This window comes from Lycium barbarum, chromosome 9 (assembly GCF_019175385.1).
Source record: "Lycium barbarum isolate Lr01 chromosome 9, ASM1917538v2, whole genome shotgun sequence".
Classification (NCBI taxonomy): Eukaryota; Viridiplantae; Streptophyta; class Magnoliopsida; order Solanales; family Solanaceae; genus Lycium; species Lycium barbarum.
The window spans coordinates 105,234,049-105,378,227 of NC_083345.1; the positions used below are offsets into that span (position 1 = coordinate 105,234,049).

At 38.0% G+C, this 144,179-nt stretch overlaps 3 protein-coding genes across 3 annotated transcripts; all 3 read left to right on the top strand.

Moving 5' to 3' along the window:
• Positions 1-13,391: 13,391 nt before the first annotated feature.
• On the top strand, positions 13,392-65,204 carry LOC132609242 (guanine nucleotide exchange factor SPIKE 1). The gene is made up of 31 exons (XM_060323119.1): positions 13,392-13,590; positions 15,836-15,919; positions 25,622-25,784; positions 26,487-26,614; positions 26,698-26,810; positions 26,889-26,944; positions 27,532-27,629; positions 27,742-27,879; positions 28,945-29,253; positions 31,305-31,553; positions 31,994-32,161; positions 32,240-32,431; positions 32,640-32,683; positions 32,811-32,880; positions 34,712-34,873; positions 36,848-36,955; positions 37,086-37,123; positions 37,259-37,403; positions 39,320-39,446; positions 41,098-41,291; positions 48,640-48,770; positions 51,180-51,255; positions 51,401-51,511; positions 58,350-58,532; positions 58,801-58,944; positions 59,103-59,270; positions 59,487-59,834; positions 59,950-60,282; positions 60,383-60,568; positions 63,550-64,521; positions 64,744-65,204. The coding sequence occupies exons 2-31, from the start codon at positions 15,839-15,841 to the stop codon at positions 64,996-64,998; spliced, it is 5,490 nt and encodes a 1,829-aa protein (XP_060179102.1). The 5' UTR covers positions 13,392-13,590; positions 15,836-15,838; the 3' UTR covers positions 64,999-65,204.
• Positions 65,205-99,578: 34,374 nt separating this feature from the next.
• LOC132612111 (uncharacterized) lies at positions 99,579-102,810 on the top strand. The gene is made up of 5 exons (XM_060326448.1): positions 99,579-99,746; positions 100,122-100,361; positions 100,414-100,486; positions 101,056-101,336; positions 102,109-102,810. The coding sequence occupies exons 1-5, from the start codon at positions 99,579-99,581 to the stop codon at positions 102,808-102,810; spliced, it is 1,464 nt and encodes a 487-aa protein (XP_060182431.1).
• Positions 102,811-108,087: 5,277 nt separating this feature from the next.
• LOC132609243 (apyrase 1-like) lies at positions 108,088-112,802 on the top strand. Its single transcript, XM_060323120.1, has 9 exons — positions 108,088-108,438; positions 109,322-109,450; positions 109,546-109,602; positions 109,748-109,840; positions 110,786-110,991; positions 111,188-111,279; positions 111,785-112,002; positions 112,105-112,294; positions 112,385-112,802. Exons 1-9 carry the CDS (start codon positions 108,088-108,090, stop codon positions 112,498-112,500), a joined length of 1,452 nt encoding a protein of 483 aa, XP_060179103.1. The 3' UTR covers positions 112,501-112,802.
• The last annotated feature ends 31,377 nt before the right edge of the window (positions 112,803-144,179 follow it).

The following is a 144,179-nucleotide window of genomic DNA, read 5'->3' on the forward strand; positions in this document are numbered from 1 at the left end:
TATTTCTATTTTTCTGCTATATAGAAGTATCGGTTTACCCATGCTTCGTCGTCAGTCACTCTTAAAAGAAAAAAAAAAAAAGGTGGACTTCACCCTCTCCAAACTCATTAAAAAAAAAAGGTGGACCCCACCCTCTCCAAACTCATGAAAAAAAAAAGTGAATCCCATATTAAAAAAAAAAGGCAACTTAAAAAAAAAAAAAAAAAAAAACGTGCACCGCATATATTAAAAAATCAAACGATATTCATGTAATTCCCAAAGTATCCCCATCAAGTCAATAATAGTGGATTCATTGCCACTTGCATATTAACCCATTAGTGGAGCAAATGAAATTATTGCAAGCAAAAAACATGGACCCCATATTATTACTTTTCTTCAAAATATTTAATTGTTGTATTTGTTATTCCGCCATGTCATTTGTTTGTTATGTTTACTAAAATAAATATACTTAAAATTTATATATTTAAAAAATAAGATACAATTTAATTATTTTTTTTATTTTTATTCTTACTCTAATAAATGTGAAAAGAGATTAATATCAAATGAAGATCAAATAATGAATAAGGTAAATTAGTCAAATTATAATTCTAATTCACGTTTCCTTAAAAAACAATGCAAAAGACAACATGACAACTAAAATGAGCTAAACCGAGAATATTTACCAAAAATTATAAAATAGCATTTCTTCGTTTAAATAGAAAATCAATTTCTACTTTGTTTCATTTTAAACATGTAAAATTAATTTAATAATTTGAATTAGAATTATCCAAATCAAAAATTGATAAAAAATAATAAGTATTTTACATCTTTAAATTAATCGAATTAAAATTGAAAGTATCAACTAATACTTAAATATTGCTATTATTTTATCTCAAAGAGAGGAAAATAGTTTTCTTTTAAACGATTCTTCTCTTTTAAAAAGTATTAATAAATTTTCGTAGCAAACATGAATATAATAAAGTTTTAGATACGGAACACAAACTACAATGTTATATTAATCGTATTTTGAACGCAGTGTGTGTATATACATATATATATATATATATATTATCACTATCTAAACACAACTACATATACATAGATACACTATAATCCGAAGTATTAGGCCATCTAGTCTTACTTATATAATTCCGATATTATTGGTTATGGGTGGAAGGTATACCCATAAACAACACATTACTTTGACGAGTTATTTAAAAGTGTTGAAACTGTAATTCTTGAAGGTAAATTAATAAATGGGTGATGTAACATACATGATTTGACTGACCACTCACAAATATCAAAATCCCAATCCGAAATATATACAAGAAAACATGCTCAATTGTTAACCAATACGTGAATCAAAAACATATAAGAATCACAGTAAAGGCAGTAAATCAAGATCTTGCATACTGAAGTAATCTATTATTTCCTTAGTCAGAATAATCATGACGAGTAGTAAACCATGAAAATACCACAGCAATTAATTTGATCATATGATTCTTTCTCATAGATCACATACTACTAAAGCAAATTCTGAAGCAAGAAATTATGCCCTTTTGAAATATGAATTCACGTTTAAAGTGAACTAAGCTCTTCAATACATTCTGAATGGTGCATTCTCAACATTTAGCACTTAAAAAAATTCTTGCAAATACATGAATCAATATTGCCGAAACTCACTTATCAAGTATTCTTCAGTTTTGGCAAAAATGTTATGCGCCCATAAAAAATTAGATATTGCAATTAACAGAATTTACACCATTAGGGTTCACAAAATTGATAAAAAAACATTCACAGAAAATCACTAGTTCGAAAACCTGGTTCGGATACCACATGTAAGGATTTTTCACAATTCTAGAGTGTGGTTCATAAACAATCTATATAAAATCCTATCAATAATTTCAGGAACGTGAAACTATATGATTTTCAACAGTAAATTTAGTCAAGAAACACACACCCGAATTAGCCATGATATTACTTGACTTTAGAGCGGAAGCGTTCTTCTTTCCTGTTCTTCTTCAGAAGTTGGTTCTCTCTCTTTCCTTACACTTACAGAATAGTTTTGATGGAAAACGCTATTCTATTTTGCAGAGAGAGGACCCTTTTTAATCTGGAGAGTTTGGATATGTTATTCCCACGTTCCATCAACGTTCCATCAACGGGAGAAGTGGGACATGGGTAGTTTTATACTACTAGGTAACCTCCCCATATTTATTTAGGATTTAACTTATTTTATTATTAAATCAAAAATGATTACGTGGGACACAAAAAATTACATTTATTTCATAGATTCATTCTTACAATTTTTTTTTACAATTCAATTTATTTTTCTCTCCAATTGAATTCAAGAGAAAAAGGAAAAGGAGGAGCAACATGGGGTTTGCTACTAATTATGCATCAATGTTCTTATAGAGAATAATAGTGGCACTTTTAAGTGGAACATTTTGTCAGCTTTTCTTGTGAATCTCTTAATTAAAAAAATTCTGAGTTTGCATTCAGGGAAATCAATTAGAGTCTCAGATATAGGCAACATAAATTTAGCTCTAGTATTCGCTATTATTTTTATACCCCTAACTTGTTTCTTTTTATTATTAGGTTTTCTTGAATTGAAAAATATGTTTGCAACACTTAGGGTTAGGGAAGAGATTAATTTTACAGCACTATCTGAACAAATTGTTGAAGAACAATGGCAAAGCAAGGTTGCTTAGAAAGTCAGATTGAGATTTAGTTATCTTACTTTTTTGGGGGTTAGAATTATCTAGATTTTATTTCATGTAACAATATTTTCTTGTACCATTTTGTTAGAATTTTAGTGACGTTTATTAGTTATCTCTTTGAATGTAGAGGTATTTGCTTTATCTTTTCCTTATTTCAGAATTCAGATTTCCTGTAACGACCCATTTGGTCGTTATGGCGCTTTTGACCCATTTTCCCCTATTGACCTTTCCCCGATCCCTGTTAGTATGATTTTGACCCGTGGGGATGGGAAACACGGTTCTCGAAGTCATCAGGCGAGTTTTTTTGTGATTTATGAGAATTAGAGCTTTAAATTAAAAAGGTTTGACCAATAGTTGACTTTGGGTAAACGGACCTTTTCAAAATTCCGTCAATTCTGTGAGGTCCGGAAAGTCTATTATGACTTGATGGGATATTCGGTTAAGTTTTCGAGGCATTCAGGGGCGTTTTGTCCTATTGGTTGGAAAGTTGGTTTTGGCCCTTTGGGGGTTGACCCGGTCAAATAGACCTCCGTTGGAAATTTCGAGGCAATGAGTAAGTTTGTAGCGTGTTTTTGTGTATGTCTGCATATCTGGTTTGTGTCCGAGAGGCCTCGGATGGGTGTCATGATTTTTGTTGAAAACTTGTTGAAACTAAATTTCTGTTGGTTTCTGGTGTCTTGCCTCGGCGAGTATAGTTGCGCCCTGCGGGTCCGCCCCGAGGGTACTTGGCCCGCAGGCGCGAGCATCCTGGTCATTTAATGAGTTGCACCCCAACAGGCAGTCATCCGCTAAGGCGGTACCGCTATAGCGGGTCTCTGTTCGCGGGAGCGGGTGAAGCTGAATCAGAAAACCCTTTTTAATTCTAACTTCGAAACCATTCCTGCTATTCACCAAATTATTGATCTAGAGAGCATTAAGGGCAATTTGGAGAGCTATTTGGCTGGAATCTTTAGTAGGGTAAGATCTTCACCCTCTTTATTGCTTACATTATGATTTAGTAGGGAAATCTATAGTGATCGTGAATGGGGTTAGTTGGGGAAGATGACTTTCAACCTTATTTTGGGTATTTGAATTTTAAGTTTGAAATTGAGTTTGATTGGAAAATCTTGCTAGACTAAGCATGGAATCTTATGAATTGGTGGATCATAGCTTGGATCTCTAAATTGGATTAAGAAATTGATTATGGATAGTTAGGGTTTATTCCTAATTTGGGGGTTCTCATTAAATGATGAAATCGATGACTAATTAAGACTAATTAGCAATTGAAGAGTAGAATTGAACTTCTAAAACGTTGGATTACCATTTTCATTTTTGAAATTCCCATTTTGCCCGATTTCCTCTTTTAAAGTCTAATCTTCGATTCGAATAAGTCTATAGCAATATGGGTATCGTTAGTCTCTTTTTCTAACTTAAATTATGATGTTGACTCGACTTTGATTATTCGAAAGCTCCTCGGAAGGGCAAGACTCACGTTTGACTGTTCATGGCACCAGCTCGGCATTGAGGTAGGTTACGGCTTACCTTAGTTATATTTTGATTAGTGAAACGTATGTATGTGTAGAATTGATAGGAGAAAGCATGATTAGGTCTTCAGACATGATGTTAGGATGGATATACTCATGGGTTGGTATAACTTCTGATTATGTGGGCTTGTCGCCGTTATTTGGACGCACTGTGACATGTGGTGTACTTGTTGATATGATTGGGTGATATGAGGTGATAGATTCACTATGACGATTGAAACTCTGTGTTGTTCCCATTTTCATGGATGCAAGTCTTGTTATGACTTATGGTGCTTTGTGATCTCCATAGCATACTCATTGGCTTTTGATTCATTGATATCTCATTCTTGCATTCATGTATGATAGAAATGTTGTGGGAAACATTGTGATAAAGAATCACGGAACTATTGATGGAAAAAGACCTGGAAACATTTTATGAAAGTCACCTCTGGTTTTGTGCGGAGTGGCTGGTAAAGTGAAAGATGAAAGTCACCTCTGGGCTTTGTACGGAGTGGCTGGTTTTATGAAAGTTGAAAAATGGAAGTCACCTCTAGGCTTTGTGCGGAGTGACTAGCACATGGACACTATGGGTCTCCATGACTGCCGAGACGTCGAGATTTCGTCCGGAGCATGTGCGTACAGGTTATGTTATTGGCCATTGCATTGCAACGAATCCATCTCATTGCACATCACCTCATTTTACATCTATTGATCGGATTTGTGGTTGTACTTGTGTTGTGGCTATTATGAGAAAATAGTGAAAGACTTGGCAGACTTGTGTTTAAGTGCTTCACCATAGGCTATGACTCGAGTATTGATCATTTGTGACCTGTGTGGATGTTTGTGCCTGTCTGCTTATCTTTTCTGATTCTGTGTTTTATATGCGTGGGTTAATCTTAGTCGGCCTATGATGCTTACCAGTACTTGTTGTTTGTACTGATGCTATCTTGCTGCATTCTTTTCTGAGTGTAAAGTTTGTCTCAGATTCCATATCAAGTCTTTGTGTGTGAGTCCCGAGGCAGTTAGTTGGAGTTTCCAGGGTGAGCCATGTTTTGATCCGCTACCCAGAAAACGCTTCTATCATTTTATCTGTCCTTTGTATTCGTGACAGAATTGTTCAGACTTGATGTATTTCTACTATTCAGACTTATGCACTTACTTAGTAGCTCTTGTACTGTGACTTGATCATATTCCTTGGATAGTTGTTGTATTTCCTCACTTATATACTTTATATGATTTAGAGACTGCGTAGAAAGTTCTGTTTCTTTTGGTATGCTTAATTTTAATGTTGAATAAGGGAAGGGTTCTCCGACTAAGGGGGTTGGCGTGGGTGCCGCTTGACCCACGAGTTGGGTCGTGACATTTGCGCAGATCATGTTTATAGACTTCGTGGATAAAAAGATCTGATCTGCCATAGCCTCTCTCATCTGCAGCTTGCATCGTCAGCTCGTTCCCACAATCCCTCCTTGCCAATGATTCCCTTTTCGACTAACTGATCAATATTTAGAAGGTTCCTCGCCTTGTTGGACCTTAAAAGGCGCTGGACTTTATAAAGATAATCCTCCGAATCATCATTGTTTAATCGTACATTAGCTCTTTTGACTCTCCATTGTGTCTTTAGTTCCCATCTTTACGGAATTGAACTGGTAAACAACTGCTTTGGTTGGTACTAAGAAATTGAGCAGAGTTTTGTTACCTGTCAAAATAAAAAAAGCAGACTTGTTATCTCTAAATCTATAGCACAGATAATATAGATTGGTCATACTATCCGAAACTAGGAACATTAAGGAAAAAATAAAATGATAGAGAAGGGCAATTGGAGATTTCAGATAGTTATTATTATAGGAATAATTTATGGATTTGTTAATTATAAATGGGATCAGATCAAGAGATGTATAATTAATGAAAAGAAGGGAATAAGAACGAGAAAAGGGAGAACATTAAGAAATTATACAATGGTTATACATTGTTATACAAACCACATACATTATTTATACATTATATATAGTGTATAAGGATGTACTAGTTATGTGAGGCCCGTGCTAAGCCCGGGCCCAAACTCAAGATATAAAAGTAGATATTTTAACTAAAAAAATATAATATGTGTTAGTACAAGTGTACAACAACAACAACAACAACAACAACAACAACCATATACCCATTGTAGTCCCACAAGTGGGTAATTATATAAAAGCAAAATTTTCATTCCACTGCTTTAATATTTTAACTTCCATTTTGATAAAATTATTTACTTCAAATCAAATGCGGAGCCAGAATTTGACATTTATAACTTATGTATCCTAATTTTCTGAAGTTATTTAGTTCTAAATAAATAATCTATACATAGTTAATGAACTTTTAAGACAAATACATAATTTAACTTGTGTAGCGGATGGAGCTGTTCCTCTCTTAATTAGGGATTAGGGGTTCGAACATGGATATGGAAAAAATCTTTGGAGGAAGCGTTCCCTCCGAATAGGCGCGATACAGTGCTAATTATCTAGATTAATTGGGCTTAAATGCGGATATCGAGCACGAACCAGAAAATCAAAGAACATGAAAAATGAGGTAGAAGGTTCGATAGCTTTTGAAAAGTAGACCTTAAAAATAAAAAATAAAAAAATTGACTTAAATAAATAAGATTAGGACCTAAAAGTAATTAATTAATTTTTTTTTAAAAGAATTAGAAATTATTGTGAGGACTACAAAAGTCCCCAGGTTCGATAGCTTTTGAAAAGTAGACCTTAAAAATAAAAAATCAAAAAATTTACTTAAATAAATAAAATTAGGACATAAAAGTAATTAATTAAAAAGTTTTTAAAATTTTGGGAAACTCTTGTGAGGACTACAAAAGTCCTCACATTCCCTCTTATATTATATAGTAATATTTAAATTTACAGAAAAGTTGAGCAATTTATATATAGCTACACATCACATATACATTATCTATACACCAACGATACAGTGGGCTACATCCGCTGCAAACTAGATGAGTGGGTTGTATGTATGGGTTATTTCCCCAAAAGCTAGCTCATACGGTGAGGATTGTCCAAGTCCATATAAAGAGACCAATTACCCATCTTATATCTGATGTGGGACTCTTAACAAATATGCAGTTTAGTTCGCCTGCACCAATTATGAGATATGCACGTTGAGTTTGTTCATGCAACACATGAAGTCCGTCTATGCGGCGTATGAACAATGCAGTAGTCCCCCATGAACCGCTGTCCGAGCAACCCCCAACCAATCCAGGTGTACGCAAGACTGTTGGGGGTACTGGTTGATACTGAGTTGGTTGAATCTATACATATCATCTTTATATGTTGATTATGTGGATTTTATTACGTTGTTGGGTTGAATTTGTGCATAATATCTCTATATGCTAATTTGTACGCCTTTATGGCATTATTTATATTTGACTTACTTTATTGCTATTGTTCTGTTCTACTAAGGTTATATAATTAATCAGGGTGACAACGCAAGTATTTCTAAGACTAACTTTTGCACTACCTATTGGGATTGGTCGATGATACTTGTTGAGCACGCGTTGCTTTTTGTACTTATGCTACACTTGTTGCACCTTTGTATGTAGGTTGAGTTGACTACTACAGTGTTTGGGGGGTCATCAGATATCATACCAGCAATCCAGAGTTGAGATGTCATCTAGTTCCTGGTAGCCGGAGTCTATTATTTTATCGTCTTCCTAACAAATATTGTACCTTTCATATTTATGTTGTATATTTCATTCTTAGTAGCTCAAGACTTGTGACACCAGTTCTAAGGATTCCAGAGAGTAGTCCTTCATTGTATATATGGAGATGATTCATTTATATTAATGGTTGTACTTCTTTTTTGTTACAATTTATTGAATTTGGCAATTACGTTTAGATTGGTTCGCCTGCCAGGTAGGATTAGGTACCAACACAACCTAGGTAAAATTTTAGACCGTGACATTACCAGTTCTGTAACTCATGCACTATTCTTTTGATTAACTCTGCGACAAAAATACAACAACCCCCCTCCCCACACCCCACCCTCCAAAAAAAGAAGAAGGTACTTTTGAACTTATACATGCAACTCAATTTATTTGTTTGAGATTGCACCAAAAAGCTACATCGCAATTCAAAGGCATTCACCAACATCATCAGCACTAAAATTGACACATGATATACTAACACAAAAATTAACACTTACTACACCAGCAACACCAACATCAAAGTTTATACTTGTTATACCATCGCCAAAATAACACATGTTACGTACGCCATAATCAAATTATCACATGTTACAACACCAACGTTGACACGTGTTATACTAGCAGCCCCAGAACAAACAAGTTGCAACAAATTGAGAACATTTAAGATTCGAGTTTTCCATTGGAGACTCTTAATTGTAGTACATACTATAGCACGAACCAATTCTTTCTAATCCTGGAAAAATATTAGATGCTTTCCTTCTCAGAAGTTTGTCCCTGCCAAATAAACCCAGAAGCACATTGCATTCCAAACGGATAAGAGAGCCAAAATACACCCATATCATCTTTAATCTTTTGCAAATCCAGCTTCACATATTATCTGAGCCGCCATAGAAGTAGAAAAATGTGTCGATCAGATTGATATCTTTACAGAGACCGAACATTTGAAGTGAGACTCGAAATTAAAAGTGAAAGAGGTAGGGAGTTATGATATCGAAGAAGAGGAACTAAAAATTTAAGTTAGACTAAGAGTTTGATCAACTGATTCTAAATAACATATTGGTCCATAAAAATGAAATCTTGTTCTCCCGTAAAGCAAAAGTCATGTAGCAGTTCTTGAATATATAGTCCACTAATCATACAATGCTCTCAGAAGAAAAAAGAATATATTTTTCACAACTTATAGCCAGTTTGTCAGGTATTTGGGAAGCCGAAAGTATTTTTTTCATTTTCAAAAAGTGCTTATTTTAAAAAAATAAAGTGTTTGGCCAAACTTTTGGGAGAAAATACGTGTTTTTCGAGAGTAGCAGAAGCTGTTTTTCATAAGCTAAAGGAAGTAGCTTTTCCCTAAAAAAACACTTTTTTTGAAAAGTACTTTTGAGAAAATACACTTAGAACCTGTTTGGCCTAGCGGATTTGAGGCGAAAAGCACTTTTTTTGAGGAAAAAAAAAACTTTTTTGGGATATTTGAGGTGTTTGGCCAATTAGTAAAACTGCGTTAAAGCAGAAGCAGAAGCAGTCTTTCTGTGGTTGGGGAGAAGCAGAAAATTTCTTCCTTTTGAAAAAAAGCGAAAGCAGAAATTAGTTTTCTTCAAGATAAAAAAAAAATCCCTAGCATAAATACATCTTTACCAAGTATATCCCTCATTAACCCATTAGGAATTAAATCATTGAGGATCTTCGTGATGTATGAAGGATTCTACTTATTTTTGTGTTGAATTTTAAGTTGTGAAATGATTTTGAATTTTATTTTGTTGTAGTTTTTTAGTATATTTAAATCATCATGTTGATATTATATCAATATTTAATATTTATTTTATTTATTCTATAAATTTAAGTATTTAATAAGTACTTTTAAATTTTAATTAGTTAAAAGTAAAAACTTAATTAAAGTCTTTCATAATAGATATTTAAAATAATTTCTCTCTGTAAAATAATTTTGATAGTAAACATTCGTTGATACTTGTCCTTTTTCGTATTTGATACCCAAAAGCACTTTTTAAAGAAAATTAGTCAAACACAATCTGCTTATTAAAAGCAGTCAAAAACACTTGTCAAATAGATTAGCCAAACACAAAATATTTTTCACTAAGAGTATTTTTTTGAAAAACACTTTTAAAACAAGCACTTCTCAAAATAAGCAGTTTTTAGCTGCTAGGCCAAAGAAGCTCTTAGAAGCACTTTTTAAAAACTTGTCAAAGCATTAATTGCTGCTAATAAGTGCTTTTTGAATTAATTGGAACACAAACTGCTTTCGACCAAAAGTATTTTTTGAAAAACACTTTTCAAAATAAAGTGATTTTAGAAGCTTGACCAAACAGGCTATTAGTATAATAATAAATTTGGACTGAAATTTTCGTTGAAAAAACATCCACCTATCTTAAACGTCATTCAAGAACTACTTTGGTTTTCAAATAATAATATCACATTTAAGGAATTTGTGAAAACTATCTTTGAATAGTGAATTGATCAAAGATTTCTTACAGAGTCGTTCAAATAAATTTATCAATTGCTTTAAATACTTAATAAAAATCCCCCCCTTAGAAAACAGAACAAATTATAAGTGTCAAATATCATTAACCTGTATTATATATTATTTGCATTTTTCGCATATTTGAGATCAATACGAGTAATAAATATCAATATAAGTAATTGAGGGGATTAATGGAGAAGATATCATTATAGACATGTAATTGAATGATTCAAAGGAGATTTTAAAAAGTTATTATAATGCTTATACGGAAATTTTAGTTGTACAGTATGAAATGAAGAATTTCGATTTCACCTCTTATCAGACCGAAAATGATTCATTTGATCTCAATCGACTGTTCTACTCTTAAAGAATGATAGATCGTACTTATTTGCCATCAGTTTGTCTACTCAAAATTGCATTAGGAATTCACACCTACTTTTATGCTACCAACTTTGAAAAATCAATCATAAAAAGTTGGGAATAAGATAAAGCTGCATAGATAATTTTTTTCTGTTGAAAAATAACATGTCTTCGATAAGGTCGGGGCACATAGTGAAACACCTTCACAAGAGAAGTCAATACATTGATGAGTCATTTGGTTAATGAGATAAGGATAATAATTCCGGGATATTTCATAAGATTATTTTATTATGCGTTTGGTAATGTGTATTATTTAGCCCATGATTATTTTGTCCCACCATATTAGTATAAATGGTGGGACAAGTCATCCCATATAGAAGACAGGATAAAATAATCCCATAAAATATCTCAACTCATGAAATATCCTTGTCTATCCCATTCCACTGACCAAACGACCCTGCAAACTAAAATAAAGTGTGTGAATTAAGCCACAGCACAATTTAGCAAAACAAAAAAAATCGTAAATATGATGACATGTTGAGTCACAGTAGTTGTGAGTTGTGAAATCTTGATATAAATCCTTTATACAAAGGACCGATGTCATATTTTAAGCTTACTATTCCATTACGATTTTCAATTTGAAAGTCCGACTTCTTTCCAAATCAAAACTCATTTACTATGAAGTCCATAGTTATGTTATAAATGCTTTATATGACTTGTTTGCACTAGGGGTGTACAAAGTAAATCGACAAACCGCATCAAACCGATAAACCAAGTCAAACCGAGAAAAATATCCGACTAGTGGTTTGGTTTGACTTGGTTTGGTGTTGAAAAAAAAAACTCGACCATAATTGGTTTGGTTTGGTTTTAACTAAAAAAAGTCAAACCGAACCAAACCAACCCGACATTACATGTATTCAATTTTGAAAATATTTTATACATAAAAATATTTATTTGTAAAGTAATTTATAAATATTTCTTAAATTTTTTCGTAATTTTTTATCTATTATCATATTATTCAAGCTTGAACTTAGAATTTTGAATGTCAATAAGTTTTATATCCTATGGATGTTAGTAACTCAAATAAAGTCCAAACCAAAACCAACTCAACACTAATCCTAACAAAAGAAATTCAATTTACCACTAGAAATTACAATAATGTTGGATATCTATCCTTTAGTTTTGCATAATTGATTTAGAGAGTAAAAATACATAACTTAAGTTTTTTTTCTTTGTCATATAATTAATACTTATTTTAGCATGACTTAGTATTTTTAGATTATGGTCATTTTCTTTTATGGCTTGTTAATTAGCAATATTTATTTTAACCGATTATATTAGCTTTTGTTGAATATTTTAATACAATGTCATCACTCTTCTCACATTTTGTGTTATTTTCTTAAGAAACACTTTAATTACATAATTGTATCTTACTAGGACTAAAGAAATATTTAAAGTAAAAGTTATATGTTTTGTATCAAGACTATTCCGAAAAAAACCCCGAAAAATCCGAGAAAACCGAACAACCCGAGGTTGAAAAACCCGAATTTTATTGGTTTGGTTTGGTGTATAAATTTTAAAACCCGACGCAATTGGTTTGGTTTGATGTTTAAAAAATCCGAACCAACCCGGTCCATGTACACCCCTAGTTTGCACAATAGATGTGCTTGTAATAATGTATGTATGCCTCTAGTCATTGTTACAATAATCAACATAAAATTTAAATCTTGACAAGTTATTATTTTTGTGGGGATATGTACTATATAAAAGTATCTTAATTGTCGAATTAATGTAAAGGAAAACCTCCTTGATTTTTTTTTTTCTTAACTTGCAGAAAGTTTCAAATTTATTCTCAATAAATTTAGTCATCTATCAATTCCCTCCTTGTGATTGATGCTTTTCGTGACTAATATCTTGTTTTGCCAAGTTTTTGTGAAGTCAAATTAATTTTTTAAATGCTTATCTTATAACGTTGATGTGTTTGGCATAACTTTTAGAAAAAATAAGTACATTTGAGCAGTGACAGATGTTTTTCAGAAGCTAAAAAAATAGTTTTTTGCATAAGTACTTTTGGAACCTTAGCCAAGCACAAATTACTACCCTCATATTGACAAAAATTGATATTCTCAAATTGATTAGCCAAACATAAACTGCTACTCCCAAAAGTATTTTTTGAGAATCACTAAGAATAGAAATCATTTCTAAAAATTAACAAATTCTAAAAGACTGGCCAAATAGGCTACAGAGTCACATAGAAAGATTAGCAACGTTGCACTCAACTTTCAAATAACATCTCTATTTGAGCCCAAACGAAAGGAAGAAAAAAAGAAAGAATAAGCTAGCGTTTTGTCATAGATTTGGTGAAACTTTAAGAAAGGAGTTTTTAAGTTGTGTCGATTTTTTTTTTTTGGAAATTTGAAATTGTGTTGGACATGCATTTTACTTGAGAAAAAAATAAAAATTTTGTGAGTGAAAGAAAAACTCACCCAAAAATTGATCAGTATTTTTGGAACTTGAAATTTTTATAAAAAATTCATCAAATTCCATAGATAAACAATGTTTTTAATTTCTTTTGAGAAAAAAAACTTTCAAAATCTATAGCCAAACAGGATCTAAAAGAAATATCCCAAAAAACCCCCCCCCCAAAAAAAAAAAAAAAAGAAGAAGAAGAAGGTGGGTGTACTTGTCAAAACCGAGGATTTTCCTTCATAGTTGATTTAGACCAGTGTGTGTCCATTTTAATTTGACCGTATTTTGACTAAACACACACACACACACAACAGTCGCCTGAAAAAAGCTCTCCACCTTCTCTCTGCTGCCTGTGAGCTTCGCCGGTCTCTTTTTTTCCGGCGAAATCGATCTGTAAGTTTACACATCTTTCTCTCTCTAGATTTCCTGCTTTCTCTCTCTTAACGCAACAAAAAACCCTAACTACTTTGTCCAATGATTGTTAAACCTACAATGCAAATTGCAAGTCAAATTGACAGCTACTGTTTCGTGATTTTTAACTATCCTTTCGTTGATCTGCATTGTTAAGCTTCCGTTTGGCCATAGATTTTGTAGTTGAGACTTGAGAATTTGAGTTTTCCAAGTTGTGATTTTTGGAACTTGAAGTTGTGTTGGACATGCATTTTACTTGGAAAATAATTTGAATGTTTTGTGAGTGGAACTGAAGTTTCTCCTAAAAACTGGCTCATTTGGAACTTGAGATTATTTTGAAGATAAATTTTCAAAATCTGGTTAAATTTCATGGCCAAACAGATATTTGAAGATAAATTTTCAAAATCTATGGCCAAACGCTAGCTTAATTCATAGCTTTCTCACTCTAGTTTTGCTACTTTGTGTTTCTCACAAAAAAAAAAAAACCCTAACTCATTTGCCTAATGAATGTTAAAGGTACAATGCAAATTGTAAGTCAAGTTGAAAGCTACAGTTTCACGATTTTTTAATATCTGTTCGTGGTTTTTCCAAACTGATCTGCATTTTTATTTGCTTTCTGTAATAATCACTATAAAAGGGAAGAAAATGATTTATTAAAGGCTTTTTTCAGTTTCAATCGTTGAAGTTAATGAATGAGCTTTGTTTTGTTGTTAATGTGTTTAAATTGTTTGTTTTTATGACATGTTTTTGACGTGACATTGCTCTACATTGTATGAAATGCAAGGTGCAATTTGCATTGTACCTTTTCATATCTTTCTCTCTCTAACGGAACCAAAAAAAGCCTAACTAATTTGCCTGTTGTTTCTTAAATGTACAATGCAAATTGCAAGTCATATTGAAAGCTACTGTTTCGTGATTTTTAAATGTCATTTCGTGCTTTTTCCAAACTGATCAGCATTTTTATTACTAGCTTCCGTTGGCCATAGATTTTGAAGTCGAATTCAACTTGAATATTTGAGTTTTTTGAGGTTGTGTTTTTGGAACTTAGAAGTTGTGTTTGGGCATGCATTTCACTTAAATTTTGTCAGCGGAAGTGAAATTTCTCCCGCAAAACTGGCTCAAAGTATTTTGAAGATAAATTTTCAAAATCTAATCAAATTCCAAAATAACAGCTGACATATCTCTCTCTCTCTAGATTTGCTACTTTGTGTTTCTTACGTTAATAAAAAACCCTAACTAGTTTGCCTAATGATTGTTAAGTATGCAATGCAAATTGCAAGTCAAATTGAAAGCTACAGTTTCGTGATTTTTCCAAACTGATCTGCTATGTCTCTGAGCATGACTAACCAACTTTTCTCTAAAAAAAGAGAAGAAATTGAATTATTAAAGTTTTTTTCAGTTTTAATCGTTGAAGTTAACAAATGAGCTTTGTTTTGTTGTTATTGTGTTTAAATTTTTTTGTTCTTATGACATGTTTTTGACGTGTCATTTCTCATTACTCTACATTTTATGAAATGTAAGATTAGTATATTGCAAATTGCATGTCAGATTGTCTTTTATTTTCCTTTTTCCGAATGCTTAGTGAAAGCTACAGTTCCGATTTGTAAATATCCTTTGGTGATTTTCCCAAACTGATCTGCATTGTTAATTAAGCTCTCGTTTGGCCATAGATTTTGAAGTTGAAACTTGAATGTTTGAGTTTTTGAGGTTGTGCTTTTTGGAACTTGAAGTTGTGTTTGGACATGAATTTGACTTGGAAAATAATTTGAAGTTTTGTGAGTGGAAGTGAATTTTCTCCCCAAAACCCGTTTTTGGAACTTGAAATATTTTGAAGATAAATTTTGAAAATCTGACCAAATTTCACGGCGAAACAGATATTTGAAAATTAAATTTCAAAATCTATGGCCAAACGCTAGCTTATTTGCTTTCACCGGATGTTGCTTCCAAAGTTGTGGTGGTATACTAATGCGACTCTGATCATGACTAACAAACTTTTCTGTAACATTTCTCTCAAAAAGGGAAGAAAATAAATTAGGCTCTTGTCATTTTTAATGGTTGAAGTTAAGGAATGAGCTTTCTTTTGTTTGTTAATGTGTTTAAATTCTTTGTTTTTATAACATGTTTTTGACGTGGCATTACTCTACATTGTATGAAATGTAAGATTAGTATATTTCTTGAGAAAACAGTATTCTGTATGATATTTGCCTCTCTGTCTTTTCTTTTGCAGTTAATGGAAACTTCATCTAGTGGATATCGATTTCGGAGAATACCACACCACTCCTTCGCTGGTTCTTTGAATTTAGATCCGCTGGTGAGTTTGGTATTCAAGCATTTGGACTTACTAATGCTTCTTTGTTTAGACAGAGACTGATAGAAATAGGGAGGAAATGATCCTTTATTAGTCCCATCTGTTATGTTTCTTTTATCTCTAGTCTTTTTTCATTGTCAATAAGGAACTACAAGGATGAGATATTTAAGCTCTATATTCTTAAGAACTAAGCCAGCACGGCTCCAGTTTGTGCTGCAAGTCGGTGATAGCCAAATTACTAAGGAAGCCACTTTGTTTGGTCCACAAAGATGCTAAGAGGACCACTGCTTGCTTTACTGATCTTCGTAGTCCTTACATTGCTTTCAGGCTAGTTTCACATTACGCCTGCTTCTTTTGCCCATCTCAGCCATCTGGTATCTTTGACATTCAAAACCTTTGCACCTACCATTCTTTCCGTTCGTATCATTTGCCTCTCTAACACCTGCTGTAGCAATTGTGTTTGCTCAAATGTGCATCATCTACAACTTAAAAATTGTTTACGATACCTTTCCATGATCCTCTACAACTGGCTTTACATCTGGATTGTCCTCAGGTTTAGTGATTATATAGATTGTCAACTTGCTAGAATAGAGCCATGCACTATAGATGAATGGGGAGAGGAATAATATTTCTAGATCTAGTGGGCCCCGACGGAGAAGATAAAAAAGAAGATCAAACCTGGAAAAAAGAAATGCCTTATCCGTTTATTGACCGCTTGTTTTTAGGATTTGTTCGACCTCGATTCTTATGGAAATTGGAAAGAAAAATAGAAGCAGGTTCTCAGTTTTGAGACCATCATCACTATAGTCTCTTTCAGGATCCACCTAGTGGTCAAATCTCCCCACACGATATGTGTTCAGGAGGTTTCTTTGCTTCTCAATTCGATTTGTGTCCACTGAAAACATAACCTAAATAGTCTTTTGCGCTGGCAATCCATGTCAAGAAATAGCAACGTCCATTTTTGCTGTTTCTATGTAAGATGTCAATCATGATAATATGCGTCTATATAAGTTGGATCTTGTGAAGGCCATTGCCAAGAGAATTGAAAGTTTTTGGACTTTGTTACGATGAAGATGGGATTTGGGGACACTGTTACCTTTTAAAAAAAGCAAAAGAAGAAACTGGGATTTGGGGACAGGTGGATAACTATCTCCCATGCTATTTATCTTAGTGATGGAAGCTTTGACTAAGATGATGGATTAAGCTGTGGCAGTAGGTTCTTAAAGGGCATCAAGGCTTCCATCATGATGCAAAACTACGTGTTAGTCACATATTTATTGTTTGCGGACAATTTACTTGTAGTGTGATGAAAAAATCTCCCAGTTGGCATTATTTAGACAAATTCTCATGTAGTTTCAGCTAGTGCTACGAACCAAGCAACTTCACAAAGTGCGAGATCATTTCAGTGGGTGAAGTGGATACATTGAGCATGTTACACCAATGCTTAATTGTAGATTAGAACTCTCCCTTCCATGTACTTGGACCAACTTTGGGTTTTTCGAACAAAGACTAAGTCGAGTGGAACCTTGTTGCTCAAAGAGTTGAGAAGAGGTTAACACGGTGGAAAAAGATGTACTTGTCAAAAAGAGGGACAAAACTACTAGTTAGAAGCAGACTGTCTCGCATGCCCCCGTATATTACGTGTCTATCTTCTAGGCTCCAAATTAGTGTGGTAGAAAAGTTGGAAAGGCTCCAAAGGAACTTCTTGTGGAAGTTAGTTGATGGAACACAAAAATTTCACCTAGTTAGTGGGTGGATAGTTACTTCTCCAAAAATATAAGGAGGTTTAAGGTGGAAGACCTTAGAGTTTTCAACAAGGTACTACATGGGAAGTGGCTATGGGAAGTGGCTATGGAGATTTAAGATTGAGGAGCCGGCATTATGGACGGAGGTGATAGTAGAATAATATGGAGTCCTAGAAAGGGTATGGAAAACGGAATTACCTTATGGATGTGATTTTTTTGAGGAATATCATGAAAGATGGAGAAGATTCAATGATTTAGTTACTTATAGATTAAGGGATGGAAGTAGCTTTAATTTTCTTGTATGGATCAAAGATGGTGTGAGAGAGTGTGTTGAGGATGTTCTTCCCTAATTTGTTTAGAGTTTCAGGCTAGAAAAAGATGATGGTGCAACAGATTGGTGCAAGAAGGGGAGTTTATGAGGACTTAAGGTTCAAAAGGAATACATTAGAGAGGGAGGCGGATGAATTCTTAATGTTGATGTAGCTACTCTACTAATTGAATGCCACATTGTCAAGTTTCCCCTATGTGTCTTTTTGATTCCCAGAGATTCACTTGGTGGGTAGCAAAGGGGGCGATTCTAACAACGAAGATCATGAAAAAGAGTAGTACATGCTTAGTGTATAGATGTTTAGGAGAAGATGTGGTATCACCTCTTGGTACATTGCCAAGTGGCTTCACACGTGGTGGCTGAACTGTTTCAATGATAGTGGGTAATGCCTAGCTAAGTGAAGGATGCACACATAGTTGGGTCACTAGAAGAAGAAAGAGAGACTCAAGGAATGAGACATTTCCTTACTATCCATTACATGGGTCTTGTGGAAAGAGAAAAATAGAAATTTGCTTTTGAGGTGTTAGAAAATAATTTTGTATATTTGAGGAATAGCCTCTTATTCTTAGCTTTTGCTGCACCTACAAAATTCCTATTTGCTAAGTTGCTTAGACTCGGGTACGGGTGCTGATACCGGTGCAGATCTAGAGGTTGGATCCTTTGTGGTCTAAATTTTAAGATTCGGGGTACCAATCCATGTATGTATACGGGTGTGGCGATTCAGCCATAAATAATTCAAATATCTAAAAATAGAGTTATATGTCTAAATTATGTGAAAAACTTACGAGGTATTCTGAGGAGAAAGTATTGATCAAAAGGAGAATCCCAGAAGGAGATAAAAGGAACATGACTGACATAGAAATTTCTATATACAAAGTATTCCATTTTCTTCAATTTCACCTTAGCTTTTGTTTGATTACAAAAATTATTGTATCTGTCCCTAACTTCTCTGTTGATTTTGGTCAAAGTACCCAAAATCGGTTGACCAAATCCGGTAGGGATCCCACACCCACACCCACACCCACACGCACACTCACGTCGTGTCGGCACGAGTGCGGCACCGAAAGTGAAGAGTCCGAGCAACTTAACTTTAAATTATTTAATTTATTTTTCACCGACTTCTATTTTTTCCCACTGGCCACATTCTGTGTGATCGCTATTGGAAGCGTCGAGTGGTAAATCTAGATAAGTAGTTGTGGAAGCTCCAACCCTGCTATTGAGCATCAGTGCTAAATTCTCAATAGTTTACTTAATTAATTCAGATAATCTCATCCTTCTTGTGGTTGATCCTGACACTTCCTGAAACCTTATAAGACATGTGTCAAATAATTCAATTTATTAATGTTATGCGTCACAACTTCCTACCTAGGTCTTCCTCTTGGGGCTAAATTCAAATCCTCTAACATTTGGAGTGGAATTATAGAAAAGTTTGAGAAGAAGCTTGCATCCTGGCAAATGAATTACCTTTCAATGGGTGGTAAGCTGACCCTAATCAACAGTGTGCTCAGCAGCATTCCAACCTATTCCATGTCACTTTTTTCTATACCAAGTAAAGTTCTGGAGCAACTAGATCAAATCTTTCTTTGGGAGGGAAACAGCACTGAGCACAAATTTCATCTAGTCAATTGGGATACTGTGATGCTGCCAAAACACCAAGGAGGATTAGGCATCAGGGAGCTGGCAAAGCACAATAAATGCCTACTAATGAAGTGGTTGTGGAGATACACACAAGAGGACCAGAGTCTATTGAAAGAAGTGGTCAGGGCTAAACATGGATTCCAAAATCATTGGTGTACTAAACAGGTAACTGGCACACATGGAGTAGGAGTGTGGAAGAGCATAAGCAGACTTTGGGGTGAATTCTCACAGAATCATCATCTGGTTGTAAGGAATGGCCAACATGTCAAGTTTTGGAAGGACAGGTGGCTGGGAAACACCCCTCTAAAGAGTGATTTCCCTGCCTTGTTCCAAATAGCTAGGGAGCCAGATGCAATAGTACAGCAATATAGAGATGGGAATTTCTGGAATCTAACCTTCAGAAGAAACTTGCAAGACTGGGAATTGGAGGATTTGTTCACACTCTTACAAACTTTCAATGGATTCACAAGCAATGACAATGCGACAGATCAATTTTGGTGGGGTCACTCAGATGGGGGCAAGTTCACAGTGAAGGCAACTTACAAGTTGGAATGGTGCAGAATGCCATCACTGACAACTGGCCTTGGAAGCTGATCTGGAAGGTCAAACTCCCACTCAAAGTTGTTTGCTTCAGTTGGACAGCAGTATATGAAGCCTGCCTAACACAGGACAATCTGGCAAGGAGGACATTTCAGATGGTGAATAGGTGCTACATGTGTAATAGAGAATCAGAAACCCACAACCATATTTTCCTGCAGTGCTTAGCCGCAGCAGATCTATGGCATATTTTCCTCACCTTTTTTGGACTCAAATGGGTAATGCCAAACGCTATCAGGGAAGTTTTTGAAAGCTGGAGCCAATGGAAAGTTGACAGCACCATCAAGAAAGTTTGGAAGATGATACCAGCTGCCATCATTTCGACTATATGGAATGAAAGGAATAGTGGATGTTTTAATGGTCTTTCAACTAGTCAAACTATGCCCAAAGCTAAATGTCTTTTTTATTTACATAGTTGGGCCTTTTTATCCCCAATAGATTCCCCTGATAGCCTTTTAGATTTTGTTTGCTCTTTAGTTATGTACTTGAAGATTTTTAGCAAGAAGAAAGGGCTTCTTGTATTTCTGAATGAATATACAATCCATAAGAATAGGTAAGTATACATGAGTTCTAAGACTAAATAAGGAAAGACAATATTACACAATCAATTCCTAATCATTCACATCAATACAATATATTCCTAAAATTAAGCTATCAATCTTAATCATCAATATCAAATCAACATCTCAATCTTAGTCATTAATACCAAATCAACACTCCCCCTCAAGTTGGTGCAAAGATGTCGCACATGCCCAACTTGCAAACCAGTGTATTAAAAGTCCGTTTGTTGAGGCCTTTAGTAAACACATCAGCTAGTTGTTTTTCTGATGACACGTGGAATAAACTCAAGACACCACATGTGACTTTTTCTTTGATGAAGTGTCGATCAATTTCAACGTGCTTTGTTCGGTCATGCTGGACTGGATTTCGAGCTATACTGATTGCAGCCTTGTTGTCACAATACAAGGAAAGTTTTCTTTTTTCAGACAATCTCAATTCTTCTAGTAACTTTTGTAACCACAAAAGTTCGCAAACACCCTGGGCCATAGCTCTATATTCTGCCTCCGCACTTGATCTAGCAACTACACTTTGCTTCTTGCTTCTCCAAGTGACCAAGTTTCCTCCTACGAGTGTACAGTAACCGGATGTAGACCTTCTGTCATCTAAAGACCCAGCCCAATCTGCATCGGTAAAGGCTTCTATTTGGAGGTGACCATGTCTGGAGTAAAGTAGACCTTTTCCTGGAGCAGACTTCAGATACCGCAAGATGTGAAAGACAGCTTGCATATGAGGATCTCGAGGATCATGCATAAATTGACTCACTAGGCTGACTGAATAGGCTATGTCTGGTCTAGTGTGAGAGAGACAAATGAGTCTTCCAACTAGCCTATGATATCTCTCTTTATCAACTGACTTTCCAACTCCGCTTTGTAGTTTGTGATTGCTTTCAATGGGTGATTCTGCTGGTTTGCAACCTGTCATACCTGTTTCTTTCAAGAGATCCAGAATATACTTTCTTTGAGAAATAAAGATTCCTCTTTTTGATCTAGCAACTTCAATTCCCAAGAAGTACTGCAATTTTCCTAGATCCTTGATCTCAAATTCCCGTGCCAACAACTTCTTCAATCGGGTCATCTCCTGTCATTACTATGTCATCAACATAAACTATGAGAAGAGTGAGTTTACCCTTTAAATGTCGTATAAAGAGGGTGTGATCCGCATTGCTTTGTTGGTAACCAAAGGAGATCATTGCTTTATAGAATTTGTCAAACCAAGCTCTAGGAGATTGCTTCAATCCGTACAAGGCTTTCTTCAGTCTGCATACCTTTCCTTGACTTTGTTCAGTACCAAAACCAGGAGGAATCTCCATGTACACCTCTTCTTCTAAGTCTCCATGAAGAAATGCATTCTTCACATCAAACTGTTGCAAGTCCCAGTCAAGATTAGCTGCACAAGATAGAAGAATTCTAATAGTATTCATTTTTGCAACAGGAGCAAATGTCTCTTGATAATCCACTCCAAAAGTCTGAGTGAATCCTTTAGCCACCAATCTTGCTTTGAACCTTTCAATGGAACCATCAACTTTATGTTTTACAGTGAAGACCCATTTGCAACCAACCAACTTCTTGTCTGGTGGTGATGCGACAAGTTCCCAAGTCTCATTCTTTGATAAGGTCTTCATTTCTTCCATCATGGCTTGCTTCCACTTAGAATCTGCAAAAGCTTCCCTCCAATTCTGGGGAATAGACACAGAAGAAATAGACAAGGAAAAGGCTCTATAGGAGGGCGATAAAGAATTATAGGAAACAAAGTTAGATAAAGGGTGTTGAGTGCAAGATCTGACTCCTTTCCTGTGAGCAATAGGCAAATCTAACTCATTAGGAAGTATAGATAATTCACCAGAAGAAGAAGGTTCGGCTTCGGCAGGTTGTATGATGGCTTCTTCTGCTCTATTTCTCCTTGAGTAAGTAATCAAATCAGGCCTATCCAAACGCCCAACAGTCTCCCCCTGAATTCTTTCACTTTCTCTTATGGCAGTAGTTTCAATAGTCTCCCCCTGAATTCTTTCTCCAATTTCACTTTCCCTTGTGGCAGTAGTTTCAACAATAGAACTAGGAAAAACCATCTCTTCTTCTTTATAATTCTCCCCCTGAAGAGGTGATGGTGTAATACTGAAATAGGGCTCAGATTCCCGAAAGGTAACATCCATACTGACAAAGAATCTCCTAGAAGGAGGGTGATAACATTTGTACCCTTTCTGTGTTGGAGAATACCCAATAAAAGCACATTTAAGAGCTCTAGGTTCAAGTTTCCCAGAGTTCCTAGCGTGAACAAAGCAAACACACCCAAATATCTTTGGAGGAACAGTATAGTCATTTTTACCCTTTAAAGCTTCTAAAGGACTCCGGAAATTAAGAGTTTTAAGTGGCATTCTATTGATAAGGTAGGCAGCTACTAGAATGGCATCCCCCAGTAAGGCTTCGGCAGATTCATAGTAAACAAAAGGGATCTTGCTACTTCTAACAAATGCCTATTTTTTCTTTCAGCAACCCCATTTTGTGCACTAGTATAAGGACAACTAGTTTGATGCATTATCCCAAAAGACTCCAAGTAAGCTCCAAAAGTTTTATCCATGTATTCTGTGCCATTGTCAGTTCGAAATATCTTTATCTTAGCCTCAAACCGAGTACAAATCATCTTATGAAATGACTTAAAACAGGAGAAAACTTCACTTTTGGCTTTTAACAGATATACCCATGTCATTCTAGTGCAACAATCGATAAAAGTAACAAACCATCGACTACCAGACAAAGAAAGTGTTTGAGTAGGACCCCAGACATCAGAATGAATAGTCGAAAAGGGAATTGTGCTTTTATTGTCACTCAGAGGATAAGAGTTTTTAGTGTGCTTGGCATATTCACATGCATCACAAGACAAAGATTCAAACTCAGTTCTAGAAAATAAACCAGGGTATAACTTTTTTAAAGCAAAAAAAGATGGGTGTCCCAACCGTCTATGCCACTGTATTATTTCTCGGTTGACATCCTTATTTCCTACAAAAAAGGCCTGACCAGAGTCTTGAGTTCCATCGATCAAATATAAGCCATCATGCAATCTACCACTGCCAATCTTCTTCCCTGTATGAAGGTCTTCAAAAACACAATAATCAGGAAAGAATCTGACACTACAGTTTAGTTCTTTGGTGATAGCGCTAACAGATAATAGGTTAATAGGAAAATCAGGCACATGAAGAATGGATGATAAGGTAATATCAGAAGTACAAAAGATTGAACCTGTTCCAGAGATAGGGGTTAGGGAGCCATTGGCTATTCTGACATAATCTCCTTTGGGACTAGGAGAGTAATTTTGAAGGCCTTTAGAAGAGCCTGTCATGTGTCTATTCGCACCAGAATCAATAATCCAACAATTAAGCTGAGCATTGAAAGTAATACCTGACTGCACATAATTGGGGCTAGCAACATTAGAAGAGCCAAGTTTGTTCAGAAGACGGCGAAGATATTGAACTTCATCTTGAGACAAAGTCTCTCCAGAAATAGTGTCACCCATATTATCTGGATGGGAAGGGTTAGAATAGGCCTATGACCCGAGAACTGAAAAAAAAAAAATTCCAGAAAAAAATCGCCGGAAAGTTGGCTGCCACGCCGGAATCCTAATTCCGGTGATCGGAAAAAAATCAAAACTGATAGGGATAGGCTCAGAATGTTCCAGCGAGCGACCCAACAGAGAAAAATAATCCAGAAACGAACTGAACGGGAGGAGTTTTTTGTGCGGACAGCCACAAAGAGAGAGAAAAACTCGACCTCTTTGATAAAACACGGAACCCTAGTGCTGCGAGGGAGAAAACTCACCTCAAAAAGGCAGCAATGGCTCTGATACCATGAAGATTTTTAGCAAGAAGAAAGGGCTTCTTGTATTTCTGAATGAATATACAATCCATAAGAATGGGTACTTATACATAAGTTCTAAGACTAAATAAGGAAAGACAATATTACACAATCAATTCCTAATCATTCACATCAATACAATATATTCCTAAAATTAAGCTATCAATCTTAATCATCAATATCAAATCAACATCTCAATCTTAGTCATTAATACCAAATCAACAGTACTAGAGCTGACATTCTTGTGCTCAATCTTTTGTAACTACTTTGCATCTTCTGGATGCCTTGAATAGGATCAATTACTTCATCACAAAAAAAAAAAGAAGGTATTGTTTGCAAACAAGAGATGGGAAACCCCCACGATACGTCACACTCTCGACTAAAATATTTACGAGAAGAAGAGATATATTTGGTGGGGATTCATGGGTGTATGTCCAATTAGAAAAGGCCAAAACCTGAGGTTTTGAGAGGGAACTTGTTTTAGTTCATTTTATTGGACAACCTTTAGCAGATGTTTTGGGTGTCCTTTGTAGAAAGTATGTTTTGTATCAAACTGTTTTTTATACATCTTGTAGCAGGATTTTTCCTTTCAATCTCCCAAATGACAAAACAAAGTTACATTCACTGTGTTTTTGGTGCCAAATCTCAGTTTAACTTGGATAGCACATATGCATATTCCTTATTGAGTGCTTAAAAGCTATCCTTCATAAACCCTGTGCAGAATTTACAATCTGCAGTTTACGACTAACTTGATCAAGTACTCTCTCTTTTTTATAGTTGCGTCGTGTAATTCGTGTATTGTCCTTTTGGATTGTTGATGGAATATGGTGGCAGATAATGTCTGTAGCTGTGTATCCACTTTGATATTAAATATTATATTGACAATTTATTCAAAATTATCTGTACAATAAACTTATTTATTCTTAATCACCGCTTGATAAATTCCTTTGTCCTATTGTCATGATCTCCTTATTCTTTCCTTTCATTGCAGCTTGATGAAAATTTGGAGCAGTGGCCACATTTAAATGAACTTGTGCAATGCTACCGAACCGACTGGGTAAAAGATGAGAACAAGTATGGTCACTATGAAAGCGTCAGCCCCCCTTCATTTCAGAGTCAGATATATGAGTGTCCTGATACTGATATTGAAACAGGTGAAATTCTACTGGGACAACTCTTTTCTGAGTATGTGAAGATTAAGGGTTAAGGGTCACTGATATTCTAATGTATACATTTTGTGAAGGGGTACCGACTTGAACGGAGAATCTTCACATTTCATGTGCATCTATGCAACTCTTTTTTCAAGCAGGACATCTTAAATGCTTCTCTTCATCCATTCCTAAAGAACCTGATGATTCCATGCATTCCAAAGCTCCTCTACTCATCTCTTCCATATTAAACATCTTAGTGGCGCAATTAGTGTAGATTTGTCCGCTAGTCCTTTTGTGCATACCATCTTAAAACTAATATTCCTCTTGTTGTCATATCCAGAATATAAGTGGCCACTTAGAAAGCAGTTTGATTGTTTCCCACCTTGCAAACTAATGAGCATTGCTTTCTCATAGAGCTGGTCTTGTTAACAGGGAAAACAGCTTTCCCGTGGTGGGTTTGGCATTTAAAGTTCCTTTCTCACATATTTGCTTTTACTAAGAGAATTGTTGACATTCCTCTCGTTAAATTCACATGGTAGGATATACTAAAGATTATAGTTACTTTTGGGTTGTTCGTTCAGCTAACTACACCCTTTTGATTAGCTGGAAGTAAAACATTTGAAGATATAGTTACAGCTCAATGGTGCACTTTACAATGTGATCACCTTTCTTGGTACTAATGGTTACATGCTGAATTGTCCGCAGAGATGCATCTTGCAAATGCTAGGCGACCTAAGATTGAGGATTCAATTGATGGTGAAATCCCCAGCACTTCGGGGACACAACACTCTGAAGCTAATTTCTCTGACCTCTCAAATGCCAAAGTCTCGAAGGTTGTTTCCTGTTGCACAAATGCAGCCCTTTTGATATGCTTCATGCTTGTTCTTACAAATTGGCTTGAATCATTAACTTGCAGCATTTTGGCGAATCCCCTCTACCAACGTATGAACCAGTTTTTGACTGGGAAAATGAAAGGTCATTAATATTTGGGCAAAGGATTCCAGAAGCTCATATGTCCCAGTATACGAGGTTTTAATTCATTTAACGTTCATTTTGTCCTCTCCCTCCCTGAAATCTTTCTTATCAATTTTATGGCTGTGGTTATAGCGGTCTGAAGATTGCCGTGAAAGTCCTATCATTGTCATTTCAAGCTGGACTAGCTGGTGAGTTTATATTGTTGAATACTGGTCTTAATTGTTAAAAAGATGTGTTTGCTTAAGGTTTATTTATGGGAAAAGGGTCAAAAATACCCCTCTACTTTGGTAAAAGGGTTAAAAATATCCTCCAATACAAATTTGGGTCAAAATTATCCCTCCGCCCATTAAAGTTTTCAAATATACCCCTGTCTTAACGGAAATCCCCAAAATAATCCGATTTCTTTTTTAAACGCGCTCCATTTAAACTGGACCCAACTAAATAAAAAATCCATATGGGTTACCCGCTCTTGTGCCTAGTGGCTCCAAATGTAGGACTCGGGAACGAGTTGGTCGCACATGGGTTTTTTATGTAGTTGGGTCGGGTTTAAAAATGAAATCGGGTTATTTTGGGGGATTTGGGGATTTCCGTAAAGATAGGGTATATTTGAAAACTTTAATGGGAGGAGTATTTTTGACCCAAATTTGTAACGGAGGATATTTTTAGCCCTTTTCCCAAAGTAGAGGGGCATTTTTGACCCTTTTCCCTTTATATATTCATTTGAGCCTTTGAGCTGCCAGCACTCTGTATCTGAGTTTCAGAAGTTTTTTTGTAGAGCCGTTTTATGGCACAATTTGTTTATATAATAGGGAGCGAAGAGAAAAACTTTCAGAGGATTTTATTTTCCATGTATTGCCTACCGAAATGCAAGAGGTAAGCTGCTCCAGTTTTGCTTTTCTTTTTCTTGGTTTTCATTTTTACTTTTAACTAGTTTCTTCTGATGCTAGCTTGTTGTAATCTCTGTTTATTGTGATTCCGTCTCCAGGCAAGCAGCTCCCATGAAAGGCGTTGTATTTTTCATCTTGATGCTCCATCAGCATCTATTTGTCTGCTAATCCAACTAGAAAAACCTGCCACTGAAGAAGGCGGAGTGTCTCCCTCTGTTTATTCACGAAAGGAACCAGTAAGTTTGACCTCCTCTTGGAACATCTAAGCTAAAGATTGCTTCATCTTCAATACATTATTTAGTTTAAACAATTTGGGATGCAGACACAAAAGCTTGAACTTGATCTTAAGAGTTTGTCTTTATCTTTATCTTTTTGTTGGTTATGCTTATTTAGCATTTTATGCACGGTTGATGAAACATTTAGGAGTTGCAGAGTCTTGGAGAAAAGATTATGCTTCCACTGGGAAAAGTGGAGTTATCCTCTCTACGTCCTGCCACTTTGGCCCACTTCTTTTTTTCTTACAATCTGAAAGAAAAGAACTGTACTAGACTTAAAGGTATATGGTATTGGATATGATCTTACTGGAGCCAACTGTATACCTTTTAAGCCAAAAATCCGCTAAGAAGAATTGTTTTTGGTGTGCTGCACCGGAAATAAACATGTTTCTAAATTTGTGTAGGTTATCTTTTAATAGTGCTCCTTGCAATTGTTTGCTCACCATTTCTGTTCACACCTTTTTCATCTTTGTGGTATCATACAGGACTTTCTTCTGTTTTTAGTTTAGTTATAGAATGTGGCTCAAGTTTGATTCTATCCTTTCTATAACTAGCCTGTAAGAGCCACATTATTTTACTGTCGCATCTGGACTTAACCTTTAAAATTATTGAATTGTCTGTCTGGCAGCTTTTATAGTACGTTTAGTCTGTCTGTACTTTCTTCCAGGAGAGGAATGGACTTTCTTGAGATTATCTGAGTAATATAGAAAAGAACTGCATCCGTTTTAGTTTCCGTGAGAAGTAAATCTCTAGCACCTTTCTTGCATTTGTTTGCGGTGATTGTAAATTTGTTACTTAGCCTTTGACCAAGTACACGCTGAAGATGTGCTTTTCTTGAGGTTTAACTGTGCTAGTTTCTTCTCCACCGCTAGAAGTGTACCTTTACTGTATTGTTGTAAATGTTTTGCATACGCTGATGCACTCCAGCTTGTTTGTGCGTGGATAAGTTTCGTTTCTATGCAGTCATCTTGCATGTATTAGGATATGTTTTTTCCCTTGTAGTTGAATATTGCTACCTGTAAGTAGGTTCATCTGACAGAGAGAGAGAAACAGAAACTACAAGTATGGTCGCGGATCATGCCTTATAGGGAGTCCTTTTCCTGGGCCATCATTCCACTCTTTGATAGTAACATAACTTCTGTGGGTGGTTCTGCTTCTCCCAGCAGTCCTCTTGCTCCAAGCGTCTCTGCTTCAAGTTCTCAAGAGGGTATTACTGAGCCACTTTCAAAAATTACAGCAGATGGAAAGCTTGGTTATTCAAATGGAAACTCCATTGTGGTTGAAGTGTCTAACTTAAACAAAGTCAAAGAAGGATACACCGAGGAATCGCTCCAGGTTTTATTTCATTCTCCATTTGTTATCTTTATTATTCCTATCCACTTATTGGTTTGAAGAATAATTTAGTGGCCTTTCATGCAATCTAACTTAGAATTTACCATTAATTTTGTTTTTCATTAGTATGTGTAGTATGTTGATCCTTCTCTTTTTAGTTACAAGGTGTAGTGACGTAAATACAATTACTATTTTGAACCATATTTTCATTTCATCTAAATAATATTTACTAATTTGACCTCTATTTTCGTAGGTTCTCTACTTTTTTATTTACCTCTTGAATATGGGATTTTCCCAACTACATCAATAAACTATATTTTTTTTTTGTAACCGAGAAATCCTCCAGAGCCAATGACGCATAGTTCGAAACTTGGTAGATAATGGACCTATCCGTCTGCCCTTTTCAACTCAAATATTGGGCTTTTATTTGCGGAAGGGTTCGAACCCGTTACGTATGCTAAACCAACACATCACTTGCTACACTCTTATCATTAGACTAAAGCCCTGAGAGTCACAACATCAATAAACTCTCACTTTGTCAAAACATTGATACAATTAGTATTTTATTAAAAAGAGGTAATTTAGAAAGGTTACCTATTGAATGAGATTGTCTTTTATTGTAACTTGTTGGTTCCATATTTATACAACCAAATCTCTGGTAATACGGGGAATACTAGTTGCCCCTAAATTCTATTCCTGTCTTGCAAAGGGGTGGGGAAGGTTGTTATCAACTTTTCGTATTTATGTGCTGTGCATGATTCGGCTGTAATTGATAAAATGCTATACCTTATTAAAGAGGGAAAACTATTTGAAAGTTACATCATCACAAAGCAGACTTGGCTAAAGATAGGGCACAATGGAGGAAAAAGATCCATGTGATATCTACTAGTCGGGAATATGTTTAATAACCTGTTTGGCCAAGCTTCTTGGAGGCACTTTTTTTTTTTTTTTAGATTTAAGGTGTTTGCCAACAAAAAATGTTTTTGTGGGCAGCAACTGAAACATTGTTTCTGCTGTAGGGAAAAAGTTATAAATTTATGCTTTTTTCAAGAAGCGGAACAGAAACAGAAAATTAAATTTTTCAAGACAAAAATATCCTTACCATCAATTTATAGTTACCAAACTATCCCTCATTAATTTAACACATTTATCTTTCAATTAAATACCAACTTTTTTCTCAATTTTCTTTTTGGTTTCTACCATGTCTTTTTCTTTTCCTATATCTTCTTCTCTTCCTCTTTTGAATGATCTGTCAACTATAAATATGAGCTACTTCTCCCCTTTTTCTTTTACCGTTTGTCTATTTCTCCTTTTCCTCTTTGGAATAACAAATTCTCTAGAAAGAGACGAGTTAATATTTTTTTCACATAACGTTGGAGGCTTTTATAATAAGTATTTAAAATAATTTCTCTTGTTAAATAATCTTAATAGTAAAACATGTCTTGATACTTGTCCTTTTTCGTAAATTTGATACTCGAAAGCACTTTTTGGAAAGATTGACCAAACACAATCTGGTTATCAAATACTGAAAAAGACGTTTCTCAAATGAATTGACCAAATACAAGCTACTTTTCTCCCGAAGTACTTTTCTGAAAAGCTATTTTGGTAAAAGTGCTTCTTAAAATAGGTAGTTTTTGGCCCTTGGCCAAATAGGCTCAAAGTCTTATAGATGGCTTCTAATATTATTAGTATTATTATTATTATTATTATTAATTATTACACTTATTTTCATATATTTAACTTTTTTTCGCTTTTATTGTTATTTTTATCCGGTGTGATGATGACATGAGTTGAGCTTAAATGGAATAGTGAAGATTCATATAGCCGACCACAACTTGTTTGGGACTGGGGCATAGTTGTTATTGTTATTCTTCCACCACCACAAAGCATTGCTATAAAGGAATTTAATTTTACATCTATCCGTGCGCATGAGTTTGTTCTCCCATTACTCGATTGAAGTCTGCTTCTGATTTCTTTTGCTTAACAAACTAGTTTACACATTCCAATTCAGCATCCCTTGTGTCAGTTGATATTTGATTTGCTTAAAATGCCAGGATCCAAAGAGAAAGGTTCATAAACCAGTAAAAGGTGTCTTGAAATTGGAAATCGAAAAGCTGCCAGCTAGCTCTGCTGAAGCTGAAAATGCTTTGGAGAGTGGGAGTCTGACCTATGATTCTCTTGATCATGGTGATCATTTGACTGATGCGACTTCTATGAAATGCCCTACTAATGGTTCCTTTGAGATGAAAGAGCTTGTTCGGAATGGTTCAGTTGCTCATGAAAATGTGGAAAATACTGCTGATGTAAGTTTCGTTCTTCAAATCAATGTTCTCTGTCTTTTAGTTCAACAGTTTTTACTTTTGTATTGTTAAGTGCTTAGCTGGCATGTTTCAGTGGTAGGTTGTTTGAGATCATGTGTTTTTTCTGTTCAACTTTATAGTCTAAACTCTCTTATATGGAAGCCTCAGCCTTCTCCCTGATGATCTGGTACATCTTTATCTAAAGATGATACTCGGATCATCTAAGATTGTATACTAGTAAATCTTGTGCTCATATTATGTTGACCTGACCAAAACACCATTCAGTTTATTGCAAGGGCTTAATTGCAGAGCATCATGATTTTTCCAAATCTTGCGACATAGTTTAGTTGGCCTGTGGCCTGTTGGTCTTGTGTTGTGTGCTTGTTCAATGAGATTTGATTCATTTACCGACTGATTCAGAATTATTATATTCGAGTGTACAGTTTGAAGCTTTTGACTTCCGCACAACGACAAGGAATGAACCGTTCTTGCAGCTCTTTCACTGCTTATATGTCTACCCCTTGACTGTTAGTATGAGTCGAAAAAGAAACATGTTTATACGTGTTGAACTGAGAAAGGACGACACAGATATTCGAAAACCACATCTAGAGGTTTGTATTTGTGTTTTCAGAGAAGTTTATCTTGTAGATTCCATGTGGTTGGATCCCTATCTAACTGTTTCTCATTAGGCTATGCATCCAAGGGAACCAGGTGTACCACTTCAGAAATGGTCTCACACTCAAGTTGCTGTTGGGGCAAGGGTGGCCAGCTACCATGATGAGATCAAAGTTTCTTTGCCTGCTATTTGGACACCATCACATCACCTTTTGTTTACTTTCTATCATGTTGATCTTCAAACAAAACTTGAAGCACCAAAGCCAGTAAGTTTGATGTTAATTGGCTTTTGAGGGATGCACCATTTTGGTTAGTAGGCTCAAGTTGTTCTTGTGACAATTAAACTGACAGTTTGAGCCTCCCTTTCTTCACCTTGCATGTGTTGGGGTGTGCGTGTTTCCACATGTTAGAATTGGTACACTGGTTGACGGTAGACTCCTTATAAGTTGCTCTTTTTTTGTTTACTTGTGCCAGGTGGTAATTGGATACGCTTCACTTCCATTATCGACACATGCACAGTATGTTTTTCTATTCTTTGACTAAAGTGTCATTTCCATTTCTCCTCACTTTAATATCCATGTTTTTGAATATCTAGTTGGATTCTTTTTCTCTGTTAGTACCTTAACATGCTGGAGTTTCATCCAGGTTCAGATCTGAGATATCCTTGCCAATCATCAAAGAATTGGTTCCTCATTACCTTCAAGAAAGTGGCAAGGTTTGTTTCCAATCATGTTTGCCATTGTTAACCTTCCATCCCTACTCTTTATTTTCCAGTTGTGCTTGATGTATGAACTGATAGTTTGTGTTTGATTTGGGAGTTTATTTCACTGTTCAACTTCTGATTTCATCTCTTTCCTGGGAGTTCAATTTCTTGTCCTTCAAGACTGATGGTTTGTAGCTGCAGTACAGGGACTAGGGTAGCTCTTCACTGTTCAAGATTGAAATCTTCTCTATTTGAATATTCCAAGTTATTTTGCCTTTTTAGGGAAAAGTTCCACACTGCTTTTTCACGAAGATAATTTTTTGGGTATGATGAGGAAAGCCCTGCATTCAAGGTGTTCTCAGACATTAAAGAGCCCTACAAAAACATGGCATTTTACTTAGAGCATCCAATCATCGACACTAATTGGCAAGTATATATAATCAAAATATGGGTAAAACTATGAAGGTTCTGCTAATATCTACATAATTATTTTTAGTTCCTTCAACCTCATCCATTTCTTTCTTTCCAAATTGCCACATGAGTGCCAAAAGTGCTACTTGCCATGTTCTTCTCTTCTATCTTTGTACTTCCACTATAACGGCATCTCTGTGATTGTTCATGGCATTATCCTCTCAATCCCAAACAGCCATTGTATCATAACCTGTATGCAATTGTGAAATGAAGCAATAAGTGCTCAACATCCTCCATCTTAATCTTGCCATGAATATGTGAATGCCAAACGATATAGATTGTCTTACTTTTCCTCAAAGTTTTAAGCCACTTATAGTGGTCAATGCAATTTGTTCTTAATGTGATTTCTTTTTCACAAAATCTTGTCTTATATTTCTACAAGTTTTAAACCTCTTACCAGGTCTAAAGTAACTTACTCAACCTATCTACTCTTAATTGATACGTACTCAACCTATTTGCTCTTAGAGCCTGTTTGGATGGGCTTATGCCTATAAGCTGTTAAGCTAAAAAAAATAAGTTGGGGTAGTCTAACTTTTTTTTTTTTTGGCTTATAAGCTGTTTTCAGCTTATAAGCTGCTTTAGATAAGCTAAGTCAAATGGGCCAAATTATTTTTTTGAGCTTATTTTAAGCACAAAATGACTTTAAGCTGGCCAACCGAACACTCAAAAAAGCTGAAAACAGCTTATAAGCCAATCCAAACGGGCTATTAATTGACTCCTTAACTGCTCTAGAAGAATCTTAGAACTCTAAGAATCAGTATGATCTTTATTGTTTACTTATTGTGATATTGAATCATAGACCCAGCAGCCTACTCTAGCCACTAATCTTTGACTTAATAGTTTAGAGGTATCTGATGGGTGTAATGAACTTTTTGGATTTCCAAATACCTTCTCTTTCCTATTGCTTTCGTCCTGCACATGAGATCCTAAGATCTCCTTTCTATCTTTTTCTTTCCTGATCCTTTTCCATTTTTTTCCCCTCGCCAACCTTCAACAATGAGTTATTTTCCAATTTCCTGCCTCTATCTTTTGAAGATCTTCTGTCAGATCTTTGTGAGCCAGACATAGCCTGGATTTTTCTTTAGTTTCCTTTCTTAATTTTTCAAGTAAATTCCATACCTTGAATCACTATTTTTTTTAAAGCCAAGTTACTATCTGAAACAGCTATGTTACTCTTTTTCTGCTGCCGGCCATAGATAATTGCTTCTCTTAGGCAGCTTCCACCCGATGATTAGTTTTCCTCCTACCTTAGCTGTCTGTCCGAGTCCCATTGGATTTCACTCTTTGGGTTATGCCTGTTTTGTTTTTGACAGGTGACAGGTATGATAGTCCTGATGATATCATAATTTCATTTATGTTTTCTTTTTTGTAGGAGAGGCTGGATTACTTGGAAGATGGAAAGAATATCTTCAAGCTTCGTTTACGACTATGCTCATCATTATACCCAGTTAGTGAGCGCATTAGGGATTTTTTCCTCGAGTATGATAGGCATACTCTACGGACTAGCCCCCCTTGGGGATCTGAGCTTCTTGAGGTAAACATAACTAACATTGTCATTGACCGTACTTTGTTTTTCCCTGAGGTTATCTCATTCTGAAGGTACTGTGCAAAAGTCGGGACTTTGTTTCCCTTATTTTTTGTTTGTTAATTTGTTGTTTAGAAAGTTAACTGGAAAAGACTGAATAATCCTGAAACTTACAAATCATTGGAAATATAGAAAAATAGATAGTAGGGAACCTATCTGGTAATGAGATGCTAAAGAAATGGGATGTTTGAAATCCGACATGTTTCCTCTTATTTTCAGTAATAAGTACATCTGGTGAGATTATTGTAATTACCTTTATAACTGGCACATAACCTTCTCGGTTTGCTTGAAGAGGGAAAACGAAAACTATTGTTATTTGCATGAGCATTTAACTTTTCTCGGTTTGCTTGAAAAGGAAAAATATTATTGTTTGCATGAGCATTTTGTCACACTCGTAAGTCTGCATTCAAGTACACACATGAACCTAAAAATTGGGTTATGCGTGCAGTAGGGATTTGAGCTGTTGTGTGTCCCACATTGGTTGTAAAAAAGCCGTCAAAAGGGTTTATAAATGTCTTGAGCCACTTCACCCATTGCCTTAAGGTTTTGAGTGGAGATATTAGGATTCTTTCACTGTCCCCCCCCCCCCCCCCCCCCCCCCCCCTCTATTTAGCTTTAAATTGTCTTGGATTTGCTTTAAGCGCTTTCTTTGGGTTTACTGCTTGGAGCACCTTAATTGCAATAGTAAGGTTTATGACATTGTTGAACCCCTGTAAATAAATTTGCCATTCGTAACTGAGCTCCATCTTCTCTTTTTGTTGACTTAACTTGTATCGGGAGTTTCTCCCTTTAAATCCATTGCGTGTCCTGCATGAACCAAGGAACAAATTTTTTGAAAAAGAACCTTTTGTGTAACGGCGAGGGTATATATGCACCACTTTTTTTACGACGGGTATATCTGCTTTAAATCGCAAAGTTGAGGGGTATGTTTGTCCCTTTTCCCTTTTACTATTCTTATCTATTCTCCATGACTATTCTGGCTTCATCTCATCACTTTTCCGTGTCTGTCTTTGGTGTTCTTCTTCACTCAACTTGATTCTGATTCGTTTCGTCAAGATGCAAACAACGGTTATAACCTCGTACTTTATTTCGTTCATACATGCAGCCTGAAGTTTCAACTCCTTCCCTGTGTCAGTCCTATGTGCCTCATGCCCATGGATTATTTTGGGTCAATGTCGTTACTCCAAGTCAGCTGACCTGTCAAGTCACTGCTCGAAATTTGGGTATTCATCAATCTTTGTCAGAAAACCTATTAAGCTAGCAGTTCACGTCAGTTGGTTTGTCTGGTCAACATCTATTTTAGTGTGAAATATCATCCTCAGATCGTCGGCTGGTTAGCACCATGGATTGCCAGATGTGGTCAAACTGGTAGCGTACATGCCTCCATCCAACCATGTTTTATCGATTAACAGTCACACCATGGTCGAGTCAATCGCCTGGAAATGCCGAAGTTAGTTTTGTCTCAGAGCAGTACTAAGCCAATTTTATTTCTGATCTCACGCTCAAGTTGTAATTTACAAATTCAAGTTGCTTCATCAGCTTGAGTTTGAGGGGCTATGTTAAAATCAAGAGAGATATTTTTTAATGGTTATGTCATTGTTGATAGTCAAGAGAATTTATGTTAATTATTAGGAATCCCAAGAATTTGGAAACTTTGCTTGTTTGCGACTTGAAACTCCCGCAAAAGGAGCGCTCTTGTTAGTTATTATTGGTAAATTCAGTAGAAGTTCTTTCTCTTTATTTTCTCTCTTTTTAAAACTGTCATGATGTCTAAATTGGCTTTAGGGTGAAAAACGTCATCGTTAATCCCCGCTAGTGATGTTCTTCTTGGTAGTCGCTGAAAAGAAGTGGAACCACTGAACTTGTTGCTTTTCAACTATGCAGTGTGATGACCTGGTACTTAAAGTTATCCCACTTTTGCAGGCAATTAATAGTTTGAAGAATGTTGATTCCACTGCTTTGCTTCAATTCCTTTATCCAATTTTAAACATGCTTCTCCATCTTATTGGCAACGGGGGAGAAACTCTTCAGGTTTGAGACAATCATTGCTGATGAAAATATTTCACTTGGTCCTCAAATAATGTGCCTCTTTTCCTCTCTTCTGCATCACAATTCTAAATGGTAAAATACCGAGTTTTCTTTATTTACTTTCCATTTTCAGGTTGCTGCCTTTAGAGCTATGGTTAACATTTTAACAAGGTACAGATTATATTTGTTTTATGGCTTGGTTTAAAAGGTAGAAAAAAGGTTTCTGGAGTAAGGAATTGTATCGCACTCACACTGCTATGTTAACTTGGTTATCCTCTATTAATAACATTAGATCTCTATCCGTAGGGTGCAGCAAGAGTCGGTTGATGAAGCTGAGAGAAATGCTTTCCTAGTTAACTTTGTTGATTATGCTTTTGATGATTTTGGGGGCCGCCAGCCACCAGTCTATCCTGGTTTATCCACAGTGTGGGGAAGTTTGGCTCGCAGTAAGGTAAAACTAGTGACTTACACTTTTCTAGAGTGAATGTCTTTGGCTTTATATACATCTTGGGTTCTTACTGGCAAGCTGTTGGCACTGAAAGGCTTAGAAACTTAGAAGAAGCTCTCATAATGTGATTTGAATGTTCTGGTACCTTGGATCAAACAATGCAAAAACTCAAATCTAAAATAGGGAACCTTCAAATATAAAGAGAACAATTGTTCTGATTCATCTAAAGTTTAGCCAGCATGTTTCATGAAGTTAATATTTAAGCTTTACTTTTATTTCTAAAAGAAGATACATAATATCATACAAAATTTTATATGGAGTATGTTGTGATGAGAAAATGTTTTGTGGTAAATCTGAGGGACTGTTATGCCATCAGTTAAGTTTTTTGATACGTTCCTTTTTTCTCTTTTTTTATGTTTTCTGGGACTCCAACTTGTAGAAGTAGGGTAGGAAAGCTGGCAAGCGACAGAAACTAATAATTCTATCAATGCTTAGAAGGGGGAATTTTGATATTGTAACTTGAGGTTCGAGGCAGCTGCTTTAGTGTTATTCTCTGATAGTTCTGTCTTGGATTTCTGACTACTATTCTTCTGCTATCCACCTTTTCCTGTCCAATCACTTTTCATGATCCTCTTCATGGAAATGTTCTCAAACAAGAAAATTAGCAACAAACTTGGTATTTCTGTCATTATTTTGTTTCCGAATTTTCTCATTATCCTTCTGCAATTATTATCGATCACTTCATCTACTTACTAAATAGAAGAGACAGTTATATCTAGAGGAAAACGTCTTGGTACTGTCATGGATAATGAGCACTTGGTGAATGAAACTTTCTCCACTCTTTGAACAGCAAACACTCAACAATTTGGCCCCACCGTTCCTTTGTCTTCAGCTGTCAATTTAGGGTGTATCCGGTCTTCTAATTGTGCTATATCTGAATGGAATTTGAGGTAAAATAGCATTGCTCGCTCGCCACATAAGTTTCAAATAACTAATTGCAATGTGTTTATGAGTGTAGTGGCTGGATTTCAAGGTTTGAAAATCTGCTTTAATAGTAGCTGAAATATAGAGATTAAGTGCAGAATCTGAAAGCACAAAGCAACTTTCAGAAGGAAATCAAGAGAAACTAAAAAGTATATTGTTGCTTCTAGGTTCAGAAGCCTAAGAAGGCATGTAACTTTTCATCCAGTATAGCAGAAAGAACTAGCTGCCATCACAACCCTATGACAATATATTCACAAATGATACTTAACCTTAGTCTTGACCTACCAAAGTTACATGGTTCATACATATCAACTAGGACCAATGCATAGGGTTGGTTAGTTATACATAACACTTGCAGCATCAGAGAAAACACGGAAAACTCAAAGGGATCTAGCAGGGGTCGACCAGATTCTCTTGCATCATTATGACTGTCCCATTTAGTAGGTATGTGTTGGATCCGAGTTTATCATGTTGACTCCTGCAGTGTCATTGTTAGTCTCAATGAGATGAGTGGTCTCCTTATACGGACTTGGGCAATCCTCCCCTCATGAGCTAGCTTTGGGGTTGAGTTAGGCCCACGATCCATTTCTTAACATGGTATCGGAGCAGGACCCATCTCAGCCAATGTTTGGCCCCCATATTAAATTGCCCACTCTCCATATGTCCAGCCCTGGGTGTGAGCTGGGGTGTTGAAGAGTGAAAAAGTCCCACATCGGTGGTTAAATGAGATGGGTGGTCTCCTTATATGGACTTGGGAAATCCTCCCCTCGTGAGCAAGCTTTTGGGGTTGAGTTAAGCCCAAGATCCATTTCTTAACACTGAACAGTTAGCTCTAGTTTACTGTATGACATCTGATAGTTTGGAAACCATGGAACCATTCAATTTTTCGAGTTTTCTGTATTTGTATGTTTTAACTACTTTGGTTTCTGTTACAGGCAAAAGGCTACCGTGTTGGGCCAGTCTATGATGATGTCCTGGCAATGGCTTGGTTTTTTCTTGAGCTAATTGTAAAGTCAATGGCACTGGAGCAGGCTCGATCTTTCTATCACAATCTTCCATCGGGTAATTGCCCGTTTGGCATGATATTATTGTCCTTGTTATTATCTTATCCTTTTGTAATCATCTATCATGTTCCGCTGTAAATCCACTTGTCTGAAAAGTGCATTCAAATAAGGTCTTTATAACAATTGTATTCATTGTTTTCCTTCTACTCGGTCAAATTACAATACAGAAGAAAAGAACACCGGTCTTTTGCATGTGATCAGGGAAAACAGTTGTGGTTTGTCATACCATTAGTGATCTTAATTGGACGGTCTTTTGACCAGATCTCCTTTTGCCCTAAACCACACATCTTTATTAGGTGTGAGATGATCTTCTGAAACTGTGATATTGCATTAATGGGATTGCTGATGATGCGATTCTGGATAGCTTGCACTGAAGCACGAACTTTAAGTTGATTTTTCAGGTTATGCAACTTGTTGATGGAAGTGGATGCTTAAAAGTGAAACATAGGGATTAAAGATGAGTGTTAAGGGAGAAAATCACATACTTAGATTGCAGTGTTATTAAAAGCCATTGTTTCGCTACCCGCAAGGGTGGCTCAGTTGGTTGAGCATGGGGCTTTCATAATGAAGGTCTCAGGTTCGAAACCCCCTGCCTACGACAGTAGGGGATTTGCCTTCTGGGTCGAGCTCGTCGCACCGGGCTTGCCTAGTGCGGGTTACCTCTTTTGTGTGGTTTGCGAGCTATTGCACAGAAGCTGGGTTTACCCTGTGCGCACCCGAAGGGTAGCGGCTCAGGGTTCCCATGTCATAAAAAAAAAGCCATTGTTTCGCTGTTTAAACCGATGAAGCTATGCGATTCAAGGGGTTATCGCTTCATAGATGAAGCGATGCGCTTCAGAGAAGTGTGCACTTCAAACAATGACGCGCAAAGTGATTTAAATGAGAAGTGGTTGGTTCTTTAAATCTCAACTTTGATGAATTGGATAGATATCGACATTATTGTATATTTAAGTCAAAAGTTTCGTGTGTCCTATGTGAGTTTGATTTGTAGGAAGGAAATGATGATTTTACTTGGGAGTTTTTGTAAATCTAATTGGTAAGATGGACGTTGAGTTAAAACTTGGGGAGCGCGGGTGGTGAAGTGATGAACAAGAACTTGTGTCTCCATTTAGGTTTTCCATTCATTCAATGGGTTCTTTCGAGTGATGAGGGGTTGTGGTAGGGGAACCTCTTACCATATGATGAATTTTTCCTTGGAATGGGATGTTTGAGTATCATGCTAGATGAAAAATAAAAATGTTAACCATGGAATTTGGTAGTTTTGGTCATACCTTGTTTTTCATGTGTCTCATAATAGTTTAATCATTGTGCAATCATTTTCCCTTCAGTATTCAGCAATCTCATTTTTCATTTAAGCATGTAATCAGGTAGTCTGCTCTAGTCCATCTATGTCCATCAAGAATGATGAGCCTGCATTTGCCGTACCATTGCTTAACTTTGTTTTGAGCTAATAACTATGGTTTCCATTACAAAAATGTGAATTCAGAGTTTAGGTTTTGGAGTCTTGGACTATTCGTTATTTACTTTGTTTGGGTGCATAGTCATTCTTTTAAATTTTAAATTTATGACTGCAGATTAGTTGTGTTTGGAAATTCACTAAATCAAGGCTTTATACTGATAAGCTGCACGTTTCCTCCTTTTGTGCACAGGTGAAGATGTCCCACCAATGCAATTGAAAGAAGGTGTTTTTAGATGTGTTGTTCAATTGTATGATTGCCTTTTAACAGAAGTTCATGAACGCTGCAAGAAAGGTCTAAGCTTGGCCAAGCATTTAAATAGTAGCTTGGCTTTCTTTTGTTATGATCTTTTATCCATCATCGAGCCTCGTCAGGTTTTTGAACTGGTAAGCTTTCAAACTCGACTTTTGTTCGTCATTGATCATTCTGATTTAGTCTTCCCTAATTGCCGTTAATCTTGTTCTTCATTACTCGGCTCCGTCAGTCTTCACTTCTCTAGTCAATGGTTGAGACGTAATCCATCACCTTGGTTCCTGCTGGACTATTTGAAGAGCGCTTAGCCCAATATTTGAATAGTTAAGAAATCTGGGACCTTTCAAGTGATTTCTCCAAATCTTTGTTTTTTTTTTTTTTTTTGAGAAGGTAACATGTTGTATGTATTAAACCTAAGTTACATGGACTCCGGTGCGGGTATCCGATACGGGTACGGATTCGAGTGTTGGATTCGGCAAAATCTAATTTTAAGATTCAGGGGTGCGTATCCAGTTATGGATACGGGTGCGAGGATTCGGCTGTAAATATGAAAAAATATAAAAGGCATATGAAAAAATACGTTCCAAGAATAATCCGTTGTACAAAGGGGTCAATTTTATTATGTTCAACCAACAAAAATATGTCCATGCTTTTGTGCGATTAAAAGTATAAATTAATTATCAAAAAATAGACATGCTAATAATTAATTTTAAAATTATCCCTATATTGTATAAGAAAGAAACATTTATAAATAGCATAATTAGGTGCCTTTCAATTTTGTGTCACAAGTAGCATATAATGGAAAATAAAGGGGATAAAAATAGCACATATGAAGAATAAAGGGGTCATTTTTGTACGTTAATACAATTAAGACTTTTAAGAGTCCTAATTCAGCTTGTACACGACTACATGTCTCCTCCAGTTGTAAGCAGTCGTCCTCTTCATAATCCCCAAATTTCCTTTTCAAGCTTTTACAGAGCAAAGTTTTCAAGCCTCTAGGTCGTCTCTTTCACATTCTTTCATTCTTTCCTCAAGATAGAAAGAAAAAGCCATTCAAGGCCGAAAACAAACCCTCCATCTATATCACTGCTTCTCTCTGCCATCCGAACTCGACACAACCTTGTATTCTTGGGTTTTTCTAAAACATGAAGCAGCAAACATGAGATAAAAGTACTATAAAATTGAAGGTATGTCATTTTCTTTATCTTAAGTCTGTTTTATTTTTAATTTTGAGAAATCAAAATCTCAAATTTTTTCACAATTTGTCGACGGACTCCGGTCAAAGTATCCGTATGTAATTGACTGTATCCCGGACGTTTGCCGTCCCCACACCCCCACCCGATTGATCTTGGACGGGGACGACAGTCAAAATGGCGAGTCCGTGTAACTCAGTATTAAACACAAAACAGTACCTGGGTTGTACTGAAACCATATTTACAAGTGAGCAGAAGAGAGTAAAACCAGTCTACAGTTCTAACAGGAACCTAATGAGTCTAGGATAGATATAGTATCCTCTGGGTAGATCTGGTTACACCAAAAAGAAAAAAGCTTAATACAATTAAGTTTGATCTCCTGCATTGTGTTGCTGCTGTTCTCAAAGCATCTAGAGTTCCTTTCTTTCCAAATTGCCCACCAAATGCAAGCAGGGACCATCTTCCATCTGTTTATGTCATCTGCTCCAGCTCCAGCTACCTCCCAACTAAAGAGAGCTTCAGTAATCTTTCTAGGCATTGTCATAGCCTCTGAGATTAATGAAGATCTTCCATAGCTGATCAATTATCCTGCAGTGCAAAAATAAGCGACCAACTGTCTCTACTTCTTTTTCACAAAGAAAACATCTTGAGCACATAGTTCAGTTCCTCTTCTTTAAATTTTCATGCGTGAGCACAGCTTCCTTTGCCAGTAACCATGAGAAGCATGCAACCTTGCATGGTATCTTAGTCTTCCAAATATGCTTCCAGGGCCACTTGGTGACTTGAGGTGTTGGTTGGTTTATCATTTTATAGGCTGCATTAACACTGAATTTTCCACTACTATGTCCCTGCCATCTCAATGTGTCATCTCCGTTTTGAGCAGTGTTATCAAAAGCGAAAAGCGCAAAAAAGCTCTAAGGTCAGCTGGGGCTTTAAGCGCAAAAAAAGCATGGGCTTTAATGAAAAAAAGTGCTATGGTACAATAACACAAATATATATACGTTTAGTTCAAGATTAATAATAATTAGCAGGAATAACAAATATATGGACAAAAAAAATTGTAAAAATATTACGATAAATTGAAATATTAATCATCCAGTGTCACCTCATCAAGAGAGGCTCATTGGCAAGGAAAAGTATGTCTTAGAGCCTTGATGACGACACTAAAGTGCACATAAAGCGAGGCGAAGCGCTCAACATGTTTTGAGCCTCGCTTTAGGGCTTAAGCGCGCTTAAAGCGCGCCTTTGATAACACTGGTTTTGAGTTCCTGTGAAGTCATCCAGTTGTTTGTAGAACTCAACCATTCTACTTATCTCCCAATCATTCAGGTCTCTTCTTAAGTATCAATTCCCAACCTTGAGGTGACCACATTTCAGCTATAGATCTCTGTTGGTGATGAGCTAAAGCATATATGTCAGAGAATAGATCCTTCAAAGCTCCATTCCCCAGCCAATTATCATTCCAGAAGGATGTCCTGTTACCATTTAGCACTCTGATTGAAACTTGACTCTTTAGAGCTGGCCATAGTACCCTTATAGACCTCCAAAGACTAACTCCATAAGTTGAGTTCACTTCACTGGCTTAGTTATCCAGTTGTCTTCTACTTCATATTTGGCTTTGATTACCTTGCTCCATAAGCTTTGAGGGTCTTGAGAGTACCTCCATAACCGCTTCAACTTGAGGGCTTTGCTGTGATTCTTCAAATTTCTAATTCCCAATCCACCTTGAGCCTTGCTGAGAATTACCTCTTCCCACTTGACCAAGTGATAGGCTTTTTTTTTTTCTTTTTTACCTTGCCACATAAAGTTCTTTCTTATGCTGTCCAATCTTTCAATGACCCCCACAGGAATGGGAAAAAGGGACATCATATGGTTGGTAGAGAGTCTAATATAGAGTTAATCAGAGTGAGCCTTCCTCCCATTGACAAATATTGACACTTCCATCTTGAGAGCTTCTTTTCACATTTCTCCAGGACATCGTTCCATATACCAGTAGATTTTAACTTGGCCCCCAGTGGCATGCCAAGATAAGTAGTAGGAAGAGTCCCCACTTTCCCCCCCAAGATCAGTGCCAAATCCTCCATGTTTGTTACTTCATTAATTGGGAAGAGATGACTCTTTCTCCAATTAATATGCAGCCCAGAAATGCCTTAAAAAAGGACCAGTATAATTCTCAAAATTCTCAGTTGTTCCACTTCTGCATCAGAAAAAATTAAGGTGTCATCAGCATATTGAAGATGCGTAATCTCCTGATTATTGTGTCCATTCATGGCTACCTCAAAGCCTTTAATCCACCCATTAAGTTTGGCTGTTTTGATCATGTTGTTCAAACCTTCCATGGCTATTATGAAAAGAAAAGGTGACAAGGGATCACCCTGCCTAAGACCTCTCTGAGCAGAGAAGAATCCTTCTGGAGAACCATTGATGATGACTGAGAATCTGACAGTCGATATGCAAAATTTCATCCATTTAACCCATTGCACTCCAAATCCCATTTGTTGTAACATGCTTAGTAAGAAGTTCTAATTCACATGGTCAAATGCTTTCTCAATATCTAGCTTGCAAAGGATGCCAGGCTTCTTCTGTTTCTGTCTTGAGTCTACTACTTCATTGGCTATTAGTATGGCATCCATTATTTGCCTTCCTTTTATGAATGCCATTTGTTGAGAATCTACCAATTTTTCCATCACCTTTTTCAGCCTCTCAGTCAAGACCTTTGCAATAATCTTGTAAATGCTGCCTATTAGGCTTATAGGTCTGAAGTCCCTCAGCTCCTTTGCACCATTCTTCTTAGGGATCAAGGCAATGTAGGTTGCATTGAAACTCCTTTCAAATAGGCCATGGGAATGGAAGTTGTGAAACACCCCCATGATGTCTTGTTTAAATACCTCCTAACATTTGATAAAGAATCCCATTGTAAAGCCACCAGGCCCTGGTGCCTTGTCCGTAGCACACATTTTCAAACACCCCAAAACTTCTTGTTCATCGAATCTGCTTTGTAGCAAATTCTTATCTTGCTCAGTTATTGTTGGACAATTCCCAAAATTGCTTGCAGGTCTCCATTCTTCAGTCTCAGTGTAGAGTGTTTTGTAGAAATCTACTATCTCATTCTTGATTCTCTGTGGTTCTGTGATTATTTCTTCCTGGATCATTAAGTGATTAATGTTGTTGCACCTTTTGTGAGCATTGGCAGTCTTATGAAAGAACTTTGTATTCTTGTCTCCTTCTTTGAGTCAGATGGCCCTGGACCTTTGCCTCCAGGCCACTTCTTCATTCTTCAGAAGATCTTCATAATTCAGCAATAGTGATGCCTTCTCCACCATTTCCCCTTCAGTTAGAATTCTTACTTCTAGTACTCTGTCCAGTACTGCCAATTGATTAAGCAGGTCTGATTTTTGTACTTTTAGGTTGCCTTGGCTGCTTTTGCTCCACTCTCTTAGTTTACCTTTCAAAGCCTTCAATTTACAAGCTAGAATATAATCAGGTTTCCTGAGAAGTCAAATGTTGTCCACCAACTCTTAATTCTATCAACAAAGCCATCAGTATTCAACCACCAACTGTCAAATTTGAAATATGACTTTGGTTGGTCCCAATCTCCACATTGCAGAACAATAGGGACATGATCAGATGTCACTCTCTGAAGGAGAGATTGTTTAATATTGCTAAAACTGTCATCCCATTCTTCTGAGATCAGGATTCTGTCAATTCTCGAAGCACTAGTGTGATTGTCCCCTCTGTACCAAGTATAAGCACCTCCTTCTAGCTGAAGATCAATAAGACTCATATCCTTTACGAAGTCTGAGAATTCCACCATAGCTATGGACCTTCTCCTACAATTTCTTTTCTCTGTCGGGAATCTAACAATATTGAAATCCCCACAAATTGCCCACGGGCCCTCCATCAGACCCCAGACAACACTTATTTCCCACCAAACCTCTTCTCTTTCAATGTCACAATTTGGAGCATACACCCCTGTAATATGACATTCAAAAGTTCTGTAACTGGCCTTCAAATCTGCAAGTCAAAGTATACAACCCAATCTGAAGAATCTCCCCTTTCCATACCCTTCTATCCCATATCATCATGATTCCACCTCTAGTTCCACTGGCTTCTAGACATGCATAACTTGCCCATCTTCCTCCCCATATATAATTAACAATATCTTCTACATCCCCCTCAAGCTTTGTTTCCTGCAAACATATAATGTCTGCACCCCAATCAAGAATAGAATTCTTCACCAACCTCCTCTTATCCATGTTATTTAATCCCCTCACATTCCATGTGACTAATTTGAGCTTCATTGATCAATTAAAGTTAAAGCCCTTCCCCTGCTCCTGTTTCCATTACTTTTGAATTTTACATCAAAAGAGGCCAATCCCTTCGGTTCTTGTGTCCCCTTGAACCTGCTCTTCTTAATATTAATCTCTGATTCCATCTTCCTTGCTTGTCTACTACTATCAATCTGCAAGAGAAGTTCCATGGCTTCTTCTTCGTGCCCCTGAGAGTCAACTCCAAACAATTTATTTAGCTTGAGTAAGTATCGGCGGACCCAAATAGGCGTATCTGTTTCTTAGTCTGAGCAGCCGTCTTGTTGATGAACCAAAATTGGTTTGGCATCCTCAACTTCCCAGATTTCCTCACAATTCCCCAATTCTGCAGTATCGCAAGTAAGCTTTGGTTCCTCCATTACTGTGATAGACATCTCTCCGCTGGCGTGCACCAGTCGTTTTTGTTCTCCCTTTTTCGAGCTTCTTCTAACGTAGGCCGACAATTCTCTGCTCGTCGAGTCAATACGTGAAGAGTCCACTAATATCCTGTTAGAAATAGGAGTAGAAGGGGAATATTGTTGTTGCAACACATCCGCATATGTGTCTTTGTAACCCTCTTCTTCGATCATATGTAATTCTGCATCGTTCTCTCGGAATTTCCCCCCATTTTCTTCCTCTGCCTCTTCCCTTACCCCCGAAATTTCTGCATGCATCACATCTTCTGAATAAGAATAAGTCTCACTTGGGACTTGTTGAATCGCCTGACTCTGTTCTGGATTAGAGAATTCCAGTAGTTCAGCCAAGGATACGCCTCTTGTTTCTTCCACGGGCTTTACCAGAATATCATTAAAAATGACTTGGGCTGCTAGACCTGGCCCAAGCTTATTTTTAAGAGACTTTTCAGGTCTGGCTGCAGACTTTAGCCCTAAATTATCTATGAGGGTATCAGCAGTTCTGGGCCCAAGTAAAAGGCCCAATTTAGAAAAGCAGTCAATTAAACCCTCCACCTGTGGGTCACGTGCTCTTTCCATCTCAATCTGGCCAGCTGTAACACTAGTACTGTCCACGTTATTTCCCACCAAATCTCTAAAAGTACGCCTGTCAAGTACGTCCTCTATAGGGCTTGATCGATTTGTCCAGTGGGTATTTGCTTGGTCCAGTTCTGCGACTTCTTCCTCCTCAACAGCGACTGCCTTCTCTTTTTTTCCGATGACCTCTTCTTTTGAATGTGAAATTAGGTCAAACCTTATCTGTCTCTCCACCCAGATCGGGATATAGAATTTAACACCATCTCTCTCGATGACTACCTCGCTCCCCAGCAAATACCAATCAGTGCAATTTTCCTTTAGATCGGTTTGCTCAAAAAAATGTTTCTGTAGGACGCTTGAGTTGATCAGAACACTATAACTCCACACCTAATTCACACTATCAACTTTTATACTGCCAACAGGGTTCCTTCTTTTCACCAGAATGTACCAATCAGTGCAATCTTCCTTTAGATCAATTAACTAAAAAGACTTATCTCCTGCTAGGGAATAAGTCTCTCTATGATAATTACTCAAAATATTGCATCTTCTAAAGCTTCATGCCCCCTGAAAATTATGCTTATGTTACCGCGATATTGGATTTTAAATATATCTCGTAGGAGACTGATCATATAAGGTCAGAGGTCCTCGCTCTATTTTTCACCATTTGGTTTACATACGCCTTTAACATTTGAAGAAAGTACCCAAAGAAATTGAATTTCTTAGCATGACTAAAAAAAATAACAGAAATAATGTTGATTATGTTTACTGAACTGGCATTATTTATATAAAATGTTAATGCGATGTTCATATTTGATTTGCAAGGGAATACATTTTCTTCAGCCCTTTTTGGCTGTTACGGTGTGGTTAAATTGAGCACCAAGTAGAGTGTTCTTGATATCATTATGTTTTGTGGTGTTACATTAAATTATTCTAATGTTGTTTTCCTGCTGTCTAATAATTATACATCTTCCTGATAATTACTGTCATTTACAGGTGTCCTTGTACCTCGATAAATTCTCTGGAGTGTGTCAAACGGTGCTGCATGACTGCAAGCTTACCTTTCTACAAATTATATGCGACCATGATCTTTTTGTCGAAATGCCTGGACGAGATCCTTCTGATAGGTAAATGTTCAAATATTTTCAACCATCTTCTTTTGTTCAAATACTGCTTAAGTTAACCTTCTTTATTTTGCTATAGTGCTACCCTGTTATATATGACATCTATTCACCAAGGTCAAATGACTTATGTTCAGTTTCCGAAAAGTAAAATCTTTAAGTTTATTATATATTGAGTTAGTTTTAAGGATGGCCATCCAAGTTATAGAAATGACTCAGTAATGTCACTTTTGTTTTTGTTTGTTAAATACCCATAAATTTATTCATGTTTTACCCATTGTCCCACAAAATAACTCCTAGATGAAAGCACTAGAAAATGACATAAATGGTCCCTTAAGTTTGAGAGTTGGTTGTCCTATAAAGATACAACAACATGCCCAGTGTATTCCCACAAGTGGGATCTGGGGAGGGTAAGATGTACGCATACCTTACCCCTACCTTTGTGGGGTAGAGAGGTTGTTTCCGATAGACCCTCGGCTTAAAAGAAGTAATCAAAGAAGTGTTGAAGGAAAAATAACGACAGCAAAAGGCAAGATAAACAAAGCAAATGCAGCAACAGTAGTTGTAAGAAATGAAGAATACGATACTACAAGAATACTAAGTAATACTACTAAACAAGGATGAGATGGGTATAGGAGATTAGCCCCCCTCTCCCAAATAAGAGCACGACACCACTCGGCTACCTACTACCCTTCTTCCCTAATCCTTGACCTATACCTTCCTATTTATGGTCATGTTCTCAGTAAGCTGAAGATGGTCCATGTCTTGTCTAATCACCTCCCCCAGTTCTTCTTCGGCCTACCTCTACCTCTCCTAAAACTTGATATAGCCAACCCCTGCAATAGCAACAAAATTCATAATGATCCATTTCGTGTCTTTGATCATAAGTAAAATGATGGATGCGATAGAGCAAGTGCAAGTGAATGCACGCAGTTAAAAAGAAAACAGGGGTAAGCCTTGAAAAGGGGCTAATTTCTGCAAGCTATTGTGGATGTGAAAAGGTACATAACGTGAAAGGCTAATGATATGATAGCAAGACGTCTAATGATTGCATAGTTGTTAACAGGCTCTATTACCATAAACTAGATTCTAGAACTCTAATTATTGTCTAGATTCCTAACACTTTTTCGTTTTTGGGATAAAACGTAAGATCTTTTATTGATAAGAAGTATGATGGGAAAACCGTGCATGCAAGGTATAAATACAAGAACAGATAAAACACTTGCAAGCACACATGACTTTGTGCATATAGTAAACGATCATCAAGAATTGGAAAATCACGTGTGCTCCTACAAGTACAAAGAATAAAAAATTTCCAGTAATGCCTGCACAAGGGTTTCTCCTTCAATCACACTTCTATTTCTCTCTTTTGGTATTTTGCACTTGATTCTAGAGGAGTCACCTCTCATGGTTTCTTCTATTTCCTTTCTTCCCACACTTTCATCTGAAGGCTGCTCCCTAATTATTCTTGGTATTACTCATTCAATTTCAAATATAATCCAAAATCTACAACCTAACCTAGATTCATGGGATGATGGAGCAGTTCAAAAATTTATGTCCTCTCCTGCATTCTTGCACATGAAAAACCAGCTAATATTAAGTAAATTTGCTTTTCAACCAACTTTTAACTCTTAGGATGGATTCCTGTGAACAAACAAAGGAAAGACACATTTCTTGGTGCTCTAAGTATCCAAATTGAGGAATATGGGAACTACCTGTCATAGAGTTTTCATTTTTCCCTCGCAAATTAGAGAGAAACATCCCTGTGGAAGTGTTAGTCCGCCCATTTCCAGCAATTTCTCTCTATGATCGATGTTAAACGCTTGTAAGGTTGTGCCTATAATGTGAACTCTTCCATCTCCCAGTTCTGTAAGTTTCTTCTTGAAGCTCAAGTCCCATGAAATTATGCCTCCAATGTTTGCAAATCTCGACGACTACTGTTATCAGCTGTGTAGAGACGTTCAATATAGCTGGATAACATCCGCATAGACGGCGTCAACGCAAAATTTTTGCATCTAAAAGTTTCCTTTCGGCTCCATTTCCTACTTTAAATCTTATAATTCTATAGAATTCATCTTCCCGTTCATTGTACTCCTGAAAAATGCTATTCCATAAGGTTGCTTTACCTGATAAAAATGTTACCTAAAATATGAACAGTATTTCATCGACAAAAGAAGTTGATCTGAACTTCATCTTTTTAAGTATTCTTTAATGCTTCATGCTATTCTATTTCATAAAGCAACCATATGGAATGGCAGTCGCAGTATGCTTTCGCGGTTTAAACTTCTTATTTTTATTTGCTTGCAGTGCCAGTTGACAATGCTAGCAATGTTTCACTGCGCTTCGCCATTTTTCGTTATTCACTTGGCCTGATCAACAGTTCTAACTTGTGGTGTTATATTTTTTTATATACAGGAACTATCTTTCATCTATCTTAATTCAAGAAATTTTCCTTACATGGGATCATGATGACTTGTCAATGAGGGCAAAAGTGAGTGCTTAACTGGATGCTGAAATATTTATTTAAAATTTTCCTCGATATAGTATTATGCTCTTTGTGGGTAATTCAGTGCAATTATCTTGCCTGGCTCAGGCTTTCTAGCTGTACATAAAGCTTTCACTTTCTATATTTATAGGCTGCAAGAATCTTGGTGGTCCTCATGTGTAAGCACGAGTTTGATATTCGCTATCAAAAGCAAGAGGATAAATTATATATTGCTCAATTATATTTTCCCCTTGTTGGCCAGGTTCGTGATTCTAATTGAGCAATATTTTATGAGCTTTATTTTTCCTTACTGATAATGTTATTTTCTTGCGCATCTTGTTAAGAACTAATTACTAATTATAATATTAAAATTTTGCTTGCAAAGCCTCTACAGTGCTCTACATTACAAGGTTTTGGTGAAGAGATTTACTAACAGCAAATATGCACTTGACATAAGGACATACACCTTTCGGTTCTCTCTAACTCTCAATATTAATAAAGTGAAAAAGGGAACTATTTTTTTTTCAGGTTGTCCTTGCTAGCTATTTTTTGAGTTTATGCCCAAGCTGTTGCATGCTTGGTGTTTTGAAAAAAAACGTGGGACATCTTAGTTTGTCAAATCAGTCAATCGACCAGACCCTAAAGTTCATCTTGTCTAGACGAACATAATGGCATTGGGTTGTTGGTGAAGTTCTTCTAATCATATGAGTAGTATTTGTTTTCTCGTCATTCTACTGGTTTTGCATTCTGTTTTGTAGTTCAGCTGGTTGATGATGAATAAGACATTGATATGCTAAAACATCACCCTTTTCACTGATTTCCAAAACAAAGATTTGGGCCAATCTGAGTACTGAGCATAGACTGGCTCTATGCAGCTCATGAATGGTTACCTTATAAAGAAAGTGTGTTCTCGATATTTGGAACTAACCAGGATGGTTGACTTCTCGTCAATAGACCAGAATGTCAACTTCCTGGTTAGGGAACCTTTTATTGGATCCAATATCTTACAGAAAGTTGGTTGGATTACTAAAATAAGTTTAAGGTCGTCTCCTGATATTTCATTTTTGTTAACATAATTGGAGCCTGCATTGTCTGACACACCATTTGTGTTCAAGGCCAAGGGCTCCTGTATGATGATTGAGGAGATATTGAGATTATTGGTTGTGCTGATCTAATTAGGCTTGATCACTAAATGGCAAGAGATCAACTTATGCATAGTTCTTATCAAAGGAAAAGTAAGGCGGAGTTCAAGTAATAAGGTCTAAGGTAATAAATTTCAGATAAAAAGGGCAATACATGTGCCTGTATACAAGAAGTATACCAAAAAGTAGAAAACCTCACAACAAAACATGGTTTCCTACAAAAGCCACCCAATCATCTATACATTTAGGAACCTGGTGGGTGCACCAAAAATAAAGGCACATCACAAGGTAGCTATATGATTGAGAAGTGTTAAATGGAGATGACAGTCCAATGAGTCTGGACACTATATGATGGAGAAGTGTTCTGGGATTTGAGGTTTAGAAGAAATCTCAGGAGTGGGAGGTGGCAGAGTTCCAAAGCATGGTTGATTTGCTTGACAAGAAAGACACATCACACGATAGCTACGATGTACGGAGGTGGGGATGGGGAATAATGCAGTGTTTCCTGTCAAGTGTTATTATGAGAGGCTTTTTGGGAAGGGAAGAGGTTGCTTTTCTATACGGAGTACGAGAAAGATGGGTTTTCACTTGCTCAGCAGCAAGAGGGGTGATCTTGACGGTTAAGAATTTGGGAAGAGGAAGGTTACTTATACTTATGCTAGTTGATGCTTTATGTACAAGGACTCAGGTGAAGATGTCGACCATCTCCTCGTACATTGTTAGATTGACTATGGTAGGAAGTTCAAAAATGGTTTAGGATACTTGGGGTGATATCAGGCACGGTGATAGAGGTGATGTTCAACTAGAATTAAAGTAAATGAAGAAGGAGATGACGCAGGTTGTGGAATGTTGTGCCACTTGCACTAATACAGGTCGTTTTGAGAGAGATTTGAGGATGTAGAGATGAATTTTGTACAATTGAGGAGTAGCCTCTTCTCCCTTATTTCATTTTTGTGAGAAATTATGGGAAGAAAAAAAATTATTGAATTGTTTATCTACATTATTACAATGAGCCCTATTTATAGACACTACATCTCAATCCTTTTCCATGTAGGATACTATATACAAATTCTATTCGTATTCCTATTCTAACACTCCCCCTCAAGATGGTGCAAGTTATATGTATTGAACTTGTTACAGATGTTACCAATACGGGGACCAGTGAAGGACTTGGCGAAAATATCTGCAAGTTGATCCCTCGACTTCACAAATTTTCTAACAATATCTCCGGTGAGTATCATTTCTCTGACAAAGTGAGTCAATCTCAACATGCTTAGTCCTTTCATGAAATACCGGATTTGATGCGATATGAAGGGTTGCTTCGTTTTCACACAAGTTCCATATGACTGATTTCTCCAAATCTTAGTTCTTTGAGCAATTACTTAATCCAAACTAGCTCACAAGTTGCTACATCCATTGCTTGATATTCTGAACCATATTCTGTTTTTTACTCTTCCAGGACACCAAATTACCTCCTACTAAAACACAATATTCGGGTGTAGAACGTCTATCAGAAGGTGATCCTGCCCAATCAACATCTGTATATCCAACGATCTGCTCGATTTTCGAAAAGTAGTCCTTTACCTAGAGCTGACTTTATATATCGCAAAATGCGGACAACTGCATCCCAATGACTATCACAGGGAGACCATAAACTGACTTATAACTCTCACAAGAAAAAAAATGTCAGGTCTAGTCATTGTGAGATAATTAAACTTGCCAACCTGCCGCCTGTATCTTCCGGGATCACTAAGTGGCTCCCCCTGTTTCGACAAGAGTTTAGCATTCGGGATCCATATGAGCGTCAATGGGTCTGCATCCCTTCATTCCTGTCTCCTGAAGAATGTCTAAGGCATACTTGCATTGCAAAATAACAATACTGGATCTGGACTGAGCAATAATTACCTAGAAAGTATTTCAATCTATCGAGGTCTTTAGTCTGGAAATGCTGAAAAAGATGTTGCTTTAAATTAATGATACCATCCTGATCATTGTCAGTAATAACGATATCGTCAACATAAACCACCAAATAAAGACACAGATTTGGAGCGAAATGCGGATAAAACACAGAGTGAGCTTCACTACGAGTCATGCCAAATTCCTAAATTATTGTGCTAAACTTCCCAAACCAGGCTCGATGAGACTGTTACTGTTTCAGACCATAAAGTAACCGGCGCAATTAACACACCAGACTCCCCTTGAGCAACAAAACCAGGTGGTTGCTCCATATAAACTTTCTCCTCAAGGTCACCACGGAGAAAAGCATTCTTAATGTCCAATTGATAAAAGAGGCCAATGGCGGACTTTGACTGCATAAATGATAACCAATTGTAGATTACCTGAAGGAAGAGGAGCAAGCTCCGAGGTACCACTTGTATGTAAAGCAGACATCTCGTCAATCATAGCCTGGTGCCATCCCAGATGAGAAAGTGCTTCATTTGTAGATTTAGGGATGGAGAAAGAGGACAAAAATGATATAAAGACATAATGGGCTGATGAAAGACGATGATAACTTAAAAGGGTATAATGTGGGTTAGTATTATGACTGGATCGTATACCTTTTCTAAGTGCAATCGGTTGATCAGGAGTAGAAAAGTCCGCAGTAAGGGCAGAGTTCGGTGCAATACGTGAATCATCTGGTCCTGATGCTGGACGTGGACTACGATGATAAGTCAGGAGTGGTGGCATTGTGGATGGAGATATAGTAGTAACCGTAGATTCTTCAAAAGTCGGTATAGGCAAGAGCTTAGATATGTAAGGATGATCAAAAGAAGATGTAAAGTAAGGTTGAGACTCAAATAATGTCACATCAGCTGACATAAGGTACCGACGAAGATTAGGTGAGTAGCAAAGATACCCCTTTTGAACCCGAGAATAACCAAGAAAGACATTTGAGAGCACGAGGGGTTAACTTATCTTTCCCAAGAGTTAATTTATGAACAAAACATATGCTCCCAAAGACACGAGGTGGAAGAGAGTATAGAGGTGGCTAAGGATACACTACTGAATAAGGGATTTGATTCTGAATAGAAGATGAGGGCATTCAATTAATTAAATAGCAAGATGTGAGAACTGCATCGCCCTAAAAACGCAGCGGAGCATGGGATTGAATTAGAAGAGTGTGAGCTATCTCAACGAGGTGCCTATTCTTCCTCTCTACTACCCCATTCTGCTGAGGGGTGTATGGCTAAGATGTCTGATGAATAATTCCTTGGTGAGTCATAAACTGCTGAAACTGAGAGGACAAATATTCTAAGGCACTATCACTACAAAAAACGTACGAATAAAGGCACCAAATTGATTTTGTATTTCAGCATAAAAACTCTAGAATATTGAAAACAACTTAGAACAATCTTTCATTAAGATAATCCAAGTACATCTTGAATAATTGTCAATGAAACTAACAAAATAACGAAACCCTAAGGTTGAACTGACTTTACTAAAACCCGAATGGACCAAGGAGAAAATAGACTTTGAACGACTGTCAACACTACGTGGAAAGGTAGTGCCAGTGTGTTTCCCAAGTTGACACAAACTCACAATCTAACGTGGACAGATCAGACAAACTAGGCACCATCTTTTGTAGCTTGAACAAATTCGAATGTCCCAATCGTTTGTGAAATAAGTCGGGAGGATCTTTAACTAGACATGCTATGGAAGAATTAGGAGAGGTAAGGTAGTAGAGACCTTGTGATTCATATCCTGCGTCAATCGTCTGTCCCGTGCTGCGGTCCTGCATAATAAAAGAATCATCAAGAAATATTATGACACAAAACGACTGACTGATGCAAGATTAAAAGGACAGCCAGGGACATAAAGAACATAATTTAAAGTGAAAGAGGACAGGAGATTAGCTTGTCCAACTCCTTTTGCTCTTGTTTGGACCCCATTGGCTAAATTAACAGAGGGATGAGACTGTGAATAAACAATATTTGACAAAAGTGATTTATCACCAGAAATATGATCAGAAGCGCCAAAGTCGACAACCTACGACCGGGTATTAGACTGTGCGACTGAGGCTACTTGTGGAGATGTCTGCTTGCTTGCTCGATACTGAAGGTACTCGTTGTATTCCTCTTCGGATAAATCAACCCGTTGATTACATGTACTGTCAATCTAAGCAACATGAGCATTCTTGGGTGGTCGACATGCAAAGAATAACATATTTTACGAGTGTGTCCAAGTCTATTACAATAACTACATCTAGGTTGAGATCTTCCAAGACGATCTTTTCCCCGTCGCTTCTTCATGGACTGTGATGTGCGATTTTCTGATCTCCTCATTAAGGGTTCTGAGGTAGTCATAGGACTTGAATTTCCAACTCTCATATTAAAAATATTAGATCGAAGAGACATGGTTGGATTGAAGAGAGTTCTAAGCAAATAGTCAAAAAATATAGCTGAAAGCCGGGTGGAAAGTGACTGTAAAGCTGTTGTTCCAGCGGTTGGCGGGAAGGTTGCTGGAAATTTTTGAAATTTGTAGGATGATTTGGAAAGACTGGAAGACTCTCGGAGAGCATAAATATGCTTCAAAAGACGACACAGATCAGAGAAATCGACAGAAAAATGCCAACGGAGTTGCCGATTTAGGGTTCCGGTCGCCGGAAGTTGACAAAAACTGACAGATCTGGCCCGGAACAGCTCCATGGAAGCGGATCTGTTATCGGAATCTGCTGGAATCGCCAGAAAACTCCCGGAAAAATAAAAAGTAATCGGATCTTGAAGAAAATTATATGGTTGAGATCGGAATTGATGAGCAACCTGACTGGGAGAAAATTTCTCGAAAAAGTGGCCGGAAATTTGCGGATCTGTTTGAAAATAAATCTGACAGCGCCGGATTAGGGTTTCAGCGGTTGGAAGTTTCAGGGATTTGGTCGCCGCAGTGTTCTCTACGCTGTGGTGGTTTTGTATTTTGCATAAAACCCATTGGAGTTGACGCGCGGGACTGTGATGGTATTTTTTTCCGAATGTTTCTCACAATTGCTCTGATATCAATATCATGTGAGAAATTATGGGAGAAAAAATATTATTGAATTGTGTATCAACGTTATTACAATGAGCCCTATTTATAGACTACATCCCAATCTTTTTTCATGTAGGATAATAGATACAAATCCTATTCCGATTCTAACAATTTTGATTCACCCAAGAAGTTCCATCATGTTTTTCTTTTGAAACTGGTATTATGGTATTAAGGGTATGCTGGCCACCTACAAAAAGTGAATAATGAAGAGAAAAGGAAAAACTTACATAAAACCTAGTAAATCTACAATTTGATTTGTTTCCTCTATACAAAGCTGTTTACACCAAAGAAGTTCCATTATGTATAGAAAGAAGAGTGGATGCCATGGATGTAGTTCGTAGAAAACCATATCTCTTAATAGGTTTTCTAGGTTTTGATCACATTAATAAAATTAATTTTTTATCAATTGAAAACTAGCATTTGAATCCGAAATCTTGAATGATTTGAATGACTTTTGAGCTTGATTAACATGTTTTTACTTCATTCATTCCAATCAGTTGCAATTTTTTAAATTCTCGGTCCATATTTTTTTCAATAACGGTGGTGTCCGGCCCAACTTGCGCGCATCTCGACTAATCCACGGGATACCTGCTACCTCCCACCAGCTACTGGTACCAGGTAATTCTATCCACCGAGGAAAGGATAGATGGGAATAATTCACCTTGTGTTTTTGTCTCTGCTGGGATATATGAACTGCTGGGATATGAACTTGAGACCTCATGATTCTCAACCCACTTCACTGACCACTAGGCGACACCCTTGGGTGCTCTTGATCCATATTTTCTGTTTGTATATATTGCTATTCTTTCTTTCATTGTATATACATTATCATTTTATTCTTCATCTGCCTCAAGCTTGCTTTTGCACTTATATACCCAGCTGACACGTTGAGTTTTTCTACGCTTTTTGCCTTTTTTGACATTTTTATGTGTGCAGATCCTGGATGAGATGCCTGTCTTTTACAATCTAAGTACAATTGAAAAGCGTGAAGTCTTGATTATCTTTCTGCAAATAGTGCGCAACTTGGACGATGAATCACTTGTTAAAGCTTGGGAGCAGAGCATTGCCCGAACCAGATTATTTTTCAAACTCTTGGAAGAGTGCTTGATGCATTTTGAGGTAAGTATATCTGAACTGCCCAATCATTTAACATTCAGCTTGAAGCTCAGATTTCATGTTCAGTTGGCAACCCGTGTGGTTGTATCCTTGAAATGATAGCTGTAGCCAATTTAAGAATATTTTTTATGTAGACAGCCTACCCTAATGCAAGCATTAGTGACTACTTCCACGGCTCGAACCTGTGACCTATGATGGTGTTTGGTGTTATTTATATGTTACTAGACGGTTTGGCTCTAACGTACTCATGTTGATTCTACATATTTTGCAGCATAGGAAACCTGCTGATGGCATGCTTGTTGGTAGTAGTTCTCGTAGCGTGATAGGAGATGGACCTGCATCCCCGAAATATTCTGACAGACTTTCACCTGCAATTAATCACTATATGTCTGAGGCAGCAAGGCAAGAAGTCAGAGTACGTTATATCTGTTCAAAGTTGACCAATACTTTTGAGCTTCACAATTTTTAAGTGTTACACAACTCTCTCTCTCCCCCCCTCCCTTTTTCTGTGATAAAATTGTTTTTCCTTTTCTCTTCTGTGGTGCTCCGTATCTAAGGTCTATACATCCTCAGGGAACGCCGGATAATGGTTATTTGTGGCAGAGGGTCAACTCCCAATTAAGCTCGCCTAGTCAGCCATATTCTTTGAGAGAAGCGCTAGCTCAAGCCCAATCCTCCAGAATTGGAGCTTCAGCACTAGCATTAAGGGAATCGTTGCACCCAATCTTAAGGCAAAAGCTGGTACTCCTCTATGGGTTTTATTTGTTTTACTTCCTAAATTGCTTAAATATTACATCGATGCCTGTCGCTAGTCAGAAGTCATAAACCTTGTCATTTTGTGACATACATACGTTTGCAGCATGAAATGGCTCTTTAGCTCTTTATTTTTCTGTCATAAACTAGTTCTGACTTTACAAAAAGTATATTCCGTGTCACTTAATGGTAAGATCATTTCAGGAACTTTGGGAAGAGAACCTGAGTGCTGCTGTTAGTCTTCAAGTTTTAGAAGTTTCTGAGAAGTTCTCGCGGACTGCTGTAACGAAGCATATTGCTACTGATTATGGAAAACTTGACTGTATCACATCCATATTTATGAATGTGTTCTCACGAAATCAACCACTCTCCTTCTGGAAAGCTCTCGTTCCTGTCTTCAACAGTGTCTTTGAACTTCATGGAGCGACACTGATGGCAAGAGAGAACGATCGTTTCTTAAAGCAAATTGCTTTCCACCTTCTTCGTCTTGCAGTGTTTCGGAATGACAATATCAGGAAAAGGGCTGTAATTGGGCTGCAGATACTTATTCGGGTAAGGCTTGTAGCTGAAGTTTTTGTATCATTGTTCCTGTTCACTTTGTTTACTGGTTTGTGTAATCTTTATGTATATATTGATTGCTAAACTTAGTTTTGTTTTGAATCTGCAGAGCTCGTTCTCTTATTTTATGCAGACGGGAAGACTAAGAGTCATGCTAACTATTACATTGTCAGAGTTAATGTCTGAAGTTCAAGTAACACAAATGAAACCTGATGGAACTCTAGAAGAAAGTGGTGAAGCTCGTCGTCTTCGGAATTCTTTGGAGGAAATGGTAGATGAAGCTAAGAGTTCCTCCTTATTAGTAGAGTCTGGGCTCCCAGAAAATGCACTGGTTGCTGTTCCCGAAGGATTGGCAGAAAACCGCTGGTCCTGGTCTGAGGTGAAATTTCTTTCTGAGAGTCTTCTTATGGCTCTTGATGCCAGCCTGGAACATGCACTTCTGGTAAGTTTTGATCTCCTTAATCACTGCTTGAAGTTCAATATTCTGCAATGACGTTTTGTCATTGACTCTCTTGTACTTCTCTTGCACTATTTTCCTGTAGGGCTCTGTTATGAATCTTGACAGGTATGCAGCTGCAGAGAGCTTTTATAAACTAGCGATGGCATTTTCTCCTGTACCAGATCTTCACATAATGTGGTTACTGCATCTTTGTGATGCTCATCAGGAAATGCAGTCTTGGGCTGAAGCTGCTCAATGCGCTGTTGCTGTTGCTGGTGTAGTGATGCAGGTATAACTTGATTGGATCACCTTCCTGTTACTTCTAGTGACGTTGAAGGAGGAAGTTAGTAATCCTGCTTCATCAAGAAAAGTCCTCTTTTGTTGTTTGTTTCCAAGTTGGTGGCAGAAATCCTTTCTTTGAGCCTGTTCGGATTGGCTTATTTTAGGTGCTTTTAAGCCAAAATAGCTTTTAAGCACTTTTGTAGTGTTAGGTTAAGATAAAAAAAGTACTTTTAAGCACTTGTTTTTAAGCCAAAATAACAAAAATAACTTATGGCTTTTGGTTTATAAGCCCATCCAAACGGGCTGTTTATATGTTTCCTAGTTAATTCCTAAGTTGCTCGGACTCGGGTGCGGGTGTCCGATACGGGTGCGGATCCTTCATGATCTAAATTTTAAGATTCGGGGGTACGGATCCAGGTATGGAATTGGGTGCTGTGATTCAGCTAAAAATAATTCAAATATCTAAAAACAGAGTTATAAAAATATGCCCAGAATATAGTGGACTACTTATAAGGAAAAGAATGCACAAATTTTTGAGAGCAAGTTTGAAACTGTAATTATTATAAAGTATAGATGCATCTCCGTACTATTTTTTGGTGTACCATGGCTATTGCAAATGATATAGAGGTGTAACATGGCTATTGCAATAGCCCTAGCTTTTGTTTTTGATTTCAAAAATCATTGTCCGTCTCAAATTTCTCTATCGATTTTGGTCAAAGTATCCAAAATCGTTTGACCAAATCGGGTATGGATCCCCACCCACACCCACGTCGTGTCGACACGGGTGCGGCACCGAAAGTGAAGTCCGTGTAACTTAGGTTAATTCAGGATCCATTGCACATTTTCTAGATAACTGGGACTGATCGTCCTATTTTCATAAAGATCAGCTTAGACTTTGGATTTATGGCTTCGTACAGTGGGTACTCTTTTCTACTAAAACATTAAATTATATTCTGCAGTTACTTGATTTTTCTTTGCTGCTCAGAATGTGATCTTCTGCTGATCATGTTAACCTCGTTGGTATACCATTTACTTTAAGTTATAGGTAAAAAATGCAACCAAAAGAAAACCTTCAAAAATATGTGCTGGAGTCTTTATATTCTGTTTAGAGATTTGTGTGCACGTGTAGGGATAACATGGAGATTGAAAGAACATCTAGTTTTAGAGGACACCTGATTCGCTTTAAAAGACAATATTTGGTATTTAAATGAAATATATCTTGAATAGATCTGAATGGATCAGACATGGTTGATTGACTGATGCAACAAAACGTAATGATTTCTCTCATCACTTCTATTGAAACTTTGTACATGAAAATATGTACTTGGCACTTGATACTAATGAGATATGTACTTTAATTTATTGATAACTCTAGTCCTGATGAATTTGGAATCTAGATTCGTCTTGGTTCACATGCATATTTGTTCTCTAGGCTTATTTGCTCAAAAGCTTTATGGAGTTGTCATTTCGCCTCTATTATTCAGAGATTTAGATTTCATGAAAGATCAATTCATCTACTTGGTCCTTGGGCAGGATAGGCCTAAAATCAATGACCACTTGTGAGAAGACCTCAAAATCCCATACATCACAATTGTTCCCTTATGTGTAAGAATAATGAGGTCTATTCTCATTTATTTGGAGAATTATCCCTTTCCACAAGAGTGCTTGATTGGTTACAATGTGGTGTTTTTATATATGAGATCGTGCTAGAGAATGTTCCAGGGTCGGTTTATATCTGAACATTTTTGAAACATATTAGGATTCCATGTTGTATGTTTTGTAAACCAGTAGGCCTTTCAGGACATCCTCTTGATAATTGGAGGGCTTTCTCAATTTGATGCGACTCTTAACGGGTGATAAGAGTTATTTCCCAAAAGAAAAATAGAATTACTCATCGACTTGTTTCAATGCTGTGTAAAGCTGTTTTTATTGTTGTCACTATTATTATTGCCATGACTTAGGACTGTGTTAAACCCTGGGAATGACTAAGAAGAGTGTTTTACAAGAGCTGGATGGAGCATCATCTAATTTTCGACATACAGCATCAAATATTCTGTATCTTTATTGGAAACAAAAACCTATCTATGTTATACCAACTTGTTTAGATTTGATTTCCAAAATATAAACTAGTTAAGATTTGCATTAGGTTTGGTGTTTGATAGAAATATTTTTAGTTTGTTTGGAGATTTTATGTTACTGTAGGTATAAGTATGAGATTTAAAATCTCTCTAGTTTTAGCGAATCCATAATTTTTCCTAAAAGACAAGTTATTTAGTGTTATAGAGAAATAGGTGCAAATGGAGAATAGTAGTTGTTTAGGATTTGTAGAGCCGACCCGGCAAGTTCAGGATGGAACACTGGTTATTTTTACATGGTCAAGTATTCTTATGCATCTTCCCAGAGATTTCTTCTCTACGGATGTGCTTGAAGTCATCACTCCAGTATTGCCTGATGCCTGCGTGCATCAGTCATTCAACACTTCAGTTTTTGGAGACCCAAAACTGATACTAAAAGTTACTTCCTCCATTTCAAAATAAGTGGTGTTTTTAGCCTGGGCACACCCGTTCAGAAAACTATTCATTCCTAGAAAGTAAGATGTACTTTTTACTTACTTACTCCTAATAAATACCTTGAAAAAGACGTAGCTCTTTGGTAGTTTCTTGGTTATGTAAAACTCCCTTTATTTAAATAAGGGAAAAATTGGAAGAACATCATTAATGTCTTATTGAGTATGTGAAATACCACTTATTTTCAAACAAAATGAAAAGGTAAAAACACCACTTATTTTGAAATGGAGGGAGTATGGTGTTAGATATTGAGATGCTTGAACTAAGTCTACTAGGTCTTCAGTGATGGTGATGCCAAGAGGCATATTTTTCCGTGGAATGATCTTCCAATCAACATTGCTTTTTAACGTTTAGAAGTTGAAACATGACTAGATATATGTTGCGCAGTGATGCTGATATGAATTTTTACGATTCTATTCAGGCCCTTGTGTGTAGGAATGATGGTGTCTGGAGCAAGGATCATGTGAGTGCATTACGCAAAATATGCCCCATGGTCAGCAGTGACATCACTTCTGAGGCTTCAGCAGCTGAGGTGGAGGGATATGGTGCTTCAAAACTCACAGTTGACTCGGCTGTGAAGTATTTACAACTTGCAAATAAGCTTTTCTCTCAGGCTGAGTTGTTCCATTTCTGTGCAAGCATTCTAGAACTTGTAATCCCAGTATATAAAAGCAGGAAGGCGTATGGACAGCTTGCGAAATGCCACACAATGCTTACTAATATCTATGAATCCATCCTTGAGCAGGAGTCAAGCCCTATACCTTTCACAGACGCCACATATTATAGAGTAGGATTTTACGGTGAGAAGTTTGGGAAGCTGGACAGGAAAGAATATGTTTATAGGGAGCCTCGTGATGTGCGATTAGGTGACATAATGGAGAAGTTGAGCCATGTCTACGAATCGAGAATGGATGGAACTACATTACACGTAATTCCTGATTCGAGACAAGTCAAAGCAGATGAATTGCAGCCTGGAGTCTGCTACCTGCAAATAACTGCAGTTGATCCCGTAATGGAGGATGAAGATTTAGGAAGCAGAAGAGAAAGGATATTCTCTCTCTCTACAGGAAGTGTCCGTGCTCGAGTCTTTGATCGGTTTTTGTTCGATACCCCTTTCACTAAAAATGGAAAGACCCAGGGAGGCTTGGAAGACCAATGGAAGCGGCGAACGGTTCTGCAAACTGAGGGTTCTTTTCCTGCGCTAGTGAATCGACTCTTGGTTATCAAATCAGAATCACTTGAGTTCTCCCCAGTTGAGAACGCAATTGGAATGATTGAAACTAGGACAGCTGCATTAAGGAATGAACTTGAAGAGCCTCGAAGCTCAGAAGGCGATCAACTCCCCCGTTTGCAGAGTTTACAGAGGATTCTTCAAGGCTCAGTTGCAGTTCAAGTGAGTGTCCATGTCTTTGTATAGTCACTATTCTTTTAGTACATCACCTGATTCTTGTCAATAGGCCCCGATATTTCTGCATAATTTATACATTTAAAGAGGTTATCCTCAGCGGCTCCCTAATCTTATAATCTTTTCCATCTAACAGAGCATTTATGATATCATTCAATGTGGTTTTCTCCTTGGAGTTTACTTAGCTAAGTACAAATAAAACTTTTACAGGTTAATAGTGGAGTCCTCAGTGTCTGCACAGCTTTCCTTTCTGGTGAGCCGGCCACTAGGTTACGTTCGCAGGAGCTACAACAACTTATTGCTGCTCTTCTTGAGTTTATGGCTGTGTGTAAACGTGCTATTCGAGTACACTTTAGGTTGATTGGGGAAGAAGATCAGGATTTTCATACTCAACTTGTAAATGGTTTCCAGTCTCTCACTGCAGAACTATCACATTATATTCCTGCAATTCTTTCAGAGCTTTAACAGTATTTCTAACTTAGTTTTTTCCTGTATGTAGTCTGTGTTCCTCCTATAATATGTTTATATTGTTTGTAATGATTTGGTTTTGTATTCAGGCAGGGTCTTTGTTCATAATTAGTGTTTGGTATTTCCATTTTTGTATTTAATGATCTCTTGACCTTCAACCTTGATCTATTCTATGAGTCTCAAAATTAGGCTGTTTGAACAAACTTTCCAGGTGCTTTCCTTAATCATCTCTGAAATCAGATTTCCTTTCATTTTATGTATGCCTCTTCCTTTCAGGAAGGGAGGAGTAGGTAAATCCTATTGATTGCAGCTTTCTCCAGACCTTTGAGAAAATCATGAAAATGATGACTCGAATTGTATACCTCTGTCGCCACAGCATGAAAGGGGTGCTCTTGTAGTTGGCCTGTGAATAAGCATTGTTGGGTGTTCCATTTTATTTTCTGTTGAGAATGTTTGATTCTAAAGGAGAGAGGAGAATGTTTGATTCTCAAGGAGAGAGGAGCCGTGGTGCCCGAATCCCGCACCCCACCCCACCCCTCTGCCGTTTTTTCTTCACTTTTTTGTATTTTTCCTGTGCTCTTCTTCTTAGACCCACAGGATAATTTACAAGCCTAAATTAGTGGTTTTTGCGTAAAGGGGGGAAAGCATGCGTATGCTTTTGGTGTAAGCACATGATGCACTATTGTACTTGTGATGTAAGCAAAGCGTGCGCAACTTCTAGTGTTAAAGCTGCAAAAACAAGTGAACTTTTTCTGTTACACTTAGGCGCGTTTACTACTAGTAGCATCACATTTATTAGAAAGATTTTATGAAATTGTCCGTGTAGGGTGGAAGTATAACATTTCAAGTATGTTAAAAGATTATTGATCCAACTATGCATGCGCCTCTACGAGCTGTTTCTAGTAGTCGCGTTCACTGCCTGTAGCATCACATTTATTAAGGTGTTAGCTTCCATCAACTGGACAGTTGGCTGCCCTGAAACAATGAGACCTAGTGCTCTAATATCAAATTTTTCATGATCAAAAACCCGAATCTGTGATGGCACCTATTCTCAACCTGATAGGTAAGCCGAACAAATTATCAATCAATTCATTTAAGTTATTTATGTGGAAAGTAAAGTGATAGCACAATATTAACTTAGGCCGAATCTTTTACTCAAAATATAGTGCGGAAATATCAATACCATCCAAGACATTCGTGATGTGTACAAGAGCTACTAAGAATACTAGTACAATTTTGAATCAATCAAATACACCATTTGAAATGTAAGAGAGACAGAAATAAATAAAGATAGAAGGGTACTGGCGCTACTGATCAGTTAGGCAGCTTACCACTAGATCTCCTAATCAACAACCTCTAACTCATATGGTTCCGCGATTTCCACTAGTGCTAGGAACAGTATCTGCACCACAGAAAGTGCAACAAGAGTAGTATGAGAATGGAAGGCACGTGTACTCAGTATATCACATAGACCAACAACGATTAAGTAGTGACAAACCTATTAAATACAGTCTTATTTCAGCATAATCTGGCTTACCTTACTCCGAAGCGTTCAATTAATAGAGTGAAGGATAAATCAGTACCAAGTAGAGCCAAAGATCAATAATCAAGTAATTAGTTAAGAATGTACCATGCCATGCAATTCACCATCCACAACCTGTATATACACGGAGCTCCACAGGACTGTACGGGAGACGTGATCCATGGGAGACTCACTAGGTCCATATACTGACGGACGAAACCATTTTCTATCGACATACACAATCCACCGGAACCATTTCCCATCGGCACACACAAATACGCAGGAACCATTTCCCATCAGTAGCCAGCCTCTTTCAGATAAATAACATCACTCCAAACCAAGCCAATCTAAAATATCACATCGAGCCATAATTGCGTGAACCATTATGCATCGATATAGATGATCACATAAGCGTGAATATCACATGCATTTCAATTTTAACCATATACCGTGCAGAATTAGAGAACTAGCTTGATTAACACAAGTATACGGGTTTAATGGAGTGATATGTGCACATAAACAAGCAAAACAAGTCAAATAGCCATAAGCTAATGCACACACGCTTTGCCATTCTCAGATTACGATCTGTAATTACACGACTACACTATTACCATACATGACACCGGTATTCGTACCAATGCCCGTCACATCACAGATACGAGATCCCCTCTTTCGCCTGCAACCCTTTATTATCATTATTATTAAGTTGTTATCAAAAACTGTCTTTCAAGTCTAGGAAAGTCTTAACACACCTCAAAGTCGAGCAAACGAAATCATAGCAGAGCATTTCCATTTTGAAGTACCTTATAACGCTCCCAATCGATCAAATACGCAATGTGAGTAAGTAAACGAGTCCATACACTATATTGCTATATTAATCCTCTGGTCCCAAAAAATAACCCAAAAGTCAAACCAGAGCTCCTAAGGGCCAAATTGAAATTTTGTTTGAAAATCGATTTACCCATAATTTATAAAGTCTAAATCCATAAAATGACCCAAATCCAATGTCAAATCGATCTCCAAATCAAAGAATTTCATATTCTTAACTTCAGAGCTAAAAACGCTAATTTCTTGAACTAAATCATTGATAAAAACGCTAATAAATGGTGGAATCATGGGTAAATATCAAAATAGAGGTTACATACTTATCACCTTACTAAAACGAGAAGAAAGCCGCGAAAATCTCCTATTAAAAGATATATTAAAAAATTACGATCAAGGAAAGATTTGTTTGAATCTTGACATCCAAAGGATGCCACATAACTAGGACGGACGGAGTAAATTTTAACTTTAAAATGCTTTTACTTATCAAACTAAACTTTTCAACTAATACAACGGAGTACTAAGTACTTATATACTCCCTCCGTTCTAAAATGAGTGTCACCTTAGAAAAATCACACACATTATTGATAATTGAGCAATATTAAAGAGGACTGCTTCTTTAATGCAATGCCAATTTTTGTCGTGAGTTCTAAAAATAGAACTCCCAAAAATTGGTTTTGAATGATTGAAGCGAATTCAGAAAATTAATACTACAAATAGTCGCATTTGCGGACCCATAGTCGTATTTGCGGACCCTGGCCACATTTGCGAGCCATGGGCACATTTGCAGACTTCACATTTCAGACAATAGGCGCATTTGCGGTCCCACCAGCAACAACTCGTCAAGGTAAATTGCCATAACTTTGTCATACGATCTTGGAATTCGGCGATTCTTGTTGCTAGGGTTCTGTAATCACGATATGGATTTAATGGTTCAATCAAAACACAATTTAGAGCTCATTTGCTTAATATGATACCATTTATGCTTAAAAAAATGACATAGAACTATTCAAATAAGAGCGCGATACAATCCAAACCTTTCCGAAACTCATTGGAATATCACTAAACTTACACAGGTCCAAAATCATCATACAAACCTGTTGGAACTTTCAAATCATGAACTCGAGCTTGTTTAGTCAACTCTTCAATCGTAGTCAATTCTTAACTTCCATTTCCACTAGAATGCAATTCAAGTGTCTGAATCACTCTCGAGTCCCTCGAGATTCGTCCAAACCATTCAACTAAGTCATAAATCACGTTCCGAACCTCATAGAATTATCAAAACTCCCATTCTAGTTCGTTAATATTCTATAACGACCCGCTTGGTCGTTATAGTCTTTTCAACCCTCTTTGACCTTTCCCCAAGCTTGTTAGCTAACTTTTGACCTGAGGGCATCGTTGACGCGCTTCCCGAGGTGTTCAGATTTGATTTTGGTGACTTTTTGAGCAAAATTGGCTTTAAGCGAAAAAGAGTTGACTCAAAGTTGACTTTTGGGTAAACGGACCTTTTTCGGAAATCCGTCAATTTTGAGAGGTCCGGATGGTCATTTAGAACTTGTATGCAGATCTGGTTCGGTTCCCAATGCACTTGAGTACATTTTAGGACTTGGGTTGGGAAGTTGGAATTGATGTATTGGGGGTTGACTCGGTCAACGAGACCTCCGTTGGGAATTCTGAGGCCATGAGTGCGTCTGTAGCATATTTTTATGTGTGTCTGTGTATGTGGTTTGTGAGCAGATGGCCTCCGGAGTTAGTTGGGAATTCAGGTTGAGTTGCGAAACTTTGGGAATTTTTCTGGTGTTTAGTGCCCGCTTTGGCGGCACCAGCATCGCGGTAGCGGTACCGCTATGTCGGTCGTCCTGCCGCTGAAGCGGTCTGTGTCATTTGGGCATGACCGTTGGGGTGGTGCCGCTGGAGCGGTAATCTCATCGCAGAAGCGGATGACGGGCAGTTAGTTCATTAAATGAAGTGTTAAATGCCCTAAGCCCCTCATTTATTCCTATTCTGAAATTTGAGCTTTTGGGAGCAATTCTAGAGTATTCTTGGAGAAGATTCTTGGTGGTATGTCCTTCTCTTTGCTATTCCATTACTCATAATCTTCTTAGAATCCCTTTATCTTGTGAGTTCATTAAGTGATGGAAGATTAAAAATTGGTTTAATGAATTTTCCTTCTAGGCTTCTAAATAATGAATTGTTGGTTGGGTTAGCTTCTTTAAGCATTGATTTGATGATTAGAATTCTTTATTTCATAATTTCTTCCTAATTAGAGGCTAATTTGTGGAATTGGAAATTAGGGTTTATACCCAAATTTTGGGTTTTTGCCTAGAATCCGAAATAGAGTGAATTGTTGATTATTCTAGCTTGCTAATGATGGGAATTGATCACCTAGAGGTTTAATTTTATGTTGGGACCTTTAGATCTCTAATTTCACCCTTCCAGTTCATAAACCCTATTTCATTGGTTGGGGATTTGAGTCTTGATAGAAGTAGGGTTTGTTTTGATGTTCTCCTTGATTCTAATTCCATGATTCGAATATTCTTAGACTTTCTTGATCTCGACGCTCAAAGGAAAAGAAAGGCTAAGGAGTAATTGATGGTGTGATTATTGTTTGGCCTTCCAGGTAGGTTACGGTTTACCCTGTGGTGAGACTTCGTTTAGCGAATCATATATTTAGATGATATTATCGGAGAAAGAATGTAAACCTTCGGGTATGAAGTTGGGTTGGATATTGTCTCAGGTTGGGCCCTGTTGTATGATTGGGGCTAGCCACCCTATTGTGTTGTGATTTGATTTGTTCTATTGTTGTTGGCTTGATGCCACGTGATGATAGTAGATATTGGAGACTATTGATATATCTTGATCATAATATTGTAGTGTCTTGTTGACGTTAGATACGAGGATAGCGCTCTCTGTGGCTTGTGTAGCCTTTTCATGATATTGTTGGCGTACCCATGCTTGGTACTGGTGATATTGATCTGACTATTGATGTTGAACTCATACATTGCAGGCATTCTCATCCTTCATGATATACTGTTGATACATTGATGATACTTGAGTAAACACTGTGATGAGATGGGCTCAGTTAGATGAGAGTGATGTGAGCACTGATATTCGATGGTTGTCCCAGAATCATGGTTGTGTGGTAGAAATTCCCGAGGTTTGTGCCGGGATCGTGAGGTAGCGGTATCGAGGTTGTCGCCAGACCGTGAGGTATATGGACTCTGCGGATCCCCCATGGGTTATGCTACCGAGACGTCGATACTTCCATCCAGAGTACATATGTACACAGCATTGCATTGCACCCACATTTCATACATTATTGCATTGCATTGCATTATGGCTTTATGTTGATGATCTAGTGATATACTTGTGTTATTTGGATTCGGATTGAATATATTGAGACTTGGCACACTTGGGTTTAGATGCTACAACCTAGATAATGACGTGTACTTGGTTTCTGGCTTGTGTTTGACTTATACTTGTTGATTTACCTGTTTTTATTACTTTATTATTTGGATTATGTTAGCTAAACTTAGTCGGCCTATGATACCTACCAGTACTGTGGTTTGGTATTGACCTGCACTTGCTGCATTCTTTTATGAATGTAGAATTCCAGGTGGGTCCGACCTCTGTTTCTTGTGGCTGATAGTCGCTCTGAGAGTTGCTTACAGTCTATAGGGTGAGCACGAGACGTCGCCGCCTTGAAGATTCTTCTTTATTTATGTCTTATTTTCTATTCCAAGACATATTCGGACTTGATGTATTATTGATATTCCCGACTTGTAGATTCTAGTTAGATGCTCTTGTATGGATTAGATCAGACTCTGGGGTGTATTTTCCTTATTTCCGCATATTTTCTATATTATTACCGTCAGACTTACGTGATTTTATCCCTTTAGCTTATTTAATTAATTATTTGTGTTTTTACTATTGTTGGGTTGAGGGTTCGCCTACCGATGTGGGAAAGGTAGGTGCTTGCGCGACTTAGCTGAATTGGGTCGTGACATCTTCGATGTCGACTTTGGTCAAATCTTTCTATTTATTTAACTTAAGAGCTTCCAAAATTAGATTTTCTTCATCGATACTCACCCCATTTCCTCTTGTATAATGCCACCTATTATTGTAATTCAAAGTTACCCTTTTAAAGCTATAAGAAGGGTCATTAGGAAAAAATAGTTGTAATGCTCAAAGCGACCGAGCGGGTCGTTACAATTTGGTTATGTATGGAGTGATGTTATGGGTTTGTCAATATAATTAATAGCACAACGTGATCTGGTTGGATCTAATTCCATACGAATATAGGGACTTCACGGGTCCACTATAGGTCACGCTCCAAGACACACCCTTGAAATTAGTATGTATGTCGGTTGCATACAAATGACTATTGCCTTGCAAGTGCATCCCATTATATTTTGTCCTTATCTAACTTAGTTAAATCTGATTGAGCTTTATACTATTGTGATGAGGTGATGATATTTAATTCACTGTATATGTTGGTTATATAGTTCTTACCTAGTTTTATTGAGTTATTTAGTCGTGGAGACTTGCATTCGATTTGGTGCTAACACAAGTTCTCTCAATGACCAATCCTCGCCACTCATCGATGGGGTCGGTCAATGATACTTACCGAGTACGTATTTTGTTTGTACTCATGCAACACTAGCTACACTTTTATGTGCAGGTTTGGAGTGAGTAATACTTGAACTCTCAGAGATGTCTAGGGTCCTGCTACATGAGGTTTCACAGCGAGCTGCTGGCTGATTTGTGGAATCTGATTTTGTTCTGTGCATTTTATTTGTCTCTATTCCTAGATAGTATGTTGTGTCAAACTCTTGTATTTACTTTAGTCTTAGGTGTTCTTGACTCATCTCACCAGGTCTTTGGGGTATCTCGATTGTATCTTTATGTTATATTCGAGACATCTTTTACGAGTTATCACTTTTTATACTTATTTTATGCATACTAATAATAAAAATGAATTAAAATATGAAATTGGTTTGCCTATCGGATCGGGTTTAGGTGTCATCACGGTTTAGATAAATTTGGATCGTGATAGCTAATGATGCTTAAGATTGATTTATGAAATTCAGTATCATAAATGATTAACCAAATGGAAAAAAATTACCTATCAATGCTCAACCCCATAATGAACTATAAATAGAGGCGTAAAATGCATAGATTTAACATAAAATAAGATATCATAGTTTGTTATAGAAGAAGATCTGGAGGTGACAAGAATTTTGGATCAAATTCTTAGTGATTCATTGATCAATTGGAGGTTGTTTTTCTTGTCAAAGAAGATCAAAAGGCTCATATATCATGATCGTGATATAAGACCTTTAGACTAGTTATTAGTAATTGTTTGGTGGTATCAATTGTTAGGACAAATCCTGATTTTAGTTATTCTTAGATTTTAAAATTGATCCCTATTTCATAGTAATGTCAGTTTTTTTGTCTTTATGGCTTGAATTTTTTCGAAATTTAGGATGAACGTAATTTTAATGATATTTCAACTTCGTATCTGAATTTCATATAATTTATCATATTTACAAAATACGCATATGCTAATTAATTCAAACCCGACAAATTATTCTGGCTTACCTCTTAATTTTTTAAACAAGATTTTGTGTTCCATAAATTCAAATGTGGAATGCAGAAAAATAATTTATTTTTGAAGCAATAAATTGTGTCATGAATTCGTTGTTACATGCCCTATATGTCCAAATACAAAAGGCTGAATTTTGATAATAGTTATGGATCTAGATTAATGAAAATTTTATCAGATTTTCATTATGATGTACTTTCAAATGTTGTTTATATAAAGTCTGTGTTCATATACTTGAAGATATTAATATTCTATATGAGGATATTTGGCATCTTAGCATATTATCTATAGGGGTGTTTTCAGAAAACTGAAAATCGAACCAAATCGAAGAATAAATTCGACACTTTTTTGGTTTGGTTTGATTTTTAATTTTAAAGCTGACATAATTAGGTTTGATTTTGATTTAAAACAAAATAATACAAACATATCGAAACAAATGGACTATAAAAATACCTATACACACACAACACATATATTTATGCATATTTTTATATAATATTCTTAGAATTTTATGATACATATTAATCTTTTGCCCTTCTGATTTGTAATCTAGGTGTTTGCCTTTATAGGAATCTAATTTCTTCCTTTACTTTCTAGTTTGATTTGTAATTTTTATTTTGCTAATTTTAGGAATCTATTTCATATTCAAAATGGCTTGTCCTTGAGTTGTTTATCATTATTTTTTTCAATAATCGTCAAGATATCTTGGTATATCACAGCTAGATCTTTATCTTTTTAGACGGAACTCCGCAAAAAGCAAGAACTGGTCTTAATCATGGCTATCGAAATTGATAACTCGGGCCTCAACATGTCCTTTAAAATCTGAATAGTCCGCTCGGAGTGACCATCATTGTCACGATCCAAAATATCTTAAGCCGTGATGACACCTACATCCAACCCGGTACGCGAACCATTTCCCTTTTAAAATCCATTTATGTTATTCACATGCATAAATGAGCATAAAACAATGATAATTTATAAGAAATGTTCCGAATACAAAATAAATGTGAAAGATACAATTGAAATACCCCAAAAACCTATAGTCTGATTCAAGAGCACATAAATTAATAATAAATACAAGAGTTTTGACACCACACTGTCTAGAAATAGAAAGACAGTTAAATAAAGAAATAGAATCGGAGGCCAGTACTATGGATCCACTAATAGCTCACCCTGAAACTCCAAATAGCAGAACTCAAATCTTCTTGTCATAAAAAACCAATAATCTCATATAGACTTTCACATACATGTGCAACAAGTGTAGTATGAGTACGGGAAGCACATGTATTCAATAAGTCTTATAACCGTCCTTAACGAAGTAGTGGCGTGTAACGACCCGTTTGGTCATTTAAGGCATATTACTGTTTCTTTTCAAAAATACCCTTCCCGTAGTATCCTTTTTGTATTTATGACTTGCGGTGATGGGTGGCGTAGTTCCCGAGGCAATCCGGCGGGCTATGATTGATGTTGAGGATTTTAGAAATTTCTAAGTTGAAGAAATGAAAAGAGTTGACCAAAGTCACATCGGGGGTGTTCTTGTCATTTTTGATGTTTTGTCGATTCTATTTGGTCCGGAATGTCATTTATAACTTAGTGGAGTGTTTGATTTGGGTCTTAAGGCATTCGTTTGTGTTTCGAGTCAATGGTTGGAAATGTTGGTTTGTGTTGGGTTGGAGCTGGCTTGGGGAAACACCGGGTCAAGGTGACCTCTTTTGGGAAATCCAAGTGCACAAGTGAGTTCGTAGCATGTCTTATGATAAGTATGCATATTTGATTTGTATATGGGAGATCTCGGATGAGTTTCGGGTGACGGATCAAAATTTAGGAAGTTGCTTATTTTTTGGTTCTGGTGTGGCCGTATTTGCGAGATAAATGTCGAATTTGAGAGCCATGCATTTGCGCATTTGGGTTAGCATTTGTGGAGCCTTGGCCCGCATTTGCAAAGCTGGGGCTTGCTTTTGCAAGCTAGGGCGGCTCTCGTTTGCAAGCTGTGGCGGCCTGCACATGCGAGTTATTTTCTGCTTTTTCGAGTGGGGCATGTCCGGGGAGATTCTGCTTTCACGACCTGGATCTCGCTTTTGCGAGGCAGAAATCGCTGGACAGAACAATAAAAAGCCATATTTCATCATGGACATTTCATTTGATAAATTTGGGAGTTAGAGAGCTCGGTATAGGGCGATATTTGAGGGGTTTTTAATCTTCATTTGGTTAAGTTTCATACCACCTTATTATGATTATATCTTCTATTATTAATAGATTTCATGCAAGAAGTCAATATTAAGGATGAAAGTATTATGAGTTATGAACCCTAAGTTGGAAATGGGGTTTTCCTTAATTAATCATGATTGTTTTGAGTAAATTCCAAGTGTTAACTTGTGTAGCTTAAGATAAACTTTCTACAACACGAATTTCCCCTTCCAATCTGGATTTTTTAATAATTTGATAAATGAGTTTGACTCAAGTTGGGATTTGAATAATTCATGAAATTGGAGGCTCAATTGGGGTTAGAATTCCACGAAACTTAGGATTACGACTATTTAGATTATGGGAAGCATGTTTCTAATTTAAAATTTAAGTTTTACCTTTGTGTAACGACCCGCTAGGTCATTAGGAGCGTTTTGACCATTTTGCCCTTGCCAGTTCATTTCTGAGACTAGGTGTAAGTCTAATGAAAACTTAAAGAGTTAGAATTCTAAAAACTGAGGCATTTGATTGTATGTTGTGCATTGTTTGGAAACTGGTTTTATTTTGGGGGTTGACTTAGTAAATTAGACCTCTGTTGGGAATTTCAAGGCCATGGGTGAGTCTTTAGCGTGTTTTTACTTATGAGTGCATGTTTGGTTTGTGTCTGTAGGATCTCATATTGATGTTGGGATTTTGGGTGAAAATCTGGTGAAAAACCAGATGTTACTGCTCGGATGCGACTGCCGCCCGGTGACGCTGCATTGAGTCAACCATAATAGGGCGACGGTCGCCGCAGCGGGGTTGGGGAGTTAATAAGGTCCGCCGCAGTGGTGGGTCATACCGCTGCAACGAACATAATGACCACTGCAGCGCTGGACGGGAGACAAACCCACTTTTATATTATTGAATTCTGAGTCATTCGCCACATAACACCAAAAACAGTTCCCAAGAAAGTGAGTGGCGATTTTCTAAGGCTAGGGTGAAGTTCTGATTTGAAGGTAAGTCTTAATCCTTTTCATTGTTCATTCCTTTATCATCTTTATGTTCTTATGTTAATTAAGGTTCTTTAATGGTGAATGAAAAGACTTGAACCCTAGAATTGTTAAACCCTAGAATACTTGACGAGTTATTGATTTTATTGTTGTTTAATCATCTAGGAGGATAGGTACTCACCTTCTAGGATGTAAAATGGGTTAATTGTGTATTGAGACTTAGGGTTCTAATAAAAAGGGGAACTTTGGACTAAAATCTGTTTTGGAAGGATTAAATTGATTAGAAACCCATTAATTGGAAGATTATGATTATTGGGATTGATATTATGATATATTCACCATTTAATGATGGTTTCACCATTCAAAAAGGGTAGAAGTAATTGGGTCCTTTTCCCCACTGTTGCCCCATATTTATTAGAAGGTCCATTTCTTACTTACCATTATATAGCTAGACTTTGACTGTTCTGAGACGCTTAAAAAATAGAAGGCTCGTGTGGAGTAGTTCGTGGTCCTGTTCTGCATTCGAGGTAGGTTACGACTTACTTTAGTTAGACTTTGTTTAGCGAAATGTATATGTTGTATAGAATTGTTGAAAGAAAGCATGATTAGGTCTTCAAACATGATGTTTGGTTGGATATTACCTAGGTTGGTATTATTTCTGATTATGTGGCTTGTCGCCATTACTTTATGTACTGAAACCTGAGGTGTACTTGCTGTGATATGAGAAGAAAGAAGTCAACATATACTCTTCTTGTTGATTGAGATGGTTACATATCCGTGTTGTTATTAAGTGATTTATCTAAGTCTTGTTGTGACTTGTGGCATAGTGCCTTTTATTGATTGACATTGATATTATTGGTTGATCATGTTCCCTATTGACTGTTGAATTGAAAATACGTTGAGATTCATATTGTAATCAGATAATGAAATTAGGCTTGAATTGGATGTGTACTTGTGATAAGGCTCAATTGAGATCTTGGTTATGATTTGCTGATAGTAACGAAGTTATGCAAGATTTGATACAACTTATGGTGTTTGTGATCTTCATAGCATATTCATTTACATTCATTGCACGGATTCCTCATTCATGCCTTCATACATCCATACATGATGGAAATGGTCCGAAAATGATTGATGAAAGAATTATGACAACTATGAATGAAAATGGAACACTTTGGTGATACAAGAGTTAGTCGTGAGGAGTACTTGATATATGAGGAAGTAAAGGGTGTCATAGACTCTTATGTTGATCGGGAGGATTTTTATGATTCATTCTTGGATTGAGCTAATCATTCTATGTCCTGATATGGTTATGGAATCATGACTTGCACTTTCATTGGTATTTGATTTCATTGATTGATCACGCTTAGTTTGAGTTGATGTTTCATCTTGAGGTTCTAGACTTGAACCAACTTTTGAATACTCATTTTGCATACAACATATGTATAAAGGCACATTTGACAGGGGGTGAGAATGTGGCCTATTTGTGAACTCGCGATTCGAGGTCTATTCCGGAGCGAGGGATACATGGACTTCGCAGGTCCCTCATGGGTCATGTCAATTGGGTAAACAATACCATTAGCATGTGTGTACAAGTTTGAGGTATTTGGCCAGTGCATTGCATTGCACATCATTACATTTTATTTTGTATCATCATATAACTCTTATTTCTGATTTGGTATGGTCTGTTAGTATCATTGTGGTGGCATGGATCGGATTATGAACTCGGTCAGATTGCGAAGTTGTGACTCTGCCCTGGTTCCGGACTTGGATTCGTGATTATCGATTGAGATTGTGGAGACTCAATAGACTTGTGGTTTAGAAGCTTCATCTTAGGTTGTGTTTCAGTTATATGATATTTTGTGACCTTGGATTGAGTATTATGTGCCTATCTGCTTATCTTGTTGATTTTATGCTTGTATGCATGAACTAATCTTAGTCGGCCTATGATGCTTACTCAATACGTGTTGTTTGTACTGATGCTACTTTTGCTGTACTTATTTTTTTGAGTGCAGAGTTTGTTACTAGTTTCAGTTCCTGTCATCGAGAGTGATCCAAGTCTACGTAATAGAGATTCCAGGGTGAGCTTTTGGACTAGATCCGCAACCTGGAGACTCTTCCTCGTACTTAACTGTCTACTTTGTATTCCTGAGATGGTAATGATATTTGAGATTTGTACTTTTTATCAGACTTGTATCTACGTAATAGTGGCTCTTGTACTAGTCCTAACCAGATTTTGGGGTTGTTATCACTTCCGCGTTTATCATTTATATAATTTGAATTTGTTAGCTAAATCATTGTTTATTTCCACATAATTCTTATGAATGACTAAAATGACTTGGGAATGGTTTGCCTACCTGGGGGAACAGTATAGGTGCCATCACGATTCACGAATTGGGTCATGACACCCTGTGGGCCTGGGATCACTTTTTGGGTTGTGTTTTTGGGTTCCGTTTAGAAGTATAGAAATATGGGTGTCCATAGATTTGTATTCTAACGTAGAATGCGTATTTGATAGACGTCGATCGTTCAGAGGCTATCCGAAAAGAAAGGCGTTGACTTGATTGTTCGTGACTCCTGCTCGACCTTCGAGGTAGGTTATGGCTTACCGTTTTAGATTTTGATTGGAGAAGCGTATGTAGTCTATAAGTATTGACGGGTAAAGCTTGATAGGCCTTCGGGCATGGTTGTGGTGATAAATCCACTGGTTTGGTATGGATGTTGTTATGTGGGCTTGTCGCCATGTTTGGATGATATTTATGATCATTGACTTGTTTGTCTTCATTATCTGATATCTCTTTATCTCATGAAAAGGAAACAAAATAATAACGACTTGAGTTGTGATCAGTATTCTTAGCATGCATCTATTGATTCTATGACTTGTTGTTAGGTTGCATGACCTACTTCCTATCCTATGCGTAATCAATTTTCGCCTAAAGATGGAACATGTTACAATACCTGTTTTATACTAGTGTCTTTGCGGAATAATAAATTGCAGGTATGTAAAGGACACATGATATTTACGTGGAAACTACCCGACTCAAAGTTGATAAAAACCACGACCTACAGACCGTAGGATTTTCCCAACAACTTCACTACTACAACGAGCCAACTGAAAATTCAAGTTACAAACCTGTAGGCTAGGAAGTACACTCTAAACCCTAACTCACTAATTACACTCTGACTAGCAAGTAACCCTCAAGTAGTAACCTCCTACTTGAAGTTGAATTTACAACAATGCTTCTATATAAGCGAATAAAGATACAACTCGAAAGAACAAACCTAATACAAGATATCTTGACTTGTGAACTGGAGAACATTATACAGTAAAATAGTTCCTCCGATCCTTCTTCTTGCGCTACAGACGCAACCCCGGATTCTTGAATATGATGGATAAAACTTTCCTCGCTCAATATTCTGAATTCTCTCTTTGTGGATGCGCAAACTTCTTCTTGGAAAGACCTGGGTATTTATAACATTCAAGCTCCACAGGTCGGTGAACACAAAAACCTTTTCTTATTCGGTCAATGCCATGTAATAGGGTTTGTGTAGTATTTGGATTCTTGCTTTGTTGAGTCGGCTCCTTGTACTTGTAGAAGGCTTACTATTCCCTACAAATATGGCAAGGAATCTTTCATACTTGACCGCCAAGTTCTTTCCATAATTCTGCAAATCCTAGTTGCTGTAGGACTTGCCCTGAAACATGTTCACCAACCTCTTTCATCCACCTGGTTCGTCTGCATCTGAATCTCTACACTATATGAGATGGAACATGTTCTCAAACCTGTTTCATCATCCCTTTCACGTTCATACTTCTGACTTCTTCTTAAGTCTACTTTTGGAGTGGATGATTGAACATGTTGATAGACTTGTTTCATTGATCATGTGTAGCTCTGTGTCTGTCTTCTTTTATTAGATTTATTCATTGCTGGAATAAATCATGTATTCAGCCTTGACTCACTCTCTGACTCTGATATTGTTCTTGCTTTATGTTGGAACATGTTTGTGGTTCTTCTGTTTAACCTGATTCACATGCTTTGTCTGTAAACTCTTTGACTGAACAATTTCTTCCATCTGAGCATTGTCTTCTGAGTCTGAGTCATTTCACCTCTCTTCTCATGATCTCACCACTGCTAATTATTCATCTACTGTACTTGATGACTCCTTTGTGTAACAGTTCGCTTTTTACGTGGTGTTAAGGCATAAAAGGCTACTACGAAATCGTTGATACTCTTTCGGACTTTGTTTTAAAAAAGTCGCCACCTAATTTTTAGGAATTAGGAAAACCGGGGTGAAGGGTTTATTCAAATACCGTAAAAAAACTTTTGTAGTCCAGAGTTCTAGGTAAGGGGTCTAATGATCCCCTAGGGAAGGTGTTAGGCACCCAGTATTAAGGATTCGTACTATACGGTTGACCTTCGAATTCCAAAGTATGAGTATTTACTTGAACTGTCTATTTTGTGTTTATTCTTGCATTTAAATAAAACTATCATTTTTGTAAATTGCACATCATTTTTTTGGAAGGAATTTGAATATGCTCCCCTTATATACAGGGTATCGTAGTTTTTGGATTTACAATATCTGTGTATAAATAGTCTCCTTTTATGTACAAGGAATATATTTTATTTCATAAATGAAGGGAAAAGAGAGGTTTTGTTTTGCATAGAATTAGTTTTTTGTCATACTCATACTTCGGCTCGTGTCGATCCGTTTTGGTAAGTTCAGTCTTATTCGAAACTTTATATTACGATTTGGTTTTTATGTTATAAAAGGTAATTTTTATATGTTCAAAGGAGTATATCTTGGCTGTATATAATCATCTTTTTGGCCTTTTCTTGGCCAAAAATTTGTACGCACAGGTAAAAAGCTTGGTTTCGTTATAACTTTTCAGGTAAATGCGCTGTTTTTTTTCAAAATCTAGTCCCTTCCAATTTTAAAAGTTTAAGTGTGGAATTGGTCCATCCTTTTCTGGAATTTATAAATAATACAAAGTGTCTCTTTTGACTGGAAATCGTCCGTGGGCTAAGGCCCAAAATTGTTTTTAAGTCGTAAAACTCTCTTTCTGTACCACTTGAGGGAAAAACGAGCTAGTTTGATAAAATGAGTTTGTAATTTTATTAAGGTTTTGAAAATGCTTTTGTTACTAATAATCGTTTTTTAGCCGTTTGGAGTTTAAAAACATCAAGTTATATTAAAAGGAGTTTATAAAATCTCATTTTTTTTTTACACTTAGCCTCAAAAAAACCGTTGAATTTGCTCGGGATTTTGAAAATTCGTTAGGCACCTAAAATTATCTAAACGGTATAAGCACCGTTGTCCTAAGACGGCTAATTCTAACCATAACATTTTCCACTATAATATGAGTTTGATACAAATTACAAATACATCAAAGCTTTAAACAAATAACGTAAAATGAAATGATAATGGAATAGAGTTAGACTAGGGGCGTACCAAGCCCCCAGTTTAGCCATTTTTACCCATGGATGGGCCTTCTGCGAGCCTCGCTATTTACTTCGCCTTCGCGGACTCGATTTTGAATTAATTTCCTATTAGGCCTTTGGCCCAATAGGTAGGCTTTGACTGGACCCGAATGACCATGAGAGTGAGGACGACAGGGGGGGGGGGGGGGGGGGGAGAAAAAGGAACTCGGTTAGTTTATAAACAGTGACCTTATCACTAAAATAACCAAACTATACATAGTACAAAAACATAAAGAGTACTCATATTGTTCTATACCTGCCCCATTTTTATCCTTGAGTGGGTTTGTTTTGGTTGGAGACTTCCAATGGCATGGGGACTAAGTCCTTGCCTTGTACTCCCAATGTCGCACAAGTTCCAAAGGGCTTCTAAGAACCCCAGGCATGGCTAACATCGAGAAGTCCTAGACGACCCCGAACTACGATAGTTTATCTCAACCAATACATCTAAGAAAGAGGAAAAAGAGAGTACAAAACTTAGAGGAGTGGTAACATATTTTGAGCAGGCTCACAAACAAATAGCAGTCAAGTGTCATAATCTAAGGACAGGCCGTTATATCAAACACAGCCAATAACAACATTTAAATGGGACTAAATGATCAGCAAGTATAAAGGTAATGATGGGAAAACTCAATTCCATGACTGGATGATAATAAGGATACTACACACACAAATTGCTTCAGAGGGGAACATAAATAATGATCAGTCAAGACATGGACTGCTTATGATAATCATAGTAACAGAAGGATAAGCTGAAACAAATCAGGCATATCAAAGCAAATACAAGAGAGTCCATGGTCAAATGTAAATTTGCTTCTTTCCAGACAACACTTAGCCCAGGACTCATCATAAAAAAAGATTCCAAATGCACATGTTCAGACAACCAGACCTATTCATTTACTAAGAAGGTTCAAGTCACTTCCTAGAGGAAACAAGACACGGTTACACTAATTCTACTGATAACATATATCCTATCCCAACTAACACCAAGATACACATGTCCAAACCAACCTCAAAACAAGCATAGCATTCCCATAGAAAGGGGCCTAGGGAAGGCCTTACAAACAATCAAGGGTTATGGCAGTGTCACTTATCCCAGGTAAAAAAGAAGTTAACAACATTTGGCATTTTTAAGCACATGTTAAAAACTGGCAGTTTCTAAGACCTACATCTCTTTATTAACTCAAACACACAATAAACTGGTGCACAAATCAGGGCTACTTGTTAATACATAAATAAGTTTGAAGACCTTTATTAAAGAGAAAGAGATATCCAATGGGCAAGTCACATGAACACTCAGTCATAATAGCCTTAAGACAGTTTTGATTCCTAGAGATGGTTTTTAGACCTATTTAGACTAACCAGAAGCTTTCTTCAAAGAAACAAAAGAAGAGGAGAAGAAAACAAGAAATGGATTTGTGACATGATCACAGTTTTGCAAATAAGGGATTCAATCCTCACACAAGGAGCAAGTCTCAATCAATAAAATAAAGTGGAAAAGTTTCAGACATCAGTCATGGATGAATAAGTTAGGCAAAGATGGACAAAGACACAGGGCCAACAATAAAGTAAATGGAAAATGACACACTTGACACTTGGTCTCGCAGGGTATGGACTCATGCCTATATAATGCTCTCATCATCCCCATTTTTCCTTACACACAACTAATTTTGAACAATAAGGTTCAAAACCCAGTTGACTTCTCAGACAAAAAACCTTTCAGAGGCAAGGGGGAAATCATGTAACACTTAGACTTAACAAGTATTAACAATAGCTTATTTAGTTCTAGGTGTATCTTCCCCTCCCTTTTAGACATGGTTAGACCGTTCCAAACCACCTATGGCCTTTGTGTGTCCCAAGGTTATGAAGAGAAGTTCTAAAAGAAAAGGATGGGGTCTCAGGGTAAGGAAAGGGAAACAGGATAGGGTGGGGTCATCACCTCCCCATCTCTTCCCCCTGGATCTCCTTTCAGCAAAAAGGATCCTGGGTTCCACTGGTCATTACCTCCGATTCATGCCCAGGCTCACCTTTCACTCTCCTAAAACCTCTTTTCTCTCCTTTATGAGCTTTTTTTCATACCCCAGTGACACCACTAAGCGCCATGAGAAGATCTATAACAACTAACTTTATCACACAACTCCCACAATGGACTCATGGGACTAATGCCTAGATTTTAAAGACCTTTTATTACCAAATATGATGTACTAAGATGAGACACACCATAGACACAGAGCAAACCATAACAAACTAGTTTTCCTTAACAACTTCAAACTAAAACTATGATCATGAAAAGGTCTTTATTTTTAACCACATTATATTGAGAGAGAGAGAGAGAGAGAGAGAGAGAGAGAGAGAGAGAGAGAGCATATTCCCTTTTCCATCAGGATCAAACCACACAAAGAAACATCAACAGACTTCAAACACTTATTCTGGCCTTGTCATTACTTAAAAAAAAAGAAGCTTAGTTCATAACATCAACAAGAAGAATCCAGGGAAGCCATACAAAGACAGGACGAGCAAAAACTTATGTCAAGGTTCCCATTACTCTCCTTCCTTTTATCCTTTATCTGTACAATTATCATAACTAGGTGATCAGTCCTCAAAATAAAGCTTATCTTCACACAAACATGATTCATGGACAGTTTCCACACACTGATGGACCAAACAGACTCACACATGTACACACACTCCTTGTCAAACTACCAATCGTTAAGCCTTTATTTTTATGCCATTTTTATCAGAGAATACGTCTTATTATTAGGCTAAAATAAAACATGACAATTACTTCTTGACCAGCCCGTTAAACTAAGTGATTACCTATTTTTATCAAACATAGACCATCTTAGAAGTTTTCGACCAAGTAGGTATGAATTAGATGAAACAGCAGGGATCAGGCCCAAACAAAGGCCCTTAATTCCCTTGCAACCACCAACACCCTTAAGGCCAAGCAGGTTACCAGGTAAAACAAGTAGAATTCCACAAAAACACACAGTACACTTTCACTCTTTTAGAGTCTAACATCACTAAATAGGACAGACATGATCAGACTAGGTCTAATGCATATCAAAACTTCAACTCCCAATAAGATAATTGCATATCTATTAGAAGCCAAACCCAATACATGCACAAAAAAATAAAGTACTAATCGATTTCAGTCCAAATATTTTTGTTAAAGAAAAATGCTCACACAAGGAAATAATGAGAACCTAAAAACAAAAAATATGACCTTATACTACCCTTTAATGTTATTCATTTATTGCTAGACCCACCTTATGATGCTAGTTCCTTCAAGGTGAGGTATGATGATTATGATTTTTCCATAATGGAATCGGGGGTTCTCGACCTTACGTCACCCCGTCATAGTTATAGACAATCCATGAGTTCTAATGCATGTTTCATGATGAATGTATGATGATGATAAGGTTATGATAGGCCTATGAGATGTATATAATGATGAGATTCCACCGTACCTAGAAGGCCGGACATGTCACCACGAAGGCGGGTTGTATACGATTCCACCGTGCCTTGAAGGCAAGACATGTCACTGCAAAGGCGAGTTGCTTATGATTACACTGTGCCTATAGGGCCGGACATGACACCACTAGTGGGCGGCGTATGATGGTTACCCGGACGCGGGTTAACGACGATGGTACATATGATATATTGATATATGTGATATGTATAAAAAGCATTTATTTTTAAAGGCTAAGCAGGTTATATCTTCACCTCATGTTCATGATTGCTTTATTATGCCAGTTCCTTTTCATGCCTTACATATTCAGTACAATGCTCGTACTGACGTCTTTTATTTTTGGACGCTGTGTTCATGCCTATAGGTAGACACAGAGGCGACCCGGATTCATAGGAGCTGATTAGCAGATTTACGAGAGCACTCCATTATTCCGGAGGTGCTATTTTGAGATATTATTTTGTGTACATATTTGGGCACGACGGGGTCCTGTCCCGTCCTTATGTCTAGTACTCTAGTAGAGGCTCGTAGATATGTATGTGTGGGTATTATGGTCTCACGATTCTCCTCAGTGTATATATATTATCTTGATAGCAGAAGGGCTTATGTATATAAATGTAGATATGTTTGAAATTAAAAATGGTTTTCCTTACGACTAGAGGTGTGGGGCAATAGATAAATGCAGAATAAGTGTGATGACTAACAGTATGAGTGGTGCTCGGTGGTCAGCTCCGGGTACCCGTCATGGCCCCCTAGTTGGGACGTGACAAAATGCGATGCTAAAATCTAACTGAGTACCCAACTCACTCTACAAAGTCTTCCAAAAATGGGAGGTAAACTGAGTACCTCGGTCGAAAATAATGGAAACAGGATCCCCATGCAATCGCACAATCTCTCGAATGTAAATCCTGGCCAACTTCTCTCCATTATACGTAATCTGAACTGGAATGAAATGTACAGACCTAGTCAACCGATCCACAATGACCCAAACCGAATCATACTTGCCTAAGGACTTCGAAAGACCCACAACAAAATCCATGGCTATCCTCTCCTACTTTCACTCGGGAATAGGCATCCTCTGAAGCACACCGTTAGGTCACTGGTGCTCATACTTGACTTGCTGGCAATTCAAACACTGAGTATCAAAATCTGTAATAACTCTCTTTATTCTACCCCACCAGTAGTGGTGTCTTAAATCACGATACATCTTAGTCGTACCCGGATGAATAGAATACCTGGAACTATGAACCTCTTCTAATATCAAATAAATCAGACCACCCATAAGAGGAACGGACATGCGTCCCTTGTTTCTCAATATCTCCTCATCATCAAGAACGACATCATTGGCCTCACCACTCAACACTTTATCACAAATCCTACATAACTTAGCATCAACAAATTATTGTGCGCTGATCTGCTCTAAAAGAGATGACTTCGCCTCAACACATGCTAAGACCCTAATCGAATCCGAAATATCAAGTCGCACAAGACTGTTAGCTAGAGTCTAAACCTCCATGGTTAATGGATGCTCTGAAGCAATCAACTGAGCTAAATTGCCATATCACTGCCTTTCGGCTCAATGCATCAGCTAGCACATTAGCTTTGGCCGAATGGTATAGAATGGTGCTTTCATAATCCTTAAGCAGCTCCATCCATCTACGCAATCTAGAATTAAGATCCCTCTGGTTGAACACATGTTGTAGATTACGGTGATCGGTGAATACCTCATAATGGACCCCATATAAGTAAAGCCTCCAAATCTTCAAAGCGAAGACTATTGCTGTCAACTCTAAATCATGAGTAGGGTAGTTCTTTTCATGAATCTTCAACTGCCTAGAAGCATAAGCAATAACCTTGCCCTCTTGCATCAACACGACACCCAAACAAACACGCAACGCATCACAATACATGGAGAAATCCTTACCCTCCTAGGGTAATGCCAAAATCAAGGCTGTAGTCAACAAGTCTTGAGCTTATGGAAGCTCTCTTCACAAGCATTGGGCCACTGGAAAGGTACCCCCTTTTGAGTCAATCGAGTCAGGTGAGAAGCAATTGAAGCAAACCCTTTCACAAATCGATGGTAGCAACTCGCCAAACCTACAAACCTACGAATTTCAGTCACTGATGTGGGCCTCGCCCAATCCCTAACAACCTCAATCTTCTTGGGATCAACTATAATCCCATTCTTTGACACCACATGGGCCAAGAATGCCACATAATCAAGCAAAAACTCACACTTAGAAAACTTAGCATAAACCTTTCTTTCCTGCAACAAACCAAGAACAATTCTCAAATGACGTTCATGCTCTTCCTTGCTTTGCGAATACACTAAAATATCTTCAATGAAGACTATGACAAGGGAATCCAGGTATGGCTTGAAAATGCCATTCATCAAATCCATGAAAGCTGATGGGGTATTCGTAAGCCCAAAAGAAATAACATGAAACTCGTAATGACCATAACGAGTCCTAAAGGCCATCTTCGGAATATCCTCAGCCCAAATCTTCAGCTAGTGATAGTCTGACCTCAAATCAATCTTAGAGAATACTGAAGCACCCTGAAGCTGGTCGAGAAGTCATCAATACGGGAAATAGGATACTTATTTCGAATGGTGACCTTGTTCAACTAGCGATAATCAATACACATCCGTATCGACCTATCTTTCTTCTTCACAAAAAGCATGGGAGTGGCCCAAGGGGAGACACTCGGTCTGATGAAACCCTTACTAAAAAAATCTTGCAATTTCTCCTTTAACTCTCTCAACTCGACCGGTGCCATCCTATATGGAAAAATGGAAATAGGGCGAGTGCCCAGCTCTAGATCAATGCAGAAGTCAATGCCGCAATCGGTGGCATACCCAACAAATCTATAGTGAATACCTCTACGAACTCACTCACAAAAGGCACAGACTCAAGTGACAGAGTGTCAGCACTTGTATCACGAATATGGGCCAAGTAGGCCAAACACCCTTTATCAACTAACTTCTTGGCTCCGAGGTAGGAAATAATCTTCTTCGGGGGGGGGGGGGGGGGAGGGAGGGGGGAGGGGCGAGGAGTATCCCTCCACTCAAGTCTAGGAATTCTTGGAATGGCTAACATGACTGTCTTGGAGTAACAGTCCAAGATCGTATGGTAAGTGGACAGTTAGCTCATGCCCAAAATGATGTCGAAATCTACCATATCCAAAATCACCAAATCTACCCACGTGTCATAACCCATAAAAGTAACTAAACAATATAGATAGACTCGACCGACCACTACCGAATCTCCAACCAGAGTAGACACGTGAATAGGTACATCAAGTCAGTTACAAACCAAATCCCAGCCCATAAAATGATAAGAAGATACATAAGAGAAAGTAGATCAAATAAGACTGAAGCTGCTAGGTGACAAATAGAAATGGTACCTGTGATGACAACATTTGATGCCGCGACCTCTGGCCTGCCAGGAAAAGCATAACAATAGGCACCACCACGGCCGCTATCGCCGGACTGAGCTCCTTCTTTGAAAGCCTGAGAACCATCTCTACCAGACTGATACCTACCCCTAAAGGACTGTGAATCATCATGGCCTGTCTGATCACCGCCTCTACCTGAAGAACCACCCCTGCTACAATAAAATGTCAGAGTCTTAGGGGTCTAGAACCTGGAAACCTGCTGGGCCCTACTCTATCTCGACCCGGGGCACTTTCTAGTAATGTGCTCGGTATCACCATATACATAGAAAGCTCTAAATAGTGGAGGCTGAAACACTGATGCTAAAGACCTGGAGTAACCACCTCAGTTGGCTGGCCGAGACTAAGAACCTTCAGAAACCTCTCTTGAACCATAACCACTCTGCCTCGAAAGGCCATCCGAAGAAGTCTGTAGTGCTGAATGAATAAGGCAGCTGGAATGCGGCTGATAAGTCCTGGATGACTGGCCCCCACCTCTAGAAATCGACAAACTTTAACCACCATACTGGTGGGGCTTCTTCTCGCTACCCCCACCGAGGGCTCAGGCCCTAGCTGATTCAACACTTGTAGCATGGTCTACTACTGACTAAAACAAAGCATATATGGTGACAAGCTGAAGACACGCCACGTGTAACGAAAGTACTAGTCCACCCACAAACGTCTTAACCCTCTCTAACTTTGTAGGAATCAACTGCGTAGCATAATGCGCCAAAGACACAAATCGAGCCTCATGCTCAGCTACAAACATACCCCTCTGATGTAGGTGGATAAACTCATCTCTCCTCTGGTCCCTCATAGTACGAGGAACGTACTTCTCTAGAAAAGCTTGATGAAACTACGTCCAAGAGAGTGGAGGCGACCCAATGGGCTAGCAATCAATGAAGGACCTCCACTAAGTCTTTGTGTCCCCACGCAACTGGTAGGACACGTAGTCAACTCTATGAGACTCAACAATCCCCATCTTATACAACCTCTCATGCATATCTATCATAAACTCATAAGCATCCACACTCAGCGTACTAAAGAATCTAGGCAGCTCCATCTTCAGAAATCTACTAATCAGCTCCAGATGTCCAAGGATCATAACTAGGCCCACAATGGGCCTAGGAGCTCTAGCAAGTACTGGAATCCCATTAATATGAAGGACCATGGTAGCAGTAGCCTGCATCCCCGAAATCTATCCCAACTCAGGAGACTGCGCTTTTGCTCTAGTCTGTCATCCCCCTGGAGTAGCGGTACCACCCGCGGCATGCTATCCATTAAGATGTAGTAGAATATGAGCCATACTGTCCTGAAGCACAGGAGTAGAAATCATCTCGGGATGGGTCTGGGCTGGTCCCTGCCCTCCCTCAACTGTATGCTCATGTGCAAGCTGGCGCTTTGGCTCTGGCGATGCTGATCTAGCGCGCCTCTGTCCAGCCACAGGGACCCCGCCCCTAGCTGGTACAACACCATAATCTCTGGCACGGCCGCGACCTAATCCTCATGCTACGACCCCAACTGAGGGCGCGGGCATCTCATCCCTAGCAATGGTAGCGCGCGTCCTCACTATCCATGAGAGAATAGAAGTGAATCATATACCAATTCAAATATTCTAGATACCAATTTGAATAAAGTAGCATAAAATAATGGAAGAATTAAAGTTTCCTAAAGGTCCCATACACTCTCACAGATAAGTACAGAGCTCATCGTATTGATCCACAAGATTCTACTAGACATGCTCTTGTACTTATAGACCTGGTAACCTAGGGCTCTGATACCAACTTATCTCGACTCAAATCACAGATCGCGCGGGCACCTACCCATTCCCACCTGGTAGGCGGACTCGCCCTTACTCAACTACCAAAAACAACATAAGAAAGTAAATAACAAGAAATAGCAGTCTCAAATCATAAATAGATAATCATGTGAAATCCTACAACATAAAACCCCCGAATCTGGTCTGAATAATACAAAAGGAACTAAGTTTAAATGTCTAGAAAATACAAGTCTGAAAATAAACATCTGTCTCAGAATGGGAAAATAAATACAGAGGGGTAGAGAAGTCTCCGGGCAGCAGATCCATCAGATACTCACCCTATACACTCGAAGCCTAGCCTCAGGATCACTCTCGAGGGGTAGCAGTGGAGCCTGTTACCAACTCTGCACTCAGAATAATAGTACAACAAGGTAGTATCGGTACATGCACCATATAGCGGTAGGTATCATAAGTCGACAACAATTAGATAACATTTATAAAAGAAAGAAACTGAAAGATAGGCATGCGAGCAGTCAAGAACAATCACAACACAGTCCAAGAATAATTTACACCTGTGATGGAAATACTAAAGCAGAATCAATGTAATATATGAATGAAGTAAGAAATGCATATGTAATGCAATGATATGCACTGGCCAACTATTTGTCTTTGTACACACATGCTATGGACAGATAACCTCCACGTCTGGATAGTCATGACCCATGGGGGACCCGCGAAGTCCATGTACTAGTCACTCCGCACACAGCCCAGAGATGACTTCCACAACTCCAGCCACTCCGCACATAGCCGAGAGGTGGGTTCCATATTACTAGTCATTCCGCACACAGCCTAGAGGTGGCTACTATATCAAACCTGTCCATAATCTCTGATGTTCCATTCTCACTTATCATCATCAGTACCAATCATAATTCAGTTCAATGTATCATGCAAATTGAGTATGAATGAAATGCATAATATCAATCTCAATGTAAGCATATCAAATCTCGATCGTGCCTCTATATGAGTACATATCACAATATCAATACCGAATAAAGTTCTTTCCTTCATCAATGATGATGTCAAGATAAGTGAGAGACGATTGTATCACAATCATAACATGACGATTTAGAAACAAGTCCAATACCGCACACATGGCAATAAGTCAAATCACAAAGTCAACAACAATACCAACCTAAAAATATTCATCCCAACTTCATACCTGAAGGCTTAACATGCTTTCGCCATTAATAACTAACTCCACATATGCTTCGCTAACTAGAGTCTAACCAAAAGGTAAGCCATAACCTACCTCGTTGTCGAGCTAGTGCCACGAACAGTCAAATTTGAGCCTTGTCCTTCCGAAGAGCTTCCGAATACTCAAAGTCTAGCCGTTACCAAAATCTAAGTTAGAAACGGGGAACAAGGGTACCCATATTTCTATTCATTCATTTGAATCAAAATCAACTATGGGAGAGAGGGAATACGGACCCACAAGGGCAAAACGGGTATTTCAACGATGATATTGGTGACTCAATGCTCTAGAAGTTCAATACTACTCTACAATTGCTAATTTAGCTCAATTATTTATCAATTTCATCATTCAAGGCAGAACCCCTAAATTACGCATAAACTATAGCTTTTCCATATTCAATTTCTGTACTCAAATTGAAGATTCAAGCCTATTGATTGCTAATTAAGGAAATTACATGCTTAGATTGGTCAAATCCATCAGTTAATCTCACATTCAAAGACTAAAATTTAAATAAAAAAATTAAGGTTGAAGCTCATCTTCTCCAACTAGCTTTCTAGATTTCCATCATAGATTTCAAGCTTAGTAAGGTAAATAGTGGATAACAAGGTGGAAGAAACTTACCCCAAAAAAAATCCACTGAAACTTATCTTCTCTAACTAGTTTTCTAGATTTCCATCATAGATTTCAAGCTTAGTAAGGTAAATAGTAGATAACAAGGTGGAAGAGACTTACCCCAAGAAGAATCCACTAAAAAACACTTCAAATCGCCCTTGAGTCACTTTGGAGAATTAATTTTGGGAATGGGAAATAAAGGGTTTAGTTTAGGCATTTAATGGTTCTGGAATAGCGTCTTCCGCTCCAGCGGAAGTGATCCCGCTGCCGCGCATTCACCTCGCTGAGATCGGTCCGCTGGGGCGCTCCCACTCTTGCTGGCGTGAGACACCAGTAACCAGTGAAATTCTAGTTTTTCACCAAGTTCACCCCAAATCTCGACATACACCCGAGACCTCCCAGATATAAAATAGATATGCACACATACATAAAACATGCTATGGACTCACTCGTGGTCTTGAAATTCTCATCGGAGGTCTATTTGACCGGGTCAACCCTTAACGACCAAAAATAACTTTTTAACCAATAGCCTAAAACGCTCCTCAGTACCTCGGGAACCAAACTGAACATCCCACCAAGTCATATTCGACCCTCGGACTTCACGAAATTAACAGATTTTTGAAAAAAGGTCCGTTTACCCAAAATCAACTATCGGTCAATAGTTTTACATTTAAGGGTTCTAATTCTCACAAGTCATCATACAACTCGTTCGATTACCTCGAGGATATGTGACCCATCTCTGTGGGTCAAAATCACACTAACAGGGCTCGATGAAGGGTCAACGGGGGCAAATGGGTCAAAAGTGAAATAACAACCAATGGGTCGTTACCAAGGGAAGGTGTTGGCTTGATTATTCGTGACTCCCACTCGATATTCGAGGTGGGTCATGGCTTACATTTTTAGACTCCGATTGGAGAAGCGTATGTAATATATAATTATTGACGGGGAAAGCATGATAGGCCTTCGGGTATGGCTGTGGCAATAAATCCACTGGTTTGGTATGGATGTTGTTATGTGGCTTGTCTCTATGTTTGGATGATATTTATGATCATTGACTTATTTGTCTTCATTATATGATATCTCTTTATCTCATGAAAAAGGAAAGAAAATAATAACGACTTGAGTTGGGATCAGTATTATTAGCATGCATCTATTGATTCTATGACTTGTCTTTAGGTTGCATGACCTACTTCCTATCCAATGAGTAACCAATTTTCAGATAAGGATGGAACACGTTATTGTACTCATTCTATACTAGTGTCTTTGCGGAATAATAAACTGCAGGTAAGTAAAGAACACACGATATTTACGTGGAAACCACACAGCTCAAAAGGTGATAAAAACCATGACGTATAGACATGTAGAATTTCCCCAAAAACTTCACTACTACAACGAGCCAACTGCGAACCAACTGCAAATTTAAGTTACAGACCCGTAACCTAGGAACTACACTCTAATCCCTATCTCACTAATCACACTCTAACTAGCAAGCAACCCTCAAGTAGTAACCTCCTACTTGAAGTTGAATTTACAACAACTGTTTTTATCTACTTGTATGCTTCTATGAAAGCGGATAAAGATACAACTCGATAGAACAAAACTAATGCAACATATCTAGACTTATGAACTGGAGAACATTATACAGTAAAATAGTTCCTTCAATCCTTCTTCTTCCACTAGGGACGCAACCCCGAATTCTTGAATACGATGGATAAACCTTTCCTCGATCACTATTTTGAATTCTCTCTTTGTAGGAGCACAAACTTATTCTTGGAAAGACCTAGGTATTTATAAAATTGGAGCTCCATAGGTCGGTGAAGGAATCCTTGTATGTGTAGAAGGCCTACTAATCCCTACAAATATGGCAAGGAATCTTTCATACTTGACTGCCAAGTTATTTCCATAATTTTGCAACTCCTAGTTGTTGTCGGACTTGCCCTGGAACATGTTCACAAACCTGTTTCATCAATCTGGTTCATTTGCCTTTGAATCTCTGCACTGTCTGAGATGGAACATGTCCCCAAACCTGTTTCATCATCCCTTTCACGTTTATACTTCTAACTTCTTCTTAAGTCTGCTTTTGGTATGGATGATGAAACATGTTGACAGACTTAATTCATTGATCATGTGTAGCTCTGTGTCTGTCTTCTTTAATCAGATTTATTCATTGTTGGAATAAATCATGTCTTCAGCCTTGACTCACTCTGACTCTGATTTATTCTTGCTCTGTGTTGGAACATGTTTGGAGGCCTAGTTCTTCTGTTTAACCTGATTCACATAATTTTTCTGCAAACTCTTTAGTTGAACAATTTCATCCTTCTGAACATTGTCTTATGAGTCAGAGTCACTTCACCTCTTTTCTCATTATCTCACCACTGTTAGTTATTCATCCATTGTACTTGATGACTCCTTTGTATAGAACAGTTTGCATACCTATTCTATTTATCAATGAACTGCTTCTTCCACTGAGTTATCTTATATCCTCATCTTCCCTCCCTTTGCTGCCTTGTTCAGTTGTTCTATTCATATATCATTCATACAGTTGAATGAATATCTCTATGACCAAGACACTTCATTCTCTTCTCTTGGACAGTGCTTGTCTGTATCATGTACATCTATTTGAACACTCATCATTCCATCTCCTTTGCTCAGCATCTCTGATATGTTTTTTTTTATTTCACATGTTTGTACCATCTGCGTTTATGTGCCTCAATTTGTCTCTGTTGTTGTGTAATGGAACATATCTACGGACCTGTTCCAACCCTCATATCTATTTCTCATAGATCATTCCATAATTTCTTTATATTATGAACTTTTTCTAGGTTAACTCTTCTCATTCTCATTGACACTTACCTTTTGCATTCAATTCATTGCCCTGGTTCATATTTTTGCTCTTCTCTGTCGTCTCTTCGCTCTTTCAACTGATTTACTAGCTCTGAGTCTTTACTTTGTCAATCATCAAAACTTCAGACATGGATTCATGCCAACACTTGTGATGTTATTGAATCTGATTCCACATGACATGCCTTCCATATTTCATGTTTGATATTTGATGGTAAAGAGATCACCATATGCTCGGGTAGGCCAAAAAAGGAATAAAATATTAATTTGAGGTAACATAGTGATTGATAGTCTATGAGGTCTTTGCCGAAAAGTGGTTGTCAGCCTCTAATGTCTTTGCCGGAGAGTGGTTCTCAGCCTCCAAGGTCTTTATTGGACAGTAGTAAGAGGTACATGGACTTCGCAGGTCCCCCATTGGTCATGACTCTGAGGCATTGCCCTTAGCATGAGTGTACGATAGTGGAGAGATGGCTAGAGTATTTGTCATGAACCAAATACATAGGTCAAAAGGACACTCATGCTATCACCCCTAGTGGGTGAGACCTTCTCTTAAATCACGCCATTTAATAAAGAAATGCAGAAGTAAATACAGAAATATTTCGAAGTTACAAAAGATATATAAATAACATAAGTGCGGAAGTATGAAACACTACTAACCTCAAAACCTGGTCTGAACTCGTACAAGAGCTTCTAATACTAAAACAATGTCCGAAACGTTAGTACAAGTCTCAAAATTACATAATAAATCTATCTGAGTAAATGAAGGTAAACAGATAAGGAGGGAGGGGATCCGGGTCTGCAGATCCGGCAAGTGGCTCACCCTTGAGATCTCCTGGAAGTGGCCTCAGACTCACTCACGAGGTCGGGAACTGGAACCAGTGACAAAATCTACAATTAAGAAAAAGTGCAACAAGAGTAGTATGAGTACAACACAAGAACTCACAGGTATCATAGGCCAACAACGATTAGGTCACGCATATAAAATGGAAAGAAATCAACAAGTAAGCAGATAAGCAGTCTAGTACAGTCACGAAGAATGTTCAAGTGTAATATTAGAAGGAATGCATAAAGTGCTAAAACAATCATGAACAATCAAGTGGATGCAGTGTAATGTAATGCCCCCCAGGCCTTCCCGCCGATCATATACACACATGCTAAGGGAAATGCCTCAAAGTCATGACCCATGGGGGACCTGCGAAGTCCATGTACCCACACAGAATGCCACTAGGGCCCACACAGATTATCATTGTTACCTTTGCTACCATTATAACTTCGGCCCTCACAGATGGTCGTTGCTACCTTTTCCACTTGGGCCCCGTACAAATAACCTTAGTTACCATTGCCATTTGGGCCCACACAGATGGTCATTGTTTCCATTGTAACCTTTCATGCATGTAGATGGATTATATATAAATGCATGGATCAATTTCATAACATCTTAAAACATGGAAACAATAAATGTATATCATGAATGCCGAACTCAATCAAGTCATTAAAACATAATCCTCCACTTTCATGAGATAAGCGAGATATCAAGGACAAACGATTTAATCAGTCATCACAATATATTAACAAGTATGGCAGCAAGTCCACATAATAATATCCAAACCAAACCAGTAGGTTTATCACCACCACCACGCCTGAAGGCCTATCATGCTTTCTTGTCAATAACTACCATCTACATAAGTTTCGCTAATCGGAGTCTAAATATAGGTAATCTATAACCTACCTTCATGTCGAACATGTAACAACCTGTTTGGTCGTTATAGCATTTTGGACCTTTTTACCCCCGTTGACCCCTCTCATAGCCCTATGAGTATGATTTGGACCTGCGAAGATGGGTGGTATGATTCCCGAGATGATCGAGCGAGGTTTATGATGACTTGTGTGATATAGAGTTTGAAAGTGAAAAGTGTTTGCCCAATAGTTGACTTTTGGATAAACGGACCTTTTTCTGGAATCCATCTATTCCAAGAGGTCTGGATGGTTAATTGTCACTTGGTAGGATGTTCGGTTCATTTCTCAAAGCATTTAGGGGCGTTTTGGGTTATTGGTTAGAAAGTTGGTCGTTGGGTATTGACCCGGTCAAATAGACTTCTGTTGGTTATCCCGAGACAATTGGTAAGTCTGTAACGTTTTTATGTCTGTACGCATGATTAGTTTGTATCTATGATGTCTCGAGTGATTGTCAGATTTCGACGTTGAACTTGTGAAAAACTGGATTTTTCTTGTGCATGGTGTCCGCTACCAGCCATAGAGGGGTCTTAGCCGCTATAACGGGTAAGAGATATTTGGGTTAGGGCGCTACAGATGGATATCCATCTGTAGCAGACTCGTGACCACTGTAGCGAGATTACGGGATTTTGAAATCATAAAAAGGTTAGGATAAAACCCTTAAACCCCTATCATTTCATTTATCACTGTCTAAGCATATTTGGGGCAAATTGAGGAGCTTTTGGCTGAATCTTTATTGTGGTAAGTCTCCTAACCTAGTATTCATTGATTTAATCTTCCTAAGCTTGAATCCATGCTAGAAATCCATTAGAATGAAGGAGAGAAAATGGGTTTTGATGATAACTTCTTGAAATGAGTTCTAATCTTTCTAATTGGAAATTGTTGATGGGTTTAACTAATCCAATCATAGAATCTGATGATTTCATAGCTAATAAGCTTTAATCTTCCGTTTGTGTTTAATTTGAAAATTGAAAAATTAGGGTTCATACCCAAATTGGGCATTTCACTTGAATCTCGAAATTATCTTATTCTTGAGTTATCTTAGCAATTATTTAGTAGGATTAAGCTTCTAGAACATAGAATTGCATATTTCACTTTTGATATGACCATTTTACCTTTGTGGGCCCATTTCCCCCTTTCTTCATAGCTGAATTTGACCCAAATGATAAGTATAGCAATTTGGGTGTTGTTCTTCATGATTTATAATATAGAATTTGAATATGATTAGACTTTGAGTATTTGAAGGTGCAACGAAAGGGAATGGAAAATGTTTGATTGTTCGTGGCTCCTACTCAGCTATCAGGTAGCTTACGGTTTACCTTAAGCTGGGATGGATTACTTAGGTTGGTACTGCTGTTGATTGTCGCTTGTTGCCTTGTTGTGATCTATTGGATTGTTGCCTCATTTGTGATACTAGACTTGATATTGATAGTTCCTCGTGATATGTGTCCATATGTGGCACCGTTGATATTGATAGATTCTTCTGATAGATGTCTATGTGTGGCACGATTTGGCATTGATATACTCTTGTCGTTATCATGCATGTATTCATACTTATACATTGGGATCAGCTTAAGCGCCGCAACACATATATTAGATCGGGTTGCGCATTTCGTAACATATATTGGACTGGGTTGTACGTTCCGCAACAGATATGGGATTGGGCTGTGCGCCACAATAGGTATATGGACTTTGTGGGCCCCCCATGGGTCATGAATAGGAAGCGTGGAGGTATTCCATCTGGAGCGTGCATGTATCATTGCATTACATTGCATTTTTATTTACAGATTGGTATTGTTAGATTTGGACTTGGTACTTGTATTTGTGGTGATATTCGGACTTGGTGATCTCTACTTGTAGAGACATTTGGACTGGGTAATCTTTACTTATGGTGACATTTGGACTTGATATTTACCGATTGTGATTCCATTCTTGGACATTATTGATTGTAATTTTTGTGAGCATGTCTATCTTTCAGTCTCTTACTTATATATATGTTAGCTAACTGTTGTCAGCCTATGATGCCTTCTCATTACGTGTCGTTATACTGATTCTACCTTGCTGCATTCTTTTATGAGTGCAGAGTACGTGGCTGGATCGACTTCTTCTTCTCGAGACTGACTTCCGAGGCATTGCTGACGAGCATCTAGGGTGAGCGCACGGCCAGATCCGCTTCCCGGATAACTCTTCCTATTTTACTTGTCTTATTTGATACTTCTGAGACAGTATTTCATTTTGAGACTATGTATTCATACTTTTAGTTATGTAGTGGCTCTTATACGACCTAGACGAGATTTTGGGATAGATGTAATATATTCGCACATATTTACTTTTCTACTTCAGACTTGTTAGATATTTATGTTGGTTGGGTTATTTTATTGTTGTTGAATGTTGATTAAGGGACGGGTTCGCCTACCAGGTGGAAACAGGGTAGAAGCCCGCATGTTCCCCAATTTGGGATGTGATAAGTTGGTATCAGAGCCGTAGGTTACCCAGTCTATAAGTACAAGAGCATGTCTTGTAGAGTCTTGCGGATCGGCACGATGAGCTCCGTACTTATCCGCGAGAGGCAATAAGACATTTAGAAAACTTCACATTCTTTCGTTCTACTTTATTCAAATTGGTAACTGGAACTTTTAAATTGGTATCTAATTTATTCTATTCTCTCATAGATGGTGAGGACACACACCACTATTGCGAGGGATGAGGTGCCCGAGCTCGCTACTTAGGCAGGCATTAGGAGACGAGGACATGCGAGAGGCCACGGCCAGGCTAGAGGCTGTGGAGATGCACCGGCCAGGGGCAAGGCCCCTGCAGCTAGATAGGGATGAGCACGATCAATATCTCTAGAGCTTTTGCCAGCACAGCACCCAGAGATGGCACAGGCAGTCGGAGGAGGTGTGGGGCAAGCCCATACCCACCCCGAGGGTAGGTCAGATGCAGCCTTCCAGGATGTCATGGCCAGGATGCTTCTACATCTTGATGGGCAACATGCCATAGGCGGTGCCCTTACACCTGGTGGTGGTTCCCAGACTAGAGTGGGGGTACGGACTCCCGAGTAGGGCCAGACTATGGGGATGCAGCTTCTTGCTGCCATGGCTCCACGTATAGATGGTATCCCAGCGCCTGAGGGTGTTTCCAGACCTGTAGCAGCTTAGACCCTGACAGTTGGGGATCAGGACATTGTCGGCAAATTTTTGAAGATGGAGCCGCCTAGATTCTTTAGCACACGCAATGAGGATGCTTACGAGTTTATAGTGGAGATGCATGGTAGGCTTTATAAAATGGGCATTGTGGAGTCTCACGGCGTGGATTATGTGTCCTTTCAATTTCGCGGCGACACAAAGACTTGGTGGAGATATTATATTGAGGGCTGGCCTATTGATGCATCTCCACTCACCTGGACCTAATTCCATCAGGATTTTTTGGAGAAGTACGTGCTGCGTACTTTGAGGGACGAGCGCAGAGATGAGTTCTCCTATTTGCAGCAGAGTGAAATGTCCATATTAGAGTATGAAGCCATATTTCTATTTTTGGCTAGGTATACAACCCAGTTAGTTCCTACTGAGGCGGAGAGGGTTCGTAGATTTATTGGTGTACTTGTGCTTCAACTCCATATTGCTTGTCTCCAGCTTGTGGCCATGGGTTCTTCTTTTCAGGTAATCGTTGATCATGTCGTGAGTGTTGAGTTTGCCAAGGCTCATTTTTTAGGATGATCTAGTGAAAAGAGGCCACATCAGCCTGGCAGTTATAGGGGCGAGGGACAGTCTTCCAGACCCTATCAGTTAGCTCCATAACCATTGGGTCTAGAAGGACCACCACAAGATGCCTGCAATGCAGACTGAACGGGGCGGCGACCGAGGTGGTCCCTCTGGTACATCAGCTTTTGTGTATTCACCTCCAGTTCCCAGGTCTTGTTATGTATGTGGCGATCCCGAACACTTGATGAGAGACTGCACCAGACCTAGATAAAGTGGGTTCAAGCAGGGTTCGGTAGCGGATCATCGGTGTTGTTGATCCGAAGAGGAAAAACGGTTTTACAATGTTATTGGGCTCAGTTAGATAGGCCGTAGTTGGAAATTACAATTTCTCTTTTATTTAAGCAGTTGTAGAAATAGCTCCTAAAGCCGGCCCATTTTATGACCCATCCATGTCTAGCCTCTATTTATGTTTTTTCCCTAATATTTCTTGCCTAGGTGTCTTTCTGTTATTAGTCTGGTACAAAAATCCACCTGCAGAGGAGAGAAAATATATATATATATATATATATATATATATATATATATATATGGGTATCTTATAAATGAAAAACCTATTTGATATTTTCTGCATTTTTCTTCTTGTTCTTTATAGTTTTCAGTAGCTATTTTCCTACAGGTTCCCGGTTTCAGACCCCGAGGACTCCGGCACCATTTAGTAGCCGGGGTAGTTCTTCAGCGAGAGGCGGTGCTCATTCAGGCTACGGTGGTTCTCATTCGTCTAGAGGTGGACACCAGTCAGGTAGGGGTGGTTCCCCAGTCTCTCGAGGAGGAGCGGAGTTTAGCCAGAGTGGCCGTGGTGGGGCACATTGCTATGCTTTTTGGGGTAGGCTTGAGGTTGAGGCTTCTGATGCTGTGATCTCAGGTACTATTTTTGTTTGTCATCGGCCGGCTTCAATCTTGTTTGATCCCGGGTCGACTTTCTCTTATGAGTCTATTTATCATTCTATTGGTTGGGATTTGACTAGTGATCGTCTTGATATGCCTATTCATATGTCTACTCCGATAGGAGATTTTGCTTTAGTTGATCGAGTCTATCGGTCTTGTTTAGTTACTTTTAATACGACACGTGAGAAGACTTGATGATTTTGGATATGTTAGATTTTGATATTATCCTGGGTATGACTTGGTTGTCATCGTATCACGCGATCTTGGACTATCATGCCAAGACAGTCACTTTAGCTATTCCTGGGATTCCTAGACTTGGGTAAAGGGTTGCTCTGAGTCCCACTCCAAAGAAGATCATCTCTTATCTCTGCGCGAAGAGGTTAGTCGATAAGGGGTGTTTGGCCTATTTGTCCCATATCCCTGAGTCCATGCCTATTGTGAATGAGTTCGCGGGGGTCTTTCCTTCTGATTTGCCGGGTATGCCACCCAAACGTGACATTGATTTCTGTATCGACTTGGAGCCGGGCAGGCTCCCTATTTCTATTCCTCTTTATAGGATGGCACCTGCTGAGTTGAGAGAGTTGAAAGAGCAGTTGTAGGATCTTCTGAGCAAGGGGTTCATTAGACCGAGCGTCTCCTATTTTTTTTTGTAAAAAAGAAAGACTGTATGATAAGGATGTGCATAGATTACCATTAGTTGAACAAGGTCACCATTCGTAAGAAGTATTTGATTCCTCATATTTATGATTTGTTCGACCAGCTTCAGGGTGCTTCGGTATTTTTGAAGATTGATTTGAGGCCAGGCTACTATCAGCTGAAGATTCAGGCTGAGGATATCTCGAAGACGGCTTTCAAGACTCGTTATGGTCATTACGAGTTCTTGGTGATGTCATTTGGGTTTACGAATGCCCTAGCAGCTTTCATGGACTTGATGAATGACATTTTCAAGCCATATTTGCACTCCTTCATTATAGTGTTTATTGGTGATATCTCGTTTTATTCCAAGAGTAGAGATGAGTATGAGCATCATTTGAGAATTGTCCTTGATTTGTTGAGAGAGAAAGGGCTTTATGCCAAGTTTTTGAAGTGCGAGTTCTGGCTTGATTCTATGGCATTCTTTGGCCACTTCGTGTCAAAAGACGGGCTCATAGTTGATCCTAAGAAGATTGAGGTTGTTAGAGATTGGGTGAGGACCACTACCGTGATCGAGATTCATAGCTTCGTGGATTTGGCCAGTTACTACATTATATTTGTGAAGGAGTTTGCTACGATTGCTTCTCACTTGACCAGATTGACTCAGAAGGAAGTTCCCTTCCAGTGGTCTGATGCATGTGAAGAAAACTTTCGAAAACTCAACACTCCATTGACCATTATTCCGATATTGGCATTATCCGTGGAGGGTAAGGATTTATCCATTTATTTTAATGCATCTCGAGTTGGCTTTGGAGTTGTGTTGATGTAGGAGGGCAAGGTCATCGCCTATGCTTCGTGTCAGTTGAAGATCCATGAGAAGAACTACCCTACTCACGATTTGGCATTGATAACAGTATTCTTCACTTTGAAGATTTGGAGGCATTATATATATAGGGTCCACTGTGAGGTGTTTACCGATCACCAAAACCATCAACACGTGTTCAGTCAGAAGGATCTCAACTCTAGGCAATGTAAGTAGATGGAGCTTCTTAAGGATTATGATATCACTATACTTTACCATCCGGGTAAAGCTAATGTAGTAGCCGATGCCTTGAGTTGCAAGGTAGTGAGTATGGGCAGTCTAGCTCGATTGGTTGCTTCTGAGCGTCCTTTAGCCATGGAGGTTTAGACTCTGGCTAGCACCTTTGTGTGTCTCGATATTTCAGATCCAGGCAGAGTTTTAGCATGTGTTGAGGCGAGGTCGTCTCTCTTGGAAAGGATTAGGGCCTAACAATTTGAGGATGCTCAGTTATGTAAGATTCGTGATAAGGTTTTAAGAAGTGAGGCTAAGGAGGACATGCTTGATAGTGAGGGGATTTTGAGGATCAAGGGATGGGTGTGCGTTCCTCGTGTGGGTAGTCTGATTCGATTGATATTGAAGAAGGCTCACTCCAGGTATTCTATTCATCCATGGGTGACTAAGATGTATCGTGATTCGAGGTAGCGCTACTAGTGGGTCGGGTGAAGAGAGATATTGTAGATTTTGTTGCTAAGTGTGGGAATTGTCAGCAAGTCAATTATAAACACAAGCAATCTGGTGGTGTACTTCAGAGGATACCCATTCCTGAGTGGAAGTGAGAGAGGATTGCCATGGATTTCGTTGTGGGTCTTTCAAAGACCCTGGGAAAGTTTGACTTAGTGTGGGTTATTGTTGATCGGTTGACTAAGTTTGTTCATTTCATCCTTGTTTAGGTTACTTATAAAGCAGATAAGTTGGCTAGGATTTAAATCCGTGAGATTGTGCGACTGCACGGGGTTCCTATTTCCATCATCTCAGATCGAGGTCCCCAGTTTACTTCTAACTTTTGGAGGTCATTGCAGGCAGAGTTGGGTAATCAGTGGGACCTGAGTACAACTCTTCATCCCCAGAATTATGGTCAGTCCGAGTGGACTATCCAGGTGCTCGAGGATATGTTGAGAGCATGTGTTATTGACTTTCGTGGTCATTGGGACCAGTTCTGTAATAACCCGTTTGGCCCTTACCGTAATTCTAAAAAATTCGCAGCCTTGGCTCCCAAAGCATATGCGATTCATTACTTGTACTTGGTAAAACCTTTGCCAAATCGGACCCGACGTAAGAAAAGAAGTTAAAATATCGGATTTGGGCCACCGGGCCTCAGATAACTGCCATAGCAGTTGGCTGACTGCCATAGCTTTCACTCTATAGCTACATTTGCCCCGCCATAGTAGAGGTATGCAAATGTCAAAGGACCTCCCCAGCGGTATAAATACCACCGAAGCAGTACCGTTGTAGCGACACATTGACCGCCGTAGTGGTCGACAACCAGTTCTGACCCTATTTGAAGCCTCATTTTGGGACTTGACCTAAAATTCCTCATTTCTAAACTATGTAGCCGCCACTTGGGATTTTTCCAGCCCTATAGACTTGACTATTTGTAAAGGTAACCTTCACTAATCACTCATTTCATTTTTCTTAAATTCTTTCTCCAATTTTCCTTATAGTCTTGAAAATGGCAAGTATTAAGAAAAGGTTTCCCCAAATTTCTTGAAAGTCCTAAAATAGCTAATGGGTATTCTTAACATAGTATAGCATCTTTATGGGAAGAAAGCTTGTTTATTTCTAGATTAGATTAAGGACAAAGTTTCTAAGAGCTAAATTTTCTTGTTTCCAAATAAGTTAGTTGATGGATCTTAATATTGTGAATATAAACTGCAAGGGATATTTTTGATTAATTATTAACATGGATTTCTATAGGAAAGGGTTAATTGGTAATAAATGGAGATTTAGGAATATGATTCGATAAATTATGGTCTTACCCTTACGAACCCAAATTCCCCAACGCTTACTTACTTGAATTACTTATCGTTCCTAGACCGCTCAGATCTACATTTCTTTACGAGGATAGGAGATGAAGTTCGATGGATATTCGCGACACCTGCTCGGCCTCGAGGTAGGTTACGGCTTACTTGTGTAGACTCTTATTAATATTTCATGATGTTGCAATAGGCAGCAATGGAGAAAGCATGCCTAGGTCTTCGGACAAGAAGTTAGGATGAAATTCTTAGGTTGGTACTGTTGTGTGACTTATGGGCTCGATGCCTGTTAGAAATCTCTAGGTTAAACTTGACTTTCAAGTGTAAATTGGCGGTTCTATGTATTATGGGAGGCTAGTCGGAAGGAAAGGATTCATGTGTTACTTATACTATGTTGGTTGTCCGTGTGTGGATCGACTGGAATTCATGTGTTCATTAACATTCTAATTGCGTAGCATACTTTCTTATATCCATGATATAACTGTTTCATCTTGATATTGGAAGATGGTGATGACGGAGGTAAGTATGATTCATGCAACATTGTTATATTTCGTAGCCATCTCTATGCTTTGTGAAACTAAGTGGTTAGCAAGGAGATTGATGAGTCATTCTAGGCTGTGTGATACGGAATGATGGTACATGGACTTAGCGGTCCCCCATGAGTCATGACTGCCGAGAGGTGGACATCGTCCCCGCAGAGCATGTGCGTGTTATTGCATTGCATCACATTTGCATACATATTATATCCTCTTGGTGGTATATTTGGTTTGATGTCGATCATCCGTGACCCTGTGTATTATTGTGTTATTTGTTGAGTGGCGTAAATGATGGATGGCTAGTTGGAGGGAGATTGGGATAGGTGTCGTCGTACTGCATCTTGGACTATCGATCATGCCAGAGCGATTACTATGTGGTTAGTGGGTAAGGAGTCGGTAGACTGGGTTGAGGCTAGATCTTAGTGGTAAATTTTTGGAGTAAGGAAGTGTGGCCTCTTGTGCCCTATAGATGTTGTTGTAAAACTGTGGTGATGTAGTTATATTGCGATAGAAGGTTTCGTAGGTCGTGACTGGAGTAGAGTGTGTGTTCTAAGGAGGGGGTAGTTGTTTCTTAGTAGTGGCTCGTGTATAAATGAGGCTAGTATGCAGGTGTAATTGCGGTTAGACTCAATCTTGGTTAGGGCTGCGTAGGATCGATTTTATCTTATCATGTTTCTTGTAGATAGAGCATCTCTAGTGAGTAGATGTATCGGGAGGTATTAGAGATGCTCGGTAGTTATGTTGTGGTTAGAATATGAGTGAAGATTATATGTTCCTTGTACCTTTGTGATCTTTGCCTATTTGTCGCCTACCATGATTATCTGTTATTGCCTATTGCTTTTATGATTTCCTAATAGTTGTCGGCCTATGATACTTACCAGTACTAGTGTTGTACTAATACTACTCTTGCTACATTCCATTCAGGGTGTAGAGTCTTACAAGTTGATAGCTTGATTCGAGAGTGTCCGGAAGATGCGCGGTGCTTATCTTGAAGACCTCCATCATCTTTATACTATATGTGGGACCCATCCTCGATAGTGTATGTACATTAGTGTTGTACAATTTATCGTAAATATTATCTATTTTTTGCATATTTATAAATATTATCTTAGTCTTTATTATTGTTTATAGTTTCACATCCTAAATTGATAATAAAAAAAAACGTGACACATTCGAAATAAAGTTAAGCATTAATTTAAAAATAAGACGAAACCCTAAAAGATAAATAACTTAAAGTTAATGACTACAAGTCTTCAAACAAAAATGGACTTCGAGCACTTTTCAATCACTAAAACGACAATCCAAAGTATTGCGTATTCTTGATGTGTTGAGCCTATTTTATTAATTGTACAAATATAACTAGAATTCTATATAAAATATTGAAGTTTCGGAATCTCAAAGCATGATTAATATACGGCTAAACTAGTAAAAAAGATAAACTACGTAAAAAGGAGTGAAAATGTAATGTTTTGGAAAATGGCGGAGTCCTGTAGCGCAGTAAAATATTGCGCTATAGCACTTAGTGGCTCCGTCTCCGTGAAGAGCTATAGTGCAATATTTTACTGTGCTAAAGATACTTTTGTAATATATATATATTTTTTTTATTGGAATATTTTGGTTGAAAATGATTTTTTTGGGGCATTTTGGTTCGGACCCTTTCCTCAGAGACGTAAACCCGAAAGTCCCTCTTCTTCCTCACTGAAGAAACTACACTTTGCTTATCCTATACTCTCGGATCAACCCCTTTGCCATCAAAATCAGATACCCAAATGAGCAAATAAAGCTAAAATTCTGAAAGCAAATATCACTACAGGAGCGGCATTTTGCTTTTTCCCCCAATTAACAGCCGTTCCTACTATACAATTTCAAAGTAAGAAGAACTGGAGTCAATACAAGAAACTCAGTCGAAGAAACCGGCGGGTAACGGTCAGATCCGATACCGATCACCATCAGCAGCCGAACTTTTAGATCCAGCTCTTCAGGTATGGGTTCCCGGGCACCCACTAGTTTTTGTTCATACCCTATTAAAAAGTTCATTAAAATGTTGTAAATGTTTGATTCTGAAATGTATATGTATTAAAAAGTTCATTAAAATGTTAGTAGTATTTGATTGTGAACCCAGTTATCATTGTAAAGGGTTCCCCGGAACTCAGTAGTTTTTGCTCATACCCTGTATTCAAAAGTTTATTAAAATGTTATAATATTTGATTGTGAAAACCCAATTATTATTGTAAATTAATTTGTGAATACCGTAGCAAGTAGGAACCCATAAACTTCAAATGTTGGATATGCCTCCGACTTTTAGCAAGGGCGGATCCAACTCTTTGGGTATGTGTTCCGGGAACCTAGTGGTTTTTGCTCATACCCTGTATTAAAAAGTTCATTAAAATTTAATAAATATTTGATTGTGAAAACCCAATTATCATTGTAGGAACTCATAAACTTCATTGTATATTAATTTGAGATTACGGTAGGAACCCATAAGTTTCATTGTAAACTAATTTGAGATTACTGTAGGAACTCATAAACTTCATTGTAAACTAATTTGAGATTACGGTAGGAACCCATAAGTTTCATTGTAAACTAATTTGAGATTACTGTAGGAACTCATAAACTTCATTGTAAACTAATTTGAGATTACTGCAGGAACTCATAAACTTTATTGTAAATTAATTTGAGATTACTGTAGGAACCCATAAACTTCAAATCTTGTATCGGTCTGACTTTTAGAGCATATGCAACAGGACCCTGACCCACTTCAAATGGAGCATGAGAAAATGTTGAAACGCAACAGGCAGCAATACGGGGGTGACTCATTTTCCGATAAGATCCATAGATACCGTGGAGTGATTCTTGTGATTTCAGTTCCTATGTTGCTTGTTTGTTTTGTGCTTTTTGTAATGCCAACGAGTTACCCTTCTGATTCAATGGGGTCAGTTAATAGGAAGTTTTCTCCCAAGTTTGGATCTAGAAATTATGCGGTTATATTTGATGCGGGTAGTTCTGGTAGTAGGGTTCATGTTTTCTGTTTTGATCAGCACTTGGATCTTGTTCCCATTGGCAATGATCTCGAGCTCTTCCTCCAGGTAATTTTGTATTTTGAGGTTTATTAAAAAAAAAAAAAAATCTTGAAAATGCTGCTCAAATGGAGTCCATAATTTCTTTCTGTTCTACTTTTTGGGTGTATTTTTGTGACAATTGTTTTGCAGGAATTACTTTTGTTAATGAAATCAACTTACTACCTTTTGTCACTTGGAAGTCAATTTACTTGACAATTACAGAAACTTTAACTTCAATTATTGTTGTTAACCTTTATCACTCAAGAGCGTCATCAAGACATTATACTTATACTCTTAGGGGTCGTTTGGTAGGGTGTATAAGAATAGTACTGAATAGGGTGTATTAGTAATGCAGGGATTAGTTATGTTGAGATTATTTCTTATCGACTGTTTGGTGTGGTCTATTAAAAATAACATGCATTGCATAATTTCGTTAACCATGCTTATCCATGCATTAATAACCTTGGTATTGCTAATTCCGTGGTTTGCTATGTGCTAATTATACATAAGATAATACCAAATAGAGTGTATAACCAATACTTGCATTAGTTATACACAGGTTGAAAGAATGTACCAAACAAGGGATTAGTAATACCAAAGGTAACACATGCATTATTTTCTCTAATACGTCCTACCAAACAACCCCTTACTTCTCATTGTACATTATAATATGCCGCCTACTCTTATACACAACCGGCATTGTTAATTAGCTTTTCCCAAGGTAAAACATTTCCACAAAAACCAATTCTCATAGAAAATTTTGGTCCATACTAGTTGTTACCTTCCCAAAAAAAAAAAATTGCTCCATACTGAATGTACCCTGTAAGTTTGTTTCAAATGAGTTGCTATATATTGTGTAAAGGCTTTCTCTTGGCACCAAATGTTCATCTAGTTGGTTTTGACACTACAGAAAAAACCAGGTTTGAGTGCATTTGCTAGTGACCCTGCAGCGGCTGCAAAATCTCTTCAGCCACTTCTGGAGAAAGCAGAGGATGTAGTTCCGATGGATTTGCGCAGTAACACACCAGTCAGAGTTGGGGTGAGTGGATACTGTTATTAGAGTTATTTCATACGATTGAAAGTTAGATTCTTTAGCCTGCTCAATATCTGAATACTAATGTGGAATCTATCTAGGCAACTGCAGGTTTGAGGCAGTTGGGAGGTAATGCATCTGACAAGATTCTTCAAGCGGTAAAATTGATTCCTTTCTTAGACCATCATTCGTAATAGGCTTTCTTTCCGTTTGGGCATGTCTTATGTTAGAATTTTCAGTTTTCTTTTCTATATTGGATATTGGATTTCTGAATACTTAGAATCACAAAATTCTCATTTGAAGGTGAGGGATTTTCTAAAGAGCAAAAGCAGCCTCAAGTCAAAGGCGAGTTGGATTACTGTTCTTGACGGGAATCAGGAAGGTGCTTACCAATGGGTATGTAATGTGAACCTCAACTTGTTCTGTTCTTCTTTGTACGTGAAACTACCATACCATTCGAAGTTAGAGATGCTTTAATTTAAATATGAGATACTTAGAGACTAGAGAGAAGCAAAAAAGTGAAGCAGTGGTTATGGTCTCTTTTCAAGGATCCATTTTGTGGTAGTTTACCTCTCGTGTGATGTTGATTAGTTAATTCAAGGTCGTTGAATCTTTATCCTCAGATGTAGGCTAACAATTAAGTATTTACATAATCCAATGTGGTACTAGAGTAGGTAGAGTTATTGTAGTGAACCTTTTTTTTTTCTTTATCAGAAATGTTCACTACAAAACGTCAATTGAATATTTTCAAGTACGTGACACAACAAAAAGAATCCCTCAATGAGAGAATGTGTTGTGGACCTGTAATAAACAAATAAAAAGTGTCTAAGCAGTTTGCATGATTCAACATGATAGGAGTGAACCACATGGATAGAAACTTGATCTTGCTGTTGATTGGAGGCTTGGATAGATAAACAAGGGCATACACATTCTAGGTTATGCAAACTATTAGTTTACACTTGATTCGAGGTTATTTAGCGTTAGCTATCCTATTAGTTTGCTACTTGTGTTGATGAATTTGGGACGAATTAAGAAGCATCCTCTCTTTGTGCTTTCTTAGCTTGATTCGTCCTACTCTTTAAATAGATGTCTATGTGTCGTTACCTACTAAGCTAGTGCAAGATACGTAACGAGGCTTGCATTACTAGTAAAACTGTTTCGCTATTTAAGATAATTGCATATGTAGATAGATCGGATCACATTTGTATTATTTTTATTTGATCTTTAATCCAACCACATGGGTTATAGAAATCATCTAACCTTGTGTTCATAAACTGACAGTGGGATACAGACAATCAATTGATACAATTAGCTGAATTTTTATTACAAATGTCTGTGCAGGTCACCATCAATTATTTGGTAGGCAATTTGGGTAGAAAATATTCTGATACAGTTGGAGTGGTAGATCTTGGAGGTGGCTCAGTACAAATGGCATATGCCATCTCAGAGTCAGATGCTCAAAAGGCTCCAAAGCTATCAGATGGAGATAATACGTACGTGCAAGAAATGTATCTCAAGGGGGCAAAATATTACCTCTATGTTCACAGGTCCGTCTGATCTCTTATAAAGAAGTATACATTCTCAGAAAATGTCAGGCTACCCAGTTGGCATTTTGTAAATTTACCTTGAATTTCTGGTCTGACTTATTGGCATTTCACTTGTTATCTGGACATGTGTATCTCCATGTGTTTACTCACCCTTTTATTGCACATCTTTAATGTGATTTATCCATCTTGTTTGCAGTTATTTGCGTTATGGATTGCTAGCAGCTCGAGCTGAAATTCTGAAGGTGACTAAGGAATCTGGCAGTCCTTGCATCTTAACAGGGCATCATGGTATTACTATTTTTCTCAGTGCTGTTGTATTCTGTCCCATAGTTGCTTCTTTTGGTGCGATGGTCCTTTTTAAAGCATCAGTTACCTTCCCCCCTCCCGCTCTCTGGTCTCTCTCTCTCAATGAATAAGAGAAAAAAACTTTCTCTTAACGATCCACAAAAACAGTAAGAGGAAATCCCCTCTTCTCTTTGTGAAGTTTCAACTTTTGTTTGCCCCCAAAATCTAGGTTGGCCTTGGATGTTTCGTTACTCTTATGATCAAGTCACTCAGTTTTATTCCCAAGTAATGGCCTTTTGACTATCCAGTTCAAAATATGCCCCCAAAATCAAGGTTGGTCTTAAATGTTCCAATTACGTTTTTAGTCATCTGGTAAGTTGTAGAAAGTAGGACCACAGAATACCTAATTTACAAAAAGCCTGTGACTCCTGCTGGTCCTGGAATTATTTCTCTAACTATATTATCCTATATAAGCAACTGTGTCTTGACAATGTTTTTCATCTACAAGGGTCCTACAAGTATGGAGGAAAGGTTTACCCAGCATCGGCTATGTCTCAGGGTTCAAGCATGACGAATTGTAGGTTGGTAGCCCTGAAGGCGCTGAAAGTTAACGAAACAACATGCACCCACATGAAATGCACCTTTGGTGGGGTGTGGAACGGTGGAGGTGGAGATGGTCAGAAGAATATGTTTGTTGCCTCATTTTTCTTTGATAGAGCTGCTGAGGTACGAGTCACCACTGAGTTTGATGAGCTTCTATTCCAAGAAAGGATAAATGCCCTAGTTTTTCTATGGTTTTGCAACTGATATAACATCTTGTGGGCACAGGTTGGTTTTGTTGATCCAAATGTAGCTGTTGCTAAAGTTCGTCCAATTAACTTTGAGAGTGCAGCTAGACGTGCTTGTGATACTAGAATTGATGATGCCAAAGCTACATTTCCTCGTGTGGATCCAGATAACTTGCCATACTTGTGCATGGATCTTGTCTACCAGTACACACTACTTGTGGATGGATTTGGTAAAGATGAGATTCATCCTTCGGGAAATACACTATTTACATAGCATTTTTAGTATGTTTCAGTTAGTCATTAAATACTTTATTGGACAGGACTTGATGCTCTTCAAGAAATGACATTGGTGAAAAAGGTGAAATACAAGAATTCCCTGGTTGAAGCAGCATGGCCATTAGGTAGTGCCATTGAAGTCGCGTCATCAATGAATTAACTTAGATTAACACATTCAGTTTTGCCTTTCATTGGCTTGTGGTTATCAACTATCAGCTATTTCCAACCTGCAACTGGGCAACTGGGCTCATCGTGCTCGAGAACGTCATCCTTGCCATATAGTTGGAAGCCTGGTCCAAGCAAATCACGATTGTTTCCCCTTTTATTCCAAGGGGGTAGGTGGCTAAGAATAATGATAAAATCTGTTTGTGATTATACTATAGGAGAACTGATTTGTTTCACGATATTGATAGATTCATAAATTTATGTCATTCTTGTAGATCATAAAATGTTCGTCGTTCACTTCTCTTTGTCTGTCCCCATCTTGACCTGTATCAAACTTGGGCTTGCACGGGCATCCACATCTAATTTTCTTTAATATTGACAATACGTCGCCGCAGGTTTTTTTTTTTTTTTTTAACTAGTGGGAGATAAAGACCACCGAGGAAGTTGATTTACTAGAACTTTTTGCTATTATGTATATAATGTTCGTCTCATTGGACCTTGCAAGAGAGTCAATTCAGCAATTTCTCATGTCGAAATCCTGCCCAAAGCTTGTTTGGGTTAAGATGGGCTGGGTCAAGATAGGCTAAATGAAAGATCATAACTCAATCCCTCCAACTTAATTCACCTTTTCAACATTTTGAGAAACTAAAAATATCGATATTCTTTTATTGCAAATATTCTCTTGCTCATATTTTTCTAAATAAACGGTGTTTTGAAAAAATCAACTTTAAATGCTTTTTTTTCTATATAAAACTCAAACGTATGTTTTTACTCAAAATTATAAAGATATTCACTGTAAATATTTCCTCATAAGTAGGGGTGGGCGTTCGGTATTTGGTTCGGTGTTTTCAAAATTCGGGTTCAGTAATTGAAAGTAAATACCAAATATCGAATCGAAAAAAGTTCGGTTCGGTAAATTTCGGTACGGTATTCGAGATTTGCCATTTAAGAGAGCAACTATTAATAATAAAGCATCATTTACTTCAGGAGACATGACTGCAAACTCAAGGCAATTAATTAGTACTACAATACTAGTTTAGTTACTGTGTGAAGAGAATAAGTATCTGTTGCTACTAGAATAAGTATCTTGTAATTTTAAATTTGATCAGACACAAACAAAATGCTAGTTCCAAACTAGCTTAATAAACATAAGTTAGAGCTACAGTGATATGAACATTTTTTCATACGTATATCACTAATGAAATTAAATGGGTATTGCATGCTAACTAGTTTTGTAAGGCTAACACCATAGATGAGGTGAACCTAAAATATTGTCTTGCCTGGGCAGAGTATGGAGTGAAGTTCATAATTCACAGGGTATAGAAAAGGCTTGTCATTCAATAATTCTTAGAGGTCAGTCTCGAGGTGCTTACGATCCAACACTAATTCACACGGAGCAAATCTAGAAATATTTTTTTCTAAAAAATTAAAAATAAACATTTTTAAAAATAAAATAATTACAAAAATAAATTTAAATAATAATTAAAAAAGAAGTTAATCATGTTTTGTAGCTTTTATATATATGCATGGAGGACAATTGATGGGTCAGTTTGGCTCAGTTGATGGGCTAGTTTGGGCTGATGATTTGTGATAGGTCAACTTGGGCTAGCCCAAATAAGTCCATCTTCAAAATCACTCTATCTCAAACCCATTAAAGCTTAGGCGAGTTAGGTGAGTCAAATGGGTTTGAGCTAGTTGTCACACCCCATTTTAACCGGGTAGATTTAAGAGTATGACGTATTGGTGATTCCTGTTTATTTGTTTTAAAGAGTCGCCACCTAATTGATTTAACGGTGAATTAGGACACCTAAATGTTAACTAAGACAAAGTTAAAACTAAACCTCAATTAATAGTCTGCTTAATCAGCGTGATTCTAGGTAAGGGCTCTATATTATCCTAAAGGGAAGGGGTTAGGCATCCTTTAGGATCCGTTAACTTACGGTTATCCGATCAAACTTAGGTTAATTAATTAGGGCTAAAGATGCAAATATAATATTTAAAATTAAAGAAAAACAGCTTATAAATACTGCTAAAGTTTTAAAGAAAACATAAACTGTTGCTTAAAATGAGATTTAGAAAAATATAATAATTTACATAAAAGAAGATTTTAAATGTCATTTCGAATAAAACTTATAAAAATTGCTAAAGCTTTAAATAATAATGCTTTTTAAACAAAAATAAGATTTGCATAGAATATATAAATAGAAGAAAACGCAGGTTTGTCCAATGTTTTAATAAATATTTGAAACAAACTAAACGATGAAATATTAATTGACTTTGCATTTTTTAGAAGTATAAATAAAATTATGTATTATTAACTGCATTCGGCTAAACGCGTGCATAATTTAGATAATCTTAAAAGATGTTCACAAAATATTTTTTAATTCTTTCCCTTAAACTAACTACCCATTCTCTAACCAAACCTACTAATTGATCCAAATTTATCTAAAACTAAAAAGTTAGTTGCCTAATACAAATCAATGAGCACAAAATAAAATGAAAGGGTAATAAATGAAATGGGCCAGCTGCTGCTGCTGTTGGGCTTTTAGCCCAAAATTTTTATTTGCTGCGGACAGAGCTTCTTTGGGTGCAGCGAAGTGAGGCGAGGGTTTCGATATCTACCTCGAACACCGCCGAACCCGAGCTTGCGATGCTCGGACTCACAGCAGCACCAAAGTAAACGAGAATAAAATTGATTTGATATTTTGATTTGATAATAAAACAAAATTGAAATTGCTAATAGAACTCGTATTTTGGGGAATTATAGGCGACTAAAAGACTCATATTTTAGAGCTTTTTTCGGGGTTTCAAAACTCATTTCAGAACTTTGATTTTCAGAGCATTTTTTTGCGATTCGAAATCCCTATTTTTGTAGGGGATTTATGGGGATTCAAGAACTCATTTTTTGAAAGGGGATTTCGGGTTCACCTCTGGTTTTGCAAGGCAATTTTTGGGGGTTTTCCAACCTGTCCCATTTCGGATTCAACGCCGACCATTTATAGGGTTTTGGCTCTTTTGAGTTGAAGAAAAAGGAGAGAGGAGCGGGGGAGACAAAACGAGCTGGGGTGATGGTGAGGGCAGCGTGGGTGTGACAGGGGTAACGTGGGTGTCAGAGGAGTGGGTGTGTCAGGGTATGGGTGTGTCAGGTGGTGGCGATAGACGAAGATGGTGAGGTCAGACGCGTGGGGGTAAAGGTGCGGTGGAGATGACAGAGGGGTGCGTGTGCGTCAGAGATGTCGGGTGAGTGGAGGTGTCGGACGGTGGTGGAGTTGGCAGAAGAAATGTGGGGCGTCAGGTGAAGGAGATGGGCGGCGCTAGGGTTAGGGGTAAAGGGAGAGGGAAAGAGATGGAGGAGAAACGGCGGGGATGGGAAATGAGGGGAAATAAGGGTTTTCCCCTTTTTTTGGACGAGATGGGTTTGACCCGGTTCATTTATGGACCAGGTCAATTTTTAGACCGGGTATTAAAAAATGGGCTAATGAATTAAAAATATGGACTGGTCTAAAAATTGAGATAAAAAATATGATCTAATCCAAAAAATGTTAGGAGTTAATCGGACTTTGATTTGGGGTCCGGTAAGTCAAAATACGGATCGAGTGCAAGAAATAGTTTGGCTTTAAATTTGAATAAAAGACCCATTTTAATTAATGAATATACCGAGGGTGACAAAATATTACTTAATACCAAAAATGTGTGATTATTAGACTCGGGTAATAAGATCATATGGTGTTATGATAGCCGTGTAATAATATATATATTATTTTTTCTTCGAAAATCCGCACTAAAATAAATACTTTTTATTTAATTATGCAAAGATAAATGCGATGCGTGCGCGTAAGCTGGTAAAATGCCAAAATGATAAAAATTGTGAATAATAATAATAATAATAATAATAATAATAATAATAATAATAATAATAAAATACGGTAAATAATAATAATTGATAGAATGATACAATGGCGGTATTGATAAGAGGCTAATAATTATAGTAAACATAATATATATTTTTTATTTTTTTCCAAAAAATATTAGAAGCTTAAAAATAGGTATTTTGGCAGAGAGACGGGACAAAATTGGGTGTCAACAACTTGTCCCTCTTTGCCCGGTAATGATGAAAAGAGTTGTCGGGCAAAGACGTTGACTTAGTAGCCTATTTTGTCCCGGCTAAAGGAAACTTGAGAGGATTATGACCGGACTCCGGTCTCTGAGTTGCCTACATATCTCGGGCTTTACGAGAATCAGGTCGAGTGTAGTTCTGGGATACTTACGACACTTGAACCCCGATTGGCGCGAAGCTTGCAAAATATTGTCCCAGTGTTGAATTATGATAACACTGGGTATTATGATAGAAACTTGAGAATTCTGAAAATTGAATTGCTGAAATGCAAGAGAATACTTGTAATTAGAGACGAGTGTTCGAGGTAGATCTTTGACCCGTGTCGGAAGTCTGATTATCCTTCCCGACAAATTGCCCCAGTTCGCTGCCGAAGAAAAAGTTCCACGATTTGATGTGTGATGCCAACTTTGATATTCGTTCAAAGCCACCAGCTAAAAACAATCGTTAGCAATAGAGAAATATATGTGTAAATGAGACAAGGTTGGAGAAGTTACACTTGCAACCCTGTTTCGAAACTTGAATCCACATTCAAGGGTGGACGCCTGAAATGAAATATAAGATTCCCGCATTCGGAGGTGGGTGCCTGAACTTGAATATAAAATACCCGCATTCGGAGGTGGGTGCCTGAAATAAAAATATAAAATACCCGCATTCGGAGGTGGGTGCCTGCACTGAAATATAAAATACCCGCATTCGGAGGTGGGTGCCTGCACTGAAATATAAAATACCCGCATTCGGAGGTGGGCGCCTGAACTGAAATATAAGATACCCGCATTCGGAGGTGGGTGCCTGGACTTGAATATAAAATACCCGCATTCGGAGGTGGGTGCCTGAAATAAATATAAGATACCCGCATTCGGAGGTGGGCGCCTGAACTGAAATATAAAATACCCGCATTCGGAGGTGGGTGCCTGAAATAAAATATGAGATACCCGCATTCGGAGGTGGGTGCCTGAATTGAACATTGAAATACCCGCATTCTAAGGTGGGTGCCTGGATTGAAATTGACATACCCGCATTCTAAGGTGGGTGCCTAAATTGAACATTGAAATACCCGCATTCTAAGGTGGGTGCCTAAAATTGAAAATTGACATACCCGCATTCTAAGGTGGGTGCCTAAATTAAATTTTGAAATACCCGCATTCTAAGGTGGGTGCCTAAATTGAAAATTGACATACCCGCATTCTAAGGTGGGTGCCTAATTTGAACATTGAAATACCCGCATTCTATGGTGGGTGCCTGAATTGAACATTGAAATACCCGCATTCTAAGGTGGGTGCCTAAATTAAATTTTGAAATACCCGCATTCTAAGGTGGGTGCCTAAATTAAATTTTGAAATACCCGCATTTTAAGGTGGGTGCCTGAATTTGAAATTGAAATACCCGCATTCTAAGGTGGGTGCCTATATCATGTCCACTTCCCATGGTGCAAAAATGTAAATCCACATCCACTTTCAGGGTGCAGAAAAATAAATCCAAGTCCACTTCCACAGTTCAAAATATAAATCCACGTCCGCATTTCACGATACAAAATATAAATCCACGTCGACTTTCATGTCCATATTATACGGTATAAAATAAATCTACATCTACTTTCACGTCCGTATTATACGGCGCAAAAAAAAAATCCACTTTTACTTTCGAAAATATAAATCTGTATCCACTTTCTACAATTATATGTATATTTTTGTAATATAATTCTACTCCCACTTCCATGCTCGCATCCACAATGTAAATGTAAATCCACGTCCACTTTAGAAATAGTATTGTGGAAAGATATCCACATCTTAATCCATGTCCCGTTGTGACGGAAGTTATATCTACAATTAACCTCACAACTTGATATATGATGCAATATTTCGATTTTGTCATCTTATTAAAATATCTCATTCTAAAAGAATTTGATAATGATTTGAACATGTATGAAGTGATGATGAAATTGAGGAATTCTAACCAATAACAGGTGATCAAGGTCAGTGTCCATGATTATATGTATTCGATCCATCGAGGAATGTCACGAGCTAAAACAACTGTTAGTGATAAGAATAAATAGCTGGGTCTGAAAGAATTATACTTACAGCCCTTGGTTGAGAAGATGAATTTGTGTCCACTGTTGCAATCGAAATTTCGTGATGAGTGGAACGACGTCCGCCGTTCGGCATAAGCTACCTTTGCATCCACGTTGAAGAATGTTTGCCCTTTTGAAGAAAGCTAACTTTTCGATTACGCCCATAATTAAAGTTTTAAGATGAGTCGAATATGCACAACCTTCATGTTAATTGAACCTTCTTCATCAAAGAAAAATCGTGAGTTTAAAAGAAAAGTTAGTTGACTTGTGCATGTCGGGGAACTTGGCCCTTGAATTGATTCTTGTTTCGGTCGCGTTCACGTTTTTCGATGTCTCACCACATATTTTGCTTTGCCGGGGAGTTTCAGTTATACAAAATGTATTTTGAAAAATAAAAGTAATGAGATTTGGATGATTTTGAAAGACAATACTTAGTGGCTCTAATCTGTAAAATGACTTGATTTTTGAATTTATTTACATTTTAGAAATATGGATAGGTTCTTATTAAAAATGGTTAAATATTTAAGATAACTTTTATGCCATTTCTAAAATTTGTCCCAGTTTCAGTCCCGGAGATGCTTGATTCTGGACAATTGAAAAGCAAGAACTTATAACGAAAGTTTTTGAAAGTGATTTGACCGACTTCGAAATTTGTCCCAGTTTCAAGTCCTGGAAACGCTTGGTTCTAAACGATCGAAAAGTGAGAAAATTGTAATGAAAATTTTTTGAAAGTGATTTGACCGATTTCAAAAAATTTGTCCCAGTTTCAAGATACTAAGACACATGAATTTAAGCGGTGGGGAAGACCAAGTTTTGTATAAAAATCCTTATGTATTTTATAGGAACCAAAATGTTTGGACAAACTGAAAAATTTTAAAATAGAAGGGCCGCACCCGCCTCGGGTTGCCTACGTATCCCCAAAGGAATCAGGCCAGACGTAGTTCGTGATGAACATAAAGATTTTTGAGTTTGTTTTGTTTTTTAATAAAGGGGCCGAACCCTATGTGGGTTGCCTACGTATCCAACGGGAAGTCAGGCCAAACGTAGTTCCAACCACAAACAAAGATACTGAAATGATTTGAAAAGAGTGGCCGAACCCGATATGGGCTGCCTACGTATCCAACAGGAAGTCAGGCCAAACGTAGTTCGTTGCAAACAAAATGACAGAATCTTAATTTAAAAAGGCCGTAACAAAACATAGAGGCAACATGACAAAAGGAACTAAATGTTCTAGTTGATGCCTCCGGCCTACTACAAAAGGAAATTTAAACTTAAAATACTGAAACTCCCAGCGAACCGGGGCTAAGATAGAAGTCCAATTTTGCAATTCCGGTCCTGGCTCAGCAGCCTATAAAGTCAATATTTCAGTAAAGTCTTTGATTATCACCGCATGATCATCTTCATTTTCCACGAACAGGTTCTTGACTCCCTCCACGATATCATCATAGGCAACTTCAACAATCAGATCTGAAGGTTTTGAGAAAGTTTGATCAATGGTAGGAATGGTTTTTGGCAATGCAATCTCTTTCCTTTTATTCTTTCGTGCTTTCTTCACTTCTTCCTCAGTTGGCTCATATCCCAAACCGAATGTAAACTGTTGCGTAGGGAGAACGACTGGCTCAACCCGCCCATTTAGTGCTTTCCCTAGCCCAAAGCCAGGTTGGTACCCATTTCTCAGCATTTCTTTTGCAACCATAATTGCGGCGCATGATCTTTTGAACTCTTGAGTTTGACACACTTCACCCTCCTTAGTGACATTCACAACCTCCCAAGCGTGGTAAGCTGCTCCGTCGAACCCTCCTTCTGCCTCGATGAATGGGGTGGATTGCTCTAGATAGAAAGATGTGTCCCCTTCTCCATGTATACATATTTGTTGCTGATCCCACTCGAATTTGACAGTTTGGTGTAAAGTAGATGGTACAGCCCCAGCCAGGTGGATCCACGGTCTACCTAACAGCATGTTGTATGTCGTGGAAATATCAAGTACTTGAAAATCCATAATAAATTCAACAGGGCCAATCAACACTTTCAACTCTATTTCCCCAATAGGGCGCCTTTGAGCCCCATCAAATGCTCGAATATTCATATCACTGGTCTTGAGCTCACTAACATTATATCCGATCTTCTTCAGACTTGCTAATGGACAGATGTTGAGTCCAGAACCCCCATCAATCAATACTTTAGCCACAAACATGTTACGACACTTGACAGTTATATAGAGCGCTTTGTTATGCATGCATCCTTCTGGCGGTAGTTCTTCATTATCGAAGCTGATTCGATGGCTGTCAAGTACGCGCTCAATCATCCCAGCTAACGCCGCACTAGTTGTTTCGCTTGGGACATATGCTTCATTCAAGATCTTCAGCAGTGCATTTTTGTGCATATCCGAACTCAAAAGCAAAGAGAGAATAGGAATTTGAGCATTGGTCTTTTTCAACTGATCCACGACCGAGTACTCACTAGCTTTAATTTTCCTCAGAAATTCTTCTGCTTCGAATTCAGTCACGACCCTTTTGGGAGGTACGTTGGTTTCCTTAACTTGCCCCAATCTAACTAGCTCTTCTGGAGAATAGCATCTTCCAGACCTTGTCATTCCTGATGTCTTAACCTTGTCAGTGATCGCGTCCTTTCCTCGACACTCCATCACGGTTTGTTGATAATTCCATGGTACGACTTTTGTATCGAGCACTGGTAACTGATTTGGTGCTTGAACTACTTCCACAGGCGTTGATGAAGCTCCTAATATCTCGACAGGCACACAACCCCTTATCACTACAGCCGGAAAAGCAACGGCTACAAGATCATGATCCTCCACACGATCCACAGACACTATAAATTCGGTTGGGTCGTCAACATTTTCATCTGTTCCAATCATATTTATCGTGGCCCCATCATGGGTCGGGAGTGGATTGTTAACCACATTTGGTGTTGGTGGTTTGACCGTGATCTGTTTTGCTTCAATAAGATCCTCAACCTTATGCTTCAATGCGTAACAATGATCAGTGGAATGGCCTTTTACCCCCGAATGATATGCACATGTTTTAGTGGGATCAAAGCTTCTGGGTAATGGATCTGGAATTCTACCTTCCACAGGATATACTAAGCCTGAAGCTTGCAGCCTTTCAAAAACAACGCTCAGTGGCTCTCCTAATGGTGTGAAATTGCGAAACGGTTTATTTGGGCGAGGTGCGGATGCATTGTTTGGATGATGAGTTTGTGATGGTGGAGCTGGATATGTTGGTGGTCGTGGAGCTCGATATGCTGGTTGTGTGTTGTAAACAGGGTAGGATATTTGTGGTGATTGAGGTTGGTAAGATGACAAAGATTGGTCGTAGGGATGTGGAGAATATTGGAAATATTGTGAGTGGTGAGCGTTAGGCTGGTATCGCGGGGGTCGTTGATGGTGGTACGAGGTGTTTCCCAAAGCCATTACCGAGGCTGCTTCCTTTTCTTTTTTCTTTCCGCTTCCGAGAGTACCTGTTTGTATAGCCCTACTAGTAGACTGCAGAGCCGCAAGACTCGTTATTCTCCCTGTCTTAATGCCATCTTCGATCATGTCCCCAGCTTTGATCACTTCTGCAAAAGTTTTTCCACTCATTGTCACCAAACGTTCATAGTATTCCGGTTCTAGTGCTTGAATGAAGAAAGTAACCATTTCTGTCTCCTCCATGGGTGGGTGTACCCTAGATGCTTCTTCTCTCCACCGTATAGCATATTCTCGAAATGATTCGATTGACTTCTTGTTTAACTTTGTAATTGAGATTCTGTCAGGAGCAATCTCAACATGAAACTTGTAATGATCCACAAAAGCATTTGCCAAGTCATCCCAAGTACGCCATTTGGTTGTATCTTGCTTAGAATACCACTCCAAGGCTTTTCCACTCAAACTCTGATTGAATAGTTTGACTCTTATCCCTTCATTCTTCCCCACACCAATCAACTTTTCACAATAGACCTTCAAATGGAAGAAAGGGTTCCCCGACCCATCAAACTTCTCAAATTTTGGAATCTTGTAACGTGGTGGCAATTCTACCTCAGGAAATGCACATAATTCTTCATATCTCACGCTTTGGTTACTACCAAGTCCACGCAAAATTCTCATGGCATCCTCCAAACTTTTGAGCTTTCTATTTATCATTTCATCATTAATTGACCGTGCCTCATTTTCAACTTCGACATAATGATCAACATCTGTGCGACATTGTCCCTGGATTTGTGTCATGGGTGGAGCTGTGGTATAAGTATATACTGGCGGAACTTGATGTGTATTGGTAACATCATGTGCCGGCGGTATGAACTGAGTTTTTGAAGAGGTGGCTGTAAATAAAAGGGGAGCATTTTGAGTGAGGGGTTCGGAACGAACCGGCTGAGAGGTGGTAAAATAATTTGCTTGGTTAAGTTCGTCCAAATTTGGGAATGGAGGTGGCATAGGCAAAGTCTGACGAACCCCATGAGATGGAGTCATATGTGGTGGCGTTTGAGAAAATGACCGGTTGTGAAGTACCATGTGACTTAATTCAGCAACTCGTCGCTCCAGACGAGCAATGATCTCCAAATGTGTTTCTGGTTGATTAGAAGATGTGGGATCACTCGTGATCGGTAAACTAAGAGATGGCTCAGATGAAGTGGTTGCATTGATCAAACTTTGCTCCATTTTAGAACGAGTCTTTTTAGTTAACCAGGTGATTAGTGATGAGTCAGAGTCTGATTTCTTGGCTCTAGACCGTGTGAAATATGGATGCTCCGCCAGTTCCCCTTTAGCACAAGTCAACCTTTTTTTATTTTGAAAATAAGTTTAAAAGAAAAAAAATAAAACAATGAAAGAAGAAGAAAATGAGTCAGTATACTGTAAGGACATATTATTACATATAAACACATTATTGCACATAATACATCGCGTTCTATAATGCAAGGGACCTCTTTATGCCAGAGGTAGGCCTAACGAACATTTAAAGAACAAACATGTTTTTTATGTGTCATTCCATAACTCTTTCTAAAACTAATTTACAAGAATAATAAAAATTTATTACATGCCAGTCAATAATACAATTCAAAGTTAATCTAAGATATCTAATACTTCAACTCCACTAATTTCCTTTGGCTGTCTTCAAACCTCCGGCATTAATTTTGAATGCTCCACAACAACCTGCAACAAAAGGTTAGTTTCCTTGAAATATTTATCTATGGAGTATTAGGTCCACATAATCCACATATTTGTCCTTCAAATAATGCACATAAATAGTGAATAGTGTCACTTAGAGTCATAGACTCATTTGGACATTTGGTAAGGTTGACTAATTCCTAGGTTTAAAATGATGCATGTCCTTACAAGGTTTTGGTTTTCGCTCTATCTAGGTAGACTAAGAGTGGTTTTCCTATGACACAAGGCTCCCCCAAGCGGACAACTTGGAAGTGGAAAGTCCGTGGCCGTCGGCTGCACCGCCGATCGACTAAATCCACAAGACCAATCCAACTAAAGGGGTAATTTAGTAGTGCACGGGCGCAAACTGCGAAGCCGCTTTAAGTGTGTGAATATGTGTGAGTTTTCCAGTAGTGGAAAAAATATGAGCGGAATGCCAATTTAAGGAAAGCAATAACATACATATTACATAGAAAATTTACATAAGGAATAAAACAATAATAAAACATTTAAAAGCATATAAATCAAAAATACAAGCAAAATAAAGCAAAACAAACAAAACATCCCACAAATCATTTATTAACCTAAGTTGTTATGGTTAGAGCCTAAAGTCCCCAGCAGAGTCGCCAAGCTGTCACACCCCATTTTAACCGGGTAGATTTAAGAGTATGACGTATTGGTGATTCCTGTTTATTTGTTTTAAAGAGTCGCCACCTAATTGATTTAACGGTGAATTAGGACACCTAAATGTTAACTAAGACAAAGTTAAAACTAAACCTCAATTAGTCTGCTTAATCAGCGTGATTCTAGGTAAGGGCTCTATATTATCCTAAAGGGAAGGGGTTAGGCATCCTTTAGGATCCGTTAACTTACGGTTATCCGACCAAACTTAGGTTAATTAATTAGGGCTAAAGATGTAAATATAATATTTAAAATTAAAGAAAAACAGCTTATAAATACTGCTAAAGTTTTAAAGAAAACATAAACTGTTGCTTAAAATGAGATTTAGAAAAATATAATAATTTACATAAAAGAAGATTTTAAATGTCATTTCGAATAAAACTTATAAAAATTGCTAAAGCTTTAAATAATAATGCTTTTTAAACAAAAATAAGATTTGCATAGAATATATAAATAGAAGAAAACGCAGGTTTGTCCAATGTTTTAATAAATATTTGAAACAAACTAAACGATGAAATATTAATTGACTTTGCATTTTGTAGAAGTATAAATAAAATTATGTATTATTAACTGCATTCGGCTAAACGCGTGCATAATTTAGATAATCTTAAAAGATGTTCACAAAATATTTTTTAATTCTTTCCCTTAAACTAACTACCCATTCTCTAACCAAACCTACTAATTGATCCAAATTTATCTAAAACTAAAAAGTTAGTTGCCTAATACAAATCAATGAGCACAAAATAAAATGAAAGGGTAATAAATCAAATGGGCCAGCTGCTGCTGCTGTTGGGCTTTTAGCCCAAAATTTTTATTTGCTGCGGACAGAGCTTCTTTGGGCGCAGCGAAGTGAGGCGAGGGTTTCGATATCTACCTCGAACACCGCCGAACCCGAGCTTGCGATGCTCGGACTCACAGCAGCACCAAAGTAAACGAGAATAAAATTGATTTGATATTTTGATTTTTTAATAAAACAAAATTGAAATTGCTAATAGAACTCGTATTTTGGGGAATTATAGGCGACTAAAAGACTCATATTTTAGAGCTTTTTTCGGGGTTTCAAAACTCGTTTCAGAACTTTGATTTTCAGAGCATTTTTTTGCGATTCGAAATCCCTATTTTTGTAGGGGATTTATGGGGATTCAAGAACTCATTTTTTGAAAGGGGATTTCGGGTTCACCTCTGGTTTTGCAAGGCAATTTTTGGGGGTTTTCCAACCTGTCCCATTTCGGATTCAACGCCGACCATTTATAGGGTTTTGGCTCTTTTGAGTTGAAGAAAAAGGAGAGAGGAGCGGGGGAGACAAAACGAGCTGGGGTGATGGTGAGGGCAGCGTGGGTGTGACAGGGGTAACGTGGGTGTCAGAGGAGTGGGTTTGTCAGGGTATGGGTGTGTCAGGTGGTGGCGACAGACGAAGATGGTGAGGTCAGACGCGTGGGGGTAAAGGTGCGGTGGAGATGACAGAGGGGTGCGTGTGCGTCAGAGATGTCGGGTGAGTGGAGGTGTCGGACGGTGGTGGAGTTGGCAGAAGAAACGTGGGGCGTCAGGTGAAGGAGATGGGCGGCGCTAGGGTTAGGGGTAAAGGGAGAGGGAAAGAGATGGAGGAGAAACGGCGGGGATGGGAAATGAGGGGAAATAAGGGTTTTCCCCTTTTTTTGGACGAGATGGGTCTGACCCGGTTCATTTATGGACCAGGTCAATTTTTAGACCGGGTATTAAAAAATGGGCTAATGAATTAAAAATATGGACTGGTCTAAAAATTGAGATAAAAAATATGATCTAATCCAAAAAATGTTAGGAGTTAATCGGACTTTGATTTGGGGTCCGGTAAGTCAAAATACGGATCGAGTGCAAGAAATAGTTTGGCTTTAAATTTGAATAAAAAACCTATTTTAATTAATGAATATACCGAGGGTGACAAAATATTACTTAATACCAAAAATGTGTGATTATTAGACTCGGGTAATAAGATCATATGGTGTTATGATAGCCGTGTAATAATATATATATTATTTTTTCTTCGAAAATCCGCACTAAAATAAATACTTTTTATTTAATTATGCAAAGATAAATGCGATGCGTGCGCGTAAGCTGGTAAAATGCCAAAATGATAAAAATTGTGAATAATAATAATAATAATAATAATAATAATAATAATAATAATAAAATACGGTAAATAATAATAATTGATAGAATGATACAATGGCGGTATTGATAAGAGGCTAATAATTATAGTAAACATAATATATATTTTTTATTTTTTTCCAAAAAATATTAGAAGCTTAAAAATAGGTATTTTGGCAGAGAGACGGGACAAAATTGGGTGTCAACACTAGTTTTGCCATCCCTATAGAGAATATGTTATTGTTCACTACTTGATATGCTGTCCCTCCGGGAACATTCGATTAAAAAAACTACTTGATATGCTAATATTACAACACAAAATATTATTTGAAGGTAAGCCATATAAATAAGGAACCAAATGAAGGTTAGCTTATATCAAAATTACATACTTTTCTATCATATTAACAATTTTTGTGGTATTTGTATTAAAAGAAAAAATCGCTCAGAAAAATTCTCTACCTCACAAGCCAATATTAATCATTAGAAAAACAGATAAATCTGCATTTGTCAAAGCTATCCATCATAAGGATGCATATATGGTAATGTCTGTAAATAAAATTCTAACTCTTAGAAAATAACAAAGTCACCATAAAGTAAAATACTATTGCCAGATTGTACGCAAAACAAATTCTTAATAGATTAAGCAAGTGTGAAGAGTACCTAAATGTAAATACTTAAATGTTCATAATCCATCAATCCCAAAAACAGAAGAAATCAGCGCAGACTTCTAAGAGATGTTGAAAAGGGGGAAAAAAGACTGCACGGACCATTATCGGTAGTGATTTTGAGCAATAACCAAAAGAAAAGCTCCTTGCTTTCACAAGCAATTGTGAAAGATCACAATTTTATACATTCTATTTTGACATGAGAAGGTTTCTCGTCAATATGCAGTAACTCGAGCTTGAATATTTTCTGCAAAATTAAAAAGGAGAAAGATGAAAGTTGAAAAATATATTTTGTTCAAATTACAAGTGTCACCGAATTACGTACCCATGTCTTGGATCCTGACTATAATAAGTTTCATTCGGTTATAAAAGAAGGGCTTTATTTCTAGCGTTTAGGTCTATTGAAAATTACAACCTGCCCGTAGATATTTTCCTATCAAATGACATAAATATATTGATAAAAACATTTGTGAATCTTGAGTATCAAGGTTTCGGATATCAAAGTTAAACCTGAAACCACAGAAACATAATTAACTATTTTCCAAACAATAATATATGCAACTGGTCGGCATAAATTAACAAAGGATGAGTCGAGTTCATAGTAATGCCAACTACATCTCCTAAATATTTTCTTTCCTTAGGGGGACTTCAATTAACTTGTGTTCCAATACTATGAATAGATGCAAGGAACTCTAGAATTTAAGGAGGACAACACAGATTATAGCATGAATAACGACGATGATCTTGAAGAAGTAGAAACAAATGTAAAATAATATTACATAGAAAGCAAGGGAAAAGAAGCATGTGCCAGAAACATATAGTCAAAAAGGAGACATAGCTTTTGCTAAGATGAAACTCACCGTACTCCCTTTGTAGAACAGTTAAACCTTGTGTAGGTAGTGACACAATCACTATAACATGAACTATTAGCTCCAGAGTAAGCTGACATGAAAACAAATAGCAGCTCTCAGTGTCCAGGTCTAAAAAATACTGCATCATTTTGATATCATAATAATATTAAGCAATTCACAAAAATAATACCATCTCTACTTCCAATAGTTCACCACTGTCAGAAGCATGTCATCTGCAAAAAGGTTCAAATTCTCAAAATTCTGGATAACTGTACCAGATGGGTTAAGCAAATTCTGAAACTTAGTTGGCATTAGGCCCAGTGGTTCTACGACATTTCCAAATCAAAATATGGATAAACACGCCAAGGTTGTCAAGAAAATAGTTTTCTAAAAATCACTATAAGAAATTTCAGAAGTACTTATCTTTAACAGCAACAAAATTAAAATGCACATTCCTTGATCATAATGGAAAAGGAGATCAAGACAGTTGCAAGCCACTGCCCAAATAAGTTAAATGTCTTTGACCATGTTCACTATATTTAAAAAAAAGATGAGGACTCAAGGTCTATTCCTATTCAGTTTAAAAAGTAAGGGCTGCCAAATATCTTCTAGAGTATTCTTGATCCTCTAAACAATCACTCAATGTGACTTTGCTTAGGGGCAAGGACATGAGATGAAAGCTCTTATCGAAACTGTTTTTTGTGTTTTACAGAACAACACTGAGAATTGAAGAAGGTTGACCAGATGATGCGTTGGAGCGTTGGAGGACATTGTGAAGGTTGACATTGTATCAAAAGAAACATGTGATAATGTACGAAAGACACCAACAAATATGGAATCCACCAATAGTGAAAACGAAATAGGGAAAGAAGGGCAAAGCGACTAACACCCCATCAACAAAGACAAAGGGTGTTTCAGTAAATGTAAGTCTCTGTTTGTTCCTGATGGCTGACGCGTGTACATTGCCTTTCGCCGACCCACAAATCACTAATCCTACTCCCATTTTGATCTCTCGCTTCTTTTCTTTAAGGCGCTCTCTCTCTTTTCAGAAAGATTTTCTTGGGTTTACTTAGTGTTAATCCTAAGGTACTTTTGGTTTTCTGATCCATGTTCTTTTCTTGTTTGTTTGATGACTTGATATATATGTTGAATTACTTTTGCAAGTTTTTTTTTTTTTTTTTGGTTAAGATTTAGTGCCTTTTTTATTAACTGATGTAGCAAGAGGGCATCCGGCATCTATGCCTTCAATGACTTGTATAGCAACATTCATCCTTTGGGATCTTCTGTTAATGAGGGAGCAGTAGCTAAAAAATCGGAAGTCTCATATGAAAATAGCTTTTAGTTGGGTATTCATAAGAAGGCAACTCCTTTTTTCAAGCAAAGATTTAAAGTATCGTCTGGACATCGTCCCCGGATTTTAGACTAATCAGAGACGATCAATATTATCAATAAAAGGAATATTTAATCTTCAAGATTCTTTAGCAGGTTTTGATTAATGGAATAAATTGGTATCACCTAATGATCCCTTTCTCTTATTTTCTTCTCATTCTTTATCATCTTAATCTCTAACTTATCAAGAAAAATCGCTATGCATCAACTGTCTGTTATAGCACACATCTACAAATTTGTTATGCTTTTTTTTTTTTGGTCCAAATATCAATTTTAATAGCTTAACCAAACCACTTATGAAATGTATATTAGCTTTAACAACCTATTAACCATAAGAAGCGCCTTATGAAATCTATCAATTTGGTGCCACAAAGTAGAATACACATAGTTCATGTACACATCATCGAACTTGAAGTCTCAAAGCAAAGTAGTAGAAGTTACAATAGTTATTGAATAAAAATGGCTCTTTAGAATTTTTTGATGCTTTAAAGAAATTCACCAACCATATATGTCGAATTGGAAACACTAATGTATAAATCGGTACACTTACCTCCTTAAAGACAGTAAGAATTATTTTTTTCATTTTTTATAATTTTGTTATAAAAGTAAAATATATGAAATTGATTTTTTTGGGGGAGGGGGGTGGAGGTAGGGGATGGCGTGGGGGTGGGGAACCAGAAATTCTTTTCCATTATTTATAAATATTTTATAGAAGTAATATATAGGAAAATTGAAATTTAGGGGGTGGGGGGGGGGGGTGGGGGGGGGGGGGGGGGGGGGGGGGGGGGGGGGGGGGGCGGGGGGCGGGGGTCAATGTACTGTTTCAGTATATTTCAGTGTACTGTTTCAGTTTATTTTGCTATATTTCAATGTATTTCTAATTTACGACACAGTTTCTGATACATTTCATTGTATTTCATTGTATATACACATACTACAATTTTATATTTTTTAAACAATCAATCATATTTCATTGTATTCGAGTGTATATTTTTCTGTATTTGGAAGTATTTCTAAAAGTTTGGAATGGAGCAATTTGGAGAGAGAAACGTGGGTTATTATGGAACTTCAGCCGTTGCGTGATACATGGTTGATTTAATTTGACTTACCATTTAAAATGAAAGAAGAGAATATGTTCCATAAATACAGCCTATTTTTACTCTGCCAAATTTTGTATTTTTGAGTATTTCAAAAACACGAAATACAACCAAATACAATAAAAACCAGCAAAAAACTTTTGAATGGAGTGATTTTGATAGAGAGACGTTAGCTGTAATGGAACCTCATGAGGTTTGCATGAATCATGGAACATTAATACAAATTACCATATAATTTGAAAAAGATTTTTATTGCCATAAATATAACCTTTTTTTTATTCAACAGCCACGCTGTATTTTGCTATATTTCACTGTATTTCAAAAACGCGAGATACAACTGACATACAACCAAAAACAGCTACGAATTGTAAATCTTCAACTTATAGCTATAGCTTGTTAGAAGTTGTTAAAAGATAGTTATTTGTGTAAGTTTTACTATTTTTATGGGTTAAAGAGAGACTTGAAGCCCATATTTATCCACCTGAAATATGAGTGACCCAACTCACTAACATGTGGGTAAAATGGGCTAATTTACTAAATATGGGCTCAAATTGCCACCTCTACTTGTGTTCACGGAATAGTGACTTTTCAAGTCTTCTTACTAAATTCCAGCCATAAGCTCCTTCTTCACTTCGTAGAAAGCCTTCATGATGATCCAAAGAAAGCCTCAATAAGCCAAAAAGGGAGTCAACTTTTAACTTCCTCTTTTTTTTTTTTTTAATTTATTTTACTGTATTCAAACTTAATTCCATGTAGTAGTAAAACATTTTTCCCATCTTTCAAGTAAGAAGATGTAATAAGTCAAGAACATGCCGTTCTTCAGGATGCAACAATGAATCAAGAGCAACTGGAATGTTCAATAACATACCCTCCACATTTTTCTCAATTGTTCGATAAAAACAACGGAGACAAAAGTAAGTCTCAAAATATTAATAAGCGAACAAGTTCCATGCATGATTTTCATGGTACCTCGATGACAAAATGGTGGTGATCTCATAGCAGAACATTTTTTTTAACTCCCATGTGGATAGAAACGAAAAGAAGCCCCCTTCATGTCCTTTGATTGCTCCCTTCCCGTTCTTCCTTTTCTCAATTAGGACCTAGGTTTGTACAGCTGCTCTAAGTTCTCCCTCAATTTCATACAATTTCTCCCCGTAACCATGCAACATATCTGTTTTACATCTTGATGTTATATCAGTAACATTCAAACATACTTCATTTAAAAAATAACAAAACCCAATACAGTCTACCCTAATCAAGCAGCGCAAATGAAAGAAGCGAAAGCTAAATTAATCAGAAAATAGTTAATAAGAATAAGGTGAGGTGATACAAATAAGAAATAACGGAATTACATATTAGGCCAGGTCTGACGATTTTGGTAAGTGAAGAGAGAGAAAGACTAGAGAGATTCATTTAAGGTGTCCGAGATGACAGACATGTGTGAGAGACGAGACAGATTCGGTCAGAAGTGAAGCGTCGATTGGAAGACTTATGGTTTGAAATTTGAATTAGAGGACGCTTGACCGACTTGGATATTAAATAGTTAAGAACATATGAAGGTACTAAAAGAGCTACTAACCTGAGTCACTGAGAAACCGGGTCTCTAGATAGTTTTGACCATGCTGAGCAACAATTCTATACTTTGTTCATAAGCTGTCCTGCACCTCCCATGCGTGCCTAACCCTTCTTTTGTCACATCCACCTTCCTCTTCTCTCTCCTGAACCTGCACATGATGTCAGTGTTTGGTTTTGGGAACCCAAACCAGCTTGGGTCCCTTATAGTTATAAAAGGGATGGATCAAGTTCCTCTTCGCCCAAACAGACAGCACATTCCCTTTCTTCTGCTGAGGTCCTTTATTTTGAGAACTAGTTCCTTTTGTGCCCAAACTTGCTTTCCTTTTGATGAAGTCTCTGTTCCTCTGAAAAGATTGAATTCTTGCTTTGCATGACTCCTTGTAGTGACCTGCTTGCCCGCAATGAGTGCAAAGCCAATTCTCAGCGGTAGAGACATACTTGCTGTGGGGATTGTAAGGTGTCTTCTTGTAACCAATTCCTTCCCTACCGCTTCCTTTAGTCTTATACATGGAGGTAATTACGTTAGAGGGCCAGGTCCACTTGAGAGTTTTATCAAGATCAAGCTTAATCCTGTTCAAGTCTTCCTTCAATTGCTTGCTCCTCTCGACTTCAGTAGTGAGACTTAGCTTTGCCTTTTTGATCTTATCTTCAATCTCCAAGTAAATTTTACTAGCTTCACTTTTCCCTTTAAAAGAAACTCCTGTATGCCCTTTTATTTGACCATCCAGGATAAATTCAGCTGATTTGTCTGATCAACCTGCTTTCTCATCTCTCTAATCTACAACAACAAGTTATCTCTTTCAAGTTCATAATTTCTGATTTTAAGAGTTAGTGCATCCTTTTCAGCAATAAGGGCATGATAGGCATCAATTAACACCCCTGACAGCGACATGCGTTTATTTAGAGAGTAGGCTTTCAGGTTTTTCTTTACTTCCAAGAAATTTACCTCTTCCACTTTATCACTCTCGTCACTAACGTCTGAATCTGACTTTGACATGAGGGCAAAGATAGACTTATACTTGGAGGCTTCGTTTTCAAAGACCACCATGGATGTATCCCTTCTGTCGTCCTCATCTTCAGACTCACTGGAGGAGTCACTTAATGCAGCAAGTGCCTACTTCACCATTTAATCAGCAGCTTCCTTTCTTCTGAGCCTTTTGTTAGGGAGCTGGTTTCTCCTTGCAGTTCTGTCATAACTGTCCTGTTTACTTATAGAGCACTTTTTATCGAACTGACCAGGTTTACCACATCGATGGCAGAGATAGTCATTTCCTCTGGAGTTTCTGCTGGAGCTTCCTGCCTTCGGGATCCCACCACTTCTTCAGATCAGTTTAATAAATCTTCGTGTGAGATATGCCAGCTCAGATTCATCATCACTTGAGTCTTCAACCATGATGAAATCGTGCATCCTAGTCTTCCACCACCCATAGTATTGTCCATTAAAGCTAGGTGGCCTGGTGAAAGACTGTCCTTCTTCCATATTTGGTGGCGCTGCTATTTTACAAATTCTTTCTAGATGTTAACCTTTTAGAAAGCACTTGCTCTGATACCAATTGATGTAGGTTGTGCGCTCACCAAACAGTGTATGAGGGACCTGATTGTGTACCAATTCCATTATGCAATGCAGTAAGTAAAGGACATAGGATATTACCGTGGAAAACTCGTTGCTCAATAGATTAAAAATCACGGCCTACCCCAGTAGGATTTCAACTCCACTACACAAGCAACTTCAGGTTACAACTCTATCGTAAGCTAGGAACTAACTCCCATAATACCTCACCCTTACAAGAACACTTTTCTAACCTAGGAACTAACCCCGTAGTCCCTCTACCCTTGCAATACTCCAATTGCAAGCACCTCCACTTGACTAACTCTAGCCAAGGACCACTAAGGTTGACTACCTCTAGCCAAACACAACTAATACACCTAAGCTAAATCTAGCCGAGGTTACCACTTAATAGATTGAAAGGTAAACTGCCTAACAACTACTAAGCATTTGATAGACCTACAACAGCTTCCTTTTTGGGAAGAGTAGGTTTAAAATTTAAAGCACATGAACAAAGACTTACAACAACCTAAAGAACATAGACTAAACTCATATCAAAATCTGGTTCTTCAGCTTGAAAGTAACTTTGTTCTTGAGAGATCTTGAGAACTTGCGTCGGCAGCTTTGCACGATTTAGATTCGGTTCTCAATTCTGCTCAATATGTTGCCATCATGTTGTATATATAGTAGGAGCATGTGGGATGGATAGCGACCACTAATTCATTTTGACCTAAAGCATAGGCCAACTCACAACTGTACTTATGTGCAGCAAGTGGTTGGGTTTTACAACTGTCTCTGTCGGCAGTGCAAGGTGCACAGAGAGCAGATTACAAACCAGGTCTCTGTCTGATTCTGAAACAGTTTGACAATCATCAAATCACGGATGCACTTAGGACTATCAGAAACTATACTCTTAGGGAGGCCATGCAGCTTATAAACAGTATCTAAGGAGATTCAAGCTACTTGAGATGTAGTAAAATGATAAGATAGAGCAATAAAATGGGCATTCTTGCTATACCTTTCCACCACCACCAAGATAGTATCCTGTCCTTCAGATTTAGGAAACCCTTTAATAAAATCCATAGATATGTGTTCCCATTGTCTTTCAGGTATAGGTAGAGGTTGTAGTAACCCTGGATAGGCTACCTGTTCCTCTTTATTCCTTGGCAAGTGTCACACTCATGAACAATAGCCTTGACAGTTTCTATCATGGATGACCAATAGAAGACTGCTTTCACTCTTTGGTTTGTGGCCCAAATTCCTGAGTGACCTCCTAACACAGAGTTGTGGATGATTGACATAAGTTGTTTTCTGAGTAAACCATTGTTTCCAACCCAAGCTTTCCTTTTATTTCTTAGTATTCCTGGTTTCCAAGAAACATCACCATTATCAGCACTAGTACTTAAGTTTGTAATTGCTTGAAAGACTTCCTGGTCACCTTCATAGCCCAGCAATGATTTCCTCCATCCATTTTGGTTGTATTTGTGTGATGATCATGCACTGTGGTTCCTCAGTGCTTGTCTGCAGTTCTACATTTCTTGATAAAGCATCAGCTACAATATTTTTAACTCCTTTCTTATAGTGAATTTCAAAGATTAGGCCCATAAGTTTGGTCAGTCCTTTGTGTTGTAAGGAGGTGGTGATTTTCTGTTCTTGTAGAAACTTTAAACTGAAGTGATCAGTTTTGACTATGACGTGTATTGGATGGAGTGATCAGTTTTGACTATGACGTGTATTGGATGGAGATAATGTCTCCATCTGTCAAATGCTTGGAGAAGGGCTATTAGTTCCTTCTCATCAGAGGATAACCCCTGATGCCTCTTACGAAATGATCGGCTCAAAAATGCAAATTGACTTTTTGTCTAGCATTAATACAACTCCCACACTTGTGATTCAAGCATCAACCTCTAAAATAAAAGTTTTGTTAAAATCAGGTAGGGTCAGGACAGGTGCCTCAGACATGGCCCTTTTTAGTTGGTTGAATGATGCAGTAGCTTCAGAACACCATTTGAACTCTTCTTTTCTGAGTAAATTAGTCTGAGGTTTACTAATTTGAGCATATTTCTTGACTTTCATGTAATAACCAGTCAACCCTAGAAAGCCTTTTAACTCTTTTAATGTTCTTGGTAATGGACAATCCAACATTGCTGACACTTTCGATTGATCAGTACTGACACCTTGACCAGAAATGAAATGCCCCCAAAACTCAACTTGAGTTTGTCCAAAGTCACATTTACTCAGTTTTGCAAATAGCTTGTTCTTCTATAGCAGCTTAAGGATAGTCTCCAAGTGTACTAAGTGTTTAGTCATGTCTTTATTGTATACTAGTATATCATCAAAGAATACCAATATAAATTTCCTCATCTGATCCTTGAACACATCATTCATAAGGGATTGGAATGTAGCTGGTGCATTGGTCAGCTGATGTGCCGTGAAATTATGGCACATCTAATGTTTTTTTACTCTAAGTTTTATTTATTTTCAAGTAAGTTTGTGTTAGTTTGATGTGTTTTGTGTATGCGTAGGTATTTAGAAGCGGAATTGCAAGAAACAGTTGAAAACAAGGAATTTTGAAGACAAGGCACTGTGTTGCATTTGTACGGACCGTCAACATACTCGACGGTCGGTCAAGTTAGTCGTCGAATTGCACTGAGTGAAATATCAGAGACTGATACATATTGACGTAAAATGACGGGAAGGTCGACGGACCGTCAACATATCGACGGTCCGTCGATGTACAAGGACGGTGGAGTTTCTGCAGCATGAAAATTGTCATCAGATCGTCGAAGTGCATCGTCGACACTCGACGGTACCGTCAATGTGCAACGACGGTCCGTCAAGTTGCAAGCCGGCCTGGAACTGGATTAGGATTAATTATTTTGAGTTTAACTTGTATAAATACCTGTTTAAGTTTTATTTTTCAGACATCTGGAGTTTTAGACTTGTAGTAATTACTTTTGAGTTTTTAGTACAATTAAAGATTTTCCAGACAATTCACCAGATTTCAGTTTTATTTCATTAGCATTGAATACTCATAGTTTTTGAAGTCTTTTTGGGATTACAAACAATTGCAATTATTTTCTCTTCAATTCCAATAAATCATTTGTAAGCATTATGATCTCAATTATTTATTATTGTTCTTCTTCTTCTATGAGTAGCTAAATTTCTTTACTAAGGTTGTGAACCCAAGGATGGGTGTTTTGTGATTGGGGCTTGTGATTGATATACGCATAATAGATTGTTAGGGTTTATTTGTTCTTCATTTTCATCTTATAGTTAGTGGTTGCAAACATTAGCTAACGCCATAAACTTTAGTTTATTTGGGAAAATAATTAGGGTTCAGTAAGAACAAATAACAAGAACTCAAGGCTTTAACCCTTGTTTAATAAACTCACTTAAGAATAAGAGGAATTTACTTAGCATAATTAACCGTTCTTCATGCATACTTTCTTATCTTTAGAAAAAGTATAGAAATAAATAATTTTTTCTTATTGGGAAATAGTCTAGATTCACATAGAGGTTAAGTGCATTCATACAAACGATCCATTAGAAATATATCAAGATTGATACCCATGATCATACACTTTATCTGACGGGGACACAACCTTGGTTCTTTTTACCCATATATTTACAACTCTAAATTTCTAGTCACTTTAAATTAGTCTACAAACCAAAACAACTATAAAACCCTTTTTCTGGAATACACCAGGACAGCAAGATTAGTATAATACTTATTTAGTAAACTTTTCACACCATATTCTCTGTGGGATTCGACCCCAACCTTGTTGGGTTACTATATTTGACATCGTCCGCTTTACGCTATTAAAAGTTGTAATTTGAGCGTATCAAATTTTGGCGCCGTTGCCGGGGAATACGGTTTTGAAATTACTAAATAGCGTTTACTCTTCTTAAAGTATTTATCATATTCCAACACACCTTGTTTGCTACCTTGTAAACCAGGTGATCATGGCTAACAACAAACTTCCGGTCGACAATGTTTTTGCTGATGAGTCAGAAGCAGAGGAAGACTTTGCATATGCAATAATTCATCCGAGGGTGACTGCTACTACTGTTAAGTTTGATAATTCCCTCTATCATATGCTCAAACAAGAGGGATACTTTCGGAATGCAGTCGACGATGACCCTCACCAACATATAACAAACTTTCTGGATGTATGCTCTCAGCATATCCAACAGGGTGTGACTCAAGAAGAGGTTCGGCTGAAGCTCTTCATATATTCGTTAGCCGGAGAAGCGAGAAAATGGTTCACAAAGTTGCCCCGAAACTCTATTGCTACATGGGAAGAGATGGTCAAAGTGTTTCTCAGGAAGTGGTATCCCCCGAGTAAAAGAGCTGAAATTCGTAATCAGATTTACGAGTTCAAACAACGTCATGGGGAGAATTTTTTTGAAGCTTAGGAGAGGTACAAAGAATATTTGGATAGGATTCCAAACCATGGTTTCCCCGATCAGATTCTGAAGGAGAAGTTCTACAGAGGGTTGGATCCTATGACCCAAGCTATAGCCAATAATGCTGCTAGCGGGTGTTTCATGAATAAGTCCTATGCTAATGTTACTGATATACTTGATCGATTGGCTACACACAGTCAAGCATGGAATTTGAGTAATTCTGATGGGTTATTACTTGGGACACCATTGATCCAAAATATTGTGAAGAATAGCCAAGAGACGCAGCAGACATTAGCACAGCTAGCCACTAATATCTCTTTACTGACGAAAAGATTGGATGATAGAGAGGCGAATAAGGTGAACGTTTGTGAAGATATCTCAGGCATACCACTTGGAATGTACCAATTCCATGAGGGTCCATATCAAGAGGGTCCCGCACAGCCAGTTGAGAATGTTCAATATGCAGACTATGTAGTGAAAGGGGATGTTTCTGGTCTAAATCAAAGATATTGAAGACCTCAACAAGGGCAGGGTGTATATAACAACAGCCAAGGGAACTTCAATAACAACCAAGGGAACTATAATAACAAGTATGGTGGAGCGAACTAAGGTAGATACAACAACAACAATAGTAACTTCAAAAACAGAAGTTCTGATCGCTACATTCCACCAAAAGGGCAGTCTAATGATCAAGGTAGTTCAAGGTTGGAGTCAATGCTTGAAAGCGTTGGCAAGTCAGACAAATACTGAAAAGACATTATCTGGGCTATTAGAGACATTGGTTTCTCACTTAGCAGCTATTCAAAACATTGAATAGCAGATGCGTGATCTTTCTAGAGAGCAGCATCCTGCTAAAAAAGGAGGACTTCCTAGTGATACTATTCCAAACCCGAAGAATGGTAGTGGTGTGGAACGTACTTTTTCTAGTAGTACGAGGAGCCGTAAAATACTTTAAAGTGTTGACAAGAAGGTGCTTGATCTATATCCAATTATTGAGGAAGAAAAGGTGCATTCTGATGTGCCTATAGTAGATGATGAGGTCTATATTGAAGAGAAAGGTGCTGATATTCCAGATGTGGCTGCTGATGCTAAGAAACAAACGATAAAAGGGGCTCTCCGCCCTTTGACTCAGATTACAAAGCAAAACCTCCCTTTCCTCAGAGGTTGGCAAAGAAGAATGATGATGCTAAGTGTGAAAAGTTCTATGATCAGTTGAAGCAATTAACAGTGAATTTTCCGTTCTTAGATGCTGCCAAAGAGATGCTCGGATTTGCTAAGTTTGTGAAAGACCTACTTACGAAGAAAAGGTCTGTTCAACATGAGACAGTGAATTTGTCTGTTCAACATGAGACAGTGAATTTAACTATCGTATGAGTTTGATTATTGCTTCCACCATTGTTCAGCAGAAGGGGGATCCAGGGGCGTTTACCATTCCGTGTAATATAGGGCTTCATGCATTCGCTTGTGCTCTGTGTGATAATGGGGAGACTATCAATCCAATGCCCCTTGCTATTTTTAAACAATACGGATTAGGAATGCCTAGACCGACGTCCATGCGATTACAAATGGCGGATAGATCCATCAAGAAGCCAGTAGGGATTATAGATGATGTGTTGGTACAAGTGGGCAAGTTCATGTTGCCCTTTGATTTCGTTATTTTGGATTGTGCGGTTGATAAAGATATTCGCATCATCTTGGGAAGACCATTCCTTTCTACGGGCAGAGCGCTGATAGACTCTGAAAAGAATGAAATAAAGTTCTGAGTAAATGATAAAGAGGTGATTTTTCAAGCAAGAAAGGAAATGAAATTGCCAAGTGCTTATGAGAGTATCTCGGTTATTGATGCATTTGATGGGATCGATGATGCTGTCGAACATAAAATGGAAGAAGAAAGTCTGGGAGAAACTCTTGCTGCTGTTCTGGTGAACTTTGATACTGATGATATGGAAGGCTACGTGGAAACTATTAATGCGCTTGAGGGTCTGGGTTCTTACACTTACCACCTAAGAAAGCTTCGTCTTGACCTTGCAAATAGAACAACTCCACCAGCTAAGCCTTCTATTGTTGAGCCACCAAAGCTTGAGCTTAAGAAGCTCCCATCACACTTGAGGTATGAGTTCTTTGGTCTGAACAAGACATTGCCAGTGATTGTTTCACCATTACTGACCGAGGACCAGATTGAGCAATTATTGGAAATTTTACACAAGTATAGACGTGCTATTATTTGGACCATAGCAGACATTCGTGGTATTCTTTCTGGTATTTGTGAGCATAAAATTTAACTAGAGGAGGACAGCAAGCCTAATGTTAAACATCATCGGAGATTGAACCAGAACATGCAAGAGGTCGTGAAAAAGGAGATCATAAAGTGGTTAGATGTTGGGGTAGTGTATCCGATTGCAGACAGCAAGTATGTGAGTCCTGTTCAATGTGTTCCAAAGAAAGGAGGTATCACTATGGTGCCTAATGCAAAGAATGAGTTGACTCCCACTCGTACAATTACTGGATGGCGTGTTTGCATGGACTATAGGAAGCTGAATGTTGCTACTTATAAAGACCACTTTCCCATGCTGTTCATAGATCAGATGCTGGATAGGCTGGCTGGGAGGTCTTACTATTGCTTCTTAGATGGATACTCTGGCTACAATCAGATCAACGTTGTCTTAGAAGATCAAGAGAATACGACTTTCACTTGTCTTTATAAGACGTTTGCGTTCAGCCGAATGCCCTTTGGGTTGTGTGATGCACTAGCCACTTTTCTGAGGTGCATGATGTCGATATTTTCTGACATGGTAGAAGTCTTCTTGGAGGTATTTATGGATGATTTCTCTGTTGCGGGCAATTCGTTTGATGATTGTCTTGACCATATGGGTCAAGTGCTGAAAAGATATGAAGAGACAAATCCAGTGCTAAATTGGGAGAAGTGCTACTTTATGCTGAAGGAAGGGATCGTCCTAGGACACAAAATCTTTGAAAAAGGAATTGAGGTCTATCAAGCGAAGATAGATGTGATTGCAAAACTTCTTCCACCCATCTCAGTTAAAGGTGTCCGAAGTTTCTTGGGACATGCTGGGTTCTACAAGCGCTTCATCAAAGATTTCTCCAAGATTGCTAAACCGATGTGCAAGCTTCTTGAAAAAGAGGCTAAGTTTGAGTTTGATGACAAGTTCCGAAAGGCATTCGATGAATTGAAGGAGCATCTCACTTCTACTCCTGTTATTGTTACTCCTGATTAGTCCCTGCCATTTGAGTTGATGTGTGATGCGAGTGGCTTCGCGATTGGTGCTTTGCTTGGCCAGAGGCACAACAAAATTATGCACCCGATATACAATGCTAGTAGGACTCTTAATGCGGCGCAGATGAACTATACAGTGACTGAGCAAGAGTTGCTTGCTATAGTACATGCTTTTGAGAAGTTTAGATCTTATTTATTGGGGCCCAAGGTTGTGGGGTACACAGATCATGCTGCGTTGAGGTATCTTATGGCAAAGAAGGAAGCTAAGCGGCGACTGATTCGTTAGGTCCTTTTGTTGCAAGAGTTCGATTTTAAGGTGAAAGATCGAAAAGGGTCCGAAAATCAGGTTGCTGACCATCTCTCTAGGCTTGAGGAAACTGGGGTACCAGCAGAAGAAGTTGATATTAAAGATGCGTTTCCGGATGAGCAAGTTTTGGCGGTGTCTATGTGAGTGGCACCTTGGTATGCGGATTTTGCTAATTATTTGGTGACTGGTATCATTCCTGATGAGATCAAATCTTATCAGAAAAAGAAGTTTTTGCGCGATTCTCGTCAGTACTATTGGGATGAGCCATACTTATTTAGAACTTGTGCTGATAACATTATTCGGCGTTGCGTTCCAGAGAGTGAGGTATTGGAGATTTTGAAGGCTTGACACGATTCTCCAGGTGGGGGACATCATAGTGGTACGAGGACTGCTGCAAAGGTTCTCAACTGTGGTTGCTATTGGCCTACTCTCTTTTATGATGCTAATTTGATGGTGCGTTCTTGTGATCAGTGCCAACGGCAGGGGAATATTGGTAGGAGGCAAGAGATGCCTATGAACTTTGTCATGGAAGTTAAGGTGTTCGATGTTTGGGGGATTGATTTTATGGGGCTCTTTGTATCTGGCGGCATGAAGTACATCTTGGTGGCTGTTGACTATGTTTCTAAATGAGTAGAAGCGGTGGATTTAACTAATAACGAAGCCAAGAGTGTCATGGTATTCTTGAAAAATAACATATTTACTCATTTTGATACCCTAAGGGCGATAATCAGTGATGGTGGTTCTCACTTTTGCAATAGAGCCTTTGCGGGATTGATGGAGAAGTATGGAGTCAAGCATAGGGTGGCAACCCCTTATCATCCTCAAAGAAGTGGGCAAGTTGAAGTCTCTAATCGGGAGATAAAGAGTATTTTAGCAAAAACGGTGAATGCAAACAGAACTGACTGGGCCCGCAATCTTGATTATGCTTTATGGGCTTACCGGACTGCCTTCAAGACTCCGATTGGGACTTTTCCTTTCAAGCTAGTTTTTTTTAAAGCATGCCACCTTCCAGTTGAACTTGAACATAAGGCCATGTGGGCCGTGAAGAAATTGAACATGAATTGGGAAAAAGCGACCAAACTCAGGTTGTTTCAACTCAATGAGATGGATGAGTTCCGCTATCAGGCCTATAAAAGTGCAACATTATACAAAGAGAGGATGAAGCAGTATCATGATAAGAAAATCCTGAAGCGGGAATTTTACAAGGGTGATCCTGTCCTGCTATTTAATTCTAGATTGAAGCTGCTACCGGGAAAAATTAAAATCAAGGTGGTCCGGTCCCTTTGAAGTGGTAAGTGTCTCACCCCATGCAGCAATTGAATTAAAGTCCGAAGATGAAACTCAGACATTTAAGGTGAACGGACAGAGGGTGAAGCATTACCACAGTTGCTTTTCGGGGGATAGAATTATCGATCGCTACAGGTTGAAGCATCTGGGAATGAATCCTGACCCAGAGTAAAAATGGGTACCACCGTCGTCCCGCGAGCGCTTCTTGGGAGGCCACCCAAGTATTAGATTTCTGTATTGCATTTTAAATTTTTCTTTGTTTTTCAGTGGTATATCTGGACTGTTTGACGGGTGTTGAGTGTGCAGGAAACTGAACTCAGGTACTCAGGGCTAATTGATGGACCATCAACAGTGTTGACTGACCGTCGAAGTGCATGGACGGTGTACAGTGGCCCAGTTCAAAGAGTTTGCAATTTTAACTTTCTAAACAGGCAATTCGATGAACCGTCGAAATTCAACGGTATCGTTGATGTACAACGACGGCCCGTCAAATTTCCCAGGTAAGTACTGCGTAAAAAAAAAAAAAAAATACCAAGTGAAAACGAGTGATAGAGGAGGACGATGAGGAGGCTGAGTTGAGAGAGAAGACTCGCCTGAGTGGTCCGAGTATAGAGATGCAGTAGATACAGGAGGCCATTAGGAACTCTCTTGTGATAAACATTCCTTTTGGGTCCGTGAGAGCCACCTCGAGCAGTGCGCCCATTGGAGAGACATTGTCTTCGACCCTTCCGACTCCAATGCCAGTGCCTACGGGTACTACTATTGATACTGCTACTGAGGCTGCTACAGAGACTGTTGTGGGTGCGGTTGCGCCACATGATGCCTCGCGGGGTGATGAGTCGCGAGATGAGCAGCGTGCCTAGTGCTCCACAGGTATTCCTACTCCCTGTTTTACTTTTACTGCATTGGGGACATTGTAGACTTTTTCAGTTGGGGGTGGGAGTATTTGATTTTTTGTTTATAGTGTATATGTGTGTAGGACAACCTCGGCTTTTCTTTGCCATGGTTCTTTTCCTGAGGGGTTTATTTTTTGTTAAACCTAGAATGTTTAGGTCGTGTTTAGATAAAATAAAGTAATTTTGACTTATGTAGTGGTGGTTTGATTAACTTAAGGTTGTCTTGTTATGGTTTGAGAAAAAGCACTCCCCTCCGAAATTTTTGAAAACTTGGACTTGGTTGTTT

Excerpts from the sequence above, each read along its gene's own strand:
- LOC132609243 (XM_060323120.1), top strand. The coding sequence starts at position 108,088 with ATGCAACAGGACCCTGACCCACTTCAAATGGAGCATGAGAAAATGTTG. Across the intron at positions 109,451-109,545 it reads ACACACCAGTCAGAGTTGGG|GCAACTGCAGGTTTGAGGCA; the intron begins GTGAGTGGATAC and ends GAATCTATCTAG. Across the intron at positions 109,841-110,785 it reads AGGAAGGTGCTTACCAATGG|GTCACCATCAATTATTTGGT; the intron begins GTATGTAATGTG and ends ATGTCTGTGCAG.
- LOC132609242 (XM_060323119.1), top strand. The coding sequence starts at position 15,839 with ATGGAAACTTCATCTAGTGGATATCGATTTCGGAGAATACCACACCAC. Across the intron at positions 29,254-31,304 it reads ACACCGAGGAATCGCTCCAG|GATCCAAAGAGAAAGGTTCA; the intron begins GTTTTATTTCAT and ends TTAAAATGCCAG. Across the intron at positions 59,835-59,949 it reads GGCTGCAGATACTTATTCGG|AGCTCGTTCTCTTATTTTAT; the intron begins GTAAGGCTTGTA and ends TTGAATCTGCAG.
- LOC132612111 (XM_060326448.1), top strand. The coding sequence starts at position 99,579 with ATGGCACAGGCAGTCGGAGGAGGTGTGGGGCAAGCCCATACCCACCCC. Across the intron at positions 100,362-100,413 it reads CCATGGGTTCTTCTTTTCAG|GATGATCTAGTGAAAAGAGG; the intron begins GTAATCGTTGAT and ends CTCATTTTTTAG. Across the intron at positions 100,487-101,055 it reads CAGTCTTCCAGACCCTATCA|TTTTCAGTAGCTATTTTCCT; the intron begins GTTAGCTCCATA and ends TGTTCTTTATAG.